Below are 144,179 nucleotides of genomic sequence, written 5' to 3'. Positions count from 1 at the left end.
AGCAATGTTCCCATAAAGGTTTCTTTTTGAGTGGCAGCCCGTTGGACCGTCAGACAGGTAAGTGGAATAGTAAGTGCTGGAGACCTTAAATGAATAACATAAACACGGACATAGTGCAGACTGTACAAAAATCTCTTTAAAAGTAAGTGTATGTGCAATGCACTCACATGGTATAAAAAGGTAATAAGCGTTTAGATCACACAGGTCGGATCTCAGCAAAGTATAAGCTGCTCTCTTAGTCCCCCCTCTGCCTCGGCGGGCGTGCGTGTCACCGGTGCGTCTCACCCAAACCGGAAACCGGAAGTGACGTCATCTGCTTTGGGGGACTCCGATCCTGTGGGAGTTTTCTCTCGTCAGCCTCACTCTACGCGTTTCTCCGTATTGCGGTTTCTTCAGGAGTGTATGGCTGACAGGTTCTAAGAGGATTATATACGCTACGCTCGAATCCCATTGGTTTACAATTAAATATGGTAATCGTGATGCGTAATTAAAAAAGAGACTACAGATGTGAACAGACAATAGTTATAAGACTCATGTCAGACATACATGAGTCTTCCAAAAACTGATTGTAATAAAATAATCTTTTAAAATTAAGTGATATACATAAAATAGTTAAAATAATTAAAATGAATCAAATTAACCGTTACAACAAGATTAACCCCTAAATAAACTTAGCTAATCACATATCTTAAAAGACACAGTAATGCAGTTTATCTAGTGGAGAAAAAGAGAGGCATGTTAGAATCATTTACAAGAAAGGTTTTATATCGAACTCAAGGTTTAAACCCTGGGGGGAAACGGTTTTAAGCTCGAACATCCAGAATGATTCCCTCTTAATTAAATTCAAGTCTCTATTGCCCCCCCTCCAATGGGGCAAAACCTGCTCTATGGCTTTAAATGAGAAGCTAGCAGGATTGGAGCTGTGTGTCAATAAAAAGTGATTTGAAACACTATGGGTTGTGAGTTTGCGTTTTATATTACCCAGATGTTCTAATATACGCGTTCTGAGCGGGCGTATGGTCTTACCAACATATTGTAAGCCACACTCACATTCCGCAAGGTAAATGACATAACTGGATCTACAGTTCAAGTGCTGTTTAATGTTATAAGATTTTTGTGTTACATTAGATTTGAAACTGTGTACTTCTTTGGAACTATGCTGGCAGGCAGTGCACAATTTACATTCATAGAATCCTTTGGGGGGATCTAGCCACGTGTGCTTTTTGGCTTTAGTATTTCTTAGGGCACTCGGGGACAGGAAATTTTTAATATTTGGTGCTCTCCTATAAATCATTTTTACTTTGTCCGCCAAATGTTCCCCCAAAATGGGATCATTTCTAAGTATCGGCCAATGGTTGGTAAGAATTTTATTAATCTTACTGGCATCCTTATTGTATTGGGTAATAAAAGGCACTTGTATAGTGTCATTCTCTACAGGTTTTTTTGGGGCAGGTATGAGCATGGATTCCCTCGGGGTGTTTTTAGTTCTAGCTAGTGCTCGATCGACTACATCCCTCTTATAATGTCTCTCTCTAAACCTTTTAGATAGAACTGTGGATTGCTCCTCAAATATATGATTGTCTGTGCAGTTACGCTTGAGTCTGCGATACTGCCCGTATGGGATATTTTCAATCCACTTATTGAGGTGGCAGCTTGATTGTAAAATATAATTATTTGCGTCCACCTCTTTGAAATAGTTTTTTGTCTTAATAAGACCATTTTCCAAATAAATACAAAGGTCTAGGAAGTTGACAGAGGTACTACTAATTGTGGATGTAAATCTCAGATTATACTCATTGTCATCTAAATACAAGAGGAACACATCCAAATCTTTTACAGTGCCCTTCCATACAAAGATGATATCATCTATGTATCTCCGCCATGTGACCAAATTTGCGTCCAGCCCCGGCCAAGACCATATGAATTGATCCTCCCACATGGCCATCAATAGATTGGCATAGCTGGGCGCAAATTTGGTCCCCATGGCGGTCCCACAGAGTTGCAAATAAAAAACCTCATTGAACCAAAAGAAGTTCTTACTTAGGATAAACTTTATGCAGTCCACTAAAAAATCCACTTGTATTGTGGGAAATATCCCTTCTTTTTCCAAAAAATGCCTGGCGGCTCTACATCCATCGTCATGTTTGATAGATGTGTACAGAGCCGTCACATCTGTTGTCACCAATATGAAGTTGTCCTGCCATTCTATCTCTCTCAGCATCAGAATTACATCATTCGTATCTTTCAAATAGGATTTCTGTTTTTTTAACTATTCCCTGTAAATAGCTATCCACAAACTCTGACAGGTTGGCCGTCAAAGACCCAATGCCAGAAATTATAGGCCGTCCTGGGGGGTGTGTGCGATTTTTATGTATCTTTGGTAGGAAGTAGAAAACTATGACAATGAGTATAATCTGAGATTTACATCCACAATTAGTAGTACCTCTGTCAACTTCCTAGACCTTTGTATTTATTTGGAAAATGGTCTTATTAAGACAAAAAACTATTTCAAAGAGGTGGACGCAAATAATTATATTTTACAATCAAGCTGCCACCTCAATAAGTGGATTGAAAATATCCCATACGGGCAGTATCGCAGACTCAAGCGTAACTGCACAGACAATCATATATTTGAGGAGCAATCCACAGTTCTATCTAAAAGGTTTAGAGAGAGACATTATAAGAGGGATGTAGTCGATCGAGCACTAGCTAGAACTAAAAATACCCCGAGGGAATCCATGCTCATACCTGCCCCAAAAAAACCTGTAGAGAATGACACTATACAAGTGCCTTTTATTACCCAATACAATAAGGATGCCAGTAAGATTAATAAAATTCTTAACAACCATTGGCCGATACTTAGAAATGATCCCATTTTGGGGGAACATTTGGCGGACAAAGTAAAAATGATTTATAGGAGAGCACCAAATATTAAAAATTTCCTGTCCCCGAGTGCCCTAAGAAATACTAAAGCCAAAAAGCACACGTGGCTAGATCCCCCCAAAGGATTCTATGAATGTAAATTGTGCACTGCCTGCCAGCATAGTTCCAAAGAAGTACACAGTTTCAAATCTAATGTAACACAAAAATCTTATAACATTAAACAGCACTTGAACTGTAGATCCAGTTATGTCATTTACCTTGCGGAATGTGAGTGTGGCTTACAATATGTTGGTAAGACCATACGCCCGCTCAGAACGCGTATATTAGAACATCTGGGTAATATAAAACGCAAACTCACAACCCATAGTGTTTCAAATCACTTTTTATTGACACACAGCTCCAATCCTGCTAGCTTCTCATTTAAAGCCATAGAGCAGGTTTTGCCCTATTGGAGGGGGGGCAATAGAGACTTGAATTTAATTAAGAGGGAATCATTCTGGATGTTCGAGCTTAAAACCGTTTCCCCCCAGGGTTTAAACCTTGAGTTCGATATAAAACCTTTCTTGTAAATGATTCTAACATGCCTCTCTTTTTCTCCACTAGATAAACTGCATTACTGTGTCTTTTAAGATATGTGATTAGCTAAGTTTATTTAGGGGTTAATCTTGTTGTAACGGTTAATTTGATTCATTTTAATTATTTTAACTATTTTATGTATATCACAATACTGCACCATCAGGGAATTTTCTTCTGTTTTACATGATTTTGCGCTTCCCGATGATCTTCACCCCTGCACTGTCCACGGGATCGAGAGAACGACCTCACACTGGGTTAAGCAGCATCCTTTCATGTTTGTATTAAGTATCACAATTTATCACATTTGTTTATATAATTTTTGAGCGCCACTTTTTGATATATTTGTTTTTCACTTTTCAGTTTGTGGGGAAACCTATGAAATATAAAGGGTAGTGAATATTTGACTCTGTTTGCCCCTTGGGAAACCTCATTTTAACCCTTTTGCTGGCAGATGGGCCCACAATGCATTGCAAAGGCCGCTTTGGAAGCGCAAGGGTTTAATGTAGTTGATCATCCAGGGGGTAAATGAGCAGGATGGAGCATGAGTATGCAGAGATAACAGCTTGCAAACTCCAGCGCTGCGAGTGTGAAGTGGACTAGACCGGTGGAGTTAACATGCGTGTCCTAGAGAGCGATGGGACATGGTGTAGTGTTAACGATCTCAAGGAAATGGAAAAATCTGTTATGAAAGCCCACATAGTGGTGCACCTTAATGCCTAATTACTATTAACAGCTCTATGGACCTCCCTCCTCTACCCCCCCCCCCCTTATGGAACAGAGCCATTTGGTAATTATGAGCTAAAGTGCATATCGGTGATTGCAGATGCATTTTATTTCTCTTCTTTTTTGCAGGTATGGTTTTGACAGAGAGCGCTGTGTGACAGCTCTGAGGTCCCATGACAGTGATGTGGGGATGTCTCTGGAGTATTTGCTGCAACAGTGTTTTTCGGAAACTTTTGGCATCCAGACAAAAACTCCAAGGGCAGCATCTGACGTCAGCACGGAGGAGTGTGTAGAGCGCAGGCAGGAAGAGGCCTTTGTCCTCAGCTCAATCTGTGGAGAGAAATTCATCGAGCGAATCCCGGACAGAGTATGGACCATGGGGCTGGATCTGGACTATCTGACAAATAGGCTGCAGAAGCCCAGGCAGAGGGACAGTGCCAAAGATCTAGCTAAACAGATCCCTAAGAACCTCTGCAAGTTCGTCTTGAAAGGAGAGACCTGTCGGTTTGGCTCAAAATGCCGGTTTAAGCATGATGCCCCAAAACAAGCTCAGACCTTGAAGGACGAGTCTCATCTCATTGCCAACGGAGACAACAATTACCTATATGAACTTGAAATTAGATTTCCAAAGGGCAGCAAGTACCCTTACCAAGCGCCACTGGTAGCATTTCATTCAGTCAATGAGAACCTCCCAATGGGTTGCCGCCTAAACATCACTGAGTACCTCTATGAGATGGCTCTTACCATTGCACAAACCAAAGAGCCGGCAGTGTACTCCTTTTTGGCGTGCTTGGAAGATGAAGACAAAATGGTTACATTACTTGGCAACACCCATCACAAATATAGCAACCCACCGCCTCTACTCCTAACGACATCTTCTGAAACGAAGAAAAACCCTCCAATCACTATCCATAAGCCAGTCGCTCCAGACAGACCATCTGTTCCAATTCGCTTATCAGAAGGTAGGTAAAATTTGAGAGCATATTTTCTCTATTATATATTAGTTTGTGCAGAGCTGTCGAAACAGATCTCTTATGCAATGCTACGTACACACTATCTGCATCTATGTAGAGCTCTGTGGTTGGTCCATGAAAATGTTTCTCAGCTTGTGACAAATCCTACACTTCTGTAAGAACAGCATGGCTATTATAACTGCACTACATCACCCTAATAAGTTTTGCAGCTGGTATGTGACCTTAAAAATAAATATAATGCAATCCAATGACTATAACCAGACCCTCAAAGAAATGAAGTACCCATATTAACTATTTTGTTTCCTAATTAATCATACACATTATTTTTCTATTCTGTGTTGCATCTTTTGGCCCAAATCTCTGCTGATTATGCATGATCTAAACACATGTAAGTGAGTATAGTGTCGGGCCTGTCTATTCGGGGCCACACTGGTGTGATTGCAGGCTTTTTAACTCGGGGGAATTGAAAAAGGACAATAGTGGAATTGAATTCAAAGCTTTGAGGGTCTGCACATGTGTTGGTTATGCAAAAAAAGTAAAGCGGCAATCCCAGGAAAATCCTCAATTCCTTTATTTTTTTATAAAAGTCAGGGGGCGCTCCTGAGCTGAACCATGCTGTTTTCAGCTGTGAAGATCCCCCGGTTGATGAGATTAATCCCATCATAGTTGCCAGTGTCTCATGAAGAATGCAGTATTGTCTCTGCTGTTTCACCAATAGGAAACCACAACAGATGATGATGTGGCTTCCTATTGGCCCGCATATTCTAGGAGTGTTAAACAGCCATATTGTTTCCCCAGAGGTAGTCCTGTCACCAGCAACTATCATGGTCATTTTCTTGGAAGCTGGGAGGTACCCTGTGCTATTTTTATATATATTGAAAACAAAAATATCCCTGGCGGATTGCTGCTTTTATGGTCAAGGTATTTGCAGGTCAAAATAAATAATGCTATTGTGAATTTTCTCTACTTCTTTAAACTTAAAACTATGTGCAAGCTACCAAAAGCCTACTTTTCTTTATTGTATTTACCAGTCAGAGGTGTGTGTTTGTTTTATTGATCGAAGGCAGGTCTTCTACAAAGTAACTGCTCAGATTTATTGCTAAGCATTAGGGTTCTCTTTACCAATGTTCTTATTGACCAAAGTAGCTTTAGTTCCTCTGCCACTAACCTTCATTTTAAGTGACACTGAAAGTCACAAATGGCTTTTAATGTTTTCCTATCCCTAGCAAAAAACGGGCAGAAACCGGCCATACCAGAGACCAGTAGACTTAACGATCTGGATGATGATGAGGATCTCGATGACCTGGAGTCGGAAGCCATCGTGGTTGAAAATGAGAGCTATGCACACCTGAAGAAAAAGCTTTCCAGGAAGTACAACTGGGCACCCAAAGCCATACATGCAGAGAATGCCAAAATCTGCCGACACTTCCATGCCAAGCAGGTACCCCATCTGCCGTCCTGACGGAGGTCCAGAGTCTCTGGGAAACTGTTTAGTTAACAAAAATTAATAGATATTGCATTAGAGCATCTGTTCTACCTAATAAAATAAATCTTCTATCTATACCAGTGCTCAAAGTATGGTGGTACTAGGGACTACGGAGACGCACCTTTTTCTTTTTATATATAATTTTCAGCCCCTGTGACGCTACTTTTTTACTGACACATTTATGGGTCCTCTTTCTGTTTAAAGAAAACTGGATTTATTTTAGGAAACCTTTCTAAGCATAAATATTGTGTAAATCTCTCTAAAATATGCTTAGAACAGCTTTTTACATAATGTTAAATGTTGTTCGGTGTAAAATCGGGTACAGTACAATTAGTGTTTTTTGAGCCACATTGTGTGTGTGTGTGTGTTTGTGTGTCTTGATTCATCAGTGTTGCTTTTCTTCTTTAGTCTACCAGAAGCTACCAGTCAATGCTGCAAGACAGGCAAAACCTTCCAGCATGGCAGAAGGAAGACACAATCCTGCAGCTGCTGATGAAGCACCAGGTTCTGGTTGTGAGTGGAATGACTGGGTAAGCACGGAATGTTCTCACAGCCTGTTGCACATTAACGTCCCATAGTCTGGCTAGAGCCAAAGAGACATTTTGTGTCATGATCTCCCTCCCATTTGCTAATCTGCCATTACAAAATCCAGTTTGGTAGAGCAGATGAAGTTCTTTGCAAGCTATTTTAAGTTTGCAAATAAGACTTGTGAAGTCTTGAAAGTGCATATTCAACATAATTCGTATTACCATCACACTTTCAGCGCCAGCTTTAATATAATGTTGTGGGTTCCTGACTTGATTCACTGTGTTCCTACAGGTGTGGTAAGACCACACAGATTCCACAGTTTATACTGGATGCTTCATTGCATGGGCCTCCTGAGAAAGTGTGCAACATCGTATGCACACAGCCTCGTAGAATCTCCGCCATTTCTGTGGCTGAGCGCGTGGCCAAGGAGAGAGCAGAGCGAGTTGGGATCTCCGTGGGATACCAGATAAGACTGGAGAGTGTCAAGGTCAGTGGCATGTTTATTTCTGTGTGCACAGGAAAGAACACGAGTCGGACACTGTATGCTAAAAGGGGCATTATTTTTACAAAAGGTTACCCATGGTATGTGATACTGTCAGACTCCTCAGTGTATTTGTGTGTACATTGTGCCAGCCACTGCAGACAAGGCAATTATATCACCATACATATGAAAATGCACCAACTATAGAAGAAAGGAATCCCTTCCCCAGAGAGCATGCAATCTCAGAATACTTTGAAAACTTCTGTGGTTGTGATAACACACAGAAAAGCAACAGCAAAATACTGATACACATCCTGTAACCCTTGGCTGCCTGAACCTTGCACAGTCCGTTCGTTAACAAAGGTGTTAATGGTGCAATCATGTCAGAACTCCTAGTTTGGCCTCTAAAGTAGTCACGAGAACTACAAAATGATGCTTTTGTTTTCTTGTCCTAATCACGTGTTCATTATGAAAAGATCTAGGAATTTTCCACAATTAATGATGCAAAACTGTGTTCTATGATGACGCTTCCATGACCAAATCCAATGAGCTGCTTTATATCTCCCCTCTGAATACTGCATCTTTGGGATTGCCTTCTTCCTTTACGGCTTTTGGCATATTGTGTGTTCCACAGGTGTGTTTGGGCTTAGGTTTGCAAAGATAATATAATGAAGTTCAATGATGAAACCGCCATTACACATGTTAGATTTAAGGTGTTGCACTAAGCAGCGGTTGCCTTGGATTGCAATGTCAGTAGATGTAGGAATGAACCTAAGTTTTTTTCGCTGCTAGTGAGACCAACAAAGTAGAAACGAAGGATAGGGGTTAAACGTTCTAGAATGATCCAATGAATTCCCTGATCTTCCAGTCAGCAGCGACCAGACTGCTGTACTGCACTACCGGCGTGCTCCTGAGACGGCTAGAAGGAGATACCGCTCTGCACGGTGTCACTCACGTCATTGTCGATGAAGTTCACGAGCGGACGGAAGAAAGGTAGTTACATTACAAAGTATTCATTACATTATACTGTTCTTGCGTACCTATAACAGAAACGCTAATAATCTTTGCTCCATTTTTTATTTTATTTATCCTAGTGACTTCCTGCTGCTGGTTTTGAAAGACGTCATGGTTCAGAGACCAGATCTGCGTATTATTCTGATGAGCGCCACCCTGAACGCTGAGCTTTTCTCTCAGTACTTCAATAGTTGCCCAGTTGTACATATCCCAGGTGAGACGATGTGGCCTCTATTACCCATTTTGACAGAGGGGTTGTATTGCTGCATTTATTAAGTAACCAGTTACTGTCTGGCAAGCTGATTACTTTGTAGCAGTTTGTTACAAGTGTCTAACCCACTTATGTCTGTAAATGAGAGAGCCTCTAAAGGTGTCTAATCCATTAATAATAATGAAACCATGTTAAATTACTCTTACCTGTAGGATAAAGGTAGTTAATTGGTTCATCTCTGTGCAGTAAAGGTGTCCAACAAGCAATTAACTTGAGCATTTTGCACGGCTTCTACCTGACCGCAAATACAAGGTTGCAATGGGCTCCACAGTGTAATTGGTTCCTGTCTGTGTAGTAATGATGTCACTGTTCTCTGTGACATCATTACTGCAGTTTATGCATTGGACTTCCTTGACAAGTAGTAGATGGAGCGCAACAGGTTCCTCCTTTTCCCTAGAAATGTATTTACACTTCGATTAATTCAGTGTTGAATGACCGCTATATAGCCTACACCGTGTATAGTATCCTGAAAAAAAAAATTTTTTTAATATATTTATATACGGAAAGATCTGTTTAGAAAGAAATAATTTTGTTATATTTTGAACAAACAACATCTGTCTGGTGTCTTTCCCTTAATTCTTACAACGGTGAAGAGAAAACATCCAAGACCATTAACGATGCATTTAAATACATTTAAAGTTCCAGTACCACAAACAACACAAATGGCAAGATGTATTATTATTATTTCTAACTCCCAAGGAGAATGCAGATCTACTTTTTCCAATTTGAGCCTACATTCTAATACAGATATAACTTATCAATGTAATCGGCTTTCTTAGAAATATTCAGTCATCCTTTAAAGTAATTTTACTTTTGCTTACCATTATGGGCCTATAAATGTGGTTCATTTCACGTGTTTTATTTTTTTATACTTTAAGGTCGTACTTTCCCTGTTGATCAATATTTCCTAGAAGATGCTATTGCCAAAACTAGGTAAGAAGCATATAACTTTTTATGTGACTTTTGGATAAAAGCTCTGCCTTAAAATTTTGAGGTCACCTTTCTTATGTGACTAATGCTATGCAGAAGAATGATTGAGTATAGAAGAGCCACATGTTGTCCTATTTTGAGACCCATGCAAGTTTGTTTGCCTTCCTCAGAATTAATTTTATATATATATATATATATATATATATATATAACGGAAATAGCCGTGTTAGTCCAGTTGCTATAGTGCAGGAAGAGCGGAGAACTCTCGAAAGCTTGTCCTATGACATAAATTGTTAGTCCAAATAAAAAAGGTATCACACAATACTTATGTATGTATGTATGTACAGGCATACCCCGGTTTAAGGACACGCACTTTAAGTACACTCGCGAGTAAGGACATATCGCCCAATAGGTAAACGGCAGCTCACGCATGCGCCTGTCAGCACCTCCTGAACAGCAATACCGGCTCCCTACCTGTACCGAAGCTGTGCGCAAGCGGGGAGAATATATAGCCTGTTACAAATGCGTTATTTACATCAGTTCTGCACGTATATGACGATTGCAGTACAGTACATGCATCAATAAGTGGAAAAAAGGCAGTGCTTCACTTTAAGTACATTTTCGCTTTACATACATGCTCTGAACCCATTACTTACGTTAATGCGGGGAATGCCTGTATGGGTGTATGTATGTCCACAGCAGGGACACCTTGGCAAATAAATATTATAGTTTGTGTTGGTATGAGTGATCATGTTACCAAAGCTTTTCACAGCAACACTTTGTTGAGGACATTACATTTGCAAGAAAGGGGAATTCAAATAAACAGTGATTACTTGAGTCACTTACAATTTACAGATTACATTGTTATTTTTGCCACAAGTCCAGAAGACTTGCAACAAATCAGAGAACTTGCCAAAGAAAGTAGGAAGGTGGGCAAAACCAAAGTGATGTTCAACAAATGTATCAACTGTTCAAAGACCAAACTAAATGGAATCGAACTAGAAGTCAAAAACTATGTATAACGTGGCCAGCAAGTATCCATAGATGGGAAACTTTTGAATGAAATCAATAGGAGAATGACGATGGGGCGGAGTGCATTTTTGGAAGAAATAAGAACATTTTACAAGGGAACCTTCCATTACGCCTCAAAAGGAAAGTGTCAGACTAGTGTATCCTGCCTGTGCTTGCGTAGAGGATCTGAAACTTGGATCTAAATGCGAAGATAACTCAGAAGCTTCAGGCAACTTAAAGAAGTATGGAGAGATGTATGCTGGGTATTACCTAAAGAGACAGACAGGAAAAAGAATGAATGGTTTCGAGACCAAACAAAAGTCTGTGACATCATCACATGGGTGAAGAAATTAAAATGGCAGTGTGCCTGAAATTGCAAGAAGACATGACCATTTTTGGACAGAGATGGTACTCGAATGGATTCCAAGGGACATCAAAAGACCAATACGATGACCAAAAGTAATATGTTTAAACTATGGATTGTAAAAAATAAGTTAAAAAAACTCAAAACAATTAACTCATCGCTGTACTGCGCATAAAGTGTATATATAATTGTATGTGCTATTTGAAGTAATACTATCAATAATTAGTATAATTTCTAGAATTCTCTAAGTGTGCAAAAATATAGTTGAACATTATGGACTGAATTTCCAAGGGACATCAAAAGTCAGATGGGAAGATTAAATCATACATTTTGTAAGAGATAAGTGGGAAAGAGAGGCACTACCTGGAAGATCATTGGGGAGGCCTTCAACCAGCAGTGGATCAACAAAGGCTGAAGATGATGATCTAGCATGAGTAACTAACCCAGTTACAATTTAACCAAGGTTGAACTCGATGGACATCTGTTTCTTTCCAACCTAGTTTATTATGTTGCTATGTTAGTATGAATTTCTTGTAAGTGGTCCTGAAGATTTGTTGCAGTATGTAATGCGTTTTAAAGGAGCAATCTCCAAGTGTTTTCTTTTCCGTAATACAGGATTGAAGCAGGGTGTCTCCGGAGTGGAACCCCGTTCATTTTCGCTCCATGGACCCCCTGCTTCCAGAGATACTTGCCTCCGGATGGGGTACTGGAATCTCTCTGCAAAAGTTTAAAGCCCCTGGTCACATGGGCCAATAGGAAGCCGCACCGGATGATGTCAAGGCTTCTTTTTGGCCTACAGGGCTTGGGAGATTTGAAAATCGGCCATATGGTGGACCCTAGAGTGGCTACCGGCACCCACTAGAGATGTAAGCACCTCCAGAAGCAGAGGTCCCTGGGGGTGAAATTAATCGGGTTCAGCTGTGATGACCGATACCCTGCTTCAATTCTGTAAAAAAACAAAAAAAGAAGAGAAGAAACAACAATGGCTTGGTTTGACTTTTTAATAGACCGACATTGCTTCTTCATAGTATTTGTAAATGAGCTTTGAGACCTCACAAGCCTCATCTTTTGGTGTATTAAAGATAGGCTTCAATGAAGTGTTAGAGCATTCAAAGAACCTTCGATTCTTATGAAAACAAGATTACTAAAAAGCATCATTTCATGTTTTACAATGTAAGCAGTTTTCCTCTTTTGATTTTAAACCTTTCACATCTTTCAGCTACAGTCTAATTTTATTAGTTTTTTTTTTATCATTTCTTAATATAGAAATGCTCTGTATAGTTACTCATTGCAAAGCTACGTGTTTAAATCACCTCCAGATCATATTGTCCTGTATCTCCACTCAGGTATGTGTTAGAAGATGGCAGTCCGTATCACCGTTCCTCAAAGCATTCCTCCGGACAGGACTTTGGTAGAGGGAAGAAAGGAAAGAGCTATGGAGATGTATTAGCAGAATTAGAGCAAGACCTACAGTCTTCCTTACAACTCAACGACTCCAGGGTTGTGAAGGACTCTGTACCAGACCAGCAGCTGAGTTTTAAGGAACTCTCCACTCGCTACAATGGTAACTTCTGTTTAGTAGAGGAGATGGGGAGGATACTGTGTAATAAGAAATGGACAAATTATGAAATGTTCTCACACTTGACAACATACTGTAAACGAGAGGTCCAGCAAAGTGAAAGCTCTCTTCCATACAACCCCCTTTTCAACCATTTATAAAGGTCTCTTTATAATGTAATCTTTTCGGTGCCTGTTGCTGTTTTTTCTGGCAGGAAAATGGTTAAGGCAAGAATGTAAATATCTCTTAATAGTGGTTTTGTGTAAATTCCCATGATCTTTACAGTGACGTTACCACTAGACTATGCCATCTTCCTGACCACTTTTGGGGGGGTTCTGCAAATATATACTTACGTTTTCCCAGCTTGGTTCAGCAGCACAGAACGAAGTGGTTCAAAAAATGAGAGACAAAAATAGAGGGGATTGTTACTTGTGTTGTATATTTAGTTGCACAGCACATGTACCCAGCACATGTACCCTGCACATGTACCCAGCACGTAAAAAAATAATATTCGAGGAGGAGGGAGGAATCATGCAAAAAAAGTTCATAGTACATAAAAGTAAACATTGAGGGTAGGAGTAACTGACCCAAGGGTCTTGCAATCTAACTGGAGTGTTGGGAGACAGACACAGACAAACGAAGTACATAAAAGTGCACTTTTTATAGGTCAAGTGCGTGTGCAGTAGCTAACTATATCAGTTTTCCAACCTATGGAACTGCTTCCTTGTAAAGGAGACTTTTCAGCTGAGCCTTTCGGATGGGGAGAGCTTGACGTGAGGGAAAGTGTGTTTCAGAGGTAGGGGCGATGTTTGAGAGAAGTTTCAGGTGGGACAGAAGAGTAGAAATGCGGGAGACAAAGAGCAGACAGTCTCAAGAAGAGAGCAGGAGGCATGTAGTATAAATAGTAGAAGTAAAATATCACATTGTATTTACATATTATACAGTGTATCGCCCTCATGTTTTTATGCCTGCATTTTTGTCTCTTCCCCCCCCCCCAACCCCCACAGGGTTCAATAAAGCCGCTCTTAAAGCAATTTCTGCCATGGATTTGGACAAAATTAATCTGGAGTTAATCGAGGCTTTACTAGAATGGATCGTGAGTGGAGATCACTCGTACCCACCAGGTAAGTATTTGTTTGACACTGGGGGAATAAGCAAAGATTAAAAGTGTAATCTGTGATATCATTACAAATATATATATTTTTTTATTGATGTTGCCTTTTATAAGATCCTTTTATGTGCTGTACAGATATCTTTTTTTTTTTTTCTTCCCGTTTAAACACTTTTTCTGCATTGAAGGTGTATACTGTACAAAAGGCTTACATTTTCTTCTATGGACTGTGGTTTATTTCCGGTGTTTTCTCCAAAACATTCCACCTTTTTAAAAAGCGCATATACTTAGTAACTCTCTTTATTACTTTATTGTCTGAAAGTTTTTGTAGGTGTACTGTTCATAGAGAAATGTTTTTATTCTGTGCAAATTCTGATATCTTCAACTGGACTAACGTGATTGTCCTTTAGAGATGAAATTATACTGTTAGAACCGCCTTTAAAACCTCATAAGTCTCCCCTTTAAAGTGGCAATCCATGCCTTTTTTATTTGTATTCTTTTTACATTGGATTGAAGCAGGGGGTCTCCGGAGCAGAAACCCACTGATTTCAGCTCCTGGGACCCCTGCTTCAGGAGATACCTACGTAAGGGATGCCGATAGCCACTCTGCTCCGCTACCAGGGTTCATGTAATGGTGGCGTTTCAAAGCTCCCACGCCCTGCGGACCAATAGGAAGCATAGGAAGCAGTGACGTCATCCGGTTTGGCTTCCTATTGACCAGCATGACACGGCAGTGTTGAACTTTAAACCCCAGCTAGCTCAAACGCAGCGGCTACCGGCACCCCCCCACGGAGGTATGTATCTCCAGAAGCAGGGGGTCATTTGCTTAGGAGAACTGTTTACTTTTGGATGTTATAACAGGCACGCAGTTTGAAAAGGTTTTTGCTTTATTTGGAATCAGAACCGGGGAAAAGCCAGAGCTAAACAGTAATATTCTCATATCAAGGCACCCACCAGTTTCTGAGAACTGTACCTTTCCATTTGCCAGGAAAATCAAACAGAAAAAATCAATATGGCCAATCAATATGGCCACCAGGGCAATGTGAAGCCCTGATGAAGTTGCAGGTAACCTATTGACCTGCAGAAGTGTGGCCATTTTTATTTCCCAAAAGGAAATCAAAGAACGCTAAAGTAAAAAAATAACATTTCTTGGGAACTCCGTTTAGAATAGCACAGTTTAAGACTGGAGGGTTTAGAATAGCACAGTTTAAGACTGGAGGGTTTAGAATAGCACAGTTTAAGACTGGAGGGTTTAGAATAGCACAGTTTAAGACTGGAGGGTATAGAATAGCACAGTTTAAGACTGGAGGGTATAGAATAGCACAGTTTAAGACTGGAGGGTTTAGAATAGCACAGTTTAAGATTGGAGGGTTTAGAATAGCACAGTTTAAGACTGGAGGGTTTAGAATAGCGCAGTTTAAGACTGGAGGGTTTAGAATAGCACAGTTTAAGACTGGAGGCCTCTCCTGGTTCTATTACGAATAAAAAAAAATGTAGGGAGTTTGCTGCGTTAACACTAACAATGTATCAACTTTAGTACTAACAGGTAAAAGAATGAAGACAGTCCTAATGTGGGCAGCCGCCCGTTAGAGCAGATGCCAATAATTTCAAGTGCACAGCTGAGTTTAGCATGTCTGATAACACAGTAAAAATTATGGTAACACCCTCTGTTTCCAGGTGCTGTGTTAGTATTTTTGCCTGGCCTGGCAGAAATTAAGACTCTCTATGAGCAGCTCCAATCAAATTCCTTTTTCAGTAACAGACGTAATAAGCGGTAAGTTCGACTAAAAACTGGCTATACTGTACCTCCAAACTTTGTTACAATAATCAACAACAGCCAGGAGAGGACCTGCAGTCAATTTTTATTACACTCCTCAAATCCTTATCCCCCTTCCTCAAAGTGGTGGGAATGTGGCAACTGGTGTTCAAGAAGATGTTTAGGTGCTGGTAGGTTCAACTATTCTATTAAAGCATGAACTATATATCTGGCTAAAGTGGGGGAGGTACTGCCCAACATGCAAGTGAAGCCGGCATAGCAATTCAGCTCTCAACCCCCATATATGAAAGATACTGAAAAGCAATGGTCTTCAGAAGTTAGATAGGGCTTGGCCGCGTTCAGGATGTAGGCAGAGAGGGTGCCAAGAGTCCCCGGATTTTAACCAAAAACTGTAATTGTCTGGCTACCTACAACTGCCAGACTCTCTTCAGTGAGGCAGCACTGCAAGAGCTGGAGGACGAACTTCAAAAGATGAAATGGGATATTTTGGGGCCGTCATGAAATAAGAAGAAAAGACGAAGGATCTCAATGACCTCAAAATGCAACCCTATTATATTAGAGGTACAACCAATGGAGGAATCAGTGGGGTAGGCCTAATCATTAACCAGAAATGGAAAAACAACAGTGGTCCATGAAAGTTCATCAGAAAGAGCAACCACAATCATTCAGTTGACAAAGAAATATAAGAGTTAAATTATCCAAGTGTATACCCCAACATTAAGTACCACAGGCAATATACAGTGGAAGACTTCAACCATGAAATGAACCAAGTTAACCACAAAGAAAAATTAAACCTACATATTATTATGGGAGATTTTAATGCAAAGATTGGCTAACAGAAAGACGAACCATCAGTTGGTAAGTATGTTTCTGGCACACGTGAATAATGGTGGATACAGATTGGTAGAATTCCAGAATGTGAGAACTTCTATATCATTCATTTTTCAGGCAGAATCCAAATAGAAAATGGTCATGGAATTTACCCAAAGGAATCTAGAATGGACTATATCCGAGCTAACAAGAAACATGTGATTGAAGACGGTGATGTACTTACCTGTTTTGACACAAGAATTGATCACGGATTTGTTCATTGCAGATTATATTTTAATGTGAAATGGAAAGAAAACGGATTTAAAATGACAAAAGCAACTAACATCAAGGTCCTCAAAAAAACGGCAGACCATTTAAAATGGAACTTGTTTGAGAAGCATGGCGAAACTTTAACAATCAAACAATCATGAGAATTGTAAAGAGTAAGGCCCGTCATATAGTGGGGGCGCGCGCGTGCCTGTGTGAATGCTAGTGCATGTGACGCACACTTTTTGTGTGCTGCCGTGAACGACAGGCTTGGAAGGTACTGTGTGTGTGTGTGTCACTGTGTCTGTGTGTGTTTTGTGTGTGTGTTATAAATGTTAAAAAACATGCTGTGAGAATAAATTATTTATTAAAATTGTACACATACACACACATACATACATTGCGGTAGCGGCGCAAATACTTTTCGGAGTCTTCCCCGCTATCGCCCGGCTCCACGCTCCCTGCCGTGCGTGCGCAGCCCTACAATACAATGGCTGGCTAACAGCCAACTATAACTGCCGCGCACACATGCACCCACTATATTACGAGCCTTAAGGTTGTAGTTGAAAGCGCAGAACAAACTGGAGGAATTGCAAACAAAAAAGTGGATAAGAAAATAAGAACAGAAAATAACTGGTTAAGAAAATAACATTAAATAACTGGATAAGAATAAAACTAACTAAGACAAAACCGATACTGAGGAAACTACAAGAAATTAAGCAATCCCTGGGTGCAAGAACAAAAATTGAACAAATAGGGCTATGCAAGCCTATCTGCAAGCTTTTATTTATAACTGACCATAAGTGTAGCTGGTTCGGCAACACCAGGGTCCACCACCTTTAGGGGCATCCTCCTAAGGGCCAGAACACTTTCAGCACTTAATTTTACAGCCAGAGCAGCATTCTGCCATTTGTAAAGGCTTACCTGTGATGCAGGGCCTCACCTAGCAGCAGAAGAAGCCCACTCAGGTGATCCTAACACGGACGTCAGCCCATGTGTACTCGGGCCCAACTTCTGCAATCACCGCCTGGGTGGGCTTCCTCCGTTGCTGCCGCATAAGGCCACTCCACATGTAGTGTTCCTTCTTCACTTGCACTGAGGCAAACACCTGTGACTAGTTCTGCCCCTGGAAGAGAATGAAAGTTTAAAGAAGATGATCAGGGACTTATGATTGGGAAGAAGTTAAATGATCACAATGGATGATCAATAAAAGACAGCACACTTATAAAGGGAGTTGAGGACTTCTACAAGAACACAGAATAACACAGGCAGGGACATCTGTCCTGGGTCCCGTGGCAAAGGCAGGCCTACCCCGGTGGGGCTTAACTTAGGCCCTGGCTGACTGGGTGGGCCCCCCTCAAGCACCAGGACCTTGCACACCCCTCTCCACAGGTATGGCCCAGTGGTGAGGAAGAGAGCGTGGGGAGAGGCAGGAGAGTAGAAAGTGCGGGAGGTTAGGTGAGAGAAGGGTGGGGGACTTGCGGCGCTGCCACCAGAGGAACAAACACGCCCACCCTCCTGCTCAACAACCCGTGCCCTTGTGAAGACTAGTCCTGGACTTGAGAAAACTGTTAGTGGCCATGAACACGGCATAATTAAGCCGATAAAGCGCAAAGCAACGAATGATGTACCACCCGTCCTTCTAGAAGTCGCAAAGGCAATAAAATCCATAAATGATGGGATGCCCCAAAGGAAGATTAAATCTTGAACGTCAACTTATATCTCTAAAGAAACTTGGGAAGAACTTGAGAAAATGCTTGCAAAACTCTTTACAGATTGCTTGAAGAACATGAATGTTTTTGAAAAATGGAGCAACGCCATAGTTAACCTAATCCATAAGAAAGGAGACCGGTAAGATCTTAAGAACTACAGACCAGCAATACTTGAAGAATTGTTTATGTTCAAAACCTTGAGTTGGGAAGAAAAAGGAATTAAATTCAAGGGTGAATATTTGAATAGCCTACAGTTTGCAGGTGACCTTATTTTTGCCACAGGTCCAGAATACCTCCTGCCACCAATCAAAGAACTTCCTGGAGCAAATAAGAAGGTGGGCTATTTCATCCTGTTGCAGCAGTGCATTGAGCATACTGTTGAACTCTTATTTTGGCTCCTCTACAGTCTTTTTTTTCCCCCTTCTCTCTACCTCTATATAAATCACAGCAACTCTAAAGTGATGTTTAACAAATGTGTTATACTCTACAAAGATTGAACAAAATGGAATAGAACTTGAAGTTGAAAACTAGGTCTACCTCGATAGGATGTATAAATCAAGTAGGAGAATGAAGATGGGATGAAACACATTTTGAAGAAACAAGACAACATTTCAAATGAACCTTCCACTGTGTATAAAGGGTGAACAAATTAAAAGGGCAGTGAACCAGGCATTTCTCAGGAAGAAATGACCATCGTTGGACAAAAATCAAGACTATGTATTGAATGTTCCATAGTGTGTTGGTGTTCAGTGATTGTATTATGCCTGAATGTGGCAGAATGCTTCCACTGCATTTTAATTTGTATCACACTTTCATAGTGATCGTATATTTTGCTTGCATTTGAATACCTCACATCAATAAATACAATAACTGCACGGCAAATTCTTTCCCCACTCGCAATTATGTTACTAAAACAGAATAGTAATATTAATTAAGCTTTGCCTTAATTTGCTAAACTGGCTAGGTAACTAGCAAAGTGTTGCTAATGATCTCTTTTAATACTACGTGCCTGCAGTGCATGCTTCTGCAGAGGCTGATATAAAATAAGGTGTGTGTGCGTGTGTATGTTTGCGTGTACATACGTACGTACGTGCGTATACAAAAAGGGGATTTAGATCTGCTGCACTCAATTAAAATAAAAAGTGAAACGAGAACCAAACTACTTATCTGCCTGGAGTGCCAGTGCATGAACTGGGAACATCAAACCAGTCCACAAAATGATCCAATATCCAAAAATTCCCAACACTCGCCAAAAGTTATACATTGAATGCATTTAATACTGTACTATAAGAATTAAAACAGTAAAATTTCGAGCCTACGTGGCTCTAGACAAAGAGCCATGTACTGTATGCTTGAAACGTCACAGTTTTTATTCTTATAGTATTGGATGCATTCAATGTATACCTTTTTTATACTTTTCGCAAGTGCTGTGGATTTTTTTTTGGTGTGTGTGTGTGTGTGTGTGTGTGTGTGTATACAGGGTGTGATGGCATGATGATAACAAAGGTGATTTGTATTGTACATTGTTTCTTTGTGCGTCCCCTCTATCAGGTGTGTCATCTACCCTCTGCACTCGTCACTGTCTAGCGAAGAGCAGCAGGCTGTTTTCATAAAGCCGCCTCAAGGAATTACCAAGATTATCATTTCCACCAACATCGCGGAAACCTCCATCACTATTGATGATGTTGTCTATGTGATAGACTCTGGGAAAATGAGGGAGAAAAGGTATGTGTGCATGGCTGCTGGGACTATTTAATGAGTGGGGTTGCTGCAGAGTGAAACCCCACACACACACTTTTTTTTTGACTCGTGCACACATCACCCAGAATGCAAGTTGAGAAGGATAGACATGGCCCACATCAACCGAAATGTATCGTCTCGCCAAAACCATGATTTTTTTTTAGTAAAAAACAAAAACTGAGCCTTATTTTTTATTAATTTCCATGTGGTTATGTGCTTATTTTGCATGTCTGTGGTAGCATGTTAAGTAATTAACTAGATTTGCTTTAGAACCAAACGTATGCTTCATTAAAAATGCTGTAGGAGTCTTTTACCCTGCTTTTTTTTTTTTTTTTTGTTAAGCTGTGTGAAATAATCAGAATTCAGATTTAATATCTGCATGTTTTGTGCAGTTGGAAATTGCAGAGTGGATGTAGCCTACATCCCTGGGTTTAGGCTCACCCCTCCCCACTTTTTTAAGAAGCAGGTTTTTTCATGTTCCTGTGCAGGACAGGTCCACTGAGACCGTTCTCCCTACAGCAGCGGTAAATGTGAACTTTCACAGGTAGTGTTAGGACCTGCATACTGGTCATGCCGGGACGTGGCTGCAGGCTTATAACACTTTGGCCAAAGGGTTTAACTAAATGACCCTTATTCATGAGAATACTAACATTTAAGTATTTAACTATGTATTTCGTCACATTGGTTGTAGCATTGGGTATTTTTGTCTATTGTTGTATACATTTGTGTGTGTATACGTGTATATGTGTGTATGTGTGTATATATATATATATACATACACACCTTATTTTCGTGTGCGTGCTCCTTTATTGCGCATTCTAGTAATTGCTCTTGGTTAGTGCCTTTTTATTTCAAGCACATTAGCATATATTCGACGTGCACTTTTCTTTCCCAGGTATGACCATGGTAAAGGTATGGAAAGCCTTGAGGACACATGGGTGTCGAGAGCAAATGCCTTGCAGAGGAAGGGAAGAGCCGGGCGTGTGGCCTCGGGCGTTTGCTTTCACCTCTTCACCAGCCACCACTATGAGCATCAGCTTCTAGAGCAGCAGCCTCCTGAGATACAGAGAATCCCGCTGGAGCAGTTCTGCCTCAGGTACGACCGCCTCCTTGCCAGTATCGGGGCAGAGGTCTTCACTATACAGCATGGTCTGCTGCCATTTTGTTAAACGGAAGTCCTGCCCCGGACAAAAGTGAATTAAGAACAGTGGTGTATTTCATAGGCCTACTTAATATGTTAAATGTAGGTGATTGACACCTTTTAAACATTTTTAGCAAATATGTATATGTAGTATAGTATGACGTTTTATACTTTTAACATTTCCATGGTAAACAAAAGCTTTGGAGATTTTTGCAATATTCATCTAATTTCTTTTTGTGAGAAGACTTCAGTCCTCAGAGCCCCAGGTAAGTGCTTAGCTTTGCTCTGATGTCGTCTTTAGTCACACAGGTGAACATAAATGGCTGATGATCTTATACACATTTTAAATTATGGTGGGCGACAAAGGCGACAAGAAACCTCCACCATATAGCATATAGCAAATAAAAAGATCACTTGTGAACACATTCACATGTGTTAGACAGGTCCCTGCCTTTCACCATTATCACCTAGCAAACATTTTCCAGCAATTCTCTACAGCAGTGTTTTTTAAACTTTTTTTTTTTTGGTTAAGGAACCCTATAATTATACAGGCAGTCCTCGGTTATCCGACACAATGCGTTATTCAAAATGGCGTTGTAAAGCGAAACACGTTTTCCCATAGGAACACTGTTTAAATGAAAGGTTCCGTTCCTGAAGGCATTTTTAACACTAAAATACACCAAATATTTTATGCAGGCAATAAGATATGCAGCACACACATAAATTATATAGTGTATATACTGTATTATATATATATATATATATATATATATATATAATATAACATAATAAATAATATATTATATAGTATAATATTATAAATATATATATATATATATATATATATATATATATGCGCTCTTACGACGCTTTGCAACGTTGTTTATGTGAATGTGTATATATATACACACATACACAACGTTGCAAAGCGTCGTAAGAGCGTTGGATAAGCCGTTTTGGCGTTGTAAAAATGAACATAGGTATGCATTGCATAGCGTTGGATAAGCCATTCGTTGTAAAGCGAAGCGTTGTAAAACGAGGACTGCCTGTATTGTGCGATTCTGCGGAACCCCAACCCTCTCTAATAGCACGTCTGAGATCAGATGCATTGTAAGTCTGAGATCAGATGCATTGTAAGGAACCCCAACCCTCTCTAATAGCGCGTCTGAGATCAGATGCATTGTAAGGAACCCCAACCCTCTCTAATAGCGCGACTGAGATCAGATGCATTGTAAGGAACCCCAACCCTCTCTAATAGCGCGCCTGAGATCAGATGCATTGTAAGGAACCCCAACCCTCTCTAATAGCGCGTCTGAGATCAGATGCATTGTAAGGAACCCCAACCCTCTCTAATAGCGCGCCTGAGATCAGATGCATTGTAAGGAACCCCAACCCTCTCTAATAGCGCGTCTGAGATCAGATGCATTGTAAGGAACCCCAACCCTCTCTAATAGCGCGTCTGAGATCAGATGCATTGTAAATGTTATGTCTTTGGTACAATTTTCAAATGATCTGAAAATTGCAGGGATGCCAGGGGAACCCAAGGTACCTAGGACACCATTTGAAAAACACCGCCCTCCAAAGTTGAAGAGTTCAGCATGGTTAACTGGTGGCGGATGCATGAAATGCCTTCACGTAAAAGGAGAGACAACATGAATATTACTGGTTCTCTTTCTCTTTTCCAAGGATAAAGATTTTGGAGATGTTTTCCGAGTGCCGCCTTGAATCGGTCTTGCTGCGGCTAATCGAGCCACCTACGGTGGAGTCTCTTCAAGTCTCCAAACTGCGTCTCCAGGACCTCGGGGCTCTGACGCAGCAGGAGAAGCTCACGCCTCTGGGGTATCATTTGGCTTCCCTGCCAGTCGATGTGAGAATCGGGAAGCTGATGCTGTTTGGTGCCATTTTCCGATGCCTGGACCCTGCCCTCACTATTGCTGCCAGTCTGGCGTTTAAGTCTCCATTCGTAAGTATTATTATCTTAAATATAATGTATGGGGTGAAATAAACCTCCCTTCACCCTTTTACACCCCAGTACAATTGTGTGTTTTTTTTGCTGGAATATGAGTAAATCAGTAATCAGTCCTCTAAAAAGTAGTGGTACTGTGCAAATTCTAAACCCAATAAAAATGGGATCATTTTTTCTTTCTCTTGACCTCACTTTAGACAGGTTTATACAATATTGGTGCTTGAAAAACAGTCTTAACAAAAATCAATTTTCCGCGAAATAAATTAGATTTGTAAGTAAAGAGTAGTTGTACGCCTAGTGCCGTCACTCTTCAACCACTGGAAAATAAATATTGATGTTGTACGTTTTTTATCATCAGCTGTGTTGCTATAATATGCACAGGGTTGTGCGTCCCGCTCCCACTAAACCTCTGTGGAGACGAAGGGAAATCTAGTGATTTACCAAAAGATCATAGAGTATGAAAACTTTGGAGCTTAATGAATCTTAGGAGATTGTACCTTTTTTCTCATGCCAAGTTTGATTGTTGCCATGCAGACCAGAGTCTTCACGTAATATAAATTGACCCCAGAACTGGCTACTTGTACAGCTCTGCATTTGGGGATGTAAAGACACTATTAAATTGATACATAATATTGTTTAAATAATGGGGGGGGAAAAATATTGTAATTTTGTCATATTTGTATAACCTTTATGGCCTGGGTAGAAAATCCTTGATTCGACACCGAATGGCTATGGCTCCTTTGTCTTTTATTTATTCCTTTTAATATATTCGTATTTGTTCCTTAATATTACCAAGTCAAGTTACCAACTGAGTCTATCCAAAGTTGAATGAAACCATCTCTTCTCTTGAACTACACTGGATTCAGATTTTTGAGGTATAAGAATACAGGAAGAAAAAATAAGTGAGGGTGGAGGAGGAGGAGTGATGCACGTCAACACACATACAGTTGCAAAATACACAATAGCTGTAACAGCAAATTGTTATAACTGAAAGATTTGCACAGTACATTAAAGTACTTCAGGTAACATTAATTATAGGCCAATGCTGGTAAATTACAGACATTATTGCAATCCCTGCTCTATGATTGGCCCGGAATTTTTGGCAACCTGTCAAGTTTTTCAGCCAGTCAGCTTTCCGTTCTCATTCATAAAGAGTGAGATCAGCTCTCAGACAGGGGAGGTGATTGGACAGGAGGCTCCAGCAAGGCACTGCCTGCAGAGAGCTCTGCACAGGAGAGTGAGGGAAAGTTTTGTGTGTCTGCTGTGTGTGTTTTGTGGGTGTAAAGAGGCCAGCAGAGTGTTTTATTGGTGTTTGTGTGTGTGTGTGTGTGTGTGTGTGTGTGTGTGTGTGTGTGTGTGTGTGTGTGTGTGTGTGTGTGTGTGTGTGTCTTTTGTGTTGGTGTGCATTTTGTGGGTATAGAGGGGGGCAGCTGAGTCTTGTTGGTGTGTGTTTTGTGGGTGTAGAGGGGGGGCTTCAGTGTGTGTGTGTGTGTGTGTCTTCAGTGTGTGTTTTGTGGGTGGAGGAGGGGTGCAGAGTGCTTTGGTGTGTCTGCAGTGTGTGGGTTTATAGGGGGGCTGCAGTGGGTGTAGAGGGGGGCTGCTGGTGTGTGTTTTGTGGATGTAGAGGGGACAGCAGACAGTTTTGTTGGTGTGTGTCTGCAGTTTTGTGGGTTTAAGTGGCCTGCAGTGTGCTTGTGGGTGTAGAGAGGGGGCTGCTGTGTGTGTTGTGTGCGTGTAGAGGGTGGAGGAGTGCTTCAGTGTTTTGTGGGTGTAGAGGAGGGGGGCTGCAAAGTGTTTAGGGAGACTGCTCGAGTGTGTTTGGGTATATAGAGGGGGTTGTAGAGTGTTTGTGTGTATAGAGGGGGGGATGCAGTGTGTGTGTGTGTGTGTGTGTGTGTGTGTGTGTGTGTGTGTATGTATATGTATATATATATATATATATATATATAGAGGGTGCTGTGTGTATGTACAATTTCCTTTTAATAAACTTGGCGTAAAAGCAAAAGAATGTAGACAATCATGCTGATTAAAAATCAATATGGCTACAAGTGTCTATCGTTTTATGAAAATGTTTTAAAAAATAAGCCTACATTTAGCCTATAATAGTTATAATCCCTTCAGAATATGGCATTATTGGCCAATAATGCCCTGGCTGGGTTAAAGTTCCTCGGCTTCGCCTCAGGCCTTCAACTCTTCCAGCCAGAGCATTATTGGCCAGGAATGACCTGTTCTTCTGGGATTATTACTTAAATAACCCCCTTTTGTGTTAAGATTTCCCTTCTTATTTTTGAATGTTGTTTGTGGTTATATTCAAGTTCTTGTATCTCCACTGAGCACCGCCAGGATTTATTTAGCGAGATACTTATCCTAGTATCTTACTTGGTCTTTTCATTATTGGTGTGCTTCTTTCATTTAGTTGTGTTACAAATCTTCCCATACAATGAAACCATCTTCATGATGTCCTATCTCTTGCATGTCTGTGTGTAATAATGCAGTCATTCGTGCAACTGTATGTCTCTTTTAGGTGTGTCCCTGGGATAAAAAGGAAGAAGCTAATAAGAAAAAACAAGAATTTGCCATAGCAAACAGCGATCATTTGGCTCTTCTCCAGGCTTACAAGGTAAAGGGAGAGTGTAAAAACTCAAAGAACACATGCCTTGCACTTTAATGAAGAAGGAACCTACATGTATTTTGCTTCACAGCCAGATCATGTTCTTAACCCAGCACCTGTGTGAAGAGAAGCCATGCATATAATTTTTTTCGTACTATAATCCCAGTATGAGAATCCTTCTAGAACGCTGACGGCTTTGCGGGTGAACTGGTTATCACTCGCATGTCTGACCTTTTTTTAAAACCTGTTTCTCTGTGATTTCCTTTGTATCTTTAGGCCTGGAGCTTGGTCGTAAAAGAGAACTCACGGGCTGGATATCACTATTGCCGGGACAATTTCTTATCTTCAAAAGTACTGCAAGTAAGTGAAGTGGGTGTTACAAATAGTGTAAGGACAAATAAGTGGATTCCAGGTGTGGAATCAAAGGAAGAAAAGCAGTCCCATATAGGAAGAGCATTGTAATCATTATATTATGTTTTATTGGCATAATATGAAGACACTCGTGTTTGGGCTGCTGGCCACACATTTTGAACATCTATCAAAGAAAGAAAAAAAAAACACACACGTACGTATGTATGTGTATATATATATATATATATATATATATGTATATATATATATATATATATCTGGGTATGCACCTTAACCCTGGCTGTGCTCAAAGCTGTGACCATGCAGCAAGCTTAAGCCTATAGGGAACCATGTTAAAAATGGTTATTGAGGCAAAAAGTGACACTGTGTGCTCATTTGCATGTCATTTCCCAGAATCCCTTGCTGCAGTGGAAGTGCTGTATGCTGGGTGATAATGGGGAAAGGCGGGGTTGCAGACCTGCCTAAGACATGCAGATGAGCATACAGCTATATTTGCGCATATATATATATGTGTATATTATTATTTGTATTTTTTTTTTTTTTAAAACATATGCCATCAGACCATATTTTGAAACAGAGTACTGGTTTGTTAACCTCTCCTGAATAGCAAACCTGTTCAATTGTTTGTCTAATGTAGTTATGAGGAACAGTGCACAGAAATAGTCTTAAAAGATAGTCAAGGTACATTCTTGCACCTTACTACATTTTCTGCTTCTTTTCTCAACATGGAGATGTTGTACTGTTCTAAGGAAACAAAGCAGCTACTTAAGGCACTAGTTAAAATATTGAGATCTTACATGACTCCGTTTAACCATTCCTGGTCCCAGTTTAACCGATTTTCTGGAGGTTAATATCTGGTCCCGTGTGGTACTGTGGTTCAGACGGTTTTGATTGGCATTGTATTATTAGCTAAATAAAGAGCAAGGATGCTCAAATATATTTCTCCTCCCCCCCCCACCCCCCAAAATGTTTGCACCACCTCTGTTGACTTCTATGAGCAGGGTCTGGTGAGAAGGGAAAAGCTGACGTTCTATCTTTCAGCTGATGTCTTATGTCCTGTTTCTCCTGCAGGAAATTGCCAGCCTGAAGAGACAGTTCACAGAACTGCTGTCTGACATTGGGTTTGTGAAGGAAGGGCTGCGGGCCAGAGATATTGAGAAGAGATGGGCTCACAGAGGAGACGGAGTCATTGAGGCGACTGGGGAAGAGGTAAAATCGTTTCTGGCTTACCTTGTATAGTTTGATTCATAATTTCTAGATGTAGCGCAGTACCTCATGAACAAAGAGGACAGTGTTTCTATTAGGTCCTGTTTTTAGTGACCAAGACATTGGAAGAAGTCAGGACAGTTTGATCTTCAGATGTTCTTTGCTGACATTAAGTTCGGCGTTCTCCAAGTGGTGGTGGTTACCGCAAGAAATGTATTCTCCTGCACTACATTGGTTATTGGCTGCCATGGAGGATGCTGAATAATGAGGGGAAATTACCTGCCAATATTTCCGTTTCTTCAAATCTTTCCTGGAGAGAAGTACATGCACACTGCAGTATGGTGCTGGAGGGGGGGTACTTATCTGCCGGTGCACCGGGTCCAGGCAGGTCCTGACATCCCAGAGGAATACAGTGTAGATAATGGAAGCAGGCACACGTTCTGATGCAGAAAATATTTAACGTGCCACCAAAAGGTCCAACGTTTCGGCAGAAAACTGCCTTTATCAAGGAGAGTAGCCCACTTCCATTATCTACACTTCAAATCTTTCCTGGCAGCATACAACCTGCCTGTGTTTAGTTTCCTCTTTGTAGCTTTCATGGAGGATAACGGAGCCACAGAAGAACCACGCCTCCTTTATGCCGGAGTCCTAATGTGTGTCCTCTCCCAGCTAATAGAAGGGGTTTTCTCTGCTATTCGTCGCTTCCATGGAAAACTTGAAGAATGCCGAAAAATCAGCAGAAAAATGTCCCTTTTCATTTTAATGCCACTAATGGAAAATCACTACAGTGGGGGGTACAACAGTCTGCCGTTATCTCCACTCTAACACGCGTTAATGTCCCCAATACAATATTCTGTCAAGCAGCATTCAACTCCATTGAAATGAATGGGACCAAAATCTTCTCCAGCACACGAATGAGCTCCTATTTCAAAGTGCATTCCCACTAACGTTACATAGCTACATAGTAGATGAGGTTGAAAAAATGACATGCGTCCATCAAGTTCAACCTATGTTAAATTTAGACGACAAATACTTTATCCTATATCCATACTTATTTTGCACTTGCAATAACATGACAACACAAAGCTGTATAGCACGTTCCCTATTTTTAAATGTTTTTTTCAGAATCTAAGATATGTTTGATAGCCTTGCGGAGCCCACGAACGTGTCTTATAAATCCCGACTGATATTTAATAATTGTTGTTTTTTTTTTTCTTTTTAGATTTTGCAATCATTTTATATTTCATTCCTTTTCTTCTACAGGCAAATACCAACGCAGATAACATAAAGTTAATGTCTGCAATGCTATGTGCGGCTTTGTACCCTAACGTAGTCGAGGTAAGTCTATAGAATAATACATTGTTGGAGTGCTGGTAGTATCACCAATTTGTAATGATTAATCTCGTTGCTCTTCTTGAGGAAGAGAAATGCTATGGAACGATTAAAAGCTGGATATGAAACTTCTATTGGTACTAATCACTCTTTTTATTTAACTGGAACCGTATGTTTTATTTAGGTGAAATCCCCAGAAGGCAAATTTCAGGTGACGAGAGCTGGAGCTGTAAAAATGCAGCCAAAAGCCGACGAGTTAAAGTTTGTGACGAAGAATGATGGTTATGTGCACATTCACCCTTCCTCAATAAATTACCAGGTCAGAAGCCGAGGCCTCAATTTCTTGCTTTTTGTTCCACTGACATGTTTAGTTTCAATGAGTATTTCCAACTAAATGTCACACAACATGTCCTCTCACTTCTCCAAAAAGTAAACTCCTGTATATTTGTTTTTAATCTATCCGTAATGGAGCCAAGCTAATTATTGGATTCTGTATCTCAGGTCAGGCATTTTGACAGCCCTTACCTGGTGTATCATGAGAAGATTAAAACCAGCCGTGTGTTTGTGCGGGACTGCAGCATGGTATCAGTCTACCCTCTGCTCCTGTTTGGTGGGGGGCAGGTTAATGTTGAGCTGCGGAGAGGAGAATTTCTAATTTCCCTGGATGATGGATGGATCCGTTTTGCAGCAGCCTCACATCAAGTAAGTTCTGTTTTATAGAAAAATGGGTTTGTAGTGACATAAGCGCTCCAGCGCCGGATCCGTAAATGTAAATACACTTAATACTAAGCATAACTAGAGGCATGAGGCTTGTGATGTATAATCCGTAGGGATAACAATAGTGACTCAAAGTATGAAGTCCATGAAGAGACATACAGTATATACCCTGAAGGTAAGAGTTAGTGGGTTAGAACCCACTCCTCAAAACCTCGTTGGGATAGTCCCAGGACCACTATAATAACAAGAGATCACTTAGTAATGTATAGAATGATATACTCGCATAATGATGTACCTCTGGGCTGTGCCTCCTTATAGTTGAGCGTGCTGCCAGAAGTTTGATCAGGATAGACAAAAATAGGAATATGGCTCACAGCCAAGAGTGGGTCACAAAATGGATCTAAAAAAATATATATTACTTTATTGGTCCATATTAAAAAAAAAACAGAGGCGTAGCAACCCTCCTATGCGTTTCGTCCGCGTTGCACTTTATCAGGGAGTTCTGTTTCATGCCTGCAAATTGTTCTCGCTGAAAGCTACCGGCACAAAAAAGTACTTGTGCCACTTCCCTTTCAACTTTATTTTTTTTGTAATTCTTATTAATTGGTTCATTGCAAAATCTTCCAGTAGTTTCTTGTTATGAATATTGATGTAAAAACATTGTAGGGAGTCTTAAAATGGCTGCCCTAGAGATTTTCTAAAATCTGGTTTATAGCTCAGGCTGCTGCATTCCTGTTAGCTAGCCATCGACACTAATATACAAGATTTGATGTGCTTTGTGTAGTTAGGCTTTGGGGGCCTTTTGCAATTAGATTACATTTATCTTAGAACAATTATTATAGCATTGAAAACAGTCAATGGCTACATACAGGCATAGCCCGGTTTAAGGACACTCACTTTAAGAACACTCGCGAGTAAGGACATATCACCCAATAAACAAACGGCAGCTCACGCATGCGCCTGTCAGCATGTCCTGATCAGAAAAACCAGCTCCCTTCCTGTACTAAAGCTGTGTGCAAGCGGGGAGACTATAGAGCCTGTTACAAATGCGTTATTTACATCAGTTCTGCACATATATGATGATTGCAGTACAGTACATGCATCGTAAAGTGGAAAAAAGGTAGTGCTTCACTAAGTACATATTCGCTTTACATACATGCTCTGGACCCATTATGTATGTTAATACGGGGTATGTCTGTAATCAGGTATTTATTAATGTGTACTTTTTTTTAGGTTGCAGAGCTGGTGAAAGAGCTTCGCAGTGAACTTGACCAGCTCTTGCAGGATAAAATCAAGAATCCTACGATGGACCTGTGCACCTGCCCTCGAGGCTCCCGTATCATCGCCATGATTGTCAAACTTGTGACCACCCAGTAACACTTGAAAGGAGTTTTGATAATGGTCAATGCTCTTTAATGGTAATCCACATTGGAAGGTATATTGTGTCGTTCGGTTTGCACTGTGATGGATACTTCCTTTTGGTGTTATGTTCTCAAAGGAACACGAGAGAGACCGGGATCTGCCAGAATTCCTCAAAGGATCGGTATGCAACATTTAGATGGGATCCAAAATAAAGTGTAACAAGAAGTGGTACTTCATTATGTCCTCGAGAGGTATTCAACAAGATGTTAAGCATCACAAATTCCTTCTGACATACAAAAGTGCATTGGTTATGAAGTCAGACTGCTAGAAAGTGTGTCCCTTCTAAAAACATTGAGCTAGTCCTCTCACAACATGATCTAGTTACATGACTGTTACACTAAAGCCAAAGTCTGGTTTTGCTTAACAGCCCACAAACTCAGACTGGCGTTTTAGCAGGGAAGGCACAGCATTAAAACCCTGTGTAAGCACTTAGAAGGGCATGTCTGCCATGAAAACCACACCATCCCTTTGCTATTAGAGGAGCCAGCAGTGCATCGTAAAGATGTTATACAAACCTCTAGTAGTAAAAGTGTTGAACAAATTCTTTACTGAAGTTTGAATATAAGATATCTTTTCATCCCTGAAGTTCAAAGCACAAATAGTGAGCTTTTGTTTTCTTTATAAAGCAGCAGCAATCCCTTTGGTTAAAGTCCTTTTTCTTTTTAGGGTGTTCTGAACCATGGAGTCTTAATTTCTGCTTAATCCTAGACCAATAAGCCTCAGTCCTGAGGATATTTTGATTTATCAAAAAATGATTTTGCCCTTTTCTGGTTTGGCCATTGGAAAGCGTCTTGCCTCAAAGACAACCAGGAACAGTGACATAGGTTACGGTGACTAACTGGTTTGCAATCTGTGACTATGCTAAGCTCCAGAATGAGGGAACTGAATGCCTTTGAAGTGGGTAAATCCTGGTGTTGAGACAGTGGGGTGAGCAAACTTTTCTGTGTGCGACCGCCCCTCTCTGGCGTTTTCCTGACGCTGCATCGCCAGACACAAGGTAAGGGACTTGGGGGCCTTGCGTGCTTCCCCGGCATTTAATTTAAATGCGTTGGGGGAAGAGCATGGGGCCTCCACGTGCCCCGCCCAGAAAATGTCACGTGCTCTGGGAGACCCCCATGGCTCATGCAATAAAAAATAAATAAAATTGAGCAGTGCTGATTGATGATTCAAACATGTAGAAACAATAAAAAATGACTGTTGGCAGCCCACCTTTATTGTACAGTCTTGTCTGATTTGGCCTTGCTTTAGATACCATGTTACTAGTTCCCAGTTATTTTTAATGTCCTAGTCAGGCTAAGTTATTCACCACTTTCATTGATTTCCAATGTGTTGAAAGCCTCTTTCACTCTCAAATTAAAATGCAAGTTCTACGCTTAGTGATACTTCTCATAGGCGGCACGCGTCCGAGCTGCGATTTTGCAACTTCTGCTGTCGAACGGAGTTGAACGTTTAAGGTCTTCATCGACGTAAGTTGGGAATGTAAATTCCTGCTCGTATAAGAATCATATATACTGTATTTATTTCTCATGAGAAGGACCTTAATCCACTAAAAGGTGAATCTAAGCAAGGAGGGACGTAACATTTGACTATATCAATTTGTTTCTAATTATCCTATACGTCTTCACGTGGATCAGAGCAAATACTCATTTGTAATTGCAACAGGATGTTTCTGTCCAGTTCTGTTTAATTTATAAATGTGACTCTAGAGCAAAGCATAAACGTCTTGGAGGATCCACTAGTATTGCATTTTAATTGAGTTAGCTAAAGCAGGGGCGCAAAAACTTTTTTTTTTTTTTCCTGTGGGCCCCTTGCCTGCTCTCCGTTATGCGCCCCCCTTTAGCTCATGCGGCGTCAAATGACACAGCGGGGCTGTGTGAAGTCACCCACAGCATCATTTGACGCCGCGTTGCCATGGTCACACGTTCTGAAGCCAAATGAATCCCGGTAAGTAGAGGTTGAAGAGGCCTCGTGCGGTCCCCCGGCATTTAAATTAAATGCCTTGGGGAAGAGCGCGGGACCTCTGCAACCGCCCACATCCCCCCCAAAAAAATCTTGCGCCCTCCAGTTTGCACACCACTGATCTAAAGGGTACGTTTATCCTAACCCCTGCACCATCAATAGAACCTAAAGCTCAAAGCAAAATGTTGCCGGCCCCTCTGGTTTTAAAGGTTAATGATACTCCATATTTTGTTGTAGACTTAGGATTCATATCACTGCTTTCTACTATGTTGCTGCCAAGACATCATACAAACAGCCAAACGCAGCCTTTAGCAGGTCACAACATTATAAATATTTTCAACTGATGGGAACATTCATTTTGTTTTCTGCTTCAATTGTGTATTAAGGAAAGTGTTATAGCACATGTTTACAACAACAAAAAAACTGCAAATTTTATAGGAAATGTGTAAAAAGCTCAAGGAAACTCAACTGAAATAAAGATACCTGGACAATATTTTCTTCTGTTTAACTGCTTATTTTCTTCCTTTCACAATACAAAAAAAAAACACTCATCCAATTTTTGCAGGTCCTTTTGGCTGTAAAAGTTCAGCAAAGAGCAGGCAGTAGATCTTAAATCATGGAAACATCCCTTTACTGACAGTGCTGAAAAAATGCAGTGCTTCTGGAAATGCTATACCCATCCATCCTCCCTGCTTACTGACCAGTCATAAAACCTTGTATAAGGCCTTGAACTCGAGACAGAATGATTTCATTAGCACTGCTGCAGTTATCTGGCCCATAAGGAGGGTCGATGGTTAACACGCCCGCCACGCACAGGGTCCCCTGCGCTTCTCCTTGCTCAGTCACGGGGATGTGGTTTTGCTCCAGCCATGTCCTTAAGCTGAGCTTCTTGGTGTCCAAATCCTCTTTGCTGTAGGCTGTGGTTTCTCCAGGACTGAAGAGCTGCATCAGCCTCTCCCCAGTTGCGTAGTCTGCTTCCTTTAACTCTTCTACTTGCTGCACAGCATGTCCCATCACCACCTGGACTAATATTTTCTGGTCTTGCAAGAAATTAACTAGCACAATGCTACAAAGAAAAAAAAAATTACAGGAAAAACATTTTGGAATAACTATTGTAGATAACTTGCAATTGGGATCTTTAAACAAAACTGCATGTTGGTCAAAAACAAACATTTTTCTGTTTTGGCTTATTTAGAAGTGTAGGCCCTTATTCAGTTGAATGGCGCTGAACGCTTCTCCAGCACAGGGAAGCACATGTTAAACGGGCGTCAGAGCTTATTTTCAACAGGAACGCTGAATGACGGGGTGCGAGTCAATGAAGTGTTCCCTCTTATCTTATGCAGGGTGGGCTAAGGGCTGGAGAGAAGCTGACACTGCCTGATGTGCTGAGCAGTACCTTGAAAAGTAGTTTCTCAACACTGCTCTGAAAATCCCTTTAAGCGCAGATGTTTGAACAATTCATTTTAAAAGGGCACGTGTATGCACTGATCTTATGTGTCTGAGATTTGCTTGGTTATCCCCAGATTGAATTCCTGCAGAAAAGCCTTGACTGGCACAGAAAGCTATTGGATTTGTGACCCTGAACGTTTCTCATTGTTGCAAAAGCTGCTGTCGCATTTTGAGCCGCTTGTCAGCCACTGAATACCACCCCTCTTTCTCTTCCAGCTAGATTTCTGATTCCTTTATGGACTGGGGCATGCAAAAATGTAAAGAAAAAACAAAATGCATAATTAAAATGTGGTATAGCACAAACTATTATTAGTGTTTATTTGTAAAGTGCCGACATATTCCGCAGCATGATTTTTTACACAAGGAATAGGATCCCAAATATTAACGGTTGGTTTTAACAATACTCGGGCAACGGAGATTCTCTCTGGGTAATATAATTGGCAGAAATTGTATCGGATTGCAACTTATTGTTTGTCAATTTCACTCATGAAATTCTACCACACTTGAATATTTAATACCTTGCACTCCTGACATCTATTTACTTGAAAATAAATATTTTACTCATTTTAGAAGTCCTAAATAAGTATAAGGCATAAGCTTATACATTGAACATTACAGACCTATAAATCGCACAGATCTTCCACGTAAAACAAAAGGGAGTGCTTCATTTCACTTATTGGGCACTGCACCTGACCATCACCTATAAATCAGCGGTGCACAATCTTCTCGCGCCCCTCCTCCTGCTGCTTCCCTCCCTTACCTTCGGCTCCCGGCATCAAATGACACCGCGGGGTCATGTTGCCATGCCAACGTGACGTAATTTGACGCCGAGTTGCCGAAGAAAAGGTAAGTGAAGTTGCAGAGGCCTCACGCGATTAATTTAAATGCCTTGGGGGAAGAGTGCTGGGCTTCTGCAACTGCCGTACCCCCCCCAGTTTGCGCACCGCTGACCTATATCATCACACTCATTTGCGCCTCAATTCGTTTTATCTGTTCACACGTTACTAGTGACCGGTTTTTGTAGGCAGCACCAAGTCAGAATTATTTGTAAATCATTTATGAGTGTGAGCTTCAGTTTGCGTTCCTTTACATAGTAGATGAGGTTGAATAAAGACTTCCGTCCATCCTATGCTAAATTTAGACAACAGATATTTTATCATATATCTATACATATTGATCCAGAGGAAGGCAAACAAAAAAAAACCAGAATCACATCCAATGATCTCATAAGGGGAAAAATAAATTCCTTCCGGACTCCAAGAATTGGCAATCGGATTACTCCCTGGATCAACATCCTTCCCATGTATACTTATTTGGTATATCCCTGTATACCTTTCCCATCTAAAAAGATGTCCAACCTTTTTTTGAACAAATCTATTGTATCTGCCATCACAGTCTCCATGGGTAATGAATTCCACATTTTAACTGCCCTTACTATAAAGAACCCTTTCCTTTGTTGCTGGTGAAATCTCCTTTCCTCCAACCTTAAGGGATGCCCCTGAGTCCTTGTACTGCCCTTGGGATGAATAGTTCTTTTGAAAGCTCCTTGTATTGTCCCCCAATATATTTGTATATAGTTATTATATCCCCTCTTAGATTTATTTACATTAGAAAAGAGGCGTCTAAGTTAGCTAGCCTCTCCTCATAAGTTAGATTGTCCATCCCCTTTATTCATTTGGTGGCTCTTCTCTGCACTCTCTCTAGTTCCATAATGCCTTTTTTTAGGATTGGTGCCCAAAATTGTGCTCCATATTCAAGGTGTGGTCTTACTAATGCTTTGTAAAGGGGCATAATTATGTTTACTTCCCTTCCATCCATTGCCCGTTTGATGCAAGATAAGATCTTGTTTGCCTTTGCAGCTTCTGCATGACTTTGGGCACTATTGCTAAGCCTGCTGTCTACAAGCACTCCTAAATCCTTCTCCTTCAGGGATTCCCCCAATTTATCCCCATTTAATTTGTAATTCGCCTTTTTATTCTTGCATCTCAAATGCATAAATTGTATTAATGTCTATTACTTCCACGGGCTGAAATTTTAGCCAGGAGGCAAAAGCCTATTATTCTTCCCCCAATTGCCAACCCCTTCAAATAACAAGCAGCTATACAACACAGCAACCGTCTTCCCCGGTTTGCACTGATCCTTTCCATATGGATTGTAAGCTCCTTTGAGCAGAGCCGTCCTGACCTACTGTATGTTAATCTTTTTGTTATCTCCCTCCGACCCTACTGTACTGCGGAATATGTGGACACGTTATAAATAAATAATAGGCTGTATTCATAGCCAAGCAATATGTCCTTGGCCAACTACAGCAAGTGCTAAGCACATCCCTGTACTTACTTTGCAGAAACTGGATCAATGGTTGCAACCCATCCTTGGTATTCATGCTTCTCATCAGTGGAGATTTTCACCTCTTTGTTGACATAAGCTTGCCACTCCAGGGGGGTTTTGTTACACCAGTCAGTCATACCTCTTAACAATCACTCTGCTGGAATAATGCAACACAAAAAACACCATTAGATAAATGCTGGGCGTTTCATTTGGCCAATGTAACCCACAGGAGAGAAAAAAATAATAATATTTGGAGTGACAATATTATATTGCTAATTTATGGACATAACACAACACTCTATATACTGTGGTAAAGTTTGCAATGGATTGCAGTTCCAGCATGCAGCGAAGGTGATAACATAAATTAACAGCTGATAAGGACCATGACAACTATAGCAATTCCCAGTGAAACCTGCAGCTGCCTTGCAATGATGGATTTGTGAATTCAACTTCAAAAATAAATGTTCTAGAATGGTGAACAATGGGCGGTTTCCTCTCGCAGGAACCTTTTCTAATTATTCAACGCATATTGTATAGTTTATAGGAACACTTAAAAAAAATTATATAAAAATGTTGCTGTCTATCTCACCATGCAAGGACAATAGAAAACAACGCAGATTATAGACAAATTATTTGATGCCTCTCTGCCTCATTTGTTTTGTTGCGACGTCGCGTAGCTGTCGCCGGCACTATAAGCGCAGCCGAAGATATGGCTACCAAACTGAAAACTAATGAAAAAACAGTGCATACTGTATTCTGTGATATTTGCTACTGTGATGTTCGTAGTTAGGTTTGGCGTGTCTGCAAAGCTATTACATAGTTACATAGATGAGGTTGAAAAAAGACATGCGTCCATCAAGGTCAACGTATGCTAAATTTAGACCACAGATGATGTATCCCTCCTGTCTGCTCTCCCCCACGCCCCCTTAGGCTGCGCTTATAGTGCCGGCGACAGCAACGCGACGGCAAAACAAATGCATTGCCGCCGTCGCGTGCGCTTATAGTAAGCGCAACGGATTGGTCGCGATCTCTGCGTCGGCGGCACTATAAGCGTAGCCTTACCTGTTCGCCGGCATCTTGTGACGCAGCTTTGCCATGGCGACGTGTCGCCAGAAGACGCCGGAGACCAGGTAAGGGAATTTGGCACACGCTCCCCCCGGCATTTCATTTAAATGCTTTGGGGGAAGAGCGCGGGGCCTCCATGCGCATTTAAAAATTGTACCAAATATAGAAGAATTTACAATGTATCTGATCTCAGACGCGCTATTAGAGAGGGTTGGGGTTCCTTACAATGCATCTGATCTCAGACGCGCTATTAGAGAGGGTTGGGGTTCCTTAGGCTAAGTGCAGACAGGCTGCGATGTGACGTGTGTGCGCGCGCGCACGCTCGCCACTCTTTCGCTTTGGTGGGTGGGAGTTTTCAAACTGAAAACGACCCCCGGCAGCGAAGTACAGCGTTGTCGCCGCTGCACTTGAAATCACAACTTCAGTTGTCTTCTTCAAGTGGCAGCCACGTCACGTGTACTTCGCCAGCCACAATCAATCACACAGTTTTGTTTTTTAAAGTCCCACCTCCAATCGCGTCATTCTGTCTGCTGGGGATGATCACATCACCCAGCAGAGAGGCGCGGTAGCGTAGCAGCCTGTCTGAGCTCAGCCTTAGGCTAAGGCTCCGCTCCCTCCGTCAGCGCGCCCGCACTGCAGACAGGCGGGGCGCTGACATACACAGACCGCGATATGCAGTCTGTAGGGAGCCGGAGCGGGACGGGAGTGGGAGGCTTGACAGGGAGGGGGGCGTGGCTTGAGCGGAGGGACCCGCTACTCTCCCCCCCCCCCCCCCTCCCTCCCTCCCTCCACGGCTCGGGCTGGAGCTGCTGATGGTAAGCAACACACACACACACGCAGGCACTCTCTCACACACACACACACAGGCACTCACGCACTCAGGCACACACACACACACAGACAGGCACTCACGCTGCTTTCACTCCACACTCCTCCCCGCTCCCCGAAGCCTCTCCTCCTCCCGAAGCCTCCCCTCCTCATTGGCTCACAGCCACACCACGTGACGCGTCGACGCTAGGGATCACAATTCTCTTCTATCCGCTAGCGGCTGACGCGTCACAGCGTGTAGTGAGCTGTGCAGCCAGGGGGGACCGGCTCGGGAGGATTCCCCTGCTGGTGGAGAAAGACCGTGCAGCCGCCCGCGCCGCGGGTCCCAGCCCTTACAATGCACCCGATCTCAGACGCACTATTAGAGAGGGTTGGGGTTCCTTACAATGCATTTGATATCAGGCACGCCATTAGAGAGGGGTTCTGCAGAATTTCACAATATAATTATAGGGTTCCTTACCGCAGTGTTTTTTTAAATCTTTTTTGGTTAAGCGTTAGGCTGCGTCCATAGAAGGACAAGCCGTGCGGACGCTTCGCGCTGAGCCCCTGCATCCTCAATGAGGATGCAGGGGCTCACGCGAGCGTCCGCAGGCATGCTGAGGAGTTGGATTTTTCAGCCGACAGCCAAGCTGTTTTTCAGCGCGCTGTCGGCTGAAAACATCCAATCAGCGCGAAACAGCGTCAACGTCACGGTGCCGTGACGTTGACGTCAGTGCGTCGCGGGCGATTGGCCCAGCGACGTCACTGCCCCGCCTCCCAATCGCGCCCGCTGGATCGCCTGCATGTGCATGAAATCGCACAGCTTCAGCAGGCGAGCGTCAGCGCGCCTCAGCACTTCTCCCCCCCAGCCTTAGGCTGAACAAGGTGCAGATGATAAACAAAATCCATTATTTACCCAGAACGCCGGTAAATAGCCTCTACCACAGACAAAAAGGTCAAAAGGGTGCAACAAGAAATGTCATGTAATATACAATACATACTGATTTTCTTAAGAATTCTTACCCAACTAAGGAAAGCACGTTGCATTAATTATAAAGTTGTTAGTCACGCCCAGGCTAAAAACAAGTCCTTAGCAATTTACATAAAACATCCACTTTTAACAGGCCACAAAACAAAAATAAGTCACATCTAGAGTTACCCAAAACAGGGGACCAAACAATAAAATGTATTCACTTAGATTGTATGTTCTCCAGGGCAGGACTTTCCATATTGAGAGTGGCCAAATCATATTTTTATTTCTTCAACAGGAAAACCAGATTCCATAATGATAGAAGGATGTAGAAATAAACAGATGTTGACAAACCTATGCTCAGGACTAGGATTACACCCTATGAAAGTTATAATGAAATTAAGTATCAAAACACTATCCCATAGCAATGCTGTATGCGCAAAACAGTCAAGACCAACAAACTAAAATATCATACATTTAGTTTAAAAAGAAAGTAGTTGCTCTGTTATTTACATCCCTCTGTACCACGCTGCGGCATATTGCTGCCCTACAAATAATTGATAGTAATAGTTGCATTATCAAAGCTCTACGGGGCAGAGATTTCCATTCCTATGGTCAGCACTTCTTGTATTAATTACTGTACTGTCTCTTTTATAAAGCGCCGAGTACACTGTACAAACAAAAACACGTACAAACAAAAACACGTACAAACAAAAACACGTACAAACAAAAACACGTACAAACAAAAACACGTACAAACAAAAACACACACACACACACACACACACACACACACACACACACACACACACACACACACACACACACACACACACACACACACACACACACACACACACACACACACACACACACACACACACACACACACACACACACACACACGAGAGAGATCTCCCTTGGCTCACTCACATCCAGTCCCTTCCAGCTCTCTAGCAAATCCACATGCAGGACGCATCCTCCACTGATGTCATATCAGGGCTGCTGCAGTACCCACAACCCTCTGTTTTGTAGTTTTCTGTTGTACCTATGGCAGAGCCACTAAAGTAGTCTGCCTAAATTCAAATGAGTGCTATCTGCTAGGGTGACACATTTATGCATTTAATGACATGTGTGCATAAATAAAATTTTGCACATATATGCAGTTTATGTGTGTGTTCAGTCCTGGCTTTGGATTCACATTTGATCCCAATAGTCAGACAGTGCAAGCATTTTTTTTAAAGGGGGCTATTTTCAAGAGTGGGGGGGGAAAGGGGCAAAATCCTATAAAATGGTCTAAACATCCTAGAGTACTTTGTGTAGCCGCAAATCAGCATTTGTGAAGCGGCTTTTAATGCACGGATTTCTGAGTTTGGGTGCAGAGGTAGCGCTCCTAGCAACATTATTATTGTTTATTTGTAAAGGTCTAATATATTCCCCAGCATGGTACAGAGATCTGACATAAACAGTTACAATACATACAAAAGGTAATGAGGGAACACTACATGAAAAGGGGCATGTTTACAGGGATCTACAGTTTTGCCCTGCAACAGCAATTATAAACACACAAACTAACCTTAACATTAACACCTATTTTGGGGGGCCCGACACCTCAGAGATGGCGGTAGTGGTTCCATATTCTCTGATACAAGCAGATTAGCCCAATCATGGCAACAATGAAAGGCAATGATTGTATTTGTTAATTGAACCATAAACTAGAGATAAGTGCACTTGCTTATGTTATGTTACAAAGAAGCATGCAGCATGTGAGGCAAATCCCTCTACAATGTGACTCCTAAAACCAACATAATGCCACAGCACAATTTCTCTAACACACTGTGATGCACATATAGACACAATGATGTGCGCACACAGGCGGGGAAGCTATTTAAGAAAGTAAAAACCAAGGCAATGACCTTGTGTTTCTGCCAATCTACACTGATAAAGCTCGTCCTGATACCGCGTCTTCCGTTTGCCTGTGTTACCTGAGCTAACACTAATCGAACCAGGTGTTTCCATGGGCGTATTCCCTATTTTCTTTGCCCTGCTGCAGCAATTAAAAATGCAGAGTTGCAAATCCTGAGGCACTGTAAACAGTTTCACACCTTTATTTGTGCCCTGAGTTGGTCTCCGGTTTTCACTTTTCTGATAGTCATAAATGTAGAGCCATTATATGTAAAGAGCTCTGCTAAACATTTTACAAGCTCTTATTGAATAAAGAATACACAAAAGGAAAAGGACTCAGCTGGTAGCACTCTATAACTCTAAAGTAAATAGTAATAGTAATGGTAAGTGATAAGGATTAAAAATAATTTTAATGGTATATCTCTTAAAATAAAGGGGTGTACATAAATGAGAATAAAAATGACCAGACAGAAGCCTGCTATAATCAGGGTGTGATGAGATATGTGCTAAATAACTATATAGTTAAAAAGCTTTACACACAGACCTGTATCACCATATACAATGTATATGGGGTAATATATTAGCACTAAGTAATCCCTCCTTATTGTAATGTTGGAGGGCTATTATCAAAGTTGAAGAGATATATTCCCTTCACCTTAATGCAGCTGAATTAGTTAAATCAATTGTCAGTCTGCTGCAGAAAAAAGTGCTATCTAGTGGTAAAGTCTTCACTATTTGGAGGTGACTATGCTTAAACAGATCAGCCGAATGTACCCCTGGTTATTGTAGGCTAGACACTTAAAAAGATCCTTGATTAATATCAGGATATATGAGATTAGTATTGCATAGGAACCACATACCGTTTGTATAATCAGGCAGTGGTTACAAATGCATGCGATCAGTGTATCAGTTGCAGGCTCTGTAAATTGTCCTGCTAGGTCGAGCTCCTCTCACTAGATTGGGTATAAGTCTATGTGGTGTTCGGAACCACAAGCCACAATCGCAACATTAACTCATATAATTATATATATAGAGCTGAGGTATATGCAGAGCTTGCCGTGACAAGAGCCACTGCGTGATGATCAGCCTCCGCCGACGACCGTTTCGCGTATGCACGCTTTCTCCAAGGCTGAGATTATATGAGTTAATGTTAATATTATTCTGTTTGATTTACTAACAATAACAACACAGCCTATTTAATCACATGCCCTGTACTCTCACTACATTAATTAGCATCATATGTCACAAAATACAATTTGACTGAAATGACTAGTCTACTTGTAGATTTGATACAAGCGCAGTGCATTTTCCTATTTACTACAAAACATGCCTTGGCTAAACGTATGAACTCTAAAACGCTAAGGCCGTGATTACAGTCCGTGTGCACTCATCGCATCGCGGGCGCCTCTCGCCCAAGCGATGTGTGAACTTGGCTGCAGGAGATTGGCGAGGCGTGGCGGATGCGTCACGAAGCAGGTTCGCCCTCATTGGCTGAACTGCTCACGTGACGCTGACGTCACTCGACTGCGCTTGAAAAGACAATGTTTTCGTCTTTTCAAAACGCGGACCCGCCATCGGGTGCGCACTAGGAGCGGCCGCATAGGGGTTAGCCATTTGTGTTTGTCGCATGCGCCAGCACCATCGTGCTGAGTATAAGCTCAGCCTAAGTGAATAGCCCCAAGAATACATACACATTAAAACATTGATACATGTAGCATAAGGGCTGTTATATCGTGCGTGCGTGCGTAATTTATTTTTAAAAAACATTGGTATAAAATATTTATTATATTTGTACACACACACACTTTTATATATATATATATATATATATATATATATATAGTATATATATACTCTGTCGGCTCCCCGCTCCCTGCCGTGTGCGCGCGGCCCTTATATAAAAGGGCTGACTAACCTCAGCCATCTATAACGGCCTTGCGCGCACACGGCGTAGCACGCGGCCGCACTATAGAACCAGCCTAAGATATTAGCACATAAAGCTTAAACACAGACACGCAATGATATCCACAGGTCCTTTTATTCTTCTCAAACGGTGCTTAAAGTGTGCTTTATTTAATTATATAAGCACTATTCCATCCGTTCGCCTGCATCTATTACACAGATGATGAGGAATATGTTGGTATAAATATATATATCATTGGAATTAGAAAGTGGAATTATTTTACAGACCTGTTTTTATTTTTATTTAAGTAACACACTTCATATGTTAAGTGCTTCCCCCCTACACTGGTAGCTACTTTTTTGTGTGTGTGTGTTAAAGGTATCTAAAGTCTGATTTTGCAGATGCCAAATAAAATGTATTGCTCAAGAACAGGGCTGCTTTTGATAAATCGATGTCTCCCAAATAAACTCCATATCAACAGTGTGATAATGATGGTCTTGGGAATACAAAATAATGGTTTTGTATTCCCAATTGCTGATCAGTAAGCAGCTTTGGTATAATATAAAAAAACATCGGAGTAAAAAACTACTTTTAGCACTCTGTTGACCTAGAGTTAGTTGGCAAATAGATACTTGTTTACAGATGAACAGTATTTGATTGACAATTACAGATGCATCTTTTTTTTTATTGCATTTGAAATGTAGAGGTTTATAGAAGGCTTTTATAATCTCATATAAACAAAAAGCATGTAATTGGTCAGTAATTTTGTATATCGTCGTCGTAGAGGTAAGAATCATTAACTACATTCTTTGAGTACTGAGGAAAAGGCGATTAAATGTTCTTTTTGACAGGAAAAAAAAATCTGTATTTACAAAGGAATGTATTTTAATATTACATGTTCTGAAGATTAGGTGTCTAATGAGTTTTTCAATAGAAATATTAAGAAATTCCAAATCAGGAAGTGCATTTAGGCCAAAAATGCAGTTAATTAGTTTTACTTCTACAATGATATGTTCCTCCTGCTGCCTAGTAATGTATCGCCCATTGTATGAGTGTTTTCTTGTTCATGTAGCCTCTACACTATTTATTTTCTTTCTAGAGCACTGTTTTTTAGTCCTTTTTATTCTGACTGTCTTTTTTTCCTTTTATTGAATAGAACAAATTAGGCCTGTGCCATGCTTACTTTTTTTATTTCTTATAAGAAGAATTTTTTTTTTTCTTCTTCACAAGGTCTTCTAAAGACATCATTCCTCTAATTCATTAGCTCAACAGAAATGACATTTTCTTTTATGAAATTGCAGGGTTCGAGGGCACGCTCTAAATAAATAAAGAGATGTTTTGGCGTTTTAATGTTCAGATATGTTTACAGATATCCAAGTGCCAACCCATAAGAAGCAAAACATTCAATATCTTACATAGGGCCTCATGCAGAGAGCAGCGAATTTTAAAATTGGCGAATTTAATAAAAAGGAGCTTTTTTGGAGAGTTTTAATCTCCATATGCAGAAAAGTGCGAATTCTGCTATGTTTAACATGGATGCGTCTGGCGAGTTTAAATTGGCGAGATGCGCGCTTCAGAAATGTGTTAAAACAAATTCGCGCCTTTTTTTTCCCCTTTGCAATGGCCGCGAGCGGCAGTTTTTTTTGGCGAGGCAAAACGGAGACAATCGCGCCATTTTATTGGCGCGAACAGCCGCTAGATGCCGTTCGCGCCTCTCTGCATACGGATATTTTTTAAACTGGCGAGATTGCGGTTCTCGCCAGCCGCGAGGCGAGTTTTACAAATAGAAAAGAAAAATTGGCGCGTTTTTCGGAAATCTCCATTTTCTGCTGTTTTCTGCGCGATTATCTCCAAAAAATGGCGAATTTCGAAAATTCGCAGCTCTCTGCATAGGCCCCATAGTGTTTTTTTTTTTTTTTTAATCAATTAATTCTGTAGTATACTATATGAGGTTGTAGTCCGCCACCTCAGCAGTGCAAGATCTTTGCCACACTTTCCTGTTTGTGATAATATGTTGCCAATGTTTCCAGCAGTTTGAGCTGCAAACTGTAACAATAGGCAACCGTAGTAATATAAGAATACATTATAGCTGCTGAGTTATAACTGAATGATTGAAACTGAAAGGCGGCCATTACTTGCTTTTACCATACAAGTGGAGATGCAAATACTACAATGAATGGTCTGGGATCTAGTAAATGTGTTTTATGCTTTACTTTGATTGCTATGAACCAGGAAACAAATGTCATTATTAGTTAGCTATAATCTTTGTTCTTGTGTGACTGGAGCTTGTTTCGTGTTGTGCTGGTGTATCCCAGTGTTTAACGCAGGTATTTTTATACACATCTGCTCATTCTTTCATGCAAACGGCAAATATATATATATTTGGCAGGTAGCACATTTTAGAAAGACAGATGTGGTATTTTCATATTATTCCTACTCCGATTAAGACTTTATTACAACAACAAAGCAGCTAAGTGACAATATTATGAGGTCACGATGGCCTGTGCGCACTGGTTAGGTTGACTGGAGAGGGCTGCGTCACTATGGAAACCAACGTCCCTTCCCGCTCCCACCCCCACACGCTCGCTTCCAACCAATCCGCTGCCTTCCTGCAAGCGCGCGCCCGACCGTTGGCTCCCCCTATAAAAGGCGGGTCGACGCGCATGCGCCCCAGTCAACCGTTGGGATCCCGATTTGGGAGGAAGCGTGCTGGAGGTGGAAACATGTCGCGTTATGGGCGATACGGAGGAGGTAAGTGTGCTCATTGAGCCCCTCCAGCCGGGTCAATGCGATTAACAAAAAAATAAACGGCGAATGACCCGGTGAGGCAGATGTACTCCGCCCGCCGTTCCGGTTGCTTGTGGCGCGGGGAGTACCGGCCGCCATTTTGTAGTGTGCCCGGGTCACGTGTCTGGGCGCTTTGTGCCTGTGAAGCGCAAGCGGTTAATGGCGACTGAGCTGCTCTTACCATGTCCACTTAATCGCTGTTATTTATCCTTTTTATATAGGGTGAGCGGGTATTTGTCCCGCAGACACGCTTGTTTGTGTACACGCATTATGTGAAGCATGTGACCCTGGCTAAAGTAACTATGTACACGAGGTGTTACCCCCTTTGCTCATCACCGTGTTAAAATCCCAAAGTTTTGCTGCCAACTAGCGAAATATAATCATAGTTGTATTTCCTGTTATATGGATGGGATGGGGGGGTATTTCTATAGATGTCTTTATTGGACAAATCTGAATAGCGCTGAATCGCCTTGGATACATCTTTAGTTATAGTTAGATTTGGCTTTTCAATGGACTATCCTCCGTGATCTGCCTTTATGATGTGTACTTGACTCTTCTCCCTTCTTCTTCAGAGGCGAAGGTGTATGTTGGTAACCTAGGGACTGGCGCTGGCAAAGGAGAGCTGGAGCGAGCGTTCAGTTACTATGGGCCCTTGCGCACGGTGTGGATTGCAAGAAACCCCCCTGGGTTTGCGTTCGTTGAGTTTGAAGACACAAGAGATGCTGAAGATGCTGTACGGGGATTAGATGGAAAGTAAGTATAATGAAAATAACATGACTACTAGTACAGTGGATTGAACATCGTTTGCAAGGTTGCATTATTTGGGGGAGTTTCTGTGATGATTATAATAATAATAGCATGTTCTTGTATAGCGCTGCTAGTTTTACGTAGCGCTTTCCAGAGACATTTTGCAGGCACAGGTCCTGGCCCGGGGAGCTTACAATCTTATGTTTTTAGTGCCTGAGGCACAGGGAGATGAAGTGACTTGCCCAAGGTCACAAGGAGCCGACTCTGGGAATTGACTCAGTGCCAGTCAGTGTCTTTACTCACTGAGCCGCTCCTTCTCCTGTGTACTGCAACGCTGTATTGGAAGAGTAAAACATTTTTTAATTCACGCTTCAACCAGACATTATGCACCAATCAATTGCAGGATGAGATTAAATGCAAGTAAAACCACACCTTTAGTCATTGTGTACCATGTTGAAATATTAGAAGGACTACATACTATCTTGTGTTTCAAATGTACACAATGTGGTTGGTCTACTGACTTATGTTGGTATTGGGTAGGACTTATGGGCTTTATAAAACTCTGTCCATTTTATACATTGAAAGTGATTAATTCAATCTTTTCCTAGAGTGATCTGTGGATCCAGAGTTCGTGTAGAGCTGTCGACCGGCATGCCTCGACGATCCCGATATGATAGACCACCGGCGCGACGTCCCTTTGATCCGAGTGACAGATGTTATGAGTGTGGTGAAAAGGGTCATTATGCATATGACTGTCAGAGGTATAGTAGACATAGAAGGAGCAGGTATCTTTATTTATTGGGAGGGGGGATAACTTAACTTTCATTTTTAGAGAGCTTAGTTGGGTATAGTGGGTAAAGAACGCTGGTTTTAAAGGCACAGCCCCCCATGCTTCTTTTGATATAGGTGGGAATTAAAGTGCCTAGGCTATATATTTCAGTTCCTGGGATACATACTCGGAAAGGTGCCGCAAGTTACTTCTATTGCTATTGAAGCACACTTTTTTGTTTCCCCTGCAGGGGATGTTAAATGCGACACTTTCCCCCGCTAAGTATCCTTGGGACTCCAGAGCTGAAGCCAACACTGTTGAGCTCCAAAAAAAACCTGCTTTCCACCGATGTAAAAAGAAAATAGGGGAACTGCCCCTTTAAACAGCAGTTCCAGAGATTTAATTTTAACATTGGCAGGTTACTTTAGACGGGAGTGAAACTATTTTCTGAACCACCAAAGCACAAACTATGTTCTAAAAATTGAACCATTAAAATGTGGGTACAATATCTGCTTTAGTCGCATGTAAGTGCCTGCAGACCAAGTGTTATAGTAGAAAATTCCAAGTTAACTTTAATAATTTTTAAGAACAAGCCCTAAAAGGATATGGCATTACTTGTGCTTAATTTATTAACTGGAGCACTGCTCTCTGGGTGCTGCAGTGTGTGATGGCAATTGCTGAAATGCCCAGCATGAAACACTTGTGTTATAGCAACAAATTTAAGGGTGGACTGCTGTTTATTTATTTGTTTTGTTTTTTTTCCCGGTGCTTTATGGCTTGTGTAATTACTTTTCACATGTTGAAATATTAATAATCAACCTGGTCAAAACCTTACAGGTTTCTTCGTTTGATTCAGACTGTCACGAGCCTTAAGATTTCTGAGGCGCCTTGCAAATCCGACATTAAGATTCTGCTAGACCTTGAGGTGATCAGCATAAGAGGCCAGATTCCCTCGAGCCTTCTACACCTAGATTCAGTAGAGGCCAGAAACTTTGACCTACGGTGATCGCCGTATGAGTAAAATTGGCTTACAATTGGGGCTCCCCTCCGGTTTAGAAAAGAACACCAGATTGACCACATTCCCACCTAGAAAAACCTTCATACGTCAATCAAGCCTCACCCGGCTCATTTGGCTGTCAGTTTGATCGTCGTTAGATTGAAGAACCTACAGTAGATGCAGCGATCGGCTGGTAGATCCTTCTAGACCGTCTAGATCTTCTAGACCTTGGGCCAAAGAGGGTCGACCTGCAGACTTGCAAGGTTTATTTTACCTACAAATTATAGTGTCTTATTTTTACATTGAATATTTAATGTTAATGTAAGATTGATCTCCTTTTTAACCTGTTTCTCCTAGGTATTAAATCTGTTCATGGCTAATAGGCTTCCTGATTGTTCAGACACTGCTAAATGTCTGCCTGGTAATACAGCTTACCGTGTTGAAATTGGCATTTTGAACTGAAAATAACTTTGGTTTTCAACTGTTCAGGTCTAGGTCTCGGTCTCACTCACGGTCCCGTGGAGGAAGAAGATATTCTCGTTCACGCAGCAGAAGCCGTGGGAGGAGGTGAGTTTCAATTGGAAAATATACACTTTCTCATGTTGGCAGAAATGCCAAAACAACCACATTAGACTGGTGAGGTCTGTCCATGAATTCTACATTGCATTGGTGTTCATCCTTTAATCACAAACTGATTTTATATCATTTTTATTTTTTTTCAGATCCCGGTCTCCTTCTCCACGCAGGTCAAGATCCGCCTCTCCTCGCCGGTCCAGGTCTGGCAGCCCACGCAGATCCAGATCTGTTTCTGTGAAAAGATCCAGGTAAGTGCTACAAATTCCCTGTTGACACAACATCCAGTGTGCAAGTGACTTAATACACGTTGTTGGTCCACTGTGGTTCTGCCCCCTGTGAAGTGTTTGATTTGACAATATCTTCATATTGCATTTAAGGACGAGATCCCGATCGAGGTCCAGGTCACCATCACGTCCAAGGAGCCGGTAAGACGTTAATGTAACTCTTTAAAATACTTTGGGTTGATGAGTAAAGAGGGCAATCTTAATTCAGTTGTCTGTATTACAGCTCCATAAAACTAATAATTCACTATGTAGAGATGTGCAAACCGGCATAGTGACAAGCAGTGGATTTGGGTACAAATCAATCCACAATCTGCAGATTGGGTGCTCCTAGATCTGAGCAGATTCATCAGAATCAGTGTGCAGATATTTTGAAATATCCTGGCTGATTTAATAGTAATCCATTCTGTGACATTTGAATCTGTGCATCCATTTTGTCGCTCCCACTTCCGCTCTGTTTTTTCACACTGCTGATTGAGGGAAGGGATAGGATGTTTTTGGGACCTGTAGTACTGTAATTAGGGAGTATATGCAGTAGTACTACAGGTCCCAAAAACATCCTATCCACCCCTCAATCAGCAGTGTGAAAAGCAACAGGCTTTGCCAAACTCTGCCTACAACACAATGGCTTAGATTTGAGGTGGCACCCCTAATTATATACTCCCATAATATATCCTATTGCAGATTTGGCTATCTGAACCGGTCTGTGGTTTTTCGTGGGACGGGGGTAATTTTGTTTGTTTTTTAACGACCTGTCTGTAAATGAAAGGAAATGGCAAGTCTGCAGTGGATTTGAATGTTGCCCATCTCGAATCCTGTGTAGTTTAAAAATCTAAAGCTCACTGTCATTACTATTTTATTTATTTATTTATTTTCTTCCCCAGTGTTGGTGCTGCATCTTTTAAAAGACTGTTGGGCAGCTTAGAAGCACCAGACATAAATTTGTATGTACCCCATGTCTGTCACTATGCTGAGTGTCCTTGTTGTGCACCCTGAAAGAAACTGGCTTGTGTTGGATAATGTTGCTCTAAAACGGGTGTGCAGGGGGGGGGGGGGGGTTGATATTTTCATTGGGGGGGCACTTCCGTTACAGAAGCCTGCACCCTTCCCCAAGGCATTTAAATTAAATGCTGGGTGAGGCCTTTAACTTCTCTTACCTGCTCTCGGGTGCGTCGCCATGAAAATGCGGCTCAAATGGCAACGCACCATCACATGACATTGTGACTTCATATGTTGCTGCCGAAGCCAGAGAGCAGATAAGGACTGGGGGTGGGGGGGAGGGGGAGCAGACGGGGGCGTGAACAGAAGTTTGCTCACCCCTGCTCCTAAAAGAACCCATTTTGTTCAGTGGTTGTTCTAGTCTGGCTGTTCACTGACCTTTTTTTGTTTCTTGTCTGATAGTAAATCAAAGTCCAGATCGCCATCTATAAAAAGAAGGTAAGTTGTGTGGGTTTCTCTTTCCCACCACTCTTGTACAGCAATGACTGCATCTTTGGCTGTCAATGAATCCCTTGGGAACAAGCCCATCTGGGGCCATATACAGTAACCTTTCAAGTTCCTTTTTACTAAATAGTTATTTCTGATCACTATTTGTTCCTCATGTCAATCTTTGTTTCTTGCAGTCGTTCACCATCCAGAAGCATACGAGGGAGCATAAGCCCGAAAAAAGAATGGATAGATGAATAATTTTTGTTTACATTAAGGGGATTGTTGGGACATCTAAAATAAACAATTTTTTCAGCCTTTAAATCATTTCGGGCTTGTTTTAAACTTTGTAACGTCACTTCAGTAGGCTAGCGTACACATGTAATATCTTGTCATCTGAAAGAGGGACTTTTGTATCTTAAAATTAGAGGGTGTGCTTGTATATGAATGGCTTCTCATGACTAGTAAGTCCCCATACCATTATATTTTGCAGAAAGCATTGCAATGTATGTAGACATGGGTGAGAGCAACTTTTATTTTTTTATTATTTTTTCCCCCCTCAGGAGTAGAACTGCTTGTATATACAATACATGCCTGATGCACATATCTGGATGGTTAGTTGTGTTCTAACACCTTCCCTGTTGGAGTAACTTTGCTCTTGGTTAAGGGATTAGACTACTTTTTTATATGCCGTTTCATCCTTTCACTGATTAAAGGCACAACGTTGGGGACAAGATCTCTACATCAGAGCAAGGTCATTTATAGGCATATTAAAAGTGCTTAAGATTCTTGTCCCTGTATTCTATTCCTAAAGAGCTTTAAAAATTTGTCTTTTCAAATTGTTTTTCAACTTCAGCGTTCTAGATGTGATATGTACTTAATAAATTGAAGTATGTTTCCATTTGAACAGTGTCTGGACTTGTGCTTTTCTAGTAGTATTGTTTATAGTACAACTTATTTTTTTGTTACCAGGCATTATAGCCTGAATGACACACTTTTTACACATGAAGCAAATCTATCAATTTTAATTTAAAGAGACTTAAATCAAGTCTCGCTTAAATACACCTGTCTTGTTAATACTACGGCTTTTGGGCAGGTTTCCATCCCACACATTTGTGGGTGCATCATGACTATTACGTCTTGCACATTGTTAGATTATGCACTGCCAAATGCCACTCTGTATCTATCCCTTCCTTCAGCTTTAATCAATCTCTGTACCAGCTTTAACTAGAAAATACACAACATTGACATCCCCTACTGCTCAGACAAGACACCTGTTCTGCTTTCTCATTACTTGCCCCTATAAAGCCTGTTTTGTTTTTTTTGTGTGTACAGTTTTCTGATTTCTCAATCTGACCTAATTTGTTGCTACGTTAATGTTCAATTTCTGACGTAATGGCTAACTAGCATATAATTGGCATTGATGGTAACTCCAGGTTATGGTGTTGGAGTGCCAAGATATAAAGGAACAGTATTTATTTATAAAATGTTTTTTTACCCGTACATAATTGTTACCTCTTGTTTTCAAGTATGTCCTGGGCAAAGAGTTATGACCTATGAATGGTATCTGTTCTATGTTTTTTGTGAAGTGACCTGTTGAGATGGTTCATCAATATTGGCAAATATTTGATTTAATAAATGTATTGACTTCAATCATAGGGACTCTGGGCTTGTGTAAGAAGCAATGTTCATAACTGTACAGTTTCTGTATCAAGTTGTTTAATGTTCAATTTACCAGCAACAAACCACGGTCTAAATTTTAACAAAATGAATTTAATAGAAGCTTTTATTTTTTACATTTGATAATCGGGAAATGGAAGGGTCCTTCTATTCCCCCTTCCCTCTGCAACCCAGTCATCTGTATAGTCGCTCGGTCGCACTATTCAACAGGTAAGAGTATAAAAATTAATGTGAGTTTTCCCTATCTGCTCATTAACATTGGCCTGTGTATTGAAGGATTTCTAGACAAACAAGAGGATTGTACAGATCTGGAAAGAAATACAATGGTGGAGCCCAGGCCTGTTACCGTTAACGATATATTTGTCATCATAACTATGGCAAGGACATACTTAAACGAGAGGTAACTCTCAATGTGTTACTTCCTTTATATTTTATTTATAAAATGTTTTACAGTAAACATGGGCTTGCAATAAGTGGTGTGAAGGAGCCTTGTTCTAGAAATCCATTACTGCAGTTTGTATATATGTAGTTGGAACATGATTAATTATAAATCATCTGTTAAAGCAGGGGTGTGATTTTTTAAAATAAATGCCGGGTATCGCTCAAGGCCTCTAACTTCTTGTTTCCAGTGACACGTCTCCATGGCAACCGGCGGCAAATGACGCCGTGGGTCACATTACTCTGTCTTTTCACGCCGGGGGAGGGGGGATTGCGAGACGGCGCATTAAGGAAAGTTTGTGCACCCCTGTTTTAAGGCACCATTGGCACTGCTGCTATAGTTATAGGATTGTAGTGTAGAAAGAATACAGTACGTGTCCCTTTTTTTGTTCATTTCAATGGGTTGCACTGCAATTGCACACTTTGTTCATGGCATTAGGGCATAATACATTAGTTCACTATTTCTCATGTGGTAAAGCAACTTGAAATTTAGACTGAGCTTACATTTATTTTATCTTGAATAAATAGAGATGGTTTGAAGCTTTTTAATAAGTAGATTAAGCTGTCTATATGTTGAATATTTGCATATTCAATTACAGCATTAAAGTGTAATACTGTATGAAACATGGCTGAGCGGTCGGTGCATGTTAAAGGGACAATCCCACTTAAGATAATGTTAAACTATAACTTGCTTTTTTTTTGTGTGTGTTTTTGTTTTTTTTCAGGTCCACTGCCATACAGATGTAGTAATACTTACTGCCACTGTGAAGCCATGTCTGAATCCCCAGCAATTATTTGTTTTGCGGGGTGACCGTGACTGCAAAAAAAAAAATAGAATTTGTGTTGGTCGTAGTACTCTGCAGTAATGATAGATGGCACCAGTGTCTTTAAATGCAATGTAACCCATCCCTTATTCCCATGATATATCATTTATTTCATTGTAACACCACATTCCCCATAAAACTTCAGATGAGTAAAGTATGAATTTTTATTATTACAGTAAATGACAGTTCAGAGAAACAGTTATTTCAATCTTCAACCACCATCTTTGGGATGGTTCCTATGCAGTTAAACCTGTTAAATAATTGTAAGTGTTTAAGTAATAATCCCCTCAGAACAGGGCATTACTGGCCAATAATGCCCTGGCTGGAAGAATTGCGCCGAGGGCCTTTAACGTAGCCAGGGCATTATTGGCCAGTAATGCCTTGTTCTGAGGGGATTATGGGCTAAATGTAGGCTTTTTTTTTTTTATAAATTATGTATGCACTTTTGTATAGTTATATAGATTTTTTTTTTTTTTAAATAAAATGGTAAATACCTTAAAGCGCCTCCTATATGCGCTTACACTGCAGCTATCTATATCCACACACTGCCGCCCCCTGTGTACACCTACACTGCAGCACTACAGCTCCAAACAAACTGCAGCCAGCCACTTACTTTGTGTAGCTGCAAACACTCACTCCTCAACTCAAAATGAAGCTCTGTTCAAGGAGGGAGGGGGAGGAGTCACTGCCTGCTGCTATCTGGCCAATCCCCTGCCCTGTCTCAGAACTGTTCTGAAAGCTGATTGGCTGGAAATAAACACATTGCAAGCTGCAAAAATTCCGGGCATTACTGAATGGTTAAAATTCCAGGCATTATTCAATCAGAGAGCAGGGCTTTCAATTATGCCTGGAATTTTACAGCTTTAGCCTATAATTTATTAATACTCAAGAAGCAAATTATGAATTAAACCAGAGGGGCAAATTCTAAAGGGGGGGGGGGGGGGGAGGGGGAGGTTGCAGAAGCCCAGTGCTCTAACCCCAAGGCATTTAAATTAAATGCCTGGGGAGCGCGTGAGGTCTCGGCAATTTCCCTTACCTTGTCTTCGGCAACTCAATGTCATTTGACGCCGGAGACAAGGTAATAAGGGGAGGACACCAGGCAGGGGGGGTGCACGGGGAAAAGAGCACACCCCTAAATTACACTACCACCAATTTAGAATATGTCCAATTTCTGTGCATGCATGTTCTATCGAATCTGGTTCTGTGCATGCATATCATGGAATTTCTGTGCATGCGAACTGTATGGAACACATGAGCAGTCCAGGTATTGACAATTGAATGCATACATTACCTTTATTATTCATTATCGCGGTTGATGTTTATTAGCCTGCTGCAAATATCAAAAAGATGATGAAAACAAGGATTAAACAATAAAATACACCTTGGAACATGAATAAAAATATATAGGTTGAATGGTATCTCTCCTACGCTGCGTTTCGTAGCTCAACAGGCCACTTCTTCACGTCACAGAAGGGCCCGCGGGACCACGCCGTCACGCTGCCTGACTGATCGGGAAACACAGCGAGCTCTGCAGAGGAACCTGTGTACTACTTGCGAGCATAGGACAACCACTCCCCAGGATCCACTAAGCGCATTGACGCTATTTACAGGACATTGAGACTGTGGCAGAGTCATCAATTATCTGGCATTTCACCTACCTGTAGGTGGAAAGGAGAGTGAAGCTCTGGTTGTTCCTGGTTGCAGACGCTGGTAACTGCCACTCTGTGGCTCTATGCTTGATTAATCTACCTTGATGTACGCATAACCTTGAAACACCTTATATATAAACATAGTTTATTACATTTTTCACGATGAGTGTTGTGCGCTTTGTTTATTTTTTTGTTACTAGATTCTAGGGTCTTGGGCTACCCTTTACACAGCAGCAGACGCTCATCTACATTGGTATATATTTATTTACCTTTTCCACATGGTGGGGTGTGGTTTTTTTTAATTTAAATTGACATCACAATTAACACTTTGTATTAAGTATATATTTTAGTGCGCACTTATTTGTTTTTTCTATCTGTCCCTGCATCACAGGGGTTCATAACCACAGTTTCCTCTTCGATGTTGAGCACCAGCTGGGTTTGGTATGGAGATACGGGTCAGGTGGTCTGCTAGATCTCTTGCTCTCATGCTGCTGTTGGCCTAGAATAGAGCCCAGCCATGCCTCTTGTCATTTAGTCCATCCTCTAAAATCAAGTCCGGTTTTCCTTCCAGTGTGTCCTGTCTGTCCCATCTCTGCTCCGGATGCTGTGGTACAGGGGGATCATAATTCAAAATTGCAAATTCACTCAAAATTGTCAAACTGCGTCTGACCAAGTTGCCATTTGCAGCAATGCTGCTGGAGTGCTTTGCTTTGGTGGGGGTTAATACGATTTAGGCTGAGATGGAGCCGGGGTGAGGTCAGCATGGGCTGAGCTGGTTCCGGGGCAAGGTGAGCTGGGGGGCGATGGGGATTGGGGTATCTGGTGCAGAAGCAGGTTGCATAGATACATAGCCAAGGGATATAGTGATCTTCACATGGGTCCCGTATTCTTCACTTTTGGAGTTTTGGGTGCTGCTTTGTTTTCTTTCCCCTCTTCATCCTTTTTGTTTTTGTGGGTCTCAGGTAGAGTTGGTGCAGCAGGCAAGTTTTGCTTTCCTAGAGCTGTAATATAGTGAGCAAGCGCGCGTCAATTATCATTGACTGTGTTAAACCTGATGTTCTATACTTCAGATGCACGTACGGCAGTGAGTGTTTGACCTGGCAGATCAAAGGAAAGACATGAAAATTGTCTTTTCACCCTGCTGCCATTGCACGTCATACTCTATTAACCAATCACAGTAAGGCTGCAATTTCATTGGCGCCAAAATTATATTTCCTCAAGTCAGACATTGAATCCAATTCTGCACACAATCCTACATTTAGATTTTTTTTTTTAAATCTATATGTAAATATACACACATGTATATGTTGTGTGTGAAGCAGGGTATGACGTCATGGTCACGCCTACCCGTTCACATCATAGCCACGCCCAGCTGTTGCTGAACACAGACCATACACACAAAAAGTATGATTCAAGTGCACGAGCATTAGCACTCGCGAAGGCGCCAACTATAAAACAAGCCCTAGGCTCTTAGCTAAGATGATTCTTGTGGCCGTAGAAGATTAATATATCCATTGTTCAAACACAAGATATCTGAAAGTACAGGAGTTAGTTCTGATGAAGATCAGTGAGTGTGGCAATACAGTTTATGTGATAATTTATGTAAGGGGCAGCATTTGGTGTTGGGCGGGGCTAAGTTGATGATTGGTTGTCTACTGTTTTAAGGAGTCAAAAGTAGGCGTATACCTTTACCTGTATAATTCACATTAATTAGTGTTTCAGTACATTCTGAATATCAGCCATAACCAAAGTAATTAACAAACAAACAAGCATTGTGATAAGACACAAATACAAGAAGGGTTTCACAACAAGGCACATCTGTACCACATCTGTGGAATACCTGTTGTCTTCCTACTGCAACAAGATATGGGTTGGCCTCTTATAAGGCTTTTTACGGACACAGGACTCTAACATTATACAGTACAATTAACTTCACAGGCTTGCTAGCTACTCATTCATGTCGGCAGTATACCAAAATCTGTTTTTTTTTTGTTTTTTTTTGTTTTTTAAAGATTGATATTTATTATTGCTACTGATATACTTTTTTTAATATTGTGTGTTTTTTATCCTGTGGGTTTCTATATGTGCTTATAAACAATATTAATAACCCATTCCTGGAACGTGCGCTCTTTTGTTTTTAAGTATACAAGTATAATATTGTATATGTTTCTGTGCCTACTTTGATTAATATATTAAAAAAGTAGAAAATATTAGACCGAATAACTTTGTCGATACTTGAACACGTAGAAATAATGGCTTATGGTACGGTGTGCATATTTTCTTTATGCGCATGCGTGTCTATGGCATGCATATGCATGTCTTTGAATTTGAATGTAAGAGGAGGGTGGGTTTTGCCTTTACATGAACAAAAGGCTGAAAAATTAGATGGAACCTTAGTCACTGGTATTTTGCTGCGGGCATCTTTATTTGCGAACAGGAAGAGACCTTGAGAGTGGGGGAGCGGAATACTGTGTCCACCCTTTGTCGATGCAGTAGATACTGTACACAAGCTGGGTCATTATTGTGGCCAAATCTCACATCACTGAAAGCACTCAATACCCAAGAGCCAATTGCAGTTATGTTTTTATTTCAGTTTTAACCCCCATATTATATAATTATAGTAATCTCTATGTGTCGACTGATATAGTTCGGGCTGTCTCTTGTTTAGTTTCATTCTGTCAAATAACTGTGAGATTTTTACTTATTAATAATCGATAAGATAAATGATTAAAGTTCTATGGAACACATGTGGGTCTTTGAATGTAGGTGCATGGGTGTTCTATGGAAAGCATATGCAGCTTATTTGGGTATGCCAACTCCTATGTAAACGTATATTTACCTTGATTATCCACAGGCTGAAAATTGGGTTGCAGAAACCCGTTGTAGAAGTTGTATGAGTTGATGATGAAAGGGTTGCGCTGCACGCAGTTTCAACTCGATCATGTTGTTGGCATGTAGGTTGACCTCGTTTTCGGAGTTGGTTGGTCCGTACTGTTAATGGTATTGGGGCAAGTATTCGGGTGGGAGCAGATTGTAGTGATCGGTTCGGAAAAGGTACACTTCATAGTTTAATACCTTCACATATTAAAATAATCCGTTCTGCTGGGCCCAGTGGGCTGATACTTGCCAGTTCTTCATGCCGGAAGTGACTCTCCATTGTGGCCAAGTTTCAGCCCTCTGCGACCCACAGAACCGGAGATACACAAATACAGTTTAAAACTCTTATTACTTTAATGCAGGATTCTCCGCTAAAGAATAAATCTCTGCTTTTCACTCTTTCCCATTGAAATCAATGTGCTCCGCCGCCATAGGCTTTTAATGGAGCAACTCCGCCGTTGAAGTCAATGGGTTCCGCCGCCATAGACTTTCAATGGGGAAACTCCGCCATTGTAGTCTATGGGAAAAACCACCAACCTTTACAGTTGCCCATACTCCGTCTGGTTGGTCGGAAGAGGGTTGGAAGTGGCCATGCATTCATGCTGGAACCGTGGCTACATGTGACCCAAATCCCAGCCCTCTGGTCCTTCCAGAACCGGAGATATGGATTTACCCTTTTTACAGTTTCGGACTTAGCCGTTTTAACATCACGTGGCTTTTCTCCATTGGAATCAATGGCCGGCGCCGCCATAGGCAATGCATGGGCGCGCACCGCCATTGGAGTCAATGGGACCTCCGCTCCGCCATTAAAGTCAATGGAGCGACCCTCTTCATGAGCGCGACCCTTTACGGGGGTCCCTCATTCCCGGACTCGATGGGGGTCGTGTGTGGGGGCTCCTAGGGGCTAGGGGCAACAAGAATTTTATTTCGGGGTGCCCTAGAACCTAAGTTTCCCACGCCTCTTGTCGTTGAACTTGAACTAACAGTGATCAAAGCTCTCTTTTAGAAAATGTTTCCGCTCTTTCGGTCTGCGGTTTGGATGGCTGCCAACCTGTTCCTGGAGGTCGGCGTCGAGGAATCCCCATTGAAGTCAATGGACCCATTGACTAACAAAGGAAACCGCCGCTCCTCCTCTCGGACGCCACCTGCTGGTCTTCGCTGGAAATAGGTCCAAAACCGCCAGATCTGCCATTGGAATGGAGCTGCAATGGCGACCTATGGGAGGCTGCAAACTGGAGTCTGAAAAGGCGGGAAAATGGGACAAAGGGCTATAAACACTAAGTTAACCTTAACCCTTTCCCTCCCGCATCAATCCTAGTGTATGTGTTGGTGCAAACACTGGAACAGAAACAATACATTTTTACAGGGGAATATACATTTGGATTCTGAAGCAGGGTAAAAACACATTACTGGACCGCAGTCCAGTTAACCCCTTGCTTCCCAAGTGAGAGCTGGGGGTGGCCAAATGGGGTGTAACCCCTTTAATACCAGGCCACACCCCCTCTCCCATTACACTATGCAACTAATTTTGACAGATTTATTATAAATCATTCTTCCTGGCAATGCACAGGTTATTAAGAATTTATATTAGTGTTAGGGACCCTTGAGATGTGGTCTGCCGTGTAGTGGTTCAGGGGCTTACAACACTTTGGCGAAAATGTTAAACTAAAAGACCATGGTTTAGTAAATGCCATGTAGAAACAGAATTAGACAAATTTGTTTAATGCATAGTGATTTGAGAAAGGTGTGAAACTGCTACAGTGTAGAGCACGTCTGATGAAAAGTACCAAGTCATTAAACAAATAAAGGCAGTGTTTAAAGTGAGACATTTCTACATTGTATCTTGTATTGAGAAACCTGTGGGGTTCCTGCAAGGACACAGATACTGTAACATGAGCAACACGCTATCTGCAATAAATAAATTCTAAAGCATGTTTGGAACAAAACCGTGTTAAATACTACATAGTTACATAGTAGATGAGGTTGAAAAAAGACGCGTCCATCAAGTTCAACCTATACTAAATTTAGATGAGTACTGTACAGTACAGATGTAGCAAGACTTACTATTCTCAGTGCTGCAAAATACCAAGTGCAAATACCCGCCATTTGCAATCTGTGCTCCCCCCCCTTCTAGCAGCCGAGTATCATAGGCGAAGATATTCAGTGTACCCATCGCAAGCCACACATACTGACCTAAACCAACATAAATAACCGCACAAATAATTATTCCAACTGATGGTAGCCGAGCCTGGGCTCATTCGCGGACAACAAAGTACACAGATTTCAATTCTCACCTTTTCACAGTGGCAGTAAGTCTTACTACACCTGTATCACACCTACCTATTACTGTATGTGTTTGTATAGTAATTAAGCCAACATTGTTCAAAGAATGGACAACGCAAACACAATTCGTTGACGATTCTCAGATTAATATCGTCACTTTTTCCCCTCCAAAGCATGTTCACCATGAAAAAGTTAACGGTCACGCATTTAAAAATTACACTTAAAATGTTAAATCGGCATACATTTAGCCTAAGAAAGGTCGGCTCAATTGTTCTTGGAGCGACTTTAAGTGGGTTCACTTTATTTCAACATGCCTTCCTACTAGGTGGCGCTCGTGTTACATTCCTGAATATATCATTCATTTTTGTCTGTTTATTAGTCTAGCTACAAAAAAAAGTGGCATCATTTAGGGAACAAATAGAATCAATTTGAATCCCATTGAAATTTGATTTCCACTTTGATAAATATGGTGCATTTCCTTTAAACCCCTCCCCCCCATCCTTTTGCAGCAGTCAAGTGTAAGGCCGCGATTCTGGTTCCGGCAGCGGTGCGCACAACAGTCACGTGATGTGGTCGTTGCATGTAAAACAAATTATATTGTCGTCTCTGGATACAGCCGCTCTGTCGCACCCACCATGCACAGCGTCATTGAATACCAGGTATTTGATTTTGGTGCCTTAAGAGACCCACATTATTTGAAGATATACCACACTGGAGTTCCATGATAACTAACACACACACTCCATAGATATCGCAGCATCACATGGCAATGCAGAGTCATGTTGCAATAACAACACGCCATCACGTGATGTAGCAACATCATGACACTGAGGGTCGGCAGGTAAGTGAAATGCCCGGGGGCTCCTTGCACTGAAGTTACGCCACTGAGTTACTTCCCTATAGGCAGGACAGAATGGCAGTAGGTTGATATGGAACAACCTCCAATTGCAGTCTATATTTTATTTGTACCATATATAGCTTGGTTGCTTGTCATCTGCCGGGGACTTGAGTGAAGGCTTAAGGGAGATGATTCTGGAGGCCTCACACTAAAGTGAGGATCGTGGTCTTACACAGTCAATTTAGCTGGCACAATTCAGGACTTTGTTAGAAGACACTAAAGGATTCGGGTAAGCCATTTAGCTTTCTGATATCCCAGTATGAAAACCTTTTTCGTCCTACAAAACAGACAAGCTACTTAATTATATACTTAATGGGTGTGTGTGTAGCCAAGACTAGAGTTGCAGAATACACCAGTTTGTGCATTTTCCATTTGTTGGCCTGTTCACTCCGCTAACACTTACAGTACTAATACAACTTGTTTATTAACCCTTGGGACAGCAAACAGCTAGAATAAACAATGACGCTAGACAAGCAGGGGCTTCTGGGAGCTGATAAAGCAACAGTCTCCCTGACAGCAGTAGCAAACCTTTAACAAGTCGTTCATGCCAGTGGATTCTGAGATTGTGCGGGGAAAAATGTGTGGTGGCATTTGAGGTTACCCACTCTTTTAGATCAGTCTTTGTACTGGATGAAAGTTCTGTGCTCTTTTTGATCAAAACGTCCCCTAGAGGATCCATTTAATGCACACAAACAAAAGCTGAAAAGCAGGCAAAAATGTTGCAAAAAAAAAAGCTTACTCCGATGTATTCATAGTATTTCAGAGCAGGTACAGAAGTATAATATTTCCGGGCTCCAAGCTCCTTCAGATCTGTGTACCCATCAACTAAATGGACCTGAAATGTAAAAGCAGCAATCCCGTTTTTTTTTTGTGTGTACATTAAGGTGCTTGAAGCCCTGAAAATGTTAGGTTTGTGTATCTGTTCAGAAATACTATGAATACATTGGGAGTGTGTGTATGTGAATATATATATTTTTATATATATATATATTATATATATTTATATTTGGATTTAACCTCTAATAAAGGCAGCTTCCTCAATGGAGACAGCATTCCTCATACACAATGTAATGGATAGTCTATATTGATTAATGCCGCTTGTTTCTCTGATTACCCGGGGGGGCTGTCTGAGTCCCCCACCGGAGCAGCTCCCACTCTCCCCCGGCGGAGCAGAAAGGGTGTGCACTGGGGGGGATGTGCGCGGCGACGGCTCACTGTCTGCTGGGCAGCTCTCACTGTCGGCGGCTCACGGAGAGGGCTTGTTCGGCGGCTCACGGAGAGGGCTTGTTCGGCGGCTCACGGAGAGGGCTTGTTCGGCGGCTCACCGCTTGTAGCCCGAGTCCCAGTCCAGTAAACACATGAATGTCACTAAAGAAGTTTCACTTCAAAAAACTAAAATCATTATAGGGGATTGATGCTTTAATGAAGAAATATACAAAATAGTGTCATCATTTACACTATAACTTTTGTTATGAAGAGGTAACTTTTGTTAGCAATTTTACAAGGGCTCCCTTTTGTTAAGTGTACAGCTCACAATTTTTCTATTTTTATCCTCGCCACCGATACAATCATTTATTGTAAAACACAGCAGCGTGTTTATATTATAAAGAAATTTGCATCTAAAATAATAAAAATGCTCACCAACAGCCTTATCCCCTCATAGGCCCCAGCCACTGAGTGAAAGCAGTATCAATTATGAACTACCATGTGCATGAATGCAGATGGTTTAAAAAAAAAAAATGTATTGCTCTGTTATACGAATGTTTGGAAACTTTGTATTGATGTTTAACAGTATGTTGACTTTATTGTAAGCAATTCTTGCAACTTTAGCCTTCAGTGCTTCTGCTCCGGAATTCTCCAGGTGAACACGATGTAGATAAGCTTCCTACTGTTGCACTGGCCTCGTTTTATAGCACAGAAAACTCAAAGCAAGTCGTCTGGTTATACTCCTCTCCAGGGTGCATAAGAGAGCTGGGGAATTGTGGCTGGAAATAAGAGGGAAATATATAACAGAGCGGACTATGGCAAGTAATGTATACATTTTTACAGTTCTACACTTACAATTTGCCTGATTTAGAGTTTAAATGTACAGCTCAACCCCGTTATAACGCGAATCCGCTTATAACGCGATGCAAGTGTTGCTCCCAATTTTTGTATTTATGAATACTTTACAACACGATTATTGGTATCTTAAATACTTTATTGTACAATGCATACAATTGTACATTATTTCTAATGCATTCCGCTTATAACGCGATGTGATTCTTTGGACCCCAAGCACAGCGTTGTATGGGAATTGAACTGTAGTTGTAAAAATTGCATTGCAAGGGCGCAGAGCTATCTTCATTTCAGAAAATGGACCCCAATTTTTGCAAAGGTATCTAATTTGTTTAAGCATTGAAAGCCAGATTCACTAACCCCCAATAGCATTTTAATAGGCAGTAACAACATGGACTTGAATGGAGGTACCAAAGTTTAGTCAATGAGACCCTGAATGTAAAATACAGTCTAACTCAAATACCGTTCTCAGACCATAAATTGGGTGGTTCCTCATATGGAGTGAACAATATTTTATTGCAACGTCAAAAAACTGTTTCTTTCTAAACTTGATTCTTGATTTTTGAAATGGTAATGCCGCAATATCATCTCCCCATCTCATCACAGCGGTTCTATTAGCCGCGGGAGCGAGCCCTGATCCTGCGGCCATACTGAATCCTCCAGTTTGCCCGGTAAACACGGAGCTCGCCACTCCTTAATGGGAAGGCGGGGGGGGGGGGAGGGGTGTGAGGTTGAGTTCACTTTCCATACGATTCCTTTGGTGCGTTTTTTGCTTGCACTGGTTTTGTCCCAGCTGTGCCGTCTGAGTCTTTAGACCACCACAGGCTCATCACACTAGAGTGTTTCCATGTTTGTAAATTCATTTAAAAAATATTTATAAGCATGGGCTTTTTGAAGCCATAATGACCCAGACTTTTACCTCAGTGCCGTTAGCCGATTTTGGCCCAAGTGGGACTTCACCTCAAAAATTGGATGAGTTAAATGAAGTCCTAGAGGGAGATATTTAAATTTAGAGAGAGTTGAGCAAATAGAATATAGATTGGGGTTGTCTTCAGTGCTAGAAAACGTGGCTTTGGAGTGTGCAAAAGAAGAAACCAAACTTATAATTTAACATTGGGAATTGATGATTTACACACAGGTTGTCGTCATCTCACAAAAAAGAATGACATGATATTAATATAATATTTAAGTTAAATGTACTTTTTTTTTTTTTTTTACCCTGTGACTTTATATCTCAATTGTATTTCAGTATTACTACCCAGAATTCGTCATCAATAAATATTGAAACAGTCCTTGCTTTCCTGTTTAATTACATTGCATGCTGGGACACAACAAAGCCCAATTTTTATAGGAAAATGGAAACAGAACTAGGACTGGACTACAATTACATGGAGTTGGCAATAATGGTATTTCAAGAAAAGGCTAAGAAGTGCTGAGCAAGGGAACAGAGAAACTCAAAAACAAAAGGAATTGAGGTCCAGTGAGTTTGCCCCTTTCATTCAACTAGCAACATTGAAAAAAAAGGTTGTGATAAAAATGATTCCAGATGTATGTTGCTGAATTCTTTACTGCTGTACTTATCAATTTAGTTGCTGAGCATTAACCAATCTGGAGTGGTAAATAGAATTCTCAGCTCTGAAAATTCCAGAGCTGTTTAGAAGATACGATTTGGATTCAAGATCAGCATTAGGGATTGCACTGAATTCTACTTACAGTGAAGATATTTACCTTATTGACAGCATCTGGCCAGGCTTGTGTCTCCAAGCAAAATGCAGAATGTTTAGGATACACGGTACCTCCTTTGCCCTTCAGAGATCCATCCAAGAAGTTAGCTGTATAAAATTGGACCCCTGGCTGAGTTGTACTGACAGTAAGCACCCTACCACTGGGCTTATGACAGACCCTGAAAACAGAGATTTCCTTTACAACAGGCTCTGCAATACAAACCTACATGTTACTAGAAACCTTTGTGTTCCGCTGAGTCTCACTACCATACCTCAAAGCTGAGGTCATTATACTTATAGAATGCAAAGGACCCATAGGCAGTAATGTAAAAATTGAACCCAAGAAGATTACTGAAGATATATTTCAAGGCCAACAATTGCTTGTTCATTCTGAAACAATATAGGAGCTGTGCACATTCTATAAAGCATAAAAGATAGTGCCATGCAGCACATGTAATATAAGTACACAATAGACAATTCTCACATACGGACACTGCAGACACATTGACCTTCTGCAAAGCGACTTCTGCAGAGCTGTCGACATTATTCATTTGTGTTTGTTTTATAGTGCTGAAGACTAAACAGAAGGAGAAGGGAGAAGGAGCGGCTCAGAGAGTAAAGACACTGGGAACCTGGTTCAATTCCCGGTGACCTTGGGCAAATCACTTTACCTCCCTGTGCATCAGGCACCAAAAAACATAGATTATAAACTCCACAGGGCAGAGACTGTCTGCAAAAAAAAAAGGCTCTGTAAAGCGCTATGTAAAAACTAGCAGCGCTATACAAGAACAAACAATTTAACCAGTTTATTTGAGAGGTGGGTGGTTGAAGATTTTGCTATCTCTTTGTGGACGAGACACAGGAAGATAACATTACTCACCCAAGATCACCAATAGCTGGCACTATTTATATCAAGATCTATTAATAAACATGGAAAGAAAGAAGCAGAAAAATCAATTCTGAAACAATTAGCATTTTCCAAAGTTGTTGTCAGGGCCGCCAACAGGGGGGGGGCAGAGGGCACTGGCGTCCCAGGCCCCGTGAGTCAGGGGGGCCCGGCCATGCCCGTTAAAAAAAATATATATATTTTAAATGGCGACGATTCTTAGGCATGCGCATATGCGCAGGGTATTCGTCCTGCTGCCTGTGGGCCCGCCCGCCCGCTCGCTCATCCCCCGCTCCCACCCCTCGGCTCCCAACGTGGGACGGAGGGGATGTGCCATGGGATTCCCCTGCGTGCGCCAAGTGCTGAGAGGGCGGAGGCAGTGAGAGGGAGGGCCGGGACGGTGGCTGGGCAGAGCAAGGAGGACTGGTGTGCTGTCCCTGATTAGAGGAGAGGACAGCCAACCAGAGGAGGTGGAGGGGTGGAGCCCACACCCCGGCGGGTCAGGGACATATTCCTGTGCTGTCTGTCCTGCAGGAGATAAGGTAAAGACAATGTGGGGGGAGGTGAGGGTATATTTAATATGTATTGGGGTGGTAGGAGTATATTTAATATATATATGGGGGTGGTGGGGTATATTTAATATGTATTGGGGTGGTAGGAGTATATTTAATAGATATATGGGGGTGGTGGGGGTATATTTAATATGTATTGGGGTGGTAGGAGTATATTTAATATATATATATGGGGGTGGTGGGGGTATATTTAATATGTATTGGGGTGGTAGGAGTATATTTAATATATATATGGGGGTGGTGGGGGTATATTTAATATGTATGGTGGTGGTGGGGGTATATTTAATATGTATGGTGGTGGGGGGGTATATTTAATATGTATTGGGGTGGTGGGGGTATATTTTATATGTATTGGGGTGGTGGGGGTATATTTTATATGTATTAGGGTGGTGGGGGCATATTTTTATATGTATGGGGTGGTGGGGTTATATTTTATATGTATTGGGGTGGTGGGGGTATATTTAATACATATATGGGGGTGGTGGGGGTATATTTAATACATATATGGGGGTGGTTGAGTTTTTTTCACTGTACTGCAGTTATAGCTTGCAAAGTGATGTTTCTCTTGTGAGGTATTGTAAAAGTTATATAAAAGATTGTTTTATGAATAACCCTGTAACAGTAAGATGTCAGAATAAATTGTAAACTAGATATTCAGGGGACATTAACTATTCGTTAACAAATCGTTAATTTACATTTTTATTCATGTGAGTGATTGTGTAGGCAGGGCCCTGTGCACTGCTTTGCCTGGGGGCCCCTAATGTTGTTAAGATGGCCCTGGCGCCAACCTAACTTCCCCCGCGCGAGCCCCAACCCAACATCCCCCACGCGCGTCTCCTGCCCCGGGCAACAGCCACGGGATTAGCCCATCAGTCTCGCCCACCCACTGTCATTCGCCCACCCACTCATTCGCCCACCCACTGTCATTCGCCCACCCACCCACTGTCATTCGCCCACACCCACTATCATTCCCCCACCCACCCACTGTCATTCCCCCACCCTACTGTCATTCCCCCACCCACCAACCCACTGTCATTCCCCCACCCACTGTCATTCGCCCACCCACCAACCCACTGTCATTCGACCACCCACAAACCCACTGTCATTCGCCCAACCCACTGTCATTCCCCCACCCACCCACCCACTGTCATTCCCCCACCCTCTGTCATTCCCCCACCCACCCACTGTCATTCGCCCACCCACCAACCCACTGTCATTCGCCCACCCACCAACCCACTGTCATTCGCCCACCCACCAACCCACTGTCATTCGCCCACCCACCAACCCACTGTCATTCGCCCACCCACCAACCCACTGTCATTTGCCCACCCACCAACCCACTGTCATTCGCCCACCCACCAACCCACTGTCATTCGCCCACCCACCAACCCACTGTCATTCGCCCACCCACCAACCCACTGTCATTCGCCCACCCACCAACCCACTGTCATTCGCCCACCCACCAACCCACTGTCATTCGCCCACCCACCAACCCACTGTCATTCGCCCACCCACCAACCCACTGTCATTCGCCCACCCACCAACCCACTGTCATTCGCCCACCCACCAACCCACTGTCATTCGCCCACCCACCAACCCACTGTCATTCGCCCACCCACCAACCCACTGTCATTCGCCCACCCACCAACCCACTGTCATTCGCCCACCCACCAACCCACTGTCATTCGCCCACCCACCAACCCACTGTCATTCGCCCACCCACCAACCCACTGTCATTCGCCCACCCACCAACCCACTGTCATTCGCCCACCCACCAACCCACTGTCATTCGCCCACCCACCAACCCACTGTCATTCGCCCACCCACCAACCCACTGTCATTCGCCCACCCACTGTCATTCATTCACCCACCCACCGTCATTCATTCACCTACCTACCCACCCACTGTCATTCACCCACCGTCACTCACCCATCCACCCACCGTCATTCACCCATCCACCCACAGCCATTCACCCACCTACTCACGCAGGCACACATGTCTTTTGTTGAAAATATAAAAATAAACAGGTTGCATTGTAATGTTTTTTTCTGTATCACAATAAGAAAACAGTTAAGTAAAATTTGGGTGCTAAAATATATTTTTTCGTGGTAGGTGCGCTATGGGTTCGGGGGCGGGGGGCGGGGACTGCCCACGTGACTAATGAGTAGCCAATCCAAGAAAAAAAAAAAACCTTACATTTCATGTTTTCGCTCAGGTCAGATCTATTTTTGCATCTCACAAAAAATAATAATATATATATATATATATATATATATATATATATATATATCTCCAAATAACTCAGAGAATAACAGAGTTTCCTTATGATTCAACAGCTGTGATAATGCAGAATGCTACAGTCATGCACCAGACAGAACACCAAAGCCTGCTACATACAGTATGCATGACAGCTGCTATGTAGTATGCATGTAGCAGTGCAGGCTGCCAAGTGCCTACAAAAGCATTGTAATAAGTGACTCTGAATGGAGGTCATGTGCATGTCATAAACCGTAATGATAAGAAGTTACCTTGCACAATACTGCTGTTCCTTTGTCACGCCCAAGCAAAAGTTGTGGTCGAAGCCGTCTATACGGAACTCGTTTATCTGACTTCCAAGTTGTACTGGCTTCCTCAATTCAAAACAAGTCCCCTTAACTGAGGCCACTTCTCCTAGAAGAATAATCAGAACACGGAAATAGTGAAATCCCTCTAAAAAGTATTTTTTTTAAAAATTATTTAGAAGAACGCCGTACAGCCAAGTGGTCGTCATAACAACATGATGCTGTATATTTTTACATTTCTCTGGACATTATATGACACAAGTTTGATTATTAGGCAGCAATACATGTATTTACTGGAAAGGGAACGAGTATAGACTCACTATAAACTTAAAAAGCACATGCAGATGTATCTGGGGTGCTGCAGAATAAATAAAAAAGGAAGGCAAAAAAATGCAGTAAAGTTTAGTACTCTTAAGTATCAAGTGATTGGCAAAGCGTTGAAATACTTTTGAACAGTAACAGAGAAAAATTCTTCATTTATTATCTTCAGGACCCATGCACCCATAGTTGTCTGGAACCAGCTGCAAATATCCAGATATTCTTCCTCCCACTGCTTCTTCTTTGCAGAGCTTGGTGAACCTTAGGCTAAGTCCCGCTGGCGCTGAGCGGGCGGCGCTTGCGGAGGAGACTTACATATATAGATATATTTGGTGTTCTCAACAGTAGGGGAGCCAGCCAGCTGCCATGAAATAAAGAAAAATAACATAGTGCAAATTTGATAATAAAGGTGAAAAATAAAGTGATCAGTAGGTATTCTACTCACAAGTGGAGCAGAATAATAGGCAAGATCCACACAGTGGCAAGTTCTTCCAGGGGTAGTATACAGGAACCTTCAGGAGCTCAAACAGAGGAAAAGAACCAATAGTGCAGACTATAAACAGATTTATCGGCTCATAAATAAAATGGAGGCTTACATGTAGTCAGCATAAATTGGGCATTGGATAAACGGTATCACAGTCTGTAGTTTGTCGCGACCTCGCTGCTCCCTGCGTCCTCGATTGACGTCACTTCCCCTTTCCCGGGTTGGACGTCCGCGCTGACACGCACGCTGCTTCCTGGTTCCTTCTCCTCTCTCCTACTCTATGGATCCTCAGATGGTCCAAAACTCAACGCGTTTCGCTGCGCTTGATTGGCAGCTTCATCAGGAGTCCTACTGGTTCTATTGGTTCTTTTCCTCTGTTTGAGCTCCTGAAGGTTCCTGTATACTACCCCTGGAAGAACTTGCCACTGTGTGGGATCTTGCCTATTATTCTGCTCCACTTGTGAGTAGAATACCTACTGATCACTTTATTATCAAATTTGCACTATGTTATTTTTCTTTATTTCATGGCACCGGTCTGGTTCCCCTACTGTTGATGGTAGAGATAAGGGCCCCACAAAAGTCCCGATGCTACAAAAGCTTGCTGTAAAGTAAACAGTCTTAAGGTATCCTTTGTAAGATGAACGGAGGTGACCACACCACTATCAGCAGTAAATAAAATGACTAAGGGTATAACCAAACACACGTGTTTAGACTAAAGCGGGGTGGGGGCTGTAAAGCAGTAGCTGATAGAAGTACAGGGCCACACATAGTAATACATGCTGCCGAGTAAATCACGGAAAATACAGAAACTGCTGCCCTGCCACGTGTCACACGAAGTGTTGGCCCAAATCAGCTGGCTGGTGTCCGTGAGTTCATCGTGGAAGCTGGTATGGGGCTGTGTCCCCTGCTGCGGTGAGGTCTGCGTGCTCCTGCCGATCAGGTAAACGGTAATGGCAAAAGAGAAATCCCAGCGGTCACTGCTAGTCCTTCGTGAAGCTCAACCAAGCGTTAGTATATCAAAAAAATTTATTGGTTCAAAATAGTAGACATGGAAAAACCTCCAACGCGTTTCGTCCCGTGTAGGGACTTTATCAAAGAGATACATTCCAATCCCACAGGTTTGTCTAAATAGACAGTACTGAGCTCCCATTGGACTAAAAATAAATTAGCGCAGTTGCTTGATAATGGCCCTAATTAATGAAAGAATGGAAGCATGGGACAGACTTGTCTAAATAGAGATACCTAATGGTGCCACACACATATAACAAAAAGCAAAAATTACTAAGAAAATATATATACACTATGTGCAAAAAATGAAAATAATAAAAAATATCAATCTGAAAAGAAGAAAGAAGAAAAAAGAAAAAGAGGGGGGGGGGGGAATAAACATAAAATGAACCATATGTGTATAATAATAATAAGAAAACCACTATAAAAATTAAATAATTACTAAAAATAATAAATTAATTTAAATTTATATATATTAATTATTAGTGGGAGAGAATGACATTGATACCGTGTACATATATAGCATAATTTTAAGAATAGATATACATATAAAAAGTAATACAAGAGTAGTGACATAATCAGAGTAATGTAATGTGAACATAGTACCAGAATTAGATACATTAAGCAAGTATATAAACAGTTACAACTTATTTCAAACACTCTCCACAGACCTATCAATCTGTGAGAAAATGTTTGAGTTCCCAGTCTAAGTTGATTACATCCTCATGGTGAGTGTTTAAAGTATGTATCCAGTACATTTCCTGTTTATTAAGAGTGTTTTCTCTATTACCCCCTCTAGGATGACAGGGAATATGTTCCAATGCAAAAAAGGTGAAATTGTCAATGCCACCCCTGGTGCATTCTGCAAAATGTCTAGCAACCGGGTGGGTCAAATCTCGCCTCCTAATGAGACGCACATGTCCAGCAATTCTGCTTCTTAGGGGTCTGATGGTACGACCCACATATTTTAAGCCACACCCACAATTTAGTACATAAATTACAAAGCTCGTATTACAGTTAAGAAAATTCCGAATGTAATATGTCTTAAGATTGTTATTATAACGAACTACCTTGGTGGGTTGTGCAAATTTGCATAAAGAACATTTTCCACAGGTAAAGAACCCTTTGGGTATACCCCTCACTTGGGGAAAAATGGACCGTGAATCAAAAAGGCTTGGGGGATAGATGAGATGCCAATGTCTTGGCTCTACGATATGTGAACTTGGGTCCTCCCTGAATTAAAGGTGAGATATCTTTGTCCAACAATAGGGTGTGCCAATGTTTTGACATAATGTCACAGATAGATTTGGATTGACGACTATATGTCGTTATAAAATAAGGGCTCCGATTCTCATTATTAAAAGATTTCCGAGATCTACTCTTCCGGACTCTTGGCTCTTTATTTATCAAAAGTATGTTTCTATCCATAGAGGGTGCATGATTAAATGCTATTTGAACATCAATTTCTTTGTAGACTCTGGCTATAAATCTGTCCGCCATATCTTTAGATTGAGAAAGAAATACATCGTATAAGAACAAAGTTTCCTTAATCTCATAAATTGGGCTTTGGGGATACTCCTTACCAGTGATTTAATCCTGCAGCCTCTATGGATAGAAACATACTTTTGATAAATAAAGAGCCAAGAGTCCGGAAGAGTAGATCTCGGAAATCTTTTAATAATGAGAATCGGAGCTCTTATTTTATAACGACATATAGTCGTCAATCCAAATCTATCCGTGACATTGTATTGTATGTCTTTATTTATATAGCGCCATTAATGTACATAGCGCTTCACAGTAGTAATACATGTGGTAATCGAATAAATAACAGATAATATAAATAACAGATCATGGGAATAAGTGCTTTAGACAAACATAACATTAAGGAAGAGGATTCCCTGCTCCGAGGAGCTTACAATCTAATTGGTAGGTAGGGAGAACGTACAGAGACAGGAGGAGGGAGTTCTGGTAAGTGCGTATGCAGGGGGCCAAGCTTTATGTATCCTGTGTTCAGAATATCCACAGTGCTATTCATATGCTTCTTTAAGCAAGTGTGTCTTAAGGTGGGTCTTAAAGGTGGATAGAGAGGGTGCTAGCCGGGTACTGAGGGGAAGGGCATTCCAGAGGAATGTCAAAACATTGGCACACCCTATTGTTGGACAAGGATATCACCTTTAATTCAGGGAGGACCTAAGTTCACATATCGTAGAGCCAAGACATTGGCATCTCATCTATCCCCCAAGCCTTTTTGATTCACGGTCCATTTTTCCCCAAGTGAGGGGTATACCCAACGGGTTCTTTTCCTGTGGAAAATGTTCTTTGTGCAAATTTGCACAACCCACCAAGGTAGTTCGTTATAATAACAATCTTAAGACAATATTACATTCAGAATTTTCTTAACTGTAATACGAGCTTTGTAATTTATGTTCTAAATTGTGGGTGTGGCTTAAAAATATGTGGGTCGTACCATCAGACCCCTAAGAAGCAGAATTGCTGGACATGTGCGTCTCATTAGGAGGCGAGATTTGACCCACCCGGTTGCTAGACATTTTGCAGAATGCACCAGGGGTGGCATTGACAATTTCACCTTTTTCGCATTGGAACGTATTCCCTGTCACTCTAGAGGGGGTAAAAGAGAAAACACTCTTAATAAACAGGAAATGTACTGGATACATACTTTAAACACTCTACATCCTCATGGTATCAACTTAGACTGGGAACTCAAACATTTTCTCGCAGATTGATAGGTCTGTGGAGAGTTATTGAAATAAGTTGTAACTGTTTATATACTTGCTTAATGTATCTAATTCTGGTACTATGTTCACATTACATTGCTCTGATTATGTCACTACTCTTGTATTACTGTTTATACATATATCTATTCTTAAAATTATGCTATATATGTACACGGAATCAATGTCATTCTCTCCCACTAATAATTAATATTTATAAATTTAAATTAATTTATTATTTTTAAGAATTATTTAATTTTTATAGTGGTTTTCTTATTATATCATTATACACATATGGTTCATGTTATTAGATATTGTTTTTAACTATAATTTTTAGATTTATCCCACCCCCCTCTTTTTCTTTTTTCTTCTTTTCAGATTGATTATTATGTTTTATTATTTTCATTTTTTGCACATATTGTATATATATTTTCTTAGTAATTTGTGCTTTTTATTATATGTGTGTGGCACCATTAGGTATCTCTATTTAGACAAGTCTGTCCCATGCTTCCATTCTTTCATTAATTAGGGCCATTATCAAGCAACTGCGCTAATTTATTTTTAATCCAATGGGAGCTCAGTACTGTCTATTTAGACCTACCTGTGGGATTGGAATTTATCTCTTTGATAAAGGCCCTACACGGGACGAAACGCGTTGGAGGTTTTTCCATGTCTACTATTTTGAACCAATAAAGTTTTTGATGTACTAACGCTTGGTTGAGCTTCATGGAGGACTAGCAGTGACCGCTGGGATTTCTCTTTTGCCACTTCCCCTACTGTTGAGAACACTGTCCGTCAAGCTTAGGAAACAAGCTTTTAAGGGTAGTAGCAAGACTTTTGCTTATATTTCACTGTGTTTTTCACCTTGTATAGTATAATTTTATATTCACCTTGTATAATTTTATATTCACATTCACATTACTATTCACCTCACTAGATAAGTGTTTGAGCGCCATCCAGTGTATTGTTTCTATATATAGATATATGTAAGTCCCCGCTCATGCGGTGCGTGCGACGCTCGTGCACACACGCTCAGCGCTTAGGTAAACAAAAAAACTATACTTACCCGCGCGCTCAACTACCCGCAATGCGCCCCCCCCCACGCGCGTGCATACAAACAGGACACCTGGAGCTCATGCTTGGAGCGCTCTCCAAGCATGAGCACGCTCAGCGCCAGCGGGGACTTAGCCTTAGGCTGCGTCCATAAAGCCTTCTCTCGCACGGAGGCGTTTGAATCTGTCACCCGCGTGAAGCGGTGCGTTTTCAGGCCATGCTAGATACGCCATCAGGGGGCGTGTCTAGTGCCGTGTCTGTGACATGACAGAGCTGGTTCGCCCTCATTGGGCGAACTGCTCATGTTAACTGCCCGCCGCACCAAGAAATCAGTTTCAACTGATTCTTCGTGCAACGCGCGCCCCCCCTCCTGCTGTCGCGCGATCAATGCCTTAAGGCAATGTGATTGCGGTGTCTTCGGCAACATGGACAAACCCTTATAGTTTACAAAATCTTCATTGCCCCTTTGTTGATCTTTCTCTTGGAGTACAGAAAAAAAAAGTTGAACCCGGGCCTTCTTGAACGGCAAATAAGATTTCTTCTGTCTTCTATCTTGAAGCAGGTATTGACGCTTTCCACCAGAAACCTTCATTAATTAAGTAAAACTTCAATAATTATTTTATCTAGACATTTTGCAAAGAAGTATTTTTCTTCGAAAGGCAAATCATAAATCTTATTCTCGCCGCTACTACGGAATCTATAGTTCTTGCCGATAATGTGACTGAATCATAAGAAGCCTCACACGTGATCTTTAATGCGCCTAAGGCTGCGTCCACTGCTGACCGTGATCATGCTTGAGAGTGGTGATGTCACCAACTCTCCAATCATGAGCGTACGGCTGCCCGGCAATTTTTTATGTAAGGGCGAGCAGGGGGGCCGGGGGCGTGGCTGAGCAGTGTCTGGCGCCGATTGGCTGAGGAGATCATGTGACCCGTCAGCGCGCCTGACACACAATTTTATGTGTCTCGGCAAGCACCTAGCGCCCGCGAGCGCACAGGCACGCGAGCATGGCCGGACAGATTCAAATTAATTGTGCTGACCGCACCAAGCGGCACAGTGGACTAAATGTCATGACCCACCGAATGAACCAGTCTCCTACCGTATGGAGATCTACTGACTTCAGCTTTATCTCCACTCCACAGGCTCACCAGAAATGTCATCCAATAGGACACGGCATTGGGGACTTCGGACATGCAAGGGCCATCCGGCAGGCAGTAACGCAACATGAGAGGATAAATCCCCACTCACCCACAGTCAGCAGGAAAAATGCTGCTGGGGAATAGAGTAGGTGCCTTATATGGACAAGAGAATTTGTATTCTTTTCCTGTTCCTGCAAAGAGGAGGAGCTTACCTGTTCATCTTTACTGCCATGGAGGGGGCAGAGGAAATCTGCATATATAAAACCAGAGACTCTGGTTTTATATATATTGCCATGCTCAGTAGCACTCCTCTTTGACACTTATACGCATATATATATATATACAAATACAACTGTATGCTCATCTGCATGTCTTAGGCAGGTCTGCAACCCCGCCTTTCACCATTATCACCACTGTGCTGTATGCTGGGTGAAAGGCGGGGTTGCAGACCTGCCCAAGACATGCAGATGAGCATACAGTTGTATTTGCATATTTGCTTTCCTGTGGAAGGTTTTTGTCACTTTTTTTACTCACCATAACTTAACTCAGTATTATGGTATAGCCTATCCCATAGCTTCTTTGCATACCCAGTTAACCAGCCCCACACTGATGAGACCCATTAAGGTCGAAACAGCTGTCTGTGGGTGGTTTTCTGGGTATGCACCTTAACCCTGGCTGTGCTCAAAGCTGTGACCATGCAGTAAGCTTAAGCCTATAGGGAACCATGTTAAAAATGGTTTTTGAAGCAAAAAGTGGCACTGAGTGCTCATTTGCATGTCATTTCCCAGAATCCCTTGCTGCTGTGGAAGTGCTGTATGCTGGGTGATAATGGTGAAAGGTGGGGTTGCAGACCTGCCTAAGACATGCAGATGAGCATACAGTTATATTTGCATATTTGCTTTCCTGTGGAGGGTTTTTGTCACTTTTTTTACTCACCATAACTTAACTCAGTATTATGGTATATATATATATATATATATATATATATATATATATATATATATGTTGTGGTTATTTTGCGGGTTCAATATGAGCTTATAGGAGTCCTGTGTGTTTTGGAAATCTGCATATACCCTAATTTTGCAGCCCAGAGACTTTGGTGAATAACCCCCAATATATCAAGACAAAATCATACTTGTGACGGGGACAAATATAAGAAATGATCAATCAGACTTCTTACATGTAACACAGCAAGACAGAAAGAATGATTTTTCAGATCTGTTGGAGCTTTTGATGCTAAGGAAAGTGGAAAATGACAGAGGTACAGAATGTGATATATTTCATAATAATTAGCTTGTCACTTAACTGAGGAATGTCAATAGGAGGAGTTAAGCTATGGGACCCTATAGAAAAAAAGGTTCTTTGTATTGTTAATGTTAAAAATCCCTATAGTTCCAAAACTGCACGGATAACAGACTCCATGTACAATTTGATAGGCAGGGCCAGGGGTCAGCACCTGCTCCAAGTTTGAGACCAATACCGATCCACAACGCAGCATGTTTGAAATAGTAACGTATCTTTAACATTCAGATTGTGATAAAGATGCCGTCACCTGCAATTGTGCGACAGAATTAAGGTCACAAACGTACAGTTAGAAGGAAAATCCGGTGAAATCACATGGCCTAGTTTTATAGTCACTACAAAGAGTTCATGCAGCAGCAGCAGCAGCTTCAGATGAAGCCAAGTGACATAGCTGGAATGTATGATGCCGTACACTTTCATGCAGGCCACTAATGCGGAAGGAAATCGCGCCATGTCAGGTACTACCGTAGTTTCCTGCACGGTGCATGATAAAGTTCAGGCTTGCAAAACTAATTTGTGGTTATGGTGTAATCTTTTACAGAAAAGCAAAGATGACTGCAAACCCCTGGTGCGTCTGGGGTCCCGTGGTTTACTCAGAATACTTTTAAAAATACTCTGCTAATTATTTTTCTTTGTTTGAGTCACTTCATACGCACTGGATCACTGAACACAGAATGATTTGTTCCAATGATGGAAACAGCTGTCATTTTCCATACTTCTCAAAAATATGGATGGTACTTTATATCTGCGGCAGCGCCTGTATATGTTGTAAAGTGGGACCTCATCTTGGCTTGTGAGATAAGCTGCATCGGCTGCATCGGCAATCCTTCCCAGGGGGAAAAAGGAACCAACAGCAGTAATATGTCTAATGGGTTAAATCTGTGATTGAATTTTCTTAGAAAAAGAGGCATCAGACACCTCAAAGTATATTTTTATAATTAAATAAGCTCATCTATAAAGAAAGAAAATGGCAGAACACGTGTCCAAATGGTGCAGATAACCTTCACAGTGCCGGGGATCCGGCAGCACCAGTGTGCCACCAGACCTCCACGTCATGTGACCGATTATATAACGCACACATATGCCAGAAATGCCTGGTATGTCATAAGGACCTCTGGCCAGGCCTGTCGGACCCTTCAGGTGTAGCCATGCACTGGATCACCCTCGCATCCTGTAGCCTCTCGCTGCCTCGATTCCCATCTCGCTCCACTAATAGTCTGGCACTTAGGAAGTGGGTTAGGTGCCTGTGAAATGCATAGGCTTCGACGAATGCAGTCATCTTTCAGCGAGACTCCCCGGTGACGTCAACACAGAGGCAGAAAGCAAAGCAGTGAGCGACCACAGGGTCCATCTAGTACATGGGTACACCTGAAGGATCGGACAGGCATACTCCAAGGATCTTATTTTTTGATTACATCAGCTCTACTTTTCATTTGACTTTACACTTATTAAAAGGTTGTCTGCACATTTTGCAGGCATGTTCTGCACTTTTCTTGTTTTATAAATTCACTTACCACTAGGTGGCGAAAGAGCCATCGTCAAAAAGCTGCAACTACTACTACAACAACCTATGTGGACTCTTAAAAGGACTTTATACTTTGTTTTATATTTTATTTTTTATTTTTTCCCTGCGCCCCCCTGCCGGCTGTTCCCCTCTCTGGACAAGTCACTTTATCTCCCCGTGCCTCAGGCACCAACAATTATACTGTAAGCTCTACGGGGAAGGGGCTGCAAAAATTATACATACAGCGCTGCGTACACTGTTAGCGCTATACAAGAAAAACAATTATTGTTAAATTCTACCAAACATTATTTTGTTAGCTAGGAGGAATTGCACCTTTAAGGGACCTATACATTTGTAAGATAGTGATTGCAGCTGTTGGTTTCAGTGTAAATGCATCTAAATGTACAGAAACTAACTTACCAGTGGGTATCATGGTGTCATCTACAGGTAGATAATGCTCAGCCTCAATGGTAATTTCATGGTCGTATATATTGCTGGAGCCCTGTGACATAATACAACATGTGTTATTTACAGCGCTGCTTTATGCAAAATATAATGAATTGTTCCTTTGCCACCTATGCCCATCAGGCTCCAAATTTCCAACCAAGGTATCAATGGCATTAAAAAGTATTTTAAATGCGCCATTCTTCTTGCTCTTGTACTTTGCCACCACCCATGGAGCACTTTCATTGTCCCAGACAGTATTGAGAACTAGTTACCTCACTAAATAAACACAAGTTACTTTCCAAGTTCAAACAAAAACCCATGTTGACTATGTACTGTAATGCTAAGGCCATAACAGACTTTACGGCCCATTCAACTAAAAAGTCTGTAAGGTGTCATGGCTTAGCACCGCTTAGAAAATATGGCCCTCTATCTTTTTAGAGTATTAAAAAGTAAATAATGAGTCAGGAGAGTTTGTGGGAGTTAAAATGCACTTTGTATTTCTCAGTACATACATCTTGTGCTCCTGGCACCCTCTATTCAAATCAGATGTATGTGCCACCAACACTCCTAACGTATACTCAGAGGATCGTTAGAAACGTGGGAAAGATTGATGAAGGAGCTTTATGTTATAGCAGGTATGTGGATGCGCAGTGGTGTAGCCAAGTTCTCTTCATGACACTAAATAACTCACAATAAGAGAGTTAGGAGGAGCCGTGGGTAACTTACCAAATCAGAGACACAAAGCGATGGTTCCATTGTGCGCACAATGTCTGACCACGGTTTGTAGATGTATATTCTCTTTAGCCGAGAAAAGAAGCGGCCTTCCTGAGGCCTTGTCAATTTCAAATAATGAACATTTATTCTGAAGAGATCGCCGTTTCGGTTCCAATCTTGACAAAAAGGTTTGAGTTGGGAACCGAAACGTCGATATCTTCACAATAAATCTTCATTATTTGAAATTGACAAGACCCCTGGAATGCCGCTTCTTTTCTCGGCTGGACAGAATATACATCTACGTTATACTTCACCCCGGCGGGCGATCGCTGAGCACCCGAGGCAGTTTCAGTCGCGTGAGTGCACCTGGTCTTCACATTTTTACCACTGTTTATTCTATTGAGGCATAATCTGTGTTGTTTTTTTCTTTTAAATCGAGGATCAGGGCGCTTCAGTTGTTTTCCACGGCGGTCGGCAGCGTGGTTAAAGATTACAGTTTCATTGTTTCTCATCGGTTGAAGTTCAGAATTGTGTTGTGCTAAGAATAGCAACTGGGCGATTGATTGATGTGCTACATGCTAAATTCTGGCTACCGGGTGCCGGAAAAACGGTGTGATATTGGAACATTCTAGTTTAATGAATTTAGGCAGAGAAACTCATTTCGCCACTAGGCTTTACCGAAATGTGTTCACATGTATTACATTACATAACCATACCTGGCGTAATTGTGAGAGGAAAGCTTTGGCAAACTGCCGTTTGCACACACTGATTGATCATACGGAGAGAGATGCAGAATTGTATTGTATGTCTTTATTTATATAGCGCCAAAAGTGTACTCAGCGCTTCACAAAGAATACAGTGCAGGGAATTATAATTATACAACAAGTGCAGCAAAATCAGACAATAGGAAAGGAAACCCCTGCCCCGAAGAGCTTACAATCTAAGAGAATTCTGCTGTTTACACAAGCAAAAGAAGCAGTTGGTGATTAATGCGCTCCAGCGCTGGATCCATGTCATTCAAATGATAAGATCATTCAGGAAGATGTTGGGATTGGGGCTAGTAAGGTATATGGTAATGAGAAGTCCCCTGAAGGGCCAAATGATCCCTGAAGGTAGAGACTGGTGGTGATAACCCCTGTCAGATCCTCATTGGCCCTGGACTTACAGCATACAATAATATGGAAATATAAAGTCAATTGTACGCACATATATGCCCCAATCCTTGTGTCCTGATTAGCGTGCAGCCAAGTGTAGTTGCGGATATTGAAGAAAAAGAGAAAACTGGGGCGCAGCCAACGGAGTGGGTCACCAAAATACTGAATAAAAAAATATTCCTTTATTGATCCATATTAAAAACGGAGGTAGACACCCTCCTACGTGTTTCGTGCATCAAATATACACTTTATTTTAATATGGATCAATAAAGGAATATTTTTTATTCAGTATTTTGGTGACCCACTCCATTGGCTGTGCGCCAGTTGTCTCTTTTTCTTCAATGTTTACAGAAGCAAAACTGTTTTGGGCTTAATCAGGATAATATGTATGCAATGTTACTTAAATCAGCAATTAGGATTATGGTTTATAGCGATCAACAAGAGATGGAAAACGACAAATACACAAAACTAAGGCCATGTTTAACATTTAACATGGCTTGCAGTCCACTTGCTCCATGGTTCGTGCACAGAACAAACTGGATTGCCTGAGCTCCGAAACGTGCAAAAATGGAATCAAACTTGATAAACATGTTTCATAAACTTTTAAACTCGGGTGTGAAGGACAGAATAATGAATTACTTACACGTTGTCTGACATTAATGTAGCTTGATTTTTGGATACATTCCATACATCCCCCAGTAAAGTAAAATAGTTATGTTATCCATTAGCAAATAGCCTTTGTTATCCATTGCTACAGTATGTTACCATTACTACAAGTTCCTCAGTTATCTTAAGCATGCTTCCAATACACATGACTAAGTATTTTGCACACTGAGCATATGATGCACATGGATGAATTACATTGGTATTCTTACCTGTCCTGCCAAGTTGAAGTACGAGTGGTTCGTCAGATTTACAGGCGAGCTCTTGCTGCATTTGGCTCTGTAATTCACAGTTACCTTGCTGCCAACAAGTGTGTACGTCACCCAGACTTTTAACTCGCCTGGGTATCCTTCCTCACCGTCTGCACTTATGTATAAGAATCGGACGCCATTTTCTATCACCTCAGGAGTCCAGAGTACCTGCACCATAATGTTAGAAAATTCTCTCTTAAAATTGGCGATTTACAGAGAGCACAAAACAAAACACAAACATATCCAAATCTTTCCTTTTTGATTCAATCTATCCCAAACAAATTAGAGTTACCTGCTTCAGCATAAGTGCATCTAATTAAAACCTTTTTGTTCGACTCGCTTGTGTACCGAGTGCATATTTTCTTTTGATGGATGCACCATTTGCTCCATGTATTTCCAACATAAATATTATCCACCAAAGATATGGACAGCGCTCGCCCTTTCTATAACTAAACGGCAATGGAAAAATGGGTGCAGACAGGACCGCTGAAATACCATCACTCCCCAGCAACAAGTGTCATATACAAACAAAGATGTCTGCAGCTCTGGCTTGAGAAAGTGTGGTTAGCCCGAAATGGCGCTGCTAATGCCTTTTTGTATGAAAAGGATCCTACTGCTCTAAATAAAGATGCAAGATATTTGTTTTACATCCAAAATGGAGTGCTGAGGACATTTGTTTGTTTCCAATATAAATATTGTGATTATGTTCTTGGACCCACAAAAAAAAAGGGGGGCGGGGGTGTGTGTGGAGAATTTACATGTATTCTGTTTACCAACAGGTGTACAAATGTGCTTACTTTCTGCACAGCTGTTCACATGTATTAATGATGTCATCGCAACCAGAAAGAAAATGACATGCCTGAAATGATCATCAATAAATTGAACCCACGCGAGCTCTTCCATCACAGGCTGCAAGATTGGGTTATTTTTAAGCAGTTTCTTTTTTGTTGCAATTATTGCGGATTTAACCATTTACATGTATAAAATTAAATGCACTTTTATTTTATATGGCTATTTTTTTTTTTATTAAAATAGCCCAATCTCCAGTAAGATCTGCCAGTTCTTGAACAGTCCCTCTCCAGAGACGGGCATGACTACTGAGACCACTGATGCTTTGTGATTCTTTGATTTATTTATTTTAAATCACCCAATTTTATGTTGCAGAAAAAAAAAAAAAAAAGTTAAATATAATCCTATTGTATAGAGTAAAATAATTCTACGTATATCCAGAATACACAGGACAGTCTGTTTCTCCTATGTTAAGCAGACAGCATAGTTAAATGTTTCAGTAAATGCAGAATTCACATTAGCCAATATTCCTGTGTGTGCAGGACCCTCAAGAGTTTGAGGCAGCTATTATCTGCATGCAACCAGGGCTGGAGCACACTTGTGGCTTCGCGACGCTGCGCGAGCCTCCGTCTGCTGGGCGATGTGTGGTCATCCCCAGCAGACGGAATGATCCGACACACCCCGCCCCCTCGTGACGCGCTCAGCCTCCTACCCGGAGGATGCTTTGCAGTGTCAGTGAAGGGGTTAATTAAGTCGGGACGTGGCGTTGCAGCATGTAACCGCACAGGAGTCCCCCGTGTTAGGAATAATTGCTCTATTTATTTTAAGAAGCTGCTTCCCCCTTGGGGTTTGTGGGAGGCAGCCAGGCTCTGTGATGCTGCCATGCCGCTTGTACACCTCTCAGACCCCTATGAGGGGTGTGCAGCGGGGACCGTGGGGGGGCAGCGGGGACCTGGGGGGTGTGCAGCGGAGACCTGAGGGGGGGGGGGTGCAGCGGGGATGTGGGGGGGGGGGTGTATAAATAGATCATAATGTTGGACACAATATATGACCTGTTTATCTGCGGGTTTGTTTTGCCCCCTTAATGTTTATACTGATAGATAATAAGAATGTCGTTTCTGTGACATTACGTAGTCTTTGTCTTAGATTCGAGCGCTCGAGTGATCCCTGCACTGTGGTCCGAGGTGATGGGGAGGCGTGGCGGACGCATCACAAGGCTTGTTTGCCCTCATTGGCTGAACCTTTTCACGTGACGCGGACGTCATGCGAAGAGACAAAATCATTGGTCTTTTTTTTTTTTAAACTGCCGCACGGCCGCTTTGCATCGCTCGCGCGCACTATGGGTGGCTTCATAGAGAAGAGGTTGGTCTGTTCGCGCGTGCCCACTATAATCGCGGCCTTAGAGTGCTGGGGATCACATTCACGTATTATCATCTGTCCTTATTGGGCCTTATGGGGAGGTCCTTTTCCCCCATGCTCCACAATGAGGAAATAACTATTTTGATATCATTGTTGGTAGTGCTGCCTGAACCATTTTCTTAACTAAGAAACGCCATTAGTTCTGGAAATATTGGGGCCCAGACACCAACTTTTAAATATATTAAACCCATAGTACCCCAAGTGGCCAGCACGTCATCGGCAATCCATAGCTAGCTGGCCACCAAGCACTACAAAGAGGTTCATCTACTCCCAACGCTTACTAACCCCTATGCTAAACAAGGAGTTAAACCCCACCTTCCTCCCCCTGGGGGCATAATCACCCACATTGGGGACCTAGATAGTCTATCACTCCTCCCCTCGCCCTATTTTCAGGGTCTGGGATGCCAAGACTTGAGTAATGTCATGTTATTTGAAGAGAACGCAGTTTTCTCCTGAAATAACGCCACATTAACCCTACGCCGAGCCAAGTTCTGGCATTCATTTTTCTTATAAACTAATCTTAGTGACTAGGTCGTTAACTCTGGGGGAAAATAACATCCATTGCCGTTTCGAGTAACGTCGCGGTATTTGCCCTGACATCTAGGCTAAAAGGAAATCACCAGAGGCAGCCATTGTTTATGGGACCCACAGATAATGTGTATCATTGGTGGTTAACTTCAAGCTCTTAAGCCCCTTTTGCATGTGACATGAAGCTACTTCTCCATGCACAACAAACATCTTCTCCAGAACAGAGAAACCGCTTCATAGCCTATAGAGTAAACTCCTTAGGCTCGGCAACCTGGCACAGTCATTTTAAATACATATCTCTTCACCTACCAATGTATGCATTTTGCTCCTCTTCCTGAATGCAATATGGACAGGGGTTATATGGAGCAGTAAGTAGGAAGATGCAAGTCACTTCATATTATAATGGCATGTGTCACATAACTCCATTGCCATAATTCCCCCCCCCCCCCTTTCCTTTGTAAATTAAACATAACCGAGCTTAAATTAACCTTATATAGCCGAGAATTGACAGCTTAATGTATAAATCATGAGAACAAACGTTTGACTGAAATGTTCTGGTGGTCATTGTGTCGAATCGCTTTCTGAAATGTTAATTTTTTTGAGGGTAAGTGCTACTTGTCCCAGGTAAGGAAGGTTTTATTTACCTTATCAAACCCTTTGAGGCCTCCGTGTAAGCTGTTTGGTCCATTGTTGATGGCCAATTGATAATCTGTTCCATCGACGGTAAATTTACCTTTGGCGATCCTATTGGCCACACGTCCAACCACTGCTCCAAAATAAGGGTGTTTGTTCGTATAACCTGCCAAAAATCAGGGAAATCATCATGAGAAATCCAACAAGCACCTTTGTCTCATTTTGTACATAGTTGCTGAAAGGGAAGTTGGTGCTGCGCTTCCTTCATTTGATCTATCCCAGTAGATATATAATACATCATAAGAAGAGCTCTTGTCTTGTGGTTCCTTTAAACGCTTCTGTAGAACTACATCTATTAAACATTCAGATGTTTGTTATTAAAATGTATCACAATATACAACAAATCCACAGTTCTCTAGAACCAGAAAGGATCCTAGAAAAATGTACTACAGCAAACAGGAGCACACTAATCATTCAGAGCATCAGTGGTAGCAAAGCTATTCTCCATAAGGACATGTCTGGTGATAATTTTAGACAGGGACAAAGTTATCTTTATGTTATCCACCATGACGCAGTCCAAAGTTCGAGTAGCTGTGTTTGTCCTGAAGAAATGTAGATTTATTGTAGGTTTTGATCGTTTTTAAAGGACCAACAAGAGAGTTATTCATACATGTAATAGAAAGTACTGACATTTTAAAACCTCAGATCATATGTACGTACTATTATATCTCTGTAGAAAACGTATTGGTCCATAAATCCCAACCTAGCGGTAAAGTAGTTATTCACATATCATACTTCTTTACATCTGATCAAGGGCAGAAGGAAGAACAGAAAAGTCCCAACTTCTGAAGGATGAGACATTGAACAGCTTTGCCAGCATTGATGCTTTGAAACTCTGGAGATAAGTAGTGAATGTAACAGGGGGAATTTTCAGGTCATGCTTTGCTGCACTTGAAGGCATCAGACACTTCCGTGGGATTATGTATTAAAGGCTCCCCGCTGCCAATCTGGAGAACAACCAATGCAAAATAATTGCACTAAACTTACCAAAAAGGAAAAACTTAAATTGCTATCAATTGGAAAACTGTTCTTTGCTAAATATGGTGCTGTTTTTTTGCACTGGTTTTGCTATTGGGAAACTGTCATGTCCCCTGTTATCAGCACTAATCCTCATCCTGTCTTGAACTATAACACGAACACAGAAATCTGCACCCTAAAGGAAATCAGAAAGAGCAGACATAGCGGTTCTATTCTGACAGCGAACTATCTTTGCATGAAGCAACCTCAACGCTTTTGTTAATCAAAAGACAAAAACCAGCGCACAACAGCTTTTGTTAATCACATGCACATTTCCTTTATGACGCGTGATCTTGTAGAGTGTGAAGATTGTGCCGTACGAGCCGTTACTGTAACACCATTATTACACTAACAGTCCAAAGTGGGGACAAGGTAACACATTAAACACAATTTTGCTCGGAAACAGTAAATCTTTCATTGTATGAATGCATTTGTTATTTCTGTGTTGTGCGCTAATCTTCCAATATGGTATTCCCCAGTCAGTTCTGATTCCCCCTTTTTCCATGTTTTTACTGAATTACCACTATATGCAAGTGCATCGAGAGTAACTTTCCAGTACTTGTAGCTTTGACCCCCCCCCCCCCACGTGAGCACCTTTAATTCTTAAGTCACTGTGCTAAAAAGTAAAAGTACAGAACATTTAAATCTTCCACTTACCAAGGAATATTAATATTACATCAAAGTGAAAGTGATCCTGCCCTGAATGTAGGACTTTGCCTTTGTTTTTTTTTAATATTTCTTTTACAATTGAAGTTATTTTGCATAGATTGCCGTATGACAGGAAACCATTTAATAAGCAGGGACTTGAGTGAGGGGGTTATAGCTGTGAAAGGGAAACGAGGAGGGTATATAACATGAAGAAATATAAGCAAAGGCAGAGGATTAAGAAACTACAACAATCACCAAGATTAAATGTACAAATGATTACAGACATTTCTTAGCCAATGAGTTTATGTATTTTATACTATTTTGTTTTATAAAAGTAAATTAACAAGATTTTAAAATGTACACATACGCAGGTGGAGTGAGGCGCTGGCAGCCGTCCTCCAGCAGCCACAGTACTTCTCCCAGCATTCGCCGCACTCCCCTCCGCAGCCTCACTCCCCCCAGCAGCCCTGCACCGATCCACCCCCCCTCCTCCCCCAGCCCCGCACGGACCCCCCAGCAGCCCCAAGATGCCCCAACAGCTGACACCAAAAGGTAGGGAGGTGGGGGGGGGGAGGGGTTGTGAGGTTGTGTGCGTGCAGTGTGCTGTGAGTGTGTGCAAAAAATATATATACTGTATATAGATATATATATTTTTTTTTATATTCGGGGTCCACGCTCAAACCGCATTATAAGCGGATCGCGCTATAACGGGGTTGAGCAGTACTCATACATCTACACTGCTCTTACTGTAAAGAGTAAAAACTACTTTCCTGTAATCTCAAGATTGAGCTAATGCCATTTGTACACTTGGAATGAAAATTTCCCTTGAGAAAGTTTCTTGTATTAGACTAGAATATAATGTAAGTAGTAATCATATTCCAATGGAAACTGTTTTGTAATGTAACCAATCATAATTTGGAACGTTTTTCCAAGTAAATCAGACCTTCATCCTGAAGCAGTGGTTCAGTGAGTAAAGGCGCTGACTCTCAAAACAACGACACCGAGTTTGAAGCAGGGGAGCCTGGCTCAATTCCTGGTGTCTGCTCCTTGTGACCTTGAGCAAGTCACTTTATCTCCCTGTGCCTCAGGTACCAAAACATAGATTGTAAACTCTATGTGGCAGGGACTCATTGGGCCTTCAAAATTCTACGTAAAGTGCTGCATACACTGTCAATGCTATACAGTAAAAAACAATTACATTAATTCATATTAATCCAAGTGCAAATATTATGTGGCACTCTATTCAAAGCTTTTGCTAAATCTAAATAGATCATATCAACTGCATTGCCTTGATCTATATGCATTACCTTAATCTATATTCCCCAATTACTTCTTCAAACAAAGAAAATTCGTTTGGCATGAACAATCCATCATAAATCTATGCTGTATTAACCAAAAGGTATTCTTAAATGTAGGCCCTTATTTACTAAGCAGTGCTACTCCACCAGACACCTTCCAGCATAGTCTTAGTAAATATGGCCCCTTACAACCCATTCAAATGAAGGATCTGCAAGGTGTTTTATGGAAGGGACACTGCTCTGTGTGGCCGGGCTCTTTACACCAGGAACACATTTTCTTTCCCATTCTTGCAGAGTCTGTATTTGACTTCAGCTGAGCGGCAATTTTAAATTCCCAGGTTTTTTTTTTTTTTTTCCCACCTGTGGTGGGGTAGACTCTGGTCACAGCATCAGTCCCTTGTGTGGGTCACCGTCTGTCACAGTCCTCCCAGTCCAACTGTGGCATTGTGGCTTTCTTCAGTGCAGTGTAGTTTTCCTGCCTGGATTTGTAGCCCTTTAATTCTGGTCACTGCTGCACATGATTCTTTGTTTTGTTGCTCAGGTTGTTTGTTTGAACTTATGCAGGCAAAAGCACAAACATTCTCACGCAGTCTCCGAGGCCCCTTTAAACTTCAGGGCCACCTCTCATCCCACTTCTTACACCATATGTAAGAGATGTGTGCAGAGGTATGCAATGGAGACAGTTTTGAAGGTGAAATTAAAATAAGGCTTTATTGCCTGTTTCTTTAAATAGCACAGCAAACACAAAATAAGCAAAAGAAAAGCCTACTCCGCTTTGGAGAATATCTACACGTGTAGTTCAGCCCTCTCTAACTGGGTGGATAGCTAAGCTAATTACCAGCCCCAACCATAAATATATACAGATATACAACAGTCCCATAAAAAAGTCTTATCCGTTTCTTGTAGCTGTAGTGGAAGGTCTCTCTGCTCTCCTGGGTCCACACCCTTGTGTGCTATGGCAATGTCTGCTTCCAGATATAGAGGTCTTGTCCCCCTTTGTCTTGCTGTCAGCCTGCAGCTTAAGACATCTGTTTGTTCCCCAGGTCAGTCCAGTTGTGGACTAGGGCAGCTGTGCGCAAACTGGGGGGCGCGGGCGGTTGCAGAGGTCCCGCGCTCTGCCCCCAGGCATTTAAATTAAATGCCGGGGGACCGTGCAAGGCCTCTGCAATATCTACTTACAGAGGTTCAGCCGGCTCCAATACGCGTTACCATGGCAACACGGCGTCAAATGCCGCCGTGGGGTCATGTGAACGTCACGGTTGCCACGGTAAAGTGACGTCAAATGACGCCGCGGGTCACGTGATGTCACACGACCCCGTGGAGGGGGCGCAGCAAAGCGAAGAGGAGGGGGGGGTGCAGCAAAAATAGTTTGCGTGTCCCTGGACTAGGGAATCCTCTTCCTGTTTCTGGGAACAGGCTTTTTCTATAGTTCTAATCAGCCAAGTGGAGTCTGGCTGATTTCTGGTGTGCAATTAACCAGCACACTGCTGGATTAGAGGCAAGTTTCTTAACAGGGATAAGTCCCTGTTACAGGTGGCATCTAAAATATTGAAATTTATTTGACAAAAGGAGCAAGATTAAAAAATAAAAAATGATGTTTTCTTTGCCAATGAGGTCTCCATATCTGTATCATTGCCTTTATTTGTAGTTTTTAACCTGTGTTCGGCGGTACCTGGCATTCTGTAGAAGGTTACCAGGGGTTCCCTGAGAAAGCTTTTATAATGGCGGATATTTTACTCTTCAAGACCCAATAATTTTATTTTGTGACATATTTTAAGTAGAATAACGCAAAAAGATTGCTTGCTAAATGTCACCACATTATCAATATGCAATATTGGGGTTGGGGTCCTACAAAGTTACTATACTAGACTAATGGTAGCCAGGTCGTGTCAGAGATCCAGTGGCCATGATGGTCCACATATTTTGACCTCACTCAAGCTCAAGAAACAGCCAAGGCAAAAATAACAGAAGGAAAATATTTGTGTTTGTTAATTACATGTATGAAGGAAAACAGAGAATGAACAACCCTTGAGGACTCACCTTCTAAATCATCAAACCCGAGAACAATATCTGAGAAATGTCCATGTCTGTCTTTGGTTTCTAAGCGAGTGATTATACAGCCAAAGGATATGACTTCTGCTCTCACAAGGTCTGACTCAATATGGAACTTCTCCACGGCGCCTCCTCCGCTGGCAAGCTTCCCAAACACCTCTCTTGTCACGGATGTCATTGTGCAGATAAAGGATCACTGCAAGAGGCAAGCGAAAGTTAAACAGTAAATAGGGGGTTAGCAATTTTTGGGAGCCATTTATTAACCAGTTGAGTGTCTGAGAGGTCAGCAACCCATTTGCACAGCCCTCCTGGCACTCAAGTGGTTACAGTCAGATTTATAAAGAGAGCACCTTTCTGATTAATAATGCAATAGCAAGTTCATTTGGGGGTGGAGATGTGATTTTCTTATGCATATGTAATTAACGTAATTGCATTGCCTGAATGCTTCTATTGTGAAACACGGCATACATGGTTCGCACTATATACAAACTCATGCTAATATTATATTTAGTCCGATGCTGATTTACTGTACCAGGTGTTGCCGGCAGGAGATTTTTATACATAACAACCAAGTGTGTAAGTTAGCAAGCTGAGCTTATAAACCAAGGCATGTATTATGGTAAGCGTGTGCGCCCGACGTTGCGCGCACGTTTTGTGTTTACAGCCAAAGCTATGATGCGCGCGCCTAGGAGGCGTGGCCAGATGTCACAAAGATAGGCCTCCCTGTGATTGGCTCACAGTGTCACGTGGCACGGCAGCCGCTCGAAAATTCAAATTTCTTTGCATTTCCACCAAGCTGCAGCACCAACGCTGTCTGCCATGCGCGTCGGCGATGGATACACTGTCATAGGGAGACAGGTATCTTTCATTGTCGCTAGTGCGCCCTCGCTTAATATAATACAAGCCTAAGGCAGTCAACCTTTGTGCGGATATCTTGGCTGCCAGTTGAGACTACAATGTATTGCTGTCCTTACTGGCAGCGGAGGAGTTAAATAACCCATTCAGCTCCAGGGAGCATGCAACCCATCCCTTTTTGAGAGTCACCACACACGCAGTTTGATTGCCACAGGAGCTGCTGCAGATTTTGGGGATTTTTGACATTCTAGCAACTATTTTTGCAGTGTGTAAATGTTAAAAATGTATCAATAATGTAAAATGTATTTGTAGGTTCTGGCAATTACATGGGAAAATACATTTATCACCCCCTTAATTGACATCACTGGGATATCTTCCTTAATCTCTTTGCAAAAAGAGGGATCATTCTCTGGCAGTGAAGAGGTTAACTTTTAGGATGCCCTCTGTATTGTAAGCGCTCATTACATGTTGTATCTGTGTGTGCATGTTTGTTCTCATTATGTGGCATGCATCTCTGGTTATGTCATTTACATCTCTCTGTAATCTGCAGAATATGTTGGCGCATTATAATCCATAAGTGTATCTGCATGTTTTCCGCAATTACCCAAACAGGCTTTGCCTGCTGCATTACAAATCTTGTACAGTGAATTAACACAGCTAGAGTGGTTTGAATAAACAATTAGGCTGGGTCCATACTGCTTGTGTCCGAGCGGAGGTGTGCGTCTGCGTAACGTCACATGCGTGAAGTGGTTGCATTTTTTGGCCATGCTAGACGCGCCGTGGAGGGCGTGTCTAGAGGCGTCACGGAGCTGCTTCGCCCTCATTGGGCAAACCGCTCACGTGACCTGCCCGTCGAGAAATCAGTTTCAACTGATTTATCGCGCAACCCGCGCCGCCTCCTGCTGTCGCCCGCACGGTCTATGGGCGCAATCAATGCCTTAAGGCAGGGGAGCACAAACTTTTTGAGGTGCGCCCCCCCCTGCCAGCTCCCCCTCACTTGCGTGCGGCGTCAAATGCCGCCATGGGGTCACGTGACCCCATTTCCATGGAGACGGTCGTGTGACATCACCCCGGATGACACTGTGGCGTCATTTGATGCCACGTTGCCATGGCGACACATCACAGCGTCTGAATCAAGGTAAGTTTTATTGTTGCAGAGGCCTCACGCGATCCCCCGGCATTTAATTTAAATGCCTGTGGAAAGAGCGCGGGACCTCTGCAAGCGCCCGTGACCCCCCCCCCCCAAAATCCAGCTCCCCCCTCTTTGCACAGCTGCCTTAAGGCATTTGATCGCGCCGCACACGGACGCCTCCACACGGTCTGCGGCAGCATGGACTCAGCCTTAGGCCGAGCTAATGCTGCTGGCGTCGCTATGTGCGCATGCATGTCAGACACAATGCGGTACTTGGCTATAGTAGATAGCCAAGTGCCTGCCGGTGACTTAGCACGTTGACACGGCAGCGTTTTGAGAAGACAATACGTTTTGTCTTCTCAGGGGACTGCCGGGTGACGTCAGTGTCACTTAAGCAGGTTCAGCCAATGAGGGTGAACCAGCTTCGTTACGCGTCCGCCACAGATCTGCTGTGCTACAGCAGTGCAGCATGGATGGAGCTCGTACTCTCGCAAGCAAGCGGAGTGTATGAGCTCCCCTCAGGGGTTCCGCGGGATGGGGGGAGAGCAGGGACAACTCTCCCAGCTGTCCCAGGCCCGGCGGCTCCCGAGCTCAGCAGCTGCCCGGTCACTGCTATCCTTCCTCTCCCTGCTCCTGTTGGCCGACAGGAGGGTGGGGTGTGTGTGTGTGTACGTGGGGGGCGTGGGTTGGGGTTCCCTAGAATTTCACAATCTAATTCTGGGGTTCCTTAACAAAAAAATAAATAAAAGTTAAACCACCGCTCTAGTGTTTGCTCACCGGGTAAAACACCAGGTTGCACACCAATGATACAATGATGTCATCTACGTGACCTGACCGGCTCCGGGGAAACCCTGCTCCCCGAGATACTTACCTCTGCAGAAAGTGTCGGGCCCAACTTCAGCATCTGGGGACCCTTTTCCCCCCGAACGTACAGTGGGTGTGTGTTTCTTTGGGGGGGGGGTGTGTTTTTTTTTGGGTAGGGGGGGTTGCGGGGGGGAGGTGTGTGTTTCTTGGGGGTTGGGTCAGGTGTTTCTTCAGGGGGTGGGAGGTGATTCTTGGGGGGAGCATTGAGTGTGTGAGGAAGGGGATGTGAGACGAGGGGGCATTGAGTGAGTGAAAGAGGGGGTGTAAATAAAAGAGGTGTGGGAGTGGAATGTGATAGATGGGGTAAGAGGGGGAGGAGTGAGAGGAAGGGAATGTGTGTGTAAGAAGAGTGGGGTAAGAGGGGGAGGGTGGGGTAAGAAGGGGGGAAGAGTGGGGTAAGAGGGGGAGGGTGGGGTAAGGAGGGGGAGGGTGGGGTAAGAAGGGGGGGAGGGTGGGGTAAGAAGGGGGGGAGGGTGGGGTAAGAAGGGGGGGAGGGTGGGGAGGGTGGGGTAAGAAGGGGGGACGGTGGGGAGGGTGGGGTAAGAGGGGGAGGGTGGGGTAAGAAGGGGGGGTAAGAAGGAGGGTGGTAAGAGGGGGAGGGTGGAGTGAGAGTTAGGCTGCACTTATAGTGCCGGCGACAGCGACGCAACATCATGTCAAAACAAATGCATTGCCGCCGTCGCATGCACTTATAGCAAGCGCGACGCAACGGCGCAACAGAGCGGCAGCTTGGTTGCGATCGCTGAAAGTCATGTCAATTTGATTTTTCCAGCAACCGTAGCCCGGCGTCGCCATCGCGTCGCCTATAAGCGCAGCCTAAGAAGGGCGAGTTGAATGAGAGATTAATAATTTTGTATTATGTCCCAGTTTGTCACTTTAAAAATATCGTCACCTTACCAGTGACATCAATCTGAGACCACATAACTAATTATAAAGTGATCGTAGCCCGTGCCCTTCACTCGCATTGGTGAACACAATCTTCCCATAGAAAGCAAGCAAAATGTATATGACATTTCATGTCCGTCACAAGGGCCGTGTGAACGATGTTCAGGGAACGTATAAAGGAAAGGGTTAAACAAAACAAACAAAACACTAGAGACTTCACATAAGCAAATCAGTTCAGAGAAGTGTGAAAGTGACAAGTTAGAGCCACTCTTCCCCAGGACATTTGTCACACACTACAGGCAGAAAAAGACAAGCAAGAGAGGAGGATGCAACACTCACCCTATCCCCCTGCACAGGGGAGAAGACTTGGGGGTGTCAGAAGGGCAGGCTGCAGGTCACTAGAAGACAGTATATCATGTGTCTGCTGTGATGGACTCTCAGACTTCAGCTGTTTAGAGGTGGGACAGCATAAAGAGACACAACGTGATTTTTTTTTTAGTCAAAACTTTATTAAACATAAACAGTGTGCCAAAGTATTGCAGAATGTATTAGGGTTAGTCCCCAGTCTTCACTGTGGCACGCGTGCCCGGGGGGGGGCAGCGCGTGCACAGCGCTACACCGCGGTCTGAGGGGAGAGGAAAGGTTTGCGACAGGAGGGGGCGTGGCGGTGGGTTTGCGGGGGCGTGGCCATGACGTCCCGCGGCTGTTTCGCCCTCATTGGCTGAATCGCCGGCCACCCCCCCGTCGCAAATGCTAATCTCAAATTCCCCTGCCTGCCTGAAAACATGTCGCGCACCGCTGGGGAAAGGTGCGCGACAAGGTAGGAACTGGGACCGGCCTGACTGGGGGGGCACGAACGCTGGGGCTCCAGGGTTGGGGTGTGCATGCCAAAAACCCCTGTAGTACTGTATGCTCAATGCTTTGTACACTGGCCATGGGGGCTGGAACTTGGGGTGCAGGGGAGACTCATTTTTACATTATGGTTATGTATGTATGTATATCTTTATTTATGCCATTAATGTACATAGCGCTAATACATGTGACAATCATATAAATAACAAGTAATACAAATAATACATTATGGGAAAAAGTACTTCAGACATAAAAATAACATTTAGGACAGGGGTCGCAACCTTTCAAGGAAGAAGAGCCAACTTGGATGGGCACGCGCATGCGCGCAGATGCCCTGCATTTGCCGCACATGCACAGTATACTTGGTGCATGCGCAGAGTGCCCTCAGTAGCGCGGCGACCATCTTGCTACATCCCGCGCATGCGCAGGAGGCCCTGTAGAGGCGACCATTACACCAAAAGCTCTGCAGGGGAACTACAAGTCCCAGCAGCCTCAGGGGCTGCACAGCACATGGGCTGTTATGACCAATAGGGTCCTCGGATTGTCGGCAGAGGCAAGAAGATACATTTGGCGTGCTCAGGGGACCAGATAGGTCAGCTGGCTCCGGTGCAACCGTACCGCAAGCTGAAAGCCTCTGGGCGTTGGCCCACGCCGCAAAGGGAAGAGGCTTTTGAAGAACGGCGCGACCATGAAGTTCAAGTTCTGCCCAAATGGACATGCACGGATGCGGTTAAATGGCAAAGAATCGTGGAATGTCTACGGCCGCCAGCCTCTTACCTTTTACGACTGTATAGTGAGAACCAAGAAGAGGCTGAGGCTAAAGACCTAATACATGCTCTAACCAAGGAATATGGACTGAATGACGACCCATGCGTTATTATACAGTTCTACGCCCTCAAACAGAAGGAGGGGGAAGACCTATCCGACTTCCTACATCGACTACAGATGATGTTGTGGACCCTGATCAACAAGAAGGTCATCCTGAAGGCCGACGTAGATGCTTATAGAACTAGACAATTCTTGCGAGGAGCATCACTCACATACCCCTTTGCTGTACGATTTCTACCACGAACCCGCCCAACTTTCAGGATCTTATGGACCAAATCCAGGACCAGGAGGCCATCCTGCAGTTCCAGGCCCCAATGGCGTCCCGGGACTCTTCAAAAGGGGAGAGCGATGTAACTACACGAAAGCCATCAAGTATCAAAGAGAAGTCTGAGGCGGCTACTCGCCAGAAGCTATACCGACCATCTGCTCTCACCTCCAGTGCCGGGCTGATAAATGCTTCAATTGTAGTCAAATTGGTCACTATCACGGGAGACCAGGGTTATTAACACCTTTTATACCGCGATCATATGATTGAGCAAGGCAGTAAAATAAACTGTCATTTATTCCACGAAAAGACATACACAATGTATCACAATTTGCAATGAAAACACACTTACTGGGATCGCGGCGAACGAAATAAACTTTCTTGGAACGAAATGTTAACAACTGGAGTCTGTACAATTGGTATACATTAGAGAATGCTTTGAATGTGTAACGCATGATCAAATGTAAATGTAGCTATTTGTTTTCATGTTTACATGTACTTTGTGACCTCCCTCTTTTGATGACGTCCGCAATTGGACACTCAATAACATTGCATGTTTACATCGTACACGATGCATTATAATCAGTTCATGCTAAGTTATACACAGATCTATAATAGTTACTCATTTTTAGACGATTGAAACATAATCAATAGCAAGTACCCCGATGGCATTAAATTATGCATATGCACATCACAATTAGTTCATGTGAACATGTGACAATAACATGCGAAATTAGACATGTTGCAACGTAGTTTTTCAACGTCAATGTCATGGTTGTATCCTAATGAGATGACTGAGTGTTGCGTTCAGAAGTGGTACATGCATTACACATTCCATAAATACTTGCGAATAAATGGTTGTACAAAGCTTAACGTTACATCATTGTCAAATATCATGATTGCCTGATCTTCCCATTGTTCCCCATAGTCCCCCATGATCTTCCCATCGTTCCCCATATTCCCCACCATCCCCCATGATCTTCCCATTGTTCCCCATCGTCTCCCATGATCTTCCCATCGTTCCCCATTTTCCCCATCGTACCCCATGATCTTCCCACCGTTCCCCATTTTCCCCATCGTCCCCCATGATCTTCCCATTGTTCCCCATCGTCCCCCATGATCTTCCCATCGTTTCCCATTGTTCCCCATCGTCCCCCATGATCTTCCCATCGTTCCCCATTTTCCCCATCTTCCCCCATGATCTTCCCATCGTTCCCCATCGTCCCCCATGATCTTCCCATCATTCTCCATCTTCCCCACCATCCCCCATGATCTTCCCATCTCTCCCATTTTTCCCACCGTCCCCCATGATCTTCCAATCGTTACCCATTTTCCCCCATCGTCCCCCATGATCTTCCCATCGTTGCCCATTTTTCCCATCATCCCCATGATCTTCCCATCGTTCCCCATTTTCCCCATCTTCCCCCATGATCTTCCCATCATTCCCCATTTTCCCCATCGTCCCCCATGATCTTCCCATCATTCCCAATCTTCCCCACCATCCCTCATGATCTTCCCATCGTTCCCAATTTTTCCCACCGTCCCCCATGATCTTCCAATCGTTACCCATTTTCCCCCAGCGTCCCCCATGATCTTCCCATCGTTACCCATTTTCCCCATCGTCCCCCATGATCTTCCCATCATTCCCCATTTTCCCCCATGACCTTCCCATCATTCCCCATTTTCCCCATCGTCCTCCATGATCTTCCCATCGTCCCCCATGATCTTCCCATCGTTCCCCATCGTCCCCCATGATCTTCCCATCGTTCCCCATCGTCCCCCATGATCTTCCCATCTTCCCCACCATCCCCCATGATATTCCCATCATTCCCCATTTTCCCCATCGTCCTCCATGATCTTCCCATCGTTACCCATTTCCCCCCATGATCTTCCCATCATTCCCCATTTTCCCCCATGATCATCACATCATTCCCCATTTTCCCCATCGTCCTCCATGATCTTCCCATCGTCCCCCATGATCTTCCCATCGTTCCCCATCGTCCCCATGATCTTCCCATCGTTCCCCATTTTCACAATCATCCCCCATGATCTTCCCATCGTTCCCCATTTTCCGCATCATCCCAAATGAAATTCCCATCGTTCCCCATCGTCCTCCATGATCTTCCCATCGTTCCCCATCGTCCCCCATGATCTTCCCACCATTCCCCATCGTCCCCCATGATCTTCCCATCGTTACCCATTTTCCCAATCATCCCCCATGATATTCCCATCGTTCCCCATTTTCCCCATCGTCCCCCATGATCTTCCCATCGTTCCCATTTTCCCCATCGTCCCCCATGATCTTCCCACCGTTCCCCATTTTCCCCCATGATCTTCCCATCGTTACCCATTTTCCCAATCATCCCCCATGATCTTCCCATCGTTCCCCATTTTCCCCATCGTCCCCATGATCTTCCCATCGTTCCCCATGATCTTCCCATCGTTCCCCATTCTCTTCCCATCGTTCCCCATTTTCCCAATCATCCCCCATGATCTTCCCATCGTTCCCCATTTTCCCCATCGTCCCCCATAATCTGCCCATCGTTCCCCATGATCCTCCCATCGTTCCCAATTTTCCCCATCGTCCCCCATGATCTTCCCACCGTTCCCCATTTTCCCCATCGTCCCCCATGATCTTCCCATCGTTCCCCATTTTCCCCATCGTCCCCCATTTTTCCCATCGTCCACCATGATCTTCCCATCATTCCCCATCGTCCCCCATGATCTTCCCATCGTTCCCCATTTTCCCCATCGTCCCCCATGATCTTCCCATCGTTCCCCATTTTCTCCATCGTGCCCCATGATCTTCCCATCATTCCCCATTTTCCCCATTGTCCCCCATTTTTCCCATCGTCCCCCATGATCTTCCCATCGTTCCCCATTGTCCCCCATGATCTTCCCATCGTTCCCCATTTTCTCCATCGTGCCCCATGATCTTCCCATCGTTCCCCCTTTTCCCCACCGGCCCCATGATCTTCCCATCGTTCCCCATTTTCCCCATCATCCCCTATGATTTCCCATCGTTCCCCATTATCTTCTCATCGATTCCTATTTGCCCTATCGTCCCCCATGATCTTCCCATCGTTCCACATTTTTCCCATCGTCCCCATGATCTTCCCATCGTTCCCCATTTTCCCCATCGTCCCCCATGATCTTCCCATCGTTCCCCATAATCTTCCCATCGTTCCCCATTTTCCCCATTGTCCCCCATGATCTTCCCATCGTTCCCCATTTTCCCCATGATCTTCCCATCGTCCCCCATGATCTTCCCTTCGTTCCCCATCGTCCAATAGCACTCCGTAACGGCGACGCCGTGACGTGGCGCGCTAGCCCCGCCTCCCACCCGCGCTCGCTGACGCTCATGCCAGGACACAAAAAAGCTCCTGCTTGATCATGAGCGTCAGCGCGGCTCAGCGCTGTATTTTTTACCATGGCCCCGGCCTAAGGGGGTTGCCGCGCTTACAGAGGCCCGCGCTCTTCCCCACAACATTTAAATTGATTGCCGGAGAGCGCGGGGCGGAAACGCGGCTCCATGACATTAAATGTTGCCATGGCAACGCGACATGTCACAACGTCACGCACAGATGCCGGAGAGCAGGGGGAAGAGCAAGCAGGGGGGCGCGCTACTCAAAAAGTTTGCTCAAACCTGCATCACAAAATACAGGCGCTCTGGGAGCTGAGGGGTTAACTACCTCACTGCACGTTTGAGCATGAAACGCGGAGATAGTAACGCTTTGTCACCCTGGCAACAAGTCGTCCAATCTCGGTTCAGGGAGTGGGCGTGGCTCCGTTCTGGCCCTCCGCCCCCTTCATGAGGTTCTTTCTCTAGCCCGCCTCTGGCGAAGCTGGTTGGTGGGAATCATGGACGAGGCGCGTGCGCAGTGAATGGCTCGAACCGGGAATGACGTTCAGGAGTGACAATATGGTGCGCGTACGTCACAAGCCCCGCCCACCATCAGGCAACTGGCCGAGTGTCCGCCGCTCGCTGGTGTGAGGAGCAGTTGTCACGTCACAGCGGGACACAGGAGCGGAGACATGGCGGCCTCTCCGGAGCAGTGCGAGGGAGGGGAGTATGAGACCAAGCCCAAAAAACTGAAGACCGGGCTGGAGGAGGACCGGGGAGCGGAGAGTTCCGGGGTAATGTGATGATGCGCGCACGTACCGGATATTTATATAATTACGTGCAAGAGAGATGTATGCATTGCACATATAGATATAATATACACCGTCTCTCTCTGCTTTAAATGTTCTACAATGTTTTTGTGTGCATGTATTTCTCAATTTCCCTAATTTTTATGCACACAGATGGGAGTCACTGCTCAATCATTTGATCGGTGTGTTGGTTTCAGACACACTTCTCAGTGGGCTCGGATAGGCTGAAGTTGCTGGACAATAGCTCTGTTTATTAAAGAAAAGCATGGCATTTGAATGTAGCCATTATTGCCGTATTTGTTACTTGGTGTCTGTCTGCATTGCATTCACTTCTGCTGTCTAATGTGTATTTGGGTGGTTTGTCCATAACCATGAGCCATGGAAAATGTAATATACTTGTGTAGCGCACTTTTCCCCCACCCTATGGGAGATATGACAGCTACTGGGTGTTTGGTGCGCTACCTGTGGCTCACAGGAGGCCTGAACCTCTGCCGCTGGGAGACTGGTGACAGCTCCTCCACATGCAAAGGATCACAACTTGGTGGGATGAGCCCCTTACAGGAACAATAATAATACACACACTCGAGCATATACTAACAACCTTTACTGGACACACTATAACAGTACCTTGTACCACACAGTGTAATAGACCCCACCCAACCTGATACCACCAATGAGTGTCCCTGTCCTTTCCCAATGTCAAGGCCCACCCAAACGTAGGAGATAGCGTTATCTCGTGAAGTGTTAGTGCACTTAGTTGGGTACCTGCCTGGGAGCTCCAGCACCCGGGTGATGCAGATGAATGAAGAGGATCCATCTGAACCAACGTTGTCATCCGCGGTGGCGTCCGCGTGGTGTGAATTCTGGCATGGATAATATCACCAGAGTCTCTTGCAACGGAAGTGGTCTGGTCTCAGACCACAGGCCACAATCACCGTGCGGCGTCTTCACTGTGTCTCTGACGCTAGACAGTAAAGTGGGAAGCGTCCCTGTCTACGGTGGCCTTCCCTGAAGTAACCACAAGCTACTGTGAGTCGGGGCCTAAGGGGGAATGTACTAGGCCTAGTCCCAGAGCCACTGGCTCTGAGACACTACCTACTTGGTCCAGCTCCCTCTTCCGGCTGGCGTGGTCTCTGGCACGCCAAATGTATCAATAGCTGTGCAGGGGGAAGCTGCAGCCGCTATTTGCTGGTTTGCAACATATGGTGTGTAACCCCTGTAACCCCTGGGGCTATTGGGAAATGTAGTTCCCCTGCGGAGTACTTGGTGCAATGGCCGCCGCTGTTTGATGCTCTGTGCATGCGCAGGGTGCGCTATGAAGGGTTCGCCACCCATATCCTGTGCATGCACGAACCTCTCCCTGCACTTTTACAAAATGGGTGCGCCCTCAGTGGAGCTCTGGCGACCGGCTCGCCAGCTGCCTCTCTCCCTGCACCGCCTGACGCCCCCGCATTCCTCAGCAAAGCCATGGGGTGAGAGGTGTTTGCTTTTGATAAGGGATTAATGAGGATGTGGTTTAAAATCCAGAGTTACGTTTTTGGTCCCAAATTATTTATCCTTTTGGAATTCTCTTCATCATTTCTAAAATTTCCATGCACAATTCAGTTGCAGAGAAATATTGATACGACAGAACGTGCTGGCGCATAATACATTCCCTATTTTGAATTTTCTATGAAAAATGTGTTCACATCACTGCAGCAGTTTAACCTCATTTTTGGTAATCCATAAATAAATGGATATTTTGCACGAGCTAAAAATGCTATGCAAGCTGGTTTTCCTCAGTGCTTTCTCTTTCTTGCAGATCCTATGTTGGTTTTTAATTATCGCTGGGGCTTGACATGAGCAGCAAGTCTTTGCAATTTTAAAATGCTTCTAATGTTGTGAATGTGCCTTTTTAAGTGTTTCCTGCATTGATATTTTGGTTTTATTTTATTCTGGAGATGCTTGTAAAATCATAGGCTAGTGGGATTCTCTAAACTCTGATAAGCGCAATTGAAACGTGGTTATGTGGAATGCAATTAGAAGCAGAGCACTCCCCTTTTCAGTTAACTGATACAATCCTATTTGATATTTTGGCATAGGCCGGAAATTCGATCAGGCAAATGTTAAATACAGGCATACCCCGCATTAACGTACGCAATGGGACCGGAGCATGGATGTAAAGTGAAAATGTACTTAAAGTGAAGCATTACCTTTTTTTCACTTATCGATGCATGTACTGTACTTCAATTGTCATATACGTGCATAACTGATGTAAATAACGCATTTGTAACAAAAGGCTCTATAGTCTCCCCGCTTGTGCACAGCTTCGGACCAGGTAGGGAGCTGGTATAGCTGTTCAGGACGTGCTGACAGGCGAATGCGTGAGCTGCCGTGTGCCTATTGGGCGATATGTCCTTACTCGCGAGTGTACTTAAACAGAGGATGATCTACAGGCATACCCCGATCAATTTAAAATAGCATAAGGTGAATCCAAGGGCTTCTGTAAGGGGAATGGCGGTAGTTTCAATAACTCCGATTTTGCTGTATTCTCTACCGATCTTGGGATGGTTGCTTTGCCTTTACATCATTACACTGTTATGAGACGTCTTTTTATGATTTTGTATTGACTTTTTGGGCAGTTGTATCTTTTGCACTTTGTATTAATAGTTTTCGAAAACAAGCAGATACTGTACTTATTTCAGTGCAAGCTGCATTACCAGTAAGAGATGAGTAGTAAATACTCATTCCTATCTGAAATTTGTTTTGTTTCTATGCATAATCCCTGATGCTCTTTATGAGCGATTTGATGTGCTGACCCATTGAGCTCTAAATCTTTAGAGGCCCTTTATAATATTTAGGTCCATATTTGCTAAGCAATTCCAAGCTGTAAATCCATTTACAGCTCATTCACTTGAAAGGACAGCGTAAGGTCCCTTATTAACAACATGGCGCATAGAAGCAGTGTATGCGCTATACAAGACATTTAGATAGATGGCCCTTAGGCCTCAATTATACCAGAAACTGCAGAACGATCCGGTGACATGACATCATCATAGCGGCGCTACATGTGCAGAAGCGATTTTGTAGCACTACAGCAGGGAGACATGGCCAAATCATTTCTCTCTGTCTCTGTGTGATTGGTTTGTTTAAGATGCACTGTGATTGGCCGTGCAAATCACGTAATGCGGCTGTCGCCTGTTAAAAACAAAATCTCAAATCTCTTCATGAGACAGAAGCTTTGCCGTACGTCGCGGCGCTACTGTCGCGATTGGTATGTGCGCTTTCATTGCATTTTATTGTTTTGTTTTGGAGCTGCGCGTCGTCGCGCCGAAGCGCGTGTTTTCTGGTATAATGACGGCCCTACAATGCTCTGGCTAGCAGCATCTTCTCTATGTTAAAAAATCCCTTGGGTTATTTACTAAAGTTTCCTGGCTGCAAGACCTGGGGTAAAACCAGCGCTAAGTAATTGCACCAGATTTATCAAAGTTAAAACTCTAATTGCTCGTAATGGAATTTCTTTCTTTGAATACGCCGATGGTCTTTTCCCAATTTGGAAGCCTGCAGGCTTTGGTTATTTATTGGTCATCTTTCAAATGCCTTGCTATGCTGCGCACACAGGTATCTTATTGACATTTCTCTCTTTGTCTGTGCGGATCGCCATTTTTTCAATTACATTTTTTACTTGTCTCTTTACTTGTCCTTTCCAACGATGTTTTTTAAAAATATATATATTTTTTTTATCTGATGTTTTTATTCAGGAGATTTAAGCGTTTGAAATATTACGTTTCCGGGAAGTGAAAATGAAGCTCTCCCCCAGAGCCCAGTGCAGCCTAAAGCAGGGGTGCGCAAACTTCCTCGGCTGCGCCCTCCCTGCCTGCTCTACCCCTGGGTCGCACCCCAACCCCCCCAACTTACCTTGAATGCGGCGTCAAATGACGCCGCGGGGGGACGCCGCGTTGACATGGCGACACGAGGCCGGGTAAGTTAGTTTAGAGGGGCCATCCCCCTGCCTGCACATCACCCCCTCCAGCCTGCACTTCACCCCCCTCCAGCCTGCACATCACCCCCCCCCCTCCAGCCTGCACATCACCCCCCCCCTCCAGCCTGCCCATCACCCCCCCTCCAGCCTGCCCATCACCCCCCCTCCAGCCTGCCCATCACCCCACCTCCAGCCTGCCCATCACCCCCCCTCCAGCCTGCCCATCACCCCCCCTCCAGCCTGCCCATCACCCCCCCTCCAGCCTGCCCACCACCCCTCCCTCCAGCCTGCCCATCATCCCCCCCCAGCCTGCCCATCACCTCCCCTCCAGCCTGCCCACCACCCCCCCCCCTCCAGCCTGCCCATCACCCCCACCTCCAGCCTGCCCATCACCCCCCTCCAGCCTGCCCATCACCCCCCCTCCAGCCTGCCCATCACCCCCCCCTCCAGCCTGCCCATCACCCCTTCTCCAGCCTGCCCATCACCCCCTCTCCAGCCTGCCCATCACCCCCCCCCCAGCCTGCCCATCACCCCCCCCCCAGCCTGCCCATCACCCCCCCCAGCCTGCCCATCACCCCCCCCAGCCTGCCCATCACCCCCCCCCAGCCTGCCCATCACCCCCCCCCCAGCCTGCCCATCACCCCCCCCAGCCTGCCCATCACCCCCCCCCAGCCTGCCCATCACCCCCCCCCAGCCTGCCCATCACCCCCCCCCCAGCCTGCCCATCACCCCCCCCCAGCCTGCCCATCACCCCCCCCAGCCTGCCCATCACCCCCCCCCAGCCTGCCCATCACCCCCCCCAGCCTGCCCATCACCCCCCCCCCAGCCTGCCCATCACCCCCCCCCCCAGCCTGCCCATCACCCCCCCCCCAGCCTGCCCATCACCCCCCCCCCCAGCCTGCCCATCACCCCCCCCAGCCTGCCCATCACCCCCCCCAGCCTGCCCATCACCCCCCCCAGCCTGTCCATCACCCCCCCCAGCCTGCCCATCACCCCCCCAGCCTGCCCATCACCCCCCCCAGCCTGCCCATCACCCCCCACAGCCTGCCCATCACCCCCCACAGCCTGCCCATCACCCCCCCCAACAGCCTGCCCATCACCCCCCCCCCAGCCTGCCCATCACCCCCCCCCAGCCTGAAGCCTGCCCATCACCCCCCCCCCCCCCAGCCTGCACATCCCATCCCCCCCATACACACACCTTTCCCCACCCCCTCCCTGTTCCTCTGCCGTGGGGGAGGAGAGAAGGGGGCTGGTTCCTGGCCAGGAAACACACTCAGACAGCTGAGAAAAAAGATTAAACCGGCGCCAAAGGGGGGTAAATACCAGACCAGTGGAGGGTGTGACAGTCCAAATACAGTCCTTGGGATGCTGAATAGTGATGATTTTCAACTCAGCAGTGCATATGTGGAAAAAGAAAAGAAAAGGAAAAGATAATGGTGCAGTAAATCAACACAGGGGGGGGAAAATGCACAGATAATTTACAGATAATGACAATCAACAAACTAGACATACAAACATGAAACAATAGCACGGCCTAATTATTAATAAAAAGCAATTTATTTGTGTGGAAAGTGCATGAACCGCATCCGGAGGGGTAAAATTACAACCCTACTCACAGAATGCTGGAAGGGTACAGGCAATGATCTGGTGCGTGCAGCTGGGCTCTCAAGATGGCGACCGGAGCACTTGGGCTGGCGTCTACACGTGACTGGGATGCCAGGCTGGTGACTCAGTGACGGGACCTCTGGGCGGACGTGACGTCACCTCCGTTGTAATTTCTCCACCGGCTCACAGGTCTCCAGTCCTCCAGTCCTCCTCAGCAGCCGCAATGTCGCCGCACCTCGGTTTAAAACACTTTTCAGAGACTGCAGATTTCTCCTTAGGAACTGTAGACTTCTTCCACACAGTGAAACACTCTAAAAACTTGGAACTTCCCAACCAAAGTTCCAAGTTTTTAGAGTGTTTCACTGTGTGGAAGAAGTCTACAGTTCCTAAGGAGAAATCTGCAGTCTCTGAAAAGTGTTTTAAACCGAGGTGCGGCGACATTGCGGCTGCTGAGGAGGACTGGAGACCTGTGAGCCGGTGGAGAAATTACAACGGAGGTGACGTCACGTCCGCCCAGAGGTCCCGTCACTGAGTCACCAGCCTGGCATCCCAGTCACGTGTAGACGCCAGCCCAAGTGCTCCGGTCGCCATCTTGAGAGCCCAGCTGCACGCACCAGATCATTGCCTGTACCCTTCCAGCATTCTGTGAGTAGGGTTGTAATTTTACCCCTCCGGATGCGGTTCATGCACTTTCCACACAAATAAATTGCTTTTTATTAATAATTAGGCCGTGCTATTGTTTCATGTTTGTATGTCTAGTTTGTTGATTGTCATTATCTGTAAATTATCTGTGCATTTTCCCCCCCCTGTGTTGATTTACTGCACCATTATCTTTTCCTTTTCTTTTCTTTTTCCACATATGCACTGCTGAGTTGAAAATCATCACTATTCAGCATCCCAAGGACTGTATTTGGACTGTCACACCCTCCACTGGTCTGGTATTTACCCCCCTTTGGCGCCGGTTTAATCTTTTTTCTCATTTGCTTCCCTGACTGGTTGTACTACCAGTCATCCACCTGGCTGCCTGAACATTTATTTAATTTCAATCAATATTATTAGCGCTGTTTTGCACCTTATCTTTTTTCTGTGACACTCAGACAGCTGATATCCCGGCCCAGACTGCGTGAGATCCAGCCCCCCTCCCCACCCCCCCTCCCCACCCCCCCTCTCGCAGACTCACAGCTTCTCTGCACAGGACACAGATCAGTTGCTCTTGCAGATGCCGGGTAATGGTGCATGGGGGATGGGGGTGCCGCTGCGACGACGGCTTTAGGGAGAGCTGGGAGTGTTACCCCAGCTCTCCCCCTCCGGTGTACGTGGAATCCCTGATCGCGACGGCCATTTTAATTTTTTTCCCCACAATTCCGGTTATAATGCAGTCGTATCGGGTGGACCCCGAGGACCGCGTTATAACGGTTCAGCTGTATATCGTGCTGCATTTAAGCTGCAGTCGTGTTTCTTGTGCCTCTACATAAAGAAACAGGGCCCAAAATACATTATTGTGGGACTTTAAAAATGGAAGTTTATGGAGATGCATCCTAAATAGTTTCCACATTGAAGATGAAATGGCTTAATAGATGTGTAAATACCTATTATTATATTAGGACTTGTAATGGGGAGGTAACTTTGTGCGGATAGTCTTGTTTTATAATCTAATACAGGGGTGCGCATACTATTGTGCTGCGCCTCCCCTGCCTGCGCCAGCACCTACCTTGTTTTCCGGCGTAAAATGTGATGTGACGCCGTGACCCCGCGCTTTGCCATGGTGACATGTCATGTGACATCAAGTCACATGGTCCTGTGCCGCATTGCCACGGCGACGCGTCACCACACTTCTGAATTCCAGTAAGTTGAGAGTTGCAGAAGCCTCACGCGATCCCCCTTCATTAAATGCCTTGGGGAAGAGCACGGGGCCTCAATAACCGCCCACGTACCCCCAGGAACATCTAGCGCACCCCGGATCTAATAGATTCATTCTAGGAAATGAGCAAAAATAGCATGACGTTCTCTGTACGTCATAATGGCCGTGGCTGTCTGGTCCTCGTGATATACAGGGTACATTAAGTGCAGCCTACGTCTTAAGGAGTAAAGGGGTTTGAGAAATATCCTGCTGCAGAAATCCTTGTATTTTATTACCCTTATCAGCTGAAATATTTGTCTTGTTTGTTTCCTAGCAAACAGACAGACATCTTATATTTGTGTTTGCCTTATTTCATAGGGGTTTCAATCTAAGTTTTAGAAGAGCTTGCTAGATAGTAAATGGTGAGACAAGCCGCTGTTGCTATGGGAGTAATAACACTAAGAAAAAAAGATTGGTTGGCTCGTTGTGAAAGTATCTAGTACCTATTGCCTTAGGTCAGATCATTGTAATATCTACAAACAATTTAATTTTGCTCCTCAGGATGGAAGAAAACATCAGACAGTGTCAGTGTCCCCTGTGGTCCATGTCAGAGGCCTACCTAAATCTGTGGTGGAGGCTGACCTAGTGGAGGTTCTTACAAAGTTTGGGACTATATGGTATGTACCACTTTGTAAACATTAATCTGTGGCCTCATTTAACATTAATATCTATTACGAAGCCATAAAAGATATGCGCACACCATTCAGTGCTGGTGCATCCTTTATAATGGTGCGTCATGTTGTGCCACGTCTCCATTTGCTATACATGCCCATGTACAGCTTGTACTGCCCTTTTTTTACGGTTGCTACAATTGAACGTCCGTGACTATTCTATGTAAGCAGCCTCACATTCCCACAACGATGGTTTGGTGGCGGTTCAAGCTGTAAAATATGTCCATTCATTATTAAGCATTGAACATGCTGTTTTGTATTTTATATTGGAATTGGCCTATTTATTTTTATTTAATGCATAAATTTAGGTTTAGTTAACTTTGGGGAAATGGGTGTGTCATGATAGAGGGGGTTTGACCCGGGATTAAAGGGGTTACACCCCATTTGGCCACCCCCTACTCTCACTTGGGAAGCAAGGGGTTAACTTGACTGAGGTCCAGTAATGTGTTTTTACCTTGCTTCAGTATCCAAATGTTTATTCCCCTGTATAACTGTATTGTGTTATCCTGGTTTTTGCACTCACACATACACTAGGGTTGATGCGGGAGGGAAGGGGTTAGTGTTAATTTAGTGATAATAGGCCTTTGTTCCCTTTTCCCGCCTTTTCAGGCTCCATTTTGCAGCCGTCCATAGGTCGCCATTGAGCCTCCATGCGTTCTAATGGCAGAAGCAGCGATTTTGGACCTGTTTTCCAGCGACGACCAGCAGGTGGCGTCCGAGAGGAGGAGCGGCGGTTTCCCATTGTAAGTCAATGGGCTCATTGACTTCAATGGAGATTCCTCAACGCCGGCCTCGAGGAACAGGTTGGCAGCCATCCAAACCGCAGACCGCAAAAGCGGATACAATGTCTTTGAAAAGAGTTTAATCACTTTGGTCAAGTTCAAAGACAATTGGCGTGGGAATCTTAGGTTCTAGGGCCCCTGGGAATAAAGTTCTTTTTGCCCCTAGCTCCTAGGAACCCCCACACACGATCCACATCGGGTCCAGGAATGAGAGACCCCCGTAAGGGGTCGAGCGGAGAAGGAGGGTCGCGCCATTGACTTCAATGGCGGAGCGGAGGCCCCATTGAATCTAATGGCGGCGTGCGCCATGCATTGTCTATGGCGGCGCCGGCCATTGATTCCAATTGGGAAAAGCCGCGTGGCGTAAAAACGACTAAGTGTAAAATGATGAAAAATGTAAGTCCATATCTCCGGTTCTGGAATGACCAGGGGGATGGGATTTGGGTGGCATGTAGCCCAGGTTCCGGCTTTAATGCATGACCCTTCCCAGCCCCCTCCGACCAACCAGACGGAGTATGGACGAATGTAAAGTTTGTTGGATTTTCCCATAGGCTTCAATGGCGGCGGTTTCCCCATTGAAAGCCTATGGCGGGAAACCCCATTGACGGCAACGGCGGAGCCTGCCATTCAACACTATGGCGGCGAACCCCGTTGATTTCAATGGGGAAAGAGTGAAAAGCAGAGATTCATTTTTAAAGGGACGAATCCTGTATTTTAAAAAAAATGTATTAAAGTGCATTTCTGTATCCGGTTCTGGAGGTCACAGAGTTGAAATTTGGCCAATATGTGGGGTCACTGTAGGCTTTAATAACTGGCAGATTTCGACCCACTGGACCCACCAGAACGGAACTTATTAATATGTGAAAATATTAAAGTGTATATGGGATTTTGGATCTGCTCTGAAAATGCAGACCCCATCTGCTATGCTAATAGGGCAGGAAGAGCATCCTGAAGACTTAGCATAGTCCTGTGATCAAAAGTGATCAAAAGTTAACTGCCCTGATTGTTTATACTAGGGCCGGAAACAAAGGGAGTTGAATGGTTTGTTAGTGTCATCCTTTACACTTACAATCTACTTCAAAGAGATTTTCTAGCTAACTCGGTGCCTAGGGTTAAGAGTAAAGGGTTGAAATGGTATATAAGTCAGTAACCCCTTACTCAATTGTCTTTATGGTCTTCATGTATTGCCGTGATGTCCACATCTGAACCTGAATTATGGAAGAAATGGCCCATCCTGTATCCTGATGGCTTTCTTGTCCTAACCTTTAAGTGTCATATTTTGTCTGTTATTTGTACTATCTTGTTGTGTTCACCTTTTTAAGGAATAAATATATTTTATTATATCTAAGCCTCGTTCAGTTCAACCCAGATATTTGGTGTTTATTATATCTTGTCATAAGTTACCGTGACAGGGTGTTCCAGCTCAATATCTCATTAAGGATATTTTCATAGCAGATGAAGTTGAAAAATGACATGCGTCCAAGTTCAACCTATGCTAAATTTAGACGACAGGTACTTTAAACTATATTTGTACTTGCAGTATATTGATCCAGTGCAAAGCAAATCAACCCCTAACCCCCCCCCCCCCCTTCCTCCAGTGACATATCATCCAATGATATCTCATAAGGGGAAAATACATTTCTTCCTGGCTCTAAATAGTGACAATTAGATTATTCCCTGGATCAACATTCTTCCCATGTTTACTTATTTGGTATATGCCTGTATACTTTTCCTTTCTAAAAAGATGTCCAACCTTTTTATTTATTTTTAACATACTGTATCTATTGTATCTGCCACCACAGTCTCCATGGGTAATGAATTCCACATTTTAACTGGCCTTACTGTAAGTAACCCTTTCCTCTGCTGGTAAAATCTCCTTTCCTTCAACCTTAAGGCTGCGGTCCCAGTACAGCCTGTGCGCACGGCGCGGCGTGCACTGTGCGTGTAAGCACCGCCCCTCAATGGGGCTGGGCCCACTACGCACCGTCACGCTGAAGGTGCAGCCGCGCCGTGCTGCAGGGTTTTTCCCAACTCAATAAAATTGAGTTTACTCCTAGTGATGGCACTATAGGCGCAGCCTAATATAGCTAACCTCTCCTCGTAAATCAGATTATCCATCATCTTTATTAATTTGGTTGCTCTTCTCTGCACTTTCTCTAGTTCTATGTAGTGGTGCCCACAATTGTAATCCATATTCAAGGTATGGTCTTAGTAATGCTTTATAATGGGGCATAATTAGGTTTACTTCCCTTCCATCCGTTGCCCGTTTAATGCAAGATGAGATCTTGTTTGCCTTTGCAGCTACTGCATGATATTGGGCACTATTGCTAAACCTGCTGTCTACAAGCACTCCTAAATCCTCCTCCATCAAGGATTCTCCTAATTTATCCCCATTTAATTTGGAAATTGTCTCTTTATTCTTGTTTCCCAAATGCAGAACCTTACATTTATGTGTATAAAACCTCATCTGCCATTTACCTGCCCACGTTTCCAGTCTCTCCAAGTCCTTCTGGAGGGAAATTACATCCTGCTCTGATTCTACTACCTTGCACAATTTAGTTTCATCAGCAAAGATGGAGACTTTGCTCTCTGTGCCAACCTCAAGATCATTAATAAACAAGTTAAAAATCAGGGGTCCCAGTACCGATCCCTGAGGTACTCCACTCCACAACTTTAGCCCAACCTGAAAAAGTTCCATTTATGACAACTCTCTGTCTATCCTTCAACCAGCTTTCAATCCAGGTGCAAATATTTTTACTGAGTCCAATTTGCTTTATTTTGTACACTAACCTCTTGTGTGGAACCGTATACAAAGCCTTTGCAAAATCTAAGTAGACCTCATCAACTGTATTACCCTTGTCTAAATTCCTACTTGCCTCCTCAAAGAAACTAATAAGGTTAATTTGGCACACCTTCATAAATCCATGCTGACTATTGCTAATAAGTTTGTTTTCCATTAGGTATTCCTTAATACAGCTCAACCCCATTATAGCGCGATCCGCTACAACGCGGATCCGCTCATAACGCGGTCTGAGCGTGGCTCCTGATCTCCATTTCGCCACATGAGGACTTACCGGCATCTAGATCTCTCTCCTCTCTGCAGCTGTCAGCTCTCTCCTCTCCCTACTTCATAGGGCTGTGTCCAGAGTCCAGAATTGAACATTAATACATTTTATATAATATACAGGAATCAAACGCAGGACTTTTCATATACTGGTAGTAATTCTTTACCTCTACACCACAGGCTTGGAGAGACAAAACAGACTCTATAAATATACTTAACCTCTACAGCACATTGCAATGGACTGCACTGTGTACTATGTATATGTAGTGTTTCTTTTTGGAGTCTGTGACCTCACACAATCCCTGTGGTGTAGAGGTAGAGAGTTGGTATTAGCATATGAAAGGTCCTGTGTTTGGTTCCTGTATGATATGGTATAATTTATAAATTATTAAAATAATTTATAAATTATTTTATTGTATAGTTTATAAATTATTTTATTTATTTTATAAATTATATCATTCAGGAATCGAACCCAGGACCTTTCATATACTGATTCAAATTCTCTACCTCTACACCACAGGCTTGGTATTACTTATGATATGTTTGTTTTTGGGGTCTGTGACATCACACTATCCCTGTGGTGTAGAGGTAGAGAATTGGTACCAGTATATGAAAGGTCCTGGGTTCGGTTCCTGTATGATATGAGAGAAGGGAGAGAGAGCGGACGGCTACAGAGCGGAGAGAGCTGCAGATGCCGGTAAGTCCTCGCATGGCGACATTTTATAACGCGATTCCGGTTATAATGCAGTCTCATTCTGTGGACCCCAAGGACCGCGTTATAACAGGGTTCGGCTGTATTATCCCGTATTAAACCTCCAAGTTTCCCCTCTATTTATGTCTGGTTTACAGGTCTGTAATTCCCCAGTTGTGACCTAGGTCCCTTTTTAAACATACACACCATGTCTACTTTACGCCAATCTTGTGCTACTTAGCCTGTGGAAATGGAGTCCTTGAAAATTAAACGTAATGGTTTGGCTATTACAGAACTTAACTCCTTAAGAACTCTTGGATGTATGCTATCAGGGCTAGGTGCCTTATTTACTTTAATTCTATCAAGCTGTCTATGAACTTCTTCCTCAGTTATCCAATTATTCGTTAATATGGAGGTTGTGGCTTCCACCTGCGGCAGTACTATTGCAAATTATTCTTCCCTGTTAAATACAGAGACACAGAATTTGTTTAATATCTCTGCTTTTTCCTTATCTCCAATGTGCCTGCCCCATCTCACACTGAAAGGGTCCTATATTTTCTTTTCTATTTTTGTGGAGAAGAACTTTTTAGGGTTGGTCTTACTTTCTATTGCAATCCTTTTTACATTATCCATTTTTGCTAATTTGATTGCCCTTTTGCAACTTTTGTTGCATTCCTTATAATTCTGATACAATGCATTCGTCCATTCTGACTTTAAGAACCTAAACGCCTGACTCTTCTTTTCTATTTCCTCCCCTACCTGTTTATTTAGCCACATTGGTTTAGACTTATTTCTTTTATATTTATTACCCAAGGGTATACACTGAAGTGTGCTTTTCTAACAATGTTTTAAAGACTGCCCATTTATCTTTCACATTTTCCCTGCAAAATCATCCCAATTTATTACTTGTAGATTAATTCTCCGTTGATTCAAATTTGCCTGTTTAAACCAAGTAATATGGTTTTTGATCATTTTATTTCAAAATGAGACCATATTATGAGCGTTGCCCAAATGTTCCGGACTTTAATATTTGCTATTACTTCTACATTTGATATTGCCAAATTCAGTCGGGCTTTTGGTTCTGCTGGAGGGTTCCAGGAAGGGACAGCTGGCTATGAAAGCTACAATTGCACAATTTGATAGTCATACATAAAGACTGCTTATTGAGCAGACATGTGAGAAGGCGGTCTGGTCATCATTCAGTAACTTTATTAATCATTATAAATTAGATGTGTGAGCGTTCCATCCTACACTGCTTCCTAACTCTCCTCCTGCCTTCATTGACTCTCTTTCCGCTTTCACAGAGGAGGATATGTCACTGCTGATCTCTTCTTCTCCCTCTACCACCTGCCCTCTTGATCTCATTCCCTCCCATCTCCTAAAACCTCGCTCCTTCTATAATCCCTACGCTCACACAGATTTTTAACTCTTCCCTCTACTCTGGTACCTTTCCATCCTCCTTCAAGCATGCAACCGTTATACCATTACTCAAAAACAGCCAGCTTGACCCTAGCTGTCCTAACTATCGACCTGCCTCCCTCCTGCCTTTTGCCTCCAAACTCCTGGAGCGTCTTGTATTCTCTCGATTGCTTCATTTTCTCAACACCCATTCTCTCATAGACCCTCAAAAATCTGGCTTCCGCACTGCTCACTCGACTGAAAAAGCCCTCACTAAAATAACTGATGACCTCCATGCTGCCAAAGACAGAGGTCATTACACTCTGCTCATATTACTTGACCTCTCTGCAGCATTTGACACCGTGGACCACTTTCTTCTTCACATTCTCTATACTCTTGGTATCTGTAACAAAGCTCTATCCTGGATCTCCTTTTACCTCTCATCGTACTTTCAGTGTCTCTTTTGCCAACAACTCCTTTATTGATCTCTCCGTGGGGTACCCTAGGGCTATGTCCTGGGACCTCTTCTCTTTTTTCTCTGTACACACTTTCTCTAGGTGACCTAATCACATCTCTGGTTTAAATATCACCTCTATGCTGACGACACACAAATTAACTTTTTAACCCCTGACCTTACACCTGCTGTACAGACCAATGTTTCTTAATGTCTCTCTGGAATATCATCCTGGATGACCATCTGCTGACTGAAACTTAATATGTCAAAAACAGAGCTCCTTATACTTCCTCCCAAACCTGGCCCTACTACCTCCTTCCACATTAGTGTTGGAAGCACCATCATTCACCCATTAGCCCAATCACGCTGCCTAGGGGTCACACTCGACTCCTCTCTCACATTCGCCCCTCGCATTCAAAACGTATCTAAAACCTGTCCCTTTTTCCTCCGCAATATAACAAAGATACGCCCTTTTCTCTGTTACTCGACTGCTAAAACTTTGACTCAGGCCCTCATTTTCTCCCGTCTCGATTACTGTAACCTCCTGCTGTCCGGCCTTCCTGCCTCTCACCTGTCTCCCCTACAATCTATCCTAAACGCTGCTGCCAGAATCACTCTACTCTTTCCTAAATCTGTCTCGGTGTCTCCCCTGCTGAAATCACTCTCCTGGCTTCCTATCAAATCTCGCATCTCGCACTCCATTCTCCTCCCCACTTTTAAAACTTTACGCACTTCTGCTCCTACTTACATCTGAGCCCTAGTTTCTCGCTATGCACCATCCCGACTCTTGCGTTCTGCTCAAGGATGTCTTCTCTCTACCCCCTTTTGTATCTAAAGCCCTCTCCCGCCTTAAACCTTTCTCACTAACTGCCCCTCACCTCTGGAATGCCCTTCCCCTCAATACCCGACTAGCACCCTCTCTATCCACCTTTTAAGACCCACCTTAAGACACACTTGCTTAAAGAAGCATATGAGTAGCACCGTGGATAATACTATACACGATACATAAAGCTTGGCCCCCTGCTGACGCACTTACCTGAATGCCCTCCTACTGTTTTTGTACGTTCTCCCCACCAATTAGCTTGTAAGCTCCTCGGAGCAGGGACTCCTCTGCCGAAATGTTATGACTGAAGCACTTATTCCCAGGATTTGTTATTTATATGATTGTCACGTGTATTACTAATGTGAAGCGCTATGTACACTATTGGCGCTACATAAATAAAGCAACAAGAGAGATGATCCAAGGCTCCACGGATTTGTAGAAAAAGAATTTATTCACGAAACACAGTGTATCTTGAATAAATTATTTTTATACAAATCCGTGGAGCCTTGGATCATCTCTCTTGTTGCTGTATCCCTGGATTGTTGCAGATAGCCATCCCTGAACCAGGAGCTCCGGTATTGCGCAAGTATCGCAGTTTTTTGCATTCATTTGCATCTTTTTGGAGTGCGCTACACCCACATATTTTGCTATATAAATAAAGACATGCATGCATACAAGCTTTGGTCATAAGATGCTACAAGCTGTAGTAGCTTAATATATAAAAACATTTCTGCTGTACCTTTTGTATGACTGTTATTCTTTTCTGTCTTTGTTCAATACTACTTGGCAGTAGACACCCCTGGAACCTAGCCATGTGGATGAAAAGGAAAATATAGTTTCATAAAGTAATTTTCTTTTCCTGGAATCCTTCCATGGCAGTGGGTAGATCTTCCTTGCCCCTGAGTTTTTACTATATACAGCAGGGCCCCGCTTCTTTTCGCTTCTCGGCGATCCGCTGATACGGCGGCACCGAGAAGGGGGCCGCCATTTTGGTTTGCAAATCGCGCATGCGCAGAACGGACGGGTGCGCCCGGCGTGCATGCGCAGACCACAGGTTGCGCGCGCATACCATAGGTTGCACATGCGCAGAACGGCAAAAATTCCGGTTTGCGCATGCGCAGAAGTGAAAATCGTCGGATCCGCTTTCCGGCGATTTTCACTATATGGCGGGCCTCTGGAACGGAACCCGCCGTATACCAGGGGCCCTGCTGTAAATCATACTGGTGTTTTTCAGCTGTTAGGAAAACCAGAGATGTCCTGCAGGTAAGAGCAGCATCTTATAGGAGGTACGACTTCCTGTAGGAACGTGAGTTTTTTCCTGTCCTATCTCAGCCAGAGGCAGAGCTTAACCCATGTGCCCACTGCCATGGAACGATTTTATGAAAGGAACATGAATAAGTGTGAAACAATTTCCCTTTTTTATACAGTAGGTGTCATTTGGAGATCTCTAATATATAATATGAAAACTGTTAAAAACTAAAAAGTTATGGCTTTTATGTTTGCATAAAATGTAAAAATATTTCAGACCCAGTAAGTGGAACTGCACATTTGAGTTGAGTATTTTGGGAAGCCTGAAACTAGATTACATTCATTCCTGGTGTTCTTTTTTTCTAATGAGCTCCCCATAGAATTAACACTCTCTCTCTCCTTGTCCGGTCAGCTACGTGAGGATGATGCCCTCCAAACGACAGGCGCTGGTGGAATTTGAAGACATTGAGTTCTCTAAAAAGTGCGTGACCTTTGCTACCAGTGTGCCGGTGCACATAGCAGGTCAGCAAGCCTTTTTCAACTACTCTACAAGCAAACTCATCTCCAGGCCGTCAAACACAGATGACCCATCTGGTGGGAATAAAGTTCTCCTCCTGTCTATTCAGAATCCCCTCTATCCAATCACAGTGGTACGTCTGCTTTCCCATCTATACATCCGCATATAGGTCTCGGCAGGCTGTTGCGACACTGACTATTTACCAGCACATATCTAAATTAGCATCAGTCTAATATAAAAACACAATACTATACCAGTTCTTTGTTTCCAAAATTTAAAGAAGATCCCAACTTTTCACAACTGATCATGATTTCTTTTATGGAAATGAAAAGTTGGAACTTATGGGAACTTTTTTTTTTTTTTTTGGACCAAATTCGACCTTTTGTTAAGTCAGCTCAAATAACTTCACTCTTGGTTATATCTTCGCTTAAAACGCAATGCAAGCGTGGCTCCCAATTTTTGTATTTATGAATACTTTACAACACGATTATTGGTATCTTAAATACTTTATTGTACAATGCATACATTATTTCTAACGCGATCAGCTTATAACGCAATGGTGTTTACTTTCCTATTCAGTTTTTGATTTCCCCTGACTGAATGGACAATGCAGTCGTGGGAATGGATTTTGCACGCACACATGCGCATACACCCCCTGTTATAGGGCATTGCATGCCAAGTCGCATCATTTCGTGCCTTACCGGGCAATGATATCTGTGTGGAGAGATTTTGTGTACACGCGCGCAAATATATTATACATAATGTGGATGTATAATATATTTTCTAAAATGTTTTCCTTTGTTCTCCGTAGGATGCCTTATATTCAGTCTGCAATCCAGTTGGAAAAGTGGAGCGCATAGTTATATTTAAGAGAAAGGGATTTCAAGCCATGGTGGAATATCCTTTTTTCATTCAGAGTCTTTATTTTGCGTTTATTCTGGAATGCAGTTTAGTAATATTTAAATTCCCCACCCACAATAACAAATTCACTCTTGTTGCATCAGGTTTTATAATCCTACATTCCTATTTTGCAACACAAATTTTTGAATCCCGTTTGGATGACATTTTGTCAGTCACATGTCCGCTAAATGAAGCAATAAAAACATGATTCTTGGTGTTAGTAATTCATCTCCTTCGTGCTGTGATTATACTCATTTCCTCAAATCCTCTTTTTTAGAGAAAAGAAAATATGCCTATTATGTCGTATTTGTTTCCTCTCTGACTTTGAATTTGCACGAATATCTGGCATGATTACTTCGCTGTGGAGAAATGAGGTGGCAGAAGGTATTAAAGTGGCGTACAATATTTGTTTCCCTAATTCTTTGCTTTCTGAAGAGTACTTTTGAAAGTTCAGAAGATGTGATTAGGGATGGTCTCCGTAAATGGGGCAGAATAAGATGACAAACTTCCCTTTCTGTATTCTCTTATACTTTCTTTCTCTCTTCCCCTCTCTATACCCACTTTGTCCCCTTCCCCTGTAATTTTTTCTTGTGACACTTGATATTCTGCTTCTCTGTCCCATGTACTATTTTGCCTCCTTGACCCGCTTTCTCCCCCACTCCCATTTTTCTGGTGAATTCCCTGCTAGGTAAGATGCAGCAGGACCCTGGGAAGTTGCAAATCTCAGTGTTGTAGGAGAGCGTAGGTTTGCAGTTTCCTTGGTTTCTTCTTTACTCCAGTTTTGCATATGAAATGATCTCCATGCATCTGTGCTCTAGCCCTATTTTAAAGGCACCAGCTATGCGTTTTTTTAAATAGAATTGAAACATGGGATCTCTGGAGCTGAACCACATTTAATTTCAGCTTTGGGGACCCCCTCATTCCCGAGATACTTAACTCCGTATGGCGTATCTCAGTGCTGTTTAAATCTCCCTGTCACGTGGGCCAATATGAAGCCGCAAGAGATGACGGCATAGCTCTCTGTTGGCCTGTGGGACATTTTAGCAGCCATTGTGAAAACCCACACAGGTTCAGCTCCGAAGACCCTGTGCTTTAATCCTATAAAAAAAAACGCATAGATGGGCCTGCGTCTTTGGAAACAGACATTATCCAAGCACAGTAAGACATCTCTTGAAGCAGAAATTCCCCACTAAGAGGATTAAAAAAATAACTTCTCAAATGTAATAAAATGGGCAATAAAGTAACCATTTTCTTTTTGTTTCATGTGTTAAAATAAAAAGCATGTTTATTTTTTTTTAGGAGGGGGTCAGTGTAATTAAAGATAGTATCTGGAAATGTTTTCCACTTTCTCTTTGATTTATGTTGGCAGCATCATCAGATTAAACAAAACTACAAATGGGAAAATAGGTCTGGATCAAAGCATTTGATTACCAAGTAAAACATTTATTTCAAAAATACTTTTTTTGCCCCCTCACTTATACATATAAACCTTCCATTGGCTTTCTTTGGTATTAGTAGAGACTTGTCCCTCTTGACAGTCAGCAGCCTCCAGGAAAAAGTGTAACTTGAATATTACATATTGTATATGAAAAGGAAAACAAATTCATATGAACCAAAACAACTTTGACAAATGATGTGCATTAATGTATCCTGGATTTCTTAACACGGTCAACATTTGAGACTGTTGAAATGGCCCAAAAGGCCAAATCGGCCCTAAATGGAGCGGACATATACGCTGGATGCTGTACACTACAAATAGAATATGCCAGGGTAAGTCATGATCCGAATGTCTGTATATTGTTTCCTTGTAATTGGTTTGGCACTGACTTTAATTTAACTCTACACAGCCTACACGACTCAACGTCATTCAAAACGACAATGATAGTTGGGATTACAGCAAGCCCAACTTAAACAGCCGAGGTAAGATTTCTTCTCTTTGTCTGTACGATTTTGCTATTTTTAGCTTTTAGGCAATCTGTGATAATAGATGACATAAAACATTGCATCTGTTTTCTCTAGTTGTCTTTTGGTTAAAGCCTTGTTGCAAAATCCTGATCATGTCGGGATAATTGCTCTTTACGCCTGAACATTAGTAGCCAATTCCGTGGTGAGTTGGCCTAATTCCAGAAGGAACCCACACTTGCAGACATGCTTGCAGTACCAAGGACTTGCTTTTCTCCAAGCAGCTTTTTCCCTCCTCTCTTTCTCCTTCTCTGAGGGGGAGGAATTTCATTCCTAAACTATAAACTCGCACACTGCATCAACGGAAAAGACTTTGTTCCAACACATTAAAGCTGGACAAGGCACTCAGAAGTCTAGAGGAGGACTCCAGCAGGCTGACTCTATACAGTACCTCTTCATGCACCACATCACCTGCACAGCAAAACATCTCTCCGAAAGCCCTCCTAAAACCTCAGACTTGCAACTCACCTTGACTGCATTCAGCATGCATCATCATCACCACCACAGGCTCCCAAAGGAGGACAATCGAAAGCACTCCGCATATTTGCAAGGATTGAACATTGTTGAATACATTGTTATATTCTAGTTCATTGGAAGCGTCACCTGGATTTACAGACATTAATGGCAATAGTTAAATTCTTAAAGTGCAAACTGATCTTTTATTCAGACTGCAGAATGTTTCCTGTATAATTATATGAACCGTACGTTCATTTTATATCTAGAAAATCACTGCATTGTATTCAAGACAAGTGATTATAAAAGATGGTAGAATACACTATGTCCATGTTTAAAAACAAAGAAAATGTATATTTATTTAAGGCCCTAAATACAGTACTATTTTATATATCTGGTGCAGTATTATAAAACATCTCTAAAAACAAATAAGAGGAAGCTATTATATAGGCCGGCAAAAATATCAATATGTAAAACGACACTGCAAAGATATATATTCAAGAAAATATATAAAAAATATGCACAAGCTCTAAATGTTTAATATTAACAAAATAAGGGTAACGGCTTGGTCCGATAAAAACCAAACGAATCTGTATTTAAATTAGGAGCAGAATGAATAAACTAATTTATAGAAGTACCATGGGAAAAAATAAATGTAATTCTAACAATACTAATCCTTGGTTGCGCTGTGAGGTTTGTCATTTTAAATTATTGTAGACAGACTTTCACTTACAAGAGCCCTTGACTGAGAAGAATAAATACAGAAACACTATTGCATTGCTGCATTATGAATTGTTATTGTATAAGTACTTATTTAATCATAATCGTAATATTGTTATAGTTGATCATGCTTCAAAAATCTGTGCAGTGGTGAAACGATCAAGAATGCAATGCCTCTAAATATCAATAAAATATATACATATTTTACCATATTTGCTCCAGCAGAGATTAAACATGCTGCTTCCCGCCTCCCCCAGCTCGGTTAACGTGAAATTAGGTTAATTATCTTATTTATTCTGGAATCTTTGTTAACATCTAAAGATGACCATGATGTCACCAATAGAAAGCTACAATGTCTTCTCCTGATGGCATCATGGTTTTCTGTGGGCTGCTGGACTGATGCAGACCACAGAATTGAGGGGTGTCTGGATCCCTGAGCACTGTTTGAGCTCCTCAGGACTTAAATCCAACCCCCCCACCCCCACCCTCCAAAAGTCTGTTTCAGCTGGTAAAATACAGTGGCATGTGAAGTTAAAGAAACTACTGTACCTACCAGAGTATAATGCAATAATATTAAAGGATGACCTATAAGTTGAAGAAAATAATACATTTAATTGATTAGTTTGCACTTTATATACTTTCTTTGAGTACAGTGTGTTTACGTTTTATTATAAAATAAAACATAAAAAAGGATGATACAAAAAACCTTGAAACATAAACACTATTAAAGTCCGTTTCAGCTGCTAAAATACAGTGGCATTTGGAGTTAAAGAAACTACCTACCAGTGTGTAATACAATAATATATTTCTTTTAAAGTTGATAAATACATTTAATAGGTAAGTTTGCACTTTAAATATTTTCTTAAGAGTACAGTGTTTTTACTTTTTATTATATAATAAAACATATAAAAGAGTTACATAGCATTGGTGTTAGTTTGATTAAATATTATTGTATACGTTAAATAATTAGACTCCTCATTGTAAGGGTCGCATTGAGTTCACGTGGGGCACATTTTTGCTTGTAACAAGCTAACAAGGAGTTGCTGTATTGGTTGCAAAGTTCTGCCATGTTATGTTTAGCTGAGAAATATCTGCAATAGGTCAGCAGGTTGCTTCATCACATCCCTCCCTATGAACCTTTTCCAAATTGGTTTTAAGCATTTCAAATCAGAGAGCGTGACCATGATCTGCCCCATTCCTCAATTCTGTTTCACATGAGCTGTAAATCTGATATTGGCATAACCAGCCTAGTACATCTCTTCCTTGGTTCGCTTTACATTGTTTCTGTAACCTGGTAAATGATGAAAATAAAGGCTGTGGGGGGTTGTTAGTGTAGCATGTGGCCTAGAAAGAAATGTGCCGTCTTTGTGTGGGTTTTTGCATGTATCCTGCTCTGCAGACGAATGTGTAGTTATATTTCCACATTGTTCATTGTGTTATAACTGATTTGTGAAACCGTGTAATACAGGTTGTTATTCGCTTATGCTGAAACCTCTTGAAAGGAGACCTCTTTGAAAATGTGTTGCTGGTCAAGCTAATAGTAGGATTCAGGTACTGTTTAAAAAAAAAAAAAAAAAAAAAAAGCTCTACTCTTTTAACATCTTAAACTGTAATTCCTAATGTATAGTGTAAATTGTAGCCTTGTGTGATGTTTAATACTGTTATTGTCCTGTGCTATACTATGAAAGCCTTGCCTTCCTTATTCCTTTGGTAAAAGTTTGATTATTATGTGAACCTCTTCCATGTTCCCATGTATGAGTTTGATGCACTGTTATATAGTAACATGGTTTTCTTGGGGGGGACCTTATGGATGTTGGGTCTATTTACAAATTTCAACCCTTTTAGTGCGTGAAGAGCAGTGCAAATCCTCCAGCGCTGAAAATGCTTATCGGATCCATTAAAATATAATAATAATCTCTGTATACTCTCCTCCAACATGTTCTCTATCTTGCTTTGATTGCAGCCTTGATTAATGTTGTTTGGGAGAAGCACATGGATTTTCCTGCTTCCCAATGAGTCCGGAAATATATTTAAGGATAAGTCCTCTATTTTTCTTTTACTTTTAATGGGGGTTTTTTTTTTAACTTCTAAATTTCAGACAGAGGCCAAGGCCGTCCGAGGCAAGCCCTCTTAGGAGACCACCCTTCTTCCTACAGATATGATGGTTATGGTAAGTCAATAAGGCCCTGATGAAGGTTCCGCATCACAGAAATGTGTTGCAGTGTACTCTGCAAGATACTGAGCTGCCTGCGCCTGTGTTCATCATTTCTACTGTGCAACATCGACTTCTGTCTTGAGCCAGAACGCACACATTTCATATCACTTTGCATCTCATCTCCATTCATTGTAGCCTTTTTTTGCCCAGAGTTTTGTATGGTGGCCTAAACACCCCTTGGCCTAACGCTAATTACCTACCTGGAGGCCGGAGCGACCAGCGGCTTAAAGTCTCTCGGCAGCAAGCCGGCAGCTCAAAGTCTGTGGTAAAACTGCCGAGTCCACTTGTCCTCAATTATTAGCAATTATTCCTCAATTCATCCGCTCTGTAACGAGTCTAACAGGAAGCTTTCTGAGGGCAATCTGGATTAAAGGAGCAGGGTGTCAGGTTAGCAACACTTGTGATAATCAATGACACAGTTCTGCAAAAGCTGCAATGCAATTGTTACTGCAGTAATGAGTCTTCCATGAGTCTGCTTTCCCTTTGTGCAAGGCCAGAAAATTGAAATGTCACAGACTATTGTAAGCATACTGCTATTGTTTTAATTACATAGTCACTGGAGGTGGCATACAAGGAATGTCATACGCTTTCTAGCAACCTAATGTCCTCCCCAACTATTTAATTTGCCGAAATGTGTCCCTTGTACCGACAGTATGTAAGAAGGAGCGACTCGGTGAGTAAAGACACTGACTGGCACTGAGTTTGAAGCACGGGAACCGGGTTCAATTCCTGGTGTCTCCTTGTGACCATGGGAAAGTCACCTTATCTCCCTGTGCCTCAGGCACCAAAAACATAGATCGTAAACTCCCCGGGGCAGGGACCTGTGCCTGCAAAATGGCTCTGTAAAGCGCTATACAAGAACATGCTATTATTATTATTATTTACATTGGGAACATTTATTTCTGTTAATTTGCAGACTATTTAGCTCAAATTTAGTTGAACTGTTTTCAATCCAACTACATAGCATTCTGGCAATCCCACCAAATTTGAATGCACACGCACACTTGCGCACACACAGACACACATTTTACAGTATTTGAACCTGTAACGCTTGTGCTCACCACGAACAAGGTGGGACCCCTGTACTGAGGTGGGAAAGTATGAAACTGTGCACCCACAGCAGCGTAGCCGGGTCTGGATTGGAGAGATCGGGTTAGTTCAGATACTTGCCAGGGACAGAGCCAGTGGGATGGTCGGAGTCCTTTGTGCCGCGGTCGGGGGTTGGAGCCAGGAGATTGGTAGAGTGTCCGTAAGTCGTGATCAGGGATGGAGAGGTGCGGGTAGTCAGAGGCAAGCCGGGGTCGTTATCCAGATGGGGTCCTATAATCAAGCCGGGTCGGTACACAAGAAAGCAACAGAGAGACAGCAACAAGGCAAGGCACAGCAAACGCAGGAACACAAGGCTACACAGGTTTATGCTCAGCAAGGTGAAAGGGAAAGTATTTTATGTAAACTGGAACCAATAAGGCTGGGGGCCGAGCGGAGGCGCGGCCTCTGTGGAGGCAGGGAAAGGCTGCAGGAGACAAGTGGGCATTTAGGAACTTGCCACGCTGCTGGGGAGCGGTGCACGGCGTCACGTGTGACAGACGCGCGACGCGACCGGGGGGCAGAGCCTAGCTCCGTGGCGCGGAGTGAAGAGCTGCGGGTGCGCGTGCACTCTGAAACAGAGCGGGTAAGGAGGGAACACGCCGCAGAGGACGTGTTCCCCGATTCCTTACAGAACCAAAGGGTTCGCTGTAGCTGAACCGAACTATTTTACAATTTGCGCACCCTACCTTGCTCTCCTGATCCTTTGTTTTCATTGCCAGTGTCCTTGGTCATCCAATAGGAAGCCGTAACATAATCAGTTGCGACTTCCTATTGGCCCGCCGTCCCAGGACAGGTGGAAATAACACGCAAAAAACTATCTGGTGAAATGGGGTGTTCTGCAGAACTGAGAATAGCTCTGTTATTAATCTATATATCTATATCGGTTTAAGAAGCAGCAGCCTCATTGAACGTATATCTGCCAATGTAAAAGGGATCTCCATCCTGGCAGCACCCTCCTTCCCCAGATCGTTTCCCCCTTCCTCTTGATCTCTGATTATCAATGAAGGCTGTATTTATAATGAACTTATTTTTACATTTCCTTTAAACAACTTTGAATTTGTAACAAATGTTCAAACTACCTGCCAAATGTTTTTATATTAATTTAAAAATGGAATGTCTTATTTTCATACTGAACAGATCTTTGCCATGATAGTGATGTTTTCTTAAGATTGTTATCGTGAGAAATGTTATTGCCCAAGCTTAATGTAAGGGAAAGGTTAAGTCTTGCACACCTTAAATGTTGGAATATCAGCAATATACTTGCGTTTTGAGGTACCGGTGCTCCGTGGTTCAGGGAAATAACCTGTCTGGTGTGATTTCTGAGTATATCAAAGCAAGTAGAACCAGGGCCCTTCGTATTTGCAGAAAATAAATGTATTCTTTTAGTGGCACACTGTGAAGCGCTATGTACATTAATGGCGCTATATAAATAAAGACATACAATACAATACACAATGTTTCGAATTGCACAGAGTTCTTTATCAAGTGACTGGCAGCCAGTCACGTGATAAAGAACTCTGTGCAGTTCCAAACGAAGTGCCCTGGATTGTCTACTTGCTTTGCCTAAGCTTAGCCATGCTTCATTCTATTATAGGAATCACAAATTGAAAGGTGTTGTGTGTACACCTTGTGGGTTGTCTGCATTTGCATCCACAAACGCTGTCTATTCAGTTGCTTTTTAGACCTTACAAAGATGCAGCTGTGTCCTATTTAGATGGTTTTTATTCTTCCTTTGTATTGAAAAATAAAAAAACTTACTCCATTTTTCATTAGTCATTGGAATTACGAGGGAAATCTAGTAATTTTAAGAATGTGTGGTTGTACCTCCATACCACTCTATGTAAACTGCTCTTACATCTGCAGAAATACTTCTCATGCAGCCACATAAATAAGAACTAAGCTGGTTTTATTTATTTTGTGAATCTTTGAGGTAGACAAAGTTGAAATGTGTAATGTATTAAAATTATAAGCTTTTAACTGCACTAAATCACAAATAAGCATAGGCTTCATTTATTTAACCCCTTCAGGGCACTTTCACATACAGTACTTCACAAAGTTTAGTCCATAGGACAATAAGAAATTGCATGTATTCAGCGTACCTGTTAAACAGAGTTTACCTTGATGAGGATGGCAGACTTGAATCATGTTTTGATTAAAAAAAATGTAACCAAACGTGTCCTTTGTTACACGGACTTGAGTATTAAATGTAAAAATGTCACATTTTAGCCCAATTGGTAGGAGCGCAGGAATTGTTTTGTTTTTCCATTAAAATTATAATATTTAAAAATATAAGTACAATGTGTTCTAATCTACCTTTGTTTAGACCGTTTCCCGATTTTTACCATGGATATATTTACTCTGTAATAACATAGACCAGAGGAGGACACTTAATTGTAGCAATAACCAAGATTTGTCTCTCTCTAGGAAGGAATGGATCTTTGTTGCCATTACCAAATCAGCACAGGGTGAGATCTGGAGATACCCCCGAGTTGGTGTCTTATCCTCTGCCCCAAACCTCCTCCTACATGCAAGGGGGATCTCCTGATGGCTCGGTGGCCATGGTTAGCACCTTGCATCAGGAAAAGATGAACTGCTCCAGAGTTTTCAACCTTTTCAGCTTGTACGGCAACGTTGAAAAGGTAAACCAGAAACAATGCATCAAGGATTTTGCAGACAGGAGATGTTCCCCTCCTTTTAGTATTGGTTGGATGTCTGGATTCTTTACAGGTTGTGCAACATCTTGTTGTGCCAATATAAAACATGATCAAGGTGAAGGGACTTAACCCATAATATCAATATTGGTCCAGAAAGGCTATAACCTCTTCACTGCCCTTGGGGTGTTTATAAATGTCCTGCATTTCCCTGAGTAGCAATATTACCTCTGATCACTAAATGGGATCTAAGTATTTACTTTATTTTAAAAAGTTATCGGTTCTTTCTAAGATAAGGAGCTAAACTCCTCCCTCTAAACTTCAAATCTCCCAGGCAGATGGCCTTCTATTTTACAAGCTGTCGCAGAAATATGGGGTGACCTCTAACTGACATTGGTATTTACCCTCTCTCATTTCGAATTTCCCCATATTTGTAAGAATAAAACTATGCCCGGGGGAGAGGGAAAGTGCTCACTACTCTGGCCCAGAATCATTGTGTCTGTCATAGAAAAGGGCATTCTGCGCAGTCAGCCTTTGTATGGTGGTGCAAAGTACCACAGGCGGCCTCAGGTTGTTTACTTCCAGAGAATAGAAGCTGTCTGGGATCGTCCTTGTTTAGTTAACGTAATTACATGAGAAAATAGCAGTGTCAAAATCTGTCTAATGTTACTTTGGCACCCACCACCATTTCTCATATAAAAACATGGCCTAAATAAAATAAATGCATTGGGGGTTATATTTTCCTAAAGTAGACAAAATGATGGGATATTTGGTGGTTATGTCCCATTCGCATAAAATATGTATAGCCACATTACATACGGCTTTGTAAAGAATTAAAAAAAAAAAATCCAAAATGTTTTCAATATTAATAGGATTGAGAAGTTACTAATGTGCATTTTGGAATACCGCCAAATAAGTGTAGCTGCTGAATAAAATGGTGAATGAGTTACTAGGGCACACCACAACTGACACACATCATTGTTTAAAATATTTATTGCAAAAATCTTAATTCCCTTGGCTGCGCACAGGTGGGAAACTGCTTTGGCAGTGACTGCGTTACAATCCTCTGTCACCAGAGCGGGGTTTTAGTATTCTATTTATATTTTAGCTATAACTTCATCTTGTGTTTGTGTAACTACAGATAAAGTTTATGAAGACCATTCCAGGCACAGCCCTCGTGGAGATGAGTGATGAGTATTCTGTTAAAAGAGCAGTCGCACATTTAAATGAAGTGAAGATTTTTGGAAAGAGACTGAATGTATGGTAAGAAAGACATTGAATACATACAGTACAGAGTTTGTGATGTCATTACTGGGGAAATCCCTTCCATGGCAAGTAGACAGTGAATACAATTCCTGCTTAATAGATGTAAGAATGTAATTCTTATTTATATATGTAATAGAATGCAGCAGAGTATTATAACATTAGTCCAACACAGACGTGATTAATAAATACATTCAAGGAATCAAAAAATATATTTTTTGTTTTAATCCTATTGGAGGTTGCTATAGGGTATCCCAGTGTTCCCCATTTTTTTGTTAAAGCATTGGAACCAGTGAGGGTCCTCAAAAGCCAAACAGTGTGAATTTTAGCTCCAACCTCCCTGCTATTATGTATGTGCTGGAGCTGGGGTGCGTGAGATTTTCTGGGGGTGGGAGGGGGCGTGGCGCTTACAGAGGACCTGCGCTCTTCCCTACAAGATTCAAATTAAATGCCAGGGAAGCACGCAAAGCCTTTGCAACTCCCTCTTACCTGTTCTCAGCCGGCTACTGGGGACGTGTCGTCATGACAACGCACCGTCAAATGGCAATGCGTTGCCGACGTCAAATGCCAATGCGTTGCCGACGTCAAATGCCACCGGAGAGAAGGTAAGAAGGGGGGGGAGTAGGCAGGGGGACGCAAAGAAAAATCTTTGCGCACCTCTGTGCTACAGGGCCCTCCGGTTCCAATGCTCTATCTGTATCCACCAGTGACCACCACAGATACTGAAAAATTGATACATAAATAATGGCAAGCCAACCTATAACCTTGAGACCTCGCTGTCGCTTTTAGTAATGCTGAAATGACAGAGGGAGAACTGTAAACAATTAAGTGACATAGTAGTTGGGACAGAAAGTACATAGTCTCCTGCTTCCAGGACATACTTCTAAAACGTGTTTATTGCATTGTTACATGCCGAGTATAAATGAACAGATCGAACAGGGGCCTAGGCTATTGCTAAATAACCATTTCACCTCTGTTTCCTGATCGTAAATCTCATACATGTCAAGGGTACCAACCCTGTTTTCCCATCTATAATTTCAGCGTGTCTAGGCAGCACTCTGTTGTCCCAAGCCAGATTTTTGACCTGAAGGACGGTACAAGCAGTTACAAGGATTTTGGCATGAGCAGCAAGAATAGATTTACCAGTACTGTCCAGACCTTCAAGAATAAAATCCAGCCACCATCTAGCGTTCTGCATTATTACAATGTCCCCTCGTGCCTGGAAGAAGAGAACTTCCAGAAGGTAATGAGAATAAACTACCTACTATAAGTTTCTGTGTTTTTGCTCAGTGGTGTGGCCATGTACAAATATGAATTTTTGTGCTGCAGACAAATGTGATGAAAGTGGGGGGGGGGGATGTTGCTTATTAGCCTCGATGATGGACAAAACGTTGGTACTTGAATGCCGTTAGGAATAAAGTAGGTAGACTGTATGAATCTGCAATGAGCTGGAACTTTATATAGTGCACCTAAGTCTGCAAGTGTAAGTCAGAAAGATGCAGATATTTGGATTTTAAAGCAAGATATCTTTAAATCTATATGTAGTACACAGTCAGACCTATATAACAGATTTCAAAATCTCTACACAGAATAGCTGCATTGTTCCCCATTTTATATTATTTGCATACCACAGTTGCACCATGTCCTAATAAACTCATAAGCTTCGACCCAATGACTTCCAACCTAAAGAAGGGAGGCTCAGCTCCCAGAAGTTAATGAAAGCTCCTCGCATATGTAGATAGAGCTAGTATTTTGCACCGGTTTAGTATTCTGAAAACCCATTAAGGAGGGACTAGATTTACTGTGGCTTCTCATTTTATACAAATGTATTGTGATAATACATGCAGTTTAATTTTAGCATCTAAAAAGTTAATTCTCTTTATAACGTGGTGCACCAAACAAAATCCTCCGCTAAGGCCACTTTAAATCTAATTTTCTGCTACTCCCGTAGCCAACAAGCTACTAAAAAGCATATGTTTTAGACCAGTGTTTTTCAACCGGGGTTCCTATGATCCCTTGAGCTTTTCAGGGCTCCCTACAAGGTTCCCTGTAATTTTCAGATAATTTGAAAATTGTACCAAATACAGAAGAATTTACAATGCATCTGATCTCGGACGCACTATTAGAGTGGGTTTGGGTTCCTTACAATGTATCTGATCTCAGACGCGCTATTAGAGAGGGTTGGGGGTCCTGATGTGGTCACAATACATGTGATCTCGGACGCACTATTCAGTTGTTTGGGAGTTCCTTACAATGCATCTGATTTCAGACACGCTATTAGAGAGGGATGGGGTTCCTTACAATGTATCTGATCTCAGACACGCTATTAGAGAGGGTTGGGGTTCCTTACAATGCATCTGATCTCAGACGCGCTATTAGAGAGGGTTGGGGTTCCTTACAATGCATCTGATCTCAGACGCGCTATTAGAGAGGGTTGGGGTTCCTTACAATGCATCTGATCTCAGACGCGCTATTAGAGAGGGTTGGGGTTCCTTACAATGCATCTGATCTCAGACGCGCTATTAGAGAGGGTTGGGGTTCCTTACAATGCATCTGATCTCAGACGCGCTATTAGAGAGCGTTGGGGTTCCTTACAATGTATCTTATCTCAGACGCGCTATTAGAGAGGGTTGGGGTTCCACAGAATTATACTATATAATTATAGGGTTCCTTAACTAAAAAAAGTTGAACACTACTGACAGTTGAAATGCGCAACATTAATCCTATTGCTTTACATAATACTGTAGCTGGCTCATTCAAAAGAGGAGTCGCACTATGGGCTAATATCTTATAATAGCAGTGCTATGTTGTTCAATGTGGCAAATGCTTTTGTCCAAACAAATCAGTCCAGTATTTAAAAACATTTTTGAAAGTGGTCTTAATTTGTACATTGAGATTTGCTGCCGTTTTGTTTCAGTTGGTTATATGACATAAAGTAGCATGAATAAATCAAATTATGTTGGGATAGAGGGTGAAGATCACCTGTTACCTACCTCCCTCAGTCAGCAAATAAGTTAAACTCTCAGCTTTTACATCTACGTAAAAATCTTTAAAATGCATATACAGTACGTGTTAATATTTTTTTTTAATTAAATTGCCAATATTTAACCGTTACACCCGTCACTGATATTAGGTCACTTTAATGCTACGTGTCGCTGCATATTTAACATGTCTTCTCTAACAGGATTTCTTCTTGTTACTTTTAGCTCTGTGAAGACCACACTGTTCCCATGTTTATCAATTTCAAGGTGTTTGATCCAAAAGGTTAGTACAACTTTTTAGATTTCTAGTTATGATTAGAAGTTTTGTATAATAATTTCTTACCATCTTCACCCTCTCGTTTCCTCCAGCCTCTTCTAAAACAATCTCTGGCCTGATTGAATGGGAAACAAAGACTGAAGCGGTAGAAGCCCTCACAGTATTGAATCACTACCAGATAAGAGTACCTAGTAAGTTTTGGTTGTTGTAAGCAGCGGTCACTGTACTAGTTGATAGAATTAGACCAAATTGTTTCAGATTCATAACGTGGCCTTTCCAAAAATAATGTAATCATAGCTTTTAAGAGATTTTGCTACTGTATCACGCTATAAGGGTACCCACTTCTTGCTTAATAAAAAAGGGGTGCCCTCGCATATAGGATCCCTTTAGTTGATGTCTTTCAGGAATCTCATTAACGTGAAGCACTGTCACCTGGCATGGGAAATCCACACCAGTAACCATAACTAGCATCAACACTCTAAATTTTTGATGAGTGGAACATTCTTGAGGCATGTTTGAGGGCTAACTATAAAACAATGCTGCAGTTACTTGATCAAAAGTGCAATCCTCGATACACTAATAAAATACCCTCCACACTCGAAAGTTCCTCTGGAAATCAAGAACATGGAAAAATAGAATCTTATGACACAGAAAATCCAGTCTGATGTCACTACCTTTATTTGGAAAGGAGCAGATCTGTCGGGGTCCCCATCTCTGGAGCGTGAGAAGGGTCCTTAGACATGTGTGAGACCCAGTCTCGTCTCCACAGCAGGGTATCTAGCACCAGCGTAGAGTGCAGTTATAGTGCTGAGGGAATTAGGACTGTCAATGTAAGATTAACCTCATACTGTATGAGACCAAGCCCTAATGTGTGAGACTTCACAAGGCTGAGGGAAAGCAACAATAAAAGTGACCAGCAGTGAATTATGGGATATAAAATGATCAACTAAAACTACCAGCTCATAGACCAAAGTATATAAATAATTATAAATGGGAGGTGCATACATGGGCTGGGGTACAGACAGAAACAAAAAAGAAAATACTAAGGTATTAACTATAAAGAAATCCACTTTGTTGCACACCACCAGATAATGAATGACAACAAATAACTTTATTAATCAATAGGTTACATAAAACATATCACTGTACAAGGAGAACAGTAATTAAAATATACAGTGTGTAGGTGTAACTTACTATTGTTATAGTAACTGCTGGGCCACATTTATCTATGTGGTTGGGACATATACCATCGTTATTGTCCAATCATCTTGGTCTTCTTACCCTGGTATTTTTTCAGCCAGTTACAGTAAGAAGCATAGATGGAAGTTACACCTACACGCTGTATATTTGAATTACTGTTCTCCTTGTGCAGTGATATATGTTTTATGTGACCTATTGGTTAATAAAGTTATTTGTTGTCATTCATTATTTATTATTTGGTGGTGTGCAACAAAGTGGATTTCTTTATAGATAATACCTTTAGTAGTTTATTTTTTGTTTCTGACTGTTTTAGATTTGTATCATACTTTTGAGCGGTGTCAGATAATCTAAATACAAATCTGAAGGATTTAAAAAAAAAAAAAAATTTTTCTCGAGTTAAAGGGAGAAAAGATTTGTAGTTGTGGTTATGAACAATTTAAGGTTGTTGTAATCTGTATACACTCATTCATTTATTTTTTAACTTTTCCCAACCCTCACCTCTGTTAATGTCATAGTCTCTCCTACTTCCATTTTTTCACAATTGAAGAAAAAAAAATTCCATATAATCATTTTTCCTCATTTTAGCTTAATTTCCTTCTCACTTTCTTTTCCATCTCATTTTTTTTTTCTCCCCAGTGCTGTAATTTGGTTTTTATTTCCTCTTCCCCCTTCTTTCCCATCCATTACTTCATCTCCTCCCATTCTTGTAAAATATCATCCAAATTGAGGGTAAAGTGCTTTCAAATTTATTATCTGACTCCTCTTCTGGAACACGCGCACATTATATTTGTGCCATGTAATACACCTAGCGGGAAAGAGGGAATTTTGTTTCGAATAAGCAGAGTTTAGAAGTTGTGAATTTTACTGCACTTTATCCTCTGATTATTTACATTTAAGGTACATTATTTAGATTTAAGGTACTTGCCCTTGACTCGTGTGGAGAGCTGACATGCCTTTTAAATCTATTCTAAACAACATGAATATCTTGTCAGAGCAGCAGAAAAAGTAATGTGTATAGTAATGACAATTTTGATTATGTTCCCCATCATGGTGTGATACAAAACTAATGTCTGCTTTCCATTTGTTCACAGGCAGCTCCTACCCTTACACATTGAAGCTTTCCTTCTCCACCTCACGCCACCTGTAAAGGCGTAGGAGAGGGGACTGCAAGCGCAAACCCCTTTTACATTTTGTAGATTTCACAATGTGCAAGTGTAACAATGCCTTGTTTTTATTATACAATGGATACCAGTCACTACTGTAGGTTTTTGTTTCTCCCTCGTCATACCTCCTCCTTCCACCCCTCTCAGGCGAGTGAGGATTTTTTTTTTGTAATGCTGTGTTAAAGAACGTTGTACAAATGAGCGTTAACTTGTAGAATATCTGTTAATAAGCGCAAGCAATGCAATTGTGGAGTGGATTATTACATTTAAATACCATAGATTTATGTAAGTGAATTTCTTATGAAAACCCTGTGGCCGAAAATTATTTAACCTAATTTGAAGTCCGTCTTCCAATGCCTTCAGGCACCAATGGGATAGCTTATTGGGGGGGGACACTGTAAGACATGGGTGCTCAGACTTTACTCACCTACTAGGATGAGGCCGGCAAAAGAATATCCTAACCTTTTCTAACCACCACTGTACACCAATATATTTTCATTATTTTAAAGAAAACCAAAATGTGCTTAATTTTTAACATTTATTAAATATCACGCAATTAGAGAGACTGATATTTATCCGAGTCATTTATAAATATGTTGAATGTTAAAAAAATAAATTAAAAAATAAAAAAATAAATTAAAAAATAAAAAGAAGTCTAACAGTGGGTTGGTGCTTTTTCTTTGAGTATTCCAAACTCTTGGGTAACAGACTGTTATTTTAATAACAGTTAAAAAGTTTAAAACCTAATACCGGAACCGACGCTGAGGAGATAAAGGGGAGGAACTCCTTTCCTTGTCTCCCTTCCCCCCCCCCCCTCCCTTCTTACCCTTTCCTCTCCCCCCCCCTCTCTCTTCCTCTATTCCTTTTCACCCCTTTCAAGTAATAAAGCACTCAAAGACTATGAAGGTAGCTGCCTCCCGATTGGAGGCCCAGAAGTATTTAAATGTTCTAAAATTAAGATGGAGTGAGTTTATGTTGACTTTATTGAAATATCTTAAGACCTTATGTCCAAAATATATATTTAAATATCAAAAAAGATAGTTCTATAGTTTGGATGTAATCTATGTACATTGTTCTTCCTGTTTCAATGTCTTGATGTGATACCACAAAAAAACAATAAAAACGTTTGGGGGGGAAAAAAAAGTTTAAAGGGAAAAATCCCACTCATAAGCCTTTTAACTGTTATTGAAATAATTGGCACCATTTGAAGTGCTCTGCTGTGCTTTTCTAACCCTATACTATACATATCATCTTTATTAATGCAAAATACATTATGGGATAAAATCTTTTGTTATTACATAAATAAAAAAAGATGCTTTGTGGGGAGCTGGGGCAAGAGACACAGGAATTGGGGGAGGGGTCGTGGTGAAGAGCTTGGCATTGCTAGTACAATCAAACAGAGGTGCACTGGGGGTGGGAGAAGCACAAGACGACTCACAGTTGGGGAACACGGGGGCAGTCACAGAAGGGTCACAAGACCAGAGTAGTTTTGGGGCCACTACAAATCGGTGCAGAAAGAGTAGTAGTGGATGCAAGACGGATTGACAATGGGTGCAGGAGGCAGAGAGACAGGTAGAGAGAGCAGTGGATGCAGAGCGAAAGTCAGAGGAGCAGTGGATGCAGAAGGGAAGAGGGTAGCCAGTGCATGCTTGAGGCAGGGAGTGCAGAAGGCGAGAGATAGGAGGAGAATGGCCGGCAGTCACATTGGAGTATCTACTTTTTAGAACACAAACTTTTTAGAGGTAACGTCCTTCCTCACTTCATACTTCAACATAGGTGTTGCTTCCTGCTGTTTCTATCTACTTATGAAATAGGAACATAAAACGGTCGTGGCGCTCCCAGGGTGAAGAAATAGTAAACGTGACAAATGTGTACTTTTTATTTTACATAAACCAGTGAATGCATCAAATAGATGGAGACAATTATAAAGTGACTGTACAATTTAAACCGCTCATGATCCCATATTGAATGTGATTTTGTGAGAAACACACAAGCCAATAGTAGGTAAAAATCAATCCTCCACTCAACCCGTGGGTAAAAACAGTCTCCTATGTTTCTTTAGCTATGTGATGTCTTCCAAAAAAGAAGGGAAGCGGATGATGGCACAGAGAGAAAAGAGTAGACGCAATAGTGTAATGTTGCAGGGACCAGACGATGTGGAATTCATTGCAATCTTCCGAAGGTTATACTCAAATATTTAAAGAATAAAGCACAGCACATTTGTGGCAAATAACAGGTGGATGGCCTGGTGGGTGCAGGTGGGCTCAGAAGAGAGGAGATAAGAGGAACAATAATGTTGACGGTATAAAAAGAAATTACAATTTATAGCGATATAAACTCCAGAATGCGCACTTACAAGAAGTCCGATCTTTTGAACAGTTAAAACAAATGCAATCAAACCAGGAGCAGAATGAGTTTCGATCTCACCAACCACTGGTGTCTACTGTGATTGGCCGGCTGATTGTTTTGCTACCAGTTAACGCCGCCCAGAAACAAAGGAAGGATCTCTCTCGGCCCTCTCAGCTTCTCCCCCCCCTGGGTAACGAGACACCATACGTTCCGCTGTGTGTCCGTTTCATAAGGAGTCCTATTTCCCACCCACTCAAATGGATCCATTTATACCTCCCTTTATTGGCTATAACATATCAATCAGATAATAAAAAACATAGCAATTGTTCCACGATAACCTATATACAAAGTCAACCTAATCTACATATACAAATAATCAAAAACTATCTCAGATGGGCTGCAATGAAATCCCTCAGACAATCTTAGATAATGATACACACACTACCGGTGAAATGATTCAGGGTAATGTATAGAGATGGGCGGATCGGCTGGTTCCTTTGGTTCGCGGATTTCCGCTAATCAATCACAAAAAGAACGATTCGTCTTTTTTGGATATTTTTTTTCTGTCACTGTTGAGCAGACAGGCAGTCTTTATAGTCGTGTCCTGATGCTGTATACAGCACGTGAAGCTTCTGTCATACGTCATGACATGTATGGTTGTCACTGTTGTACAGCTTGGCAGTAATAGATCACTCAGAATAAGCACATTTTTTTCATACACACCTATATATCTCAGTATAGCAACTGTCATAAAAAAAAGCAAGTGCACGAATCATAATGAAGTATAAAAATACTTCTCCCAAACCAAATTAGAAAAAGAAGACTCAGCACGGCAATGATGGTAGTCAAAAAGATTGTATTGAAACAACCATGAACATACAATGTTTCGGCCCACTGTGGGACCTTCCTCAGGGTGGTGTGACGCCATGGACAAACAGACATAATATGTTTCATAAATACCGGGAAGTACAAATCAAGAAAACACACGGTGACTGCAGGGTCAGAACATGGTTGCTCAGCATAAACATAAACATCTGCATAGTCTGTGATCCCTATCACACCGTGTAGTGACCACATACATCGACATTCTTTACCGATCATGTCAAAGGTAGTAATCAAATCTAGGTAGGTTATTCAGTATATTGCAATGTGCTGCTTCCATTCCACATAGTCCAAAATCAAGAGATAAGACTCCTGATTCATTATCGTCGCTGCTGCGCAAATCCAGCTGTAATCCAGATTACTGTGTTATCCAGCATCTCTCTCCATTCTTTGGCTGAAGGAGCGCTTGCTTTATATTCCCTGTCTAGGTCCCTCTGCAGCGTTCTTCATACAGACTCACAAAGGGTGATTGGTGATTCTTCCATGCTGTGTACTACTCCAAAGGCTTGTGTGCGGGGACCCCATGCTGAAATATAAAAAGATTGAATCGAAGATACAATTGGGGTTACATAATTGGATTTCAAAGGAAACAAGCCTTTTTTATCCCAGGAGTATCCAATTGTCCTCCGTGTGTTCATCATGTTATTGATGTCATACTAAAAAATAACTAGTTTAAGTTTGAGAGTAGCTAATGGGACGGCCATGGGTTCAAACATGGCCCCCTCTTATGCAAATTTATTTATGGACCATTTTGAGCAGTTTCATAACCTGCAGATGTGGACTACTCTAAATATATCAAATTAGACAAACAATATATAGATGACATTTTTCTGATCTGGCAAGGCCCTAGTGATGCCCTTACTGAATCCATTGATAGGCTGAATATGATAGTATCTACTATTAGGTTCACTCTAGCCTTTAGTGAGGAACAAATATGCTTTTTGGACATGGTGGTATACAGAACTGGGATGGGACTTAGTACTAGACTATACCATAAAGAAACAGACAGGAACATGCTGTTGCTGGCATCGAGCCACCACACGGAACCACTGAAACGAGGATTACCATACTCACAAATGTTGCAAGTAGTTAGGACAACTAGTGACGACTGAAAGACTACCAGCTTTGATTAAGATGGGTGAGAAATGTATCAATAGGGGATATGATAAAGGTGAGTTACATTCCCCAGCAAAGGGGAAAAAATGAGTAGCTATTCTATTAAATAAATCCCTGCCATATGAAGTACTCTACATCGGGAGACACAGATGCAAGGGTTGTAGTACAATGCCTTATTAAGATACACAATGAAGAATTAAATATATAGAATGTCCTATGAGCCTAACGAATATGACCAAGCATTTGGACAGGGACTGACCGACAAGATACAGATTGAAAAAAAATTGTAGATTAATAGTAGGGGGAGACTTTAATTGGGTAATTGACCCATTCATGGATAAATCACACCAGACACAAGGCTCAGAGATTAAAACTAGCCCTAAAAGGGGTGAAGGCATTTAAAGACGAGCTAGGCGCCCCTGCAAATCAAGTCAAAACATGGCTGCGCGACCAGAATGGTGTTGTGTTGCCATGACAGTGGGATGCTACGTGATGTCACGGCATCAAATGATGCCCATTGCCATAAGAAGGAGACGCTGCCATGACAACGTGATAGAGAAAGCGAACAACAAATGTCCAAAGTGCTCCGAGGAAAGAGTGGACTTAAAACCCTGTCTATGGGATGTTTGGCTATTTACGACTTCTGGTACACATTTACACAATATATACATAGAATCACTGGGTGTGAGGATCGGGCTTAGGCCACGCCTCTGTGAAGTGTCCCATGACGCACCTCGCGTTGACAGGATCATGCGCAGGCGCCATCCATGGGTTATCATGCGCCAAATCCAAACAAAAGTTAGCACTTGTAACGTGTGCTCACCACAAACGGGACTAGACCGCAAGGCTGAGGTGGGGATGTATATAACCACCGCCCTACAACCACGAGACCAGGTCCGGATTGCAGAGTCAGGGTCATGTAGCCAGGTCAGGATAGGAGAGTTCGGGTAAGTTATGGTACTTGCCGTAGTCAGGGGTTGGAGAGGAGAGTAGTCGTAATCCGTAGTCGTAGTCGAGGAGAGAGCATGAGTGCAGAAGCGAGCCGAGGTCCAGGAACAAAGAAGAGAGAAGTCCAGGTATGAGCACGGGTCACAACGAAGGTCAGACAAGGCACAGTAACAGCAAGCACGGATACACATACAGGGGTTTATGCTCAGCCAGTAGCCATGGGTCTGACTGAGCCTCTAAAGGACTGAGGGCCAGTAGGAAGGTAGCAAGAGGGAGGTGATTACACATAGGTTGTGTGTTGATAGGTGGAAAGGTAACGGGTATCAGGTGAGGTGCAGCTGAGGTTAATGTTGTTTACAGCATGATGTGCGCATGCATGTGGAGTGACGCGCGTGACGCGCGTGTTACCAGTGGGACTGTCCCCCGAGGTTGCATCACGGGAGCGGAGTGTAGAGACAGCCCCTCCAGAGAGCGGTCTCCCTTCAGTGCAGCGTGTACACACGGACTGCGCTATGTGCACGTTCGCCATGATGGTGCGTGACGTGTCTGAGTGGCATGGCTTAGCCCTGATCTTGACAGCACTGACAGCAGAACAGTTGATTCATCTAGGACACCTGCAGTGCTAACTCCGCCCCGTGACGATCAAGTAGTACGATAGTGATTATCGTATTCAGCTGTGCTGCTTGTCTTGGATTGGCTCTTCAATTGAGTCAATCATCTGCTTCAGCTGTGTATCTCATCCGATTGGTTCACCAACCTTTATATGCTCAGCAATCCCTTCTCCAAATTGGCTGAGCATTGTAGTCTCTACCTAGTGACAAAGTGCTGTCCACAAGCTTCTGCTTGCCGTACCCTGCCTTGCTTGTCTTGCATTCCAGTTACCTTGATCACGGACCCCTACCCTACTTCCCGGACCTCTCCAACCCTTGACCTCGGCTTGGATTACTACCCTCGACCTCGGCTAGTGACCTCAACTATCCTCCAGTCTCCTACCCTCGATCACGGCGGGTATATCTACCACCTTACCTCTCCAAAACCTGACCTGGCTACACAACGACGAACCTGCACGCTGGACGTTGTCATGGGAGAGGGGGTTTGGCCCGCTACACCCCATTTGGCCACCCCTGCTCTCACTTGGGAAGCAAGGGGTTAACTGGACTGCAGTCCAGTAATGTGTTTTAACCCTGCTTCAGCACCCAACTGTATATTCCCCTGTAAATGTGGATTGTTCCCATTCCAGTGTCTGCACCAACACATACACTGGGATTGATGCGGGAGGGAAAGGGTTAATAGTTAATGAGTGATTATAGCCCTTTGTTCCATTTTCCCGCCTTTGCAGGCTCCATTTTGCAGCTCCCCATAGGTCGCCGTTGCAGCTCCATTCGATCCTATGGGGAAACTGGCGATTTGGACCCATTTTCATCAGGAGACCTGCAGGTGGCGCCCGAGAGGAGGAGCGGTGGTTCCCCATTGTAAGTCAATGGAGCCATTCATTTCAATGGGGATTCCTCGACGCCGACCTCCAGGAACGGGTTGGCAGCCATCCAAACTGCAATCCGCATGTAAGGTCCGGGGGAACACCTCTCTCTAAAGGGGTTTCCCCCGCGACTTCACTTACCCCCGCTCCCGTTCTGCCTTTGCGCCGCCGCGGGCGGGATCTCCCTTCTCCTCCGCTTCCCGCAACGGCTACTGATCTCGCGCATGCGCGCACACGGCCGAGGATTTTTACATCCTCCCTCAGGGGGAACTCCCACCCCCAGCTGAGGCCGCGCGAGCCTCTCCCGCGCGGCGCACATGCCTGATGCGCGTGCACCACTCACAAGCTGCACATCTAGTACAGCTGTGGTAAGTCTCCCTACCAATCCCTATCTTCCCTGGGGCCGCTCCCTCGTTACTCCCCCTCTCCCTATTGGTCCTTCCTCCTACTTATACCTTGCTCAGCTATTCATTCTTTGGCTGAGCATAGCTTTGTATGACCTGTGTTAACCACAGTCGTGCCTGCCTCAGTTCCAGTCTCTTTTTGTCTCCTTAGTGATCCCTTGCGTACCAAACTGGCCTGGCTGTGGATCCGCTCTGGTCTTCTACTCTTGGTTTGTATCCTGACCTCCTGGACTCCCTGACCCCTTCACCTCGGTTTGCGGATTCCGACCTACCTCCTGGCTCTGGACCCCAGGCTCTCGGTACCACCTATCTTCTGAAATCTCCCTTCTCGTCTGGCGAGTATCTTACTTTATCTTATACTCCCAGACGGTTCCAGACGCCTATTTTCCACTTTCCAGGCGTGTCCCCGTAACTGTGGGTGCAGTTTGTTACCCATCTCACCTCAGTTTCGGGGTCCCTCCTTGTCCGTGGTGAGCACAGCGTAACATTATGCTCAGCCCTACAGACATGGACCCCGAAGAGGTTGAGCAACCAAGCCCCATGCAGCGACTTCTCCAGCTAGAGGCGCAGCTTGCCTCCATGACGCAGGAGCTCTCTAGACTCTCCTCGTTGCAGCCTTCCCCAGGCTCCTCGGCCATGGCAGCTGCGGCGTTTCCCTCCCCGGGTCTTCCCGTGGCTGTAGATCCTCGTCTCCCGGCTCCCAACCGCTATGCAGGGGATCCCCATGAGTACAGAGGGTTTCTTAATCAGTGCGAGATGCAATTTGAATTATCTCCTTTGCGCTTCCCCACTGCTCGTTCAAAGGTGGCCTATATTATGTCTCTCTTGAACGGAAAGGCCCTAGCCTGGGCATCCCCCATCTGGGAGCGGGAGCCTGCCATGACGCATGACTATTCTCGCTTTCTTCGAGAATTCAGGCAAGTATTTGATACGCCTGGTCGTCATATTACGGCAGATTCTTCTCTCTTCCATATTTCCCAGGGTACTCGTCCTGTCGCCGAGTATGCTTGGACTTCCGGACCATCGCGGCGGAGACCTCCTGGAATGATGGCTCACTGTCAGCAGCCTTTTGGCAGGGTCTATCGGATTACATCAAGGACCAGCTGGCCACTATGGAGAGACCCACCAGATTGGAGGATCTCATTGCGGTCTGCATCCGCGTGGACCAGCGGCTACGAGAGAGGAGACTTGAACGCGCTCTTCCTCGTACCAACTCCTCCCGATCTTCCAGCCGCAGTCTCGTCCATCACGTCCCCTAACCCATGGGTGAGCCCGAACCGATGCAGCTCGGAGGTCATCGTCTATCCGCGTCTGAGAGACAGAGCCGACGAGATGGTGGACTGTGCCATTACTGCGGTCATCCCGGTCATCTGCTGGTAAGCTGTCCTCTGCGACCGGGAAACGCCAGGACCCAATAAGATATGAGAGGGTCTCGTTGGGTATAATCTCTTCTCCTCTTTCTTCTTCTAAAGTACTTCCCAATTGTATAATGCTGCCTATTTCTCTGGCCTGGAATAACTCCCTGATCCCCGCCTCTGCATTTATAGATTCTGGGTCTCAGGGGAACTTTATTGATCAGAGTTTTGCCTATAGGAATGGGATTCCCTTTCGATCTAAGGCTGTTCCAGTTGGTCTGTAGGACTCCCCTGGCTGCAACTTCGTAACCCACAATTAGATTGGGTTGGTAAGGAGCCCATATGATGGAGCCCCCAGTGCCTTAAGACCTGTCTTCCCCCCAAACGGACGTTAGCCGGAGTGGAAGTACCCGCAGAGTATAAAACTTCCCTTCCAACGGTCTACTGGGACCTGGCGTACGTGTTTGATAAGGTCCGTTCTCAAGTATTACCTCCCCATAGAGACTTTGACTTCTTCCTGGTGCTACCTTACCCAAGAGCCGTTCTTACCCCCTATCCATACCTGAGACCAAGGCCATGACCGAGTATATCCAGGATAATTTGAGGAAGGGTTTCATCCACAATTCTTCATCTCCAGCTGGAGCTGGATTTTTTTTTGTTAAGAAAAAGGATGGTTCCTTGCGCCCCTGTATTGACTACAGAGGTCTTAACAAAATTACGATCAAGAACCGTTACCCCCTGCCACTTATTTCCGAACTCTTCGATCGTTTACTGGGGGCAACAATTTTTTCCAAACTTGATCTCCGCGGAGCCTATAACCTTGTCCGCATCCATCAGGGCGACGAATGGAAGACCGCCTTTAACACCCGGGATGGGCATTATGAATATCTATTCATGCCTTTCGGCCTGTGCAATGCCCCGGCGGTCTTCCAGGAGTTTGTCAACGAGATCTTCCGTGATCTCCTCGACAGCTTCGTTATCGTATACCTTGACAATATCCTTATTTTTTCCAAATCCCTCTCTGACCACATTCAACACACCAAGATAGTCCTGTCCCGCTTCGGGAGAACAATCTCTATGCTAAACTAGAGAAATGTTCTTTTCATCTTTCTTCCATTCCCTTTCTTGGATATATCATTTCTAGCACTGGCTTCTCTATGGACCCAGTCAAACTCAAGGCTGTCTTAGAATGGCCACAACCCACTTCCCTGAA

At 42.9% G+C, this 144,179-nt stretch overlaps 5 protein-coding genes across 16 annotated transcripts in view; 3 read left to right on the top strand and 2 right to left on the bottom strand.

The window, feature by feature from the left end:
• Window positions 1-33,435, top strand: part of DHX57 (DExH-box helicase 57) — a 51,832-nt gene extending 18,397 nt beyond the window's left edge. For both annotated transcript variants that reach the window (XM_075596421.1, XM_075596420.1), the window contains exons 5-24: window positions 4,312-5,144; window positions 6,383-6,597; window positions 7,051-7,172; window positions 7,462-7,657; window positions 8,520-8,644; window positions 8,746-8,879; window positions 9,815-9,869; window positions 12,588-12,805; window positions 13,807-13,923; window positions 15,588-15,684; window positions 20,028-20,201; window positions 21,112-21,312; window positions 23,044-23,320; window positions 25,848-25,943; window positions 26,211-26,294; window positions 27,378-27,515; window positions 28,776-28,850; window positions 29,029-29,163; window positions 29,346-29,546; window positions 30,795-33,435. In XM_075596421.1, the coding sequence (XP_075452536.1) occupies window positions 4,312-5,144; window positions 6,383-6,597; window positions 7,051-7,172; window positions 7,462-7,657; window positions 8,520-8,644; window positions 8,746-8,879; window positions 9,815-9,869; window positions 12,588-12,805; window positions 13,807-13,923; window positions 15,588-15,684; window positions 20,028-20,201; window positions 21,112-21,312; window positions 23,044-23,320; window positions 25,848-25,943; window positions 26,211-26,294; window positions 27,378-27,515; window positions 28,776-28,850; window positions 29,029-29,163; window positions 29,346-29,546; window positions 30,795-30,938 (3,637 nt within the window). In that variant the 3' untranslated portion in view covers window positions 30,939-33,435. The remainder of the gene's footprint in view (window positions 1-4,311; window positions 5,145-6,382; window positions 6,598-7,050; window positions 7,173-7,461; window positions 7,658-8,519; window positions 8,645-8,745; window positions 8,880-9,814; window positions 9,870-12,587; window positions 12,806-13,806; window positions 13,924-15,587; window positions 15,685-20,027; window positions 20,202-21,111; window positions 21,313-23,043; window positions 23,321-25,847; window positions 25,944-26,210; window positions 26,295-27,377; window positions 27,516-28,775; window positions 28,851-29,028; window positions 29,164-29,345; window positions 29,547-30,794) is intronic.
• On the bottom strand, window positions 32,163-40,562 carry GEMIN6 (gem nuclear organelle associated protein 6). Of its 4 annotated transcripts, none has more exons than XM_075596423.1 (3): window positions 40,495-40,562; window positions 36,729-36,876; window positions 32,163-34,008 (listed from the first exon to the last, which is right to left on the bottom strand). In XM_075596423.1, the coding sequence occupies exons 2-3, from the start codon at window positions 36,854-36,856 to the stop codon at window positions 33,636-33,638; spliced, it is 501 nt and encodes a 166-aa protein (XP_075452538.1). In that variant the 5' UTR covers window positions 36,857-36,876; window positions 40,495-40,562; the 3' UTR covers window positions 32,163-33,635. The 4 variants fall into 4 exon arrangements, with proteins under 4 accessions (XP_075452538.1, XP_075452539.1, XP_075452541.1 ...); XM_075596424.1 differs by lacking the exon at window positions 40,495-40,562 and adding an exon at window positions 39,786-40,280; XM_075596426.1 differs by lacking the exon at window positions 40,495-40,562 and adding an exon at window positions 39,615-39,768.
• A 5,440-nt stretch (window positions 40,563-46,002) lies between these two features.
• SRSF7 (serine and arginine rich splicing factor 7) lies at window positions 46,003-51,858 on the top strand. Of its 3 annotated transcripts, XM_075596417.1 has the most exons (9): window positions 46,003-46,120; window positions 46,729-46,909; window positions 47,512-47,664; window positions 49,159-49,236; window positions 49,392-49,493; window positions 49,623-49,670; window positions 50,411-50,470; window positions 50,928-50,963; window positions 51,149-51,858. In XM_075596417.1, the coding sequence occupies exons 1-9, from the start codon at window positions 46,033-46,035 to the stop codon at window positions 51,210-51,212; spliced, it is 810 nt and encodes a 269-aa protein (XP_075452532.1). In that variant the 5' UTR covers window positions 46,003-46,032; the 3' UTR covers window positions 51,213-51,858. The 3 variants fall into 3 exon arrangements, with proteins under 3 accessions (XP_075452532.1, XP_075452533.1, XP_075452534.1); XM_075596418.1 differs by lacking the exon at window positions 50,411-50,470; XM_075596419.1 differs by lacking the exon at window positions 50,411-50,470 and having other exon boundaries at window positions 47,512-47,688.
• Window positions 51,859-63,001: 11,143 nt separating this feature from the next.
• GALM (galactose mutarotase) lies at window positions 63,002-100,177 on the bottom strand. Of its 3 annotated transcripts, none has more exons than XM_075596414.1 (9): window positions 99,942-100,177; window positions 94,690-94,798; window positions 90,603-90,810; window positions 85,551-85,705; window positions 82,132-82,338; window positions 79,362-79,443; window positions 69,369-69,510; window positions 65,387-65,561; window positions 63,002-63,585 (listed from the first exon to the last, which is right to left on the bottom strand). In XM_075596414.1, the coding sequence occupies exons 3-9, from the start codon at window positions 90,790-90,792 to the stop codon at window positions 63,508-63,510; spliced, it is 1,029 nt and encodes a 342-aa protein (XP_075452529.1). In that variant the 5' UTR covers window positions 90,793-90,810; window positions 94,690-94,798; window positions 99,942-100,177; the 3' UTR covers window positions 63,002-63,507. The 3 variants fall into 3 exon arrangements, with proteins under 3 accessions (XP_075452529.1, XP_075452527.1, XP_075452530.1); XM_075596412.1 differs by having other exon boundaries at window positions 99,988-100,177; XM_075596415.1 differs by lacking the exon at window positions 99,942-100,177 and adding an exon at window positions 99,725-99,809.
• On the top strand, window positions 100,111-134,637 carry LOC142493022 (heterogeneous nuclear ribonucleoprotein L-like). 4 transcript variants are annotated; one of them, XM_075596410.1, is made up of 14 exons: window positions 100,318-100,432; window positions 104,188-104,408; window positions 108,415-108,530; window positions 117,457-117,694; window positions 118,373-118,460; window positions 120,137-120,231; window positions 120,309-120,381; window positions 123,695-123,766; window positions 127,325-127,539; window positions 128,693-128,814; window positions 129,856-130,057; window positions 132,021-132,078; window positions 132,165-132,263; window positions 134,364-134,637. In XM_075596410.1, the coding sequence occupies exons 2-14, from the start codon at window positions 104,391-104,393 to the stop codon at window positions 134,417-134,419; spliced, it is 1,452 nt and encodes a 483-aa protein (XP_075452525.1). In that variant the 5' UTR covers window positions 100,318-100,432; window positions 104,188-104,390; the 3' UTR covers window positions 134,420-134,637. The 4 variants fall into 4 exon arrangements, with proteins under 4 accessions (XP_075452524.1, XP_075452526.1, XP_075452523.1 ...); XM_075596408.1 differs by lacking the exon at window positions 104,188-104,408 and having other exon boundaries at window positions 100,115-100,432; XM_075596409.1 differs by lacking the exons at window positions 104,188-104,408; window positions 123,695-123,766 and having other exon boundaries at window positions 100,111-100,432.
• Window positions 134,638-144,179: the final 9,542 nt, after the last annotated feature.

The sequence above is a fragment of the Ascaphus truei genome, chromosome 4, assembly GCF_040206685.1.
Source record: "Ascaphus truei isolate aAscTru1 chromosome 4, aAscTru1.hap1, whole genome shotgun sequence".
In the NCBI taxonomy this organism is placed as follows: Eukaryota; Metazoa; Chordata; class Amphibia; order Anura; family Ascaphidae; genus Ascaphus; species Ascaphus truei.
This window is presented reverse-complemented; position numbering and strand designations above follow the sequence as displayed.

Coding starts and splice junctions, on each gene's coding strand:
- SRSF7 (XM_075596417.1), top strand. CDS start 46,033: ATGCGCCCCAGTCAACCGTTGGGATCCCGATTTGGGAGGAAGCGTGCT. Junction 49,494..49,622: donor GTTTCTGTGAAAAGATCCAG/GTAAGTGCTACA, acceptor ATTGCATTTAAG/GACGAGATCCCGATCGAGGT. Junction 50,964..51,148: donor TCGCCATCTATAAAAAGAAG/GTAAGTTGTGTG, acceptor TGTTTCTTGCAG/TCGTTCACCATCCAGAAGCA.
- GEMIN6 (XM_075596423.1), bottom strand. CDS start 36,856: ATGACTGACTGGTGTAACAAAACCCCCCTGGAGTGGCAAGCTTATGTC. Junction 34,009..36,728: donor ATTGATCCAGTTTCTGCAAA/GTAAGTACAGGG, acceptor TTTTCTTTGTAG/CATTGTGCTAGTTAATTTCT.
- GALM (XM_075596414.1), bottom strand. CDS start 90,792: ATGACATCCGTGACAAGAGAGGTGTTTGGGAAGCTTGCCAGCGGAGGA. Junction 85,706..90,602: donor CGGGTTTGATGATTTAGAAG/GTGAGTCCTCAA, acceptor GATTTTTGGCAG/GTTATACGAACAAACACCCT. Junction 65,562..69,368: donor GAACAGCAGTATTGTGCAAG/GTAACTTCTTAT, acceptor CTCTGTTTTCAG/GGTCTGTCATAAGCCCAGTG.
- LOC142493022 (XM_075596408.1), top strand. CDS start 100,331: ATGGCGGCCTCTCCGGAGCAGTGCGAGGGAGGGGAGTATGAGACCAAG. Junction 118,461..120,136: donor ATTTCAAGCCATGGTGGAAT/ATCCTTTTTTCA, acceptor CACGGTCAACAT/TTGAGACTGTTGAAATGGCC. Junction 132,079..132,164: donor CAAGGTGTTTGATCCAAAAG/GTTAGTACAACT, acceptor CGTTTCCTCCAG/CCTCTTCTAAAACAATCTCT.